General features: G+C 46.3%; 5 protein-coding genes across 5 annotated transcripts; 2 read left to right on the top strand and 3 right to left on the bottom strand.

The window, feature by feature from the left end:
* The first annotated feature begins 13,005 nt into the window (after window positions 1–13,005).
* Window positions 13,006–38,886, top strand: twr (signal peptidase complex catalytic subunit SEC11 homolog C twr). The gene is made up of 6 exons (XM_050179256.3): window positions 13,006–13,189; window positions 13,878–13,987; window positions 16,593–16,742; window positions 19,728–19,847; window positions 25,537–25,594; window positions 38,463–38,886. The coding sequence occupies exons 1-6, from the start codon at window positions 13,142–13,144 to the stop codon at window positions 38,511–38,513; spliced, it is 537 nt and encodes a 178-aa protein (XP_050035213.1). The 5' UTR covers window positions 13,006–13,141; the 3' UTR covers window positions 38,514–38,886.
* Window positions 38,887–54,477: 15,591 nt separating this feature from the next.
* On the top strand, window positions 54,478–59,474 carry LOC126531633 (uncharacterized). The gene is made up of 2 exons (XM_050179248.2): window positions 54,478–55,748; window positions 57,108–59,474. Exons 1-2 carry the CDS (start codon window positions 55,318–55,320, stop codon window positions 58,804–58,806), a joined length of 2,130 nt encoding a protein of 709 aa, XP_050035205.1. The 5' UTR covers window positions 54,478–55,317; the 3' UTR covers window positions 58,807–59,474.
* Window positions 59,475–61,568: 2,094 nt separating this feature from the next.
* On the bottom strand, window positions 61,569–80,721 carry LOC126531634 (disintegrin and metalloproteinase domain-containing protein 10 homolog). The gene is made up of 12 exons (XM_050179250.3): window positions 79,622–80,721; window positions 79,394–79,512; window positions 75,025–75,275; window positions 73,107–73,496; window positions 71,502–71,694; window positions 70,156–70,349; window positions 69,443–69,623; window positions 66,903–67,065; window positions 65,897–65,995; window positions 63,986–64,176; window positions 63,163–63,368; window positions 61,569–62,691 (listed from the first exon to the last, which is right to left on the bottom strand). Exons 3-12 carry the CDS (start codon window positions 75,064–75,066, stop codon window positions 62,512–62,514), a joined length of 1,839 nt encoding a protein of 612 aa, XP_050035207.2. The 5' UTR covers window positions 75,067–75,275; window positions 79,394–79,512; window positions 79,622–80,721; the 3' UTR covers window positions 61,569–62,511.
* A 748-nt stretch (window positions 80,722–81,469) lies between these two features.
* Window positions 81,470–95,132, bottom strand: LOC126531636 (dehydrodolichyl diphosphate synthase complex subunit Dhdds-like). The gene is made up of 6 exons (XM_050179252.3): window positions 94,746–95,132; window positions 91,170–91,312; window positions 88,581–88,697; window positions 87,780–87,884; window positions 84,650–84,869; window positions 81,470–81,635 (listed from the first exon to the last, which is right to left on the bottom strand). The coding sequence occupies exons 2-6, from the start codon at window positions 91,274–91,276 to the stop codon at window positions 81,486–81,488; spliced, it is 699 nt and encodes a 232-aa protein (XP_050035209.2). The 5' UTR covers window positions 91,277–91,312; window positions 94,746–95,132; the 3' UTR covers window positions 81,470–81,485.
* A 24,244-nt stretch (window positions 95,133–119,376) lies between these two features.
* LOC126531638 (dehydrodolichyl diphosphate synthase complex subunit Dhdds-like) lies at window positions 119,377–130,382 on the bottom strand. Its single transcript, XM_055070402.2, has 5 exons — window positions 130,223–130,382; window positions 128,643–128,759; window positions 124,466–124,570; window positions 123,713–123,932; window positions 119,377–120,141 (listed from the first exon to the last, which is right to left on the bottom strand). Exons 1-5 carry the CDS (start codon window positions 130,339–130,341, stop codon window positions 119,989–119,991), a joined length of 714 nt encoding a protein of 237 aa, XP_054926377.1. The 5' UTR covers window positions 130,342–130,382; the 3' UTR covers window positions 119,377–119,988.
* Between the last annotated feature and the right edge of the window lie 2,896 nt (window positions 130,383–133,278).

Genomic DNA, 133,278 nt, shown 5'->3' with positions numbered 1-133,278 from the left:
CAAAACAAAAAAGAGTTATCCTTATAATCCATAAGTAACTAAAGGGCTGCTGAAAAGAATTCGAAAGAAGAAAGAAATATCCGTATACATGAAAGGAACAAACGTCAGCCCACTAACTTGACCTTGCTTGAACGTTGAATGAAATGCTGCAAAACTTTAAGCGCTCTGCTCAATAATGAGAAAAGACGCTATACCATGAAGGAGCATTTAAGAAAAAGAAGTTGAAACAAGGAAACAGCGAGAACTACTAAACACGACCTTAAGTAAGTCTGATAGACCAACGGTGGATAGCGCGAATATTTGAAACTTTCGAATAACGAATCGAACAGTGTCGTATCGAGCAGTCACTATTCCTAAATGCGAATATTTTTCGAATACTTTTCGAATATTTGAAAACGTCAACTTTGCCCACTTAAACATAAAATTGGAGCAAAAATAGCGTAAATTAAAGGCTATACAGCGATCATTCACTCTCTCTGAAGAGTCATGTGCATGCGAAGAAACTACTTGTTTGCTCCTAATTCTTCATTCGCGTTTTAATGCGTAAGCACTCTTTGGCGAGTACTTCATGCGTAATTTGTGAAGTTAGGGCATTTAATCGTTATTATTATAACATTTACATTATTATGTAAATGTAGATGATTGGTAGCTTTATGAGCGATAAAAAACAATTGAACCCCTCCGACCTCCCCCCCCCCCCCCCCAAAAAAAAAAAAAAGCTGATCAGAGAGAATGTTGTTAGCAAAATCGTGTCCGTAACGCGACACGATAGTAACCGCAGGGACACATAGGGCTCCATAGAAAATAGATGGGGAAGCCTATGGTAGGGGTGGGCCAACTAAAATTTGGGAGTGGGCCAACTGAAATTTGGGAAAAAAATCAGAGTAACAGTCCAGCCAAAGAATACTTATGCATTTGTAGACAATTCTTAGAATTTCTGTATAATTTTAAATATAACGCTTCATAACGTACTATGTAATGGCAGAAACTTGCTAATATTAATACTAGGATGTGAACAACGTTTTATGATTACTGTGATAACGGCTGCTCATCATTCGCAAATTATTCGAGGACTATACGATATTCGATTCGTTTATGGCACTATTCGATTCATATTCGATTCGCTCTCAAAGATCATTATTCGCACACCCTTACAAAATTTAGTTGAATGGCGTAACCCACAATGCATTCAGTGAGCACTTTTGCGAAGTAAACATCCAGCAGTCTGCTATGCTGCGTTCATGCAACTAGTTGGATTTTCGTCCTCTTCTTTGTGTCATTCTCAGTAAACTACAGCCGTTTTAATTGCTACCATTTTAAGTCATGAGATTACAGAACAAGGGGCAGGCAGTATTTCTACATGCTATGTTAAACTAGTTTATAACGTCTGCGAAACATCTAGCAACATAATCAATCTCATTTTCAGACAGGGCGTTCTTCTTGTATTTTTGAAAAGGTATGTAGTAACTGTTTTTTTTTAAAGGAAATAGACATGTATTAAATTATCGTTCTAGTTTAGTTCGTTCAACGATTAGTAAAATTCTAGAATGTCTCCTTGCTGATCCCGTTTTAATAATCACATCAATAAGTTCCACCTAATGTGGAATTTCCGATTTGGCTTCAGTTCTTGCGCGCAAGCTGAGCTATTCTTGGTGGATTTGCTATAGCTTTGATGGATTGTATCATAGTATTTTACCCAAAAGACTAGCATGTGGTTGGCACCCGCTCAAATTTTTTTTAAATGTTATTTACCCAGTAGTCGGCACTAGTCACTTCTATAATGGCAGTGGCGTAGCCAGAAATTTTTTTCCGGTTAGAAGCACCCATTTAACTGGGGGTGGAGAGGGTGAGGAGGAGGTGAAGTGGGCGGGAGGACTGGCTGGGCAGGCCGCATACTAACATGGAAATTTCGGTGGGGTGGGGGGGAGGGAGCACGTTACCACTGTTTAGTGGTATTTGCTTTGATATGTTAAAGCAATTAACCTATTAACCTACATCCTTTATTTTTCATAATACACATGATTTACCTTAATTAAAGCATTAAAGTCTGCCTGTAGCTCTAGCATTAACTTTATCGTGTAATTAATAACCCGTAGCCCGCTTCTATTTTGCAATCCGACATTGACGCTATTTCTAATTGGTGCAACAAGTAGTTTATGAAACTAAATACATATAAATATAACGTCATGAGAGTAATGGATCACAATTATGCTAGCGATAACTTTGATTATACCCTTAATAACTCGGCTTTAAACCCCGTTGCTTGTTACCGTTATCTTGCGTTACATATAACTCACAACCTCTCGTGGGATATCCACGTTCAATATGTTGTTAATAACGCTAATAGCATGCTTGGGTTTCCAAGGCGAAATGTTTCATCCGTTCCTTCCAATTTAAAGATACAATTGCACACAACTCTATTCGATCAAAATTAGAATATGCTTGCTCTATTTGGAATCCATCTAGCTATGCATTAATCGCCACCCTTGAATCCGTTCAGAACCGCGCTGCTCGATATGAGCTCTCTAATTACTCCCGCTTCGCCACTCTTTCTTCAATGAAAGCTAATTTAGGTCTGCCGACACTTAAATCACGCCGCAAGTACTTCCGCTCAAACCTGTTTCACAAACTTTGTTATACTAATCCATCACTAAATATGACCTTTTCCTTCCCCCAGATTATCTGTCCTCTTGGATCGATACTAACTGACATGGCGCTCTTTGGCCATATCTGCCCCTTGCGCCACTAAACATCACACATTCACTCAAAATTCCGTTATGCCGCGTTGACACTTGCCATGCCTCTTTTTTGCCGCAAGCAAGCAGTGACTGTAAGCACATTCCCGCCTCCGTAGCTGCAACCGAAGGCCCTGCCGTCTTCAAAGTTGCGATTAATAATTTTTATTGCGATAGTAATTATACGGACATTCCAGGCGCATTTCTGCCATCGCCGTGATGCTCCATCAAGCCCAGGGACGATAACATCGTAGTCGCACGTCGTATGCTGCATGTGCGAGTGAAAACGTGTGATGGTGAGCTGACGATGACGGCTCAATCACGAGCACACAAGGGAGGAAAGAGGGGAGGAAGCGCGCCGTTTTCCGTCGTGCGCAAGGAACCGGGAGGAGGGGGAGAGCGTTCTTCGGCGGCTGCTTCGTATATGGCGCGGCCGTGCGGGGCCGCGTGCCTAATTTCGAACGCGATCTGCGATCGGTACAGAATGTAGGTGTGCCGACGGCCCATAGCTTCGTGTGCGCTGTGTTTTCGCCTCTAATATCGCGTTGAAACTAGAGGCAGCGCGAAGGTGAATTCGCTCGCTGCTGCTGTCGCGCTCCCTGACTCCAATGTATCGATAGCGAGTTTCCGCGGTCATCAAGTGAGATGCGTTGGTGTTTCCTTGTGTGCGCGTGACACCATGCTTGTTAATTTGGCTAGTAAACAAGTGTCTACAAACTTATGCGGTTAATAACGCTTATTTCGTATAGCAATCTACTAATTTGCTCTCGCAATCGATGCTTCGCCTTTCGGGCGAAACTGCGACTTTTTTTTGTTCGACCACTCTTCTCTGTAACCCCCTCGAGCACTAAGCGTATGAAAATAAATAAATAAATAAATAAATAAATAAATAAATAAATAAATAAATAAATAAATAAATTGTGCATTATACGCAACGACACAGCAGTTTTTTTGGTTAGATAAATGTATCAAATCTATCGAGAATGATGCCATATTGCATTGACCTGTGCGTTTTCAGTCCTATTCCTGTAAGCCGTTTCTATATCTAGCGCACCGGAATCTTGGAAGAACGCTAACATAATCCTAGTCCATAAGAAAGGGGACGCCAAAGACTTTAAAAATTATAGACCGATCGGCTTACTGTCCGTTGCCTACAAACTATTTACTAAGGTAATCGCAAATAGAATCAGGAACACCTTAGGCTTCAGTCAAGCAAAGGACCAGGCAGGATTCCGTAAAGGCTACTCAACAATAGACCATATTCACACTATCAATCAGGTGATAGAGAAATGTGCGGAATATAACCAACCTTTATATATAGCTTTCATTGATTACGTGAAAGCGTTTGATTTTGTTGAAACCACAGCAGTCATGGAAGCACTACGGAATCAGGGTGTAGACGAGCAATATGTAAAAATACTGAAAGATATATATAGCGGCTCCACGGCCACCGTAGTCCTCCATAAAGAAAGCAACAAAATACCAATAAAGAAAGGAGTCAGGCAGGGAGATACGATCTCTCCAATGCTATTCACAGCGTGTTTACAGGAGATATTCAGAGACCTGGAGTGGGAAGAATTGGGGATAAAAGTTAATGGAGAATGCCTTAGTAACTTGCGATTCGCTGATGATATTGCCTTGCTTAGTAACTCAGGGGACCAACTGCAATGCATGCTCACTGACATGCAGAGGCAAAGCAGAAGAGTGGGTCTAAAGATTAATCTGCAGAAAACTAAAGTAATGTTTAACAGTCCCGGAAGAGAACAGCAATTTAGAATAGGTAGCGAGGCACTGGAAGTGGTAAGGGAATACATCTACTTAAGGAAGGTAGTGACCGCGGATCCGGATCATGAGACGGAAATAATCAGAAGAATAAGAATGGGCTGGGGTGCGTTTGGGAGGCATTCTCAGATCATGAACAGCAGGTTGCCATTATCCGCCAAGAGAAAAGTCTATAATAGCTGTGTCTTACCAGTACTCACCTACAGAGCAGAAACCTGGAGGCTTACGAAAAGAGTTCTACTTAAATTGAGGACGACGCAACGGGCTATGGAAAGATGAATGATGGGTGTAACGTTAAGGGATCAGAAAAGAGCAGATTGGGTGAGGGAACAAACGCGAGTTAATGACATCTTAGTAGAAATCAAGAAAAAGAAATGGGGCATGGGCAGGACATGTAATGAGGAGGGAAGATAAACGATCGTCATTAAGGGTTACGGACTGGATTCCAAGGGAAGGGAAGCGAAGCAGCGGGCGGCAGAAAGTTAGGTGGACGGATGAGATTAAGAAGTTTGCAGTTACGACATGGTCACAATTAGTACATGACCGGGGTAGTTGGAGAAGTTTGGGAGAGGCCTTTGCCCTGCAGTGGGCGTAACCAGGGTGATAATGATGATGATGATGATGATATCTAGCATCCTAGTCGGGACAGGAGCGCAGACACGCTTGCGCGAGAACTAAAGGAAGCCTACCATATCAGGAAGAAAGAGAAGGCAATTACAAGTGACGCTTCGGTATCGTTGCTTCAAGGAAAAAATGGTTTTAGAAAGACAGCTATGATATGTTTATTTTTTATTTTTTTGTTCATGGCATGCTATTCAAGATGACACCATATGTGTGACCTCTTACGCGTGGTGCGGTCTGCGCAACTGCGCGTGTGGCTTCTAATAAAATTTAGTTGCAAGTTAGCGCCTGTCCCTTGTCTGTCTCACTGTGCCGTCTAAAGTTTGCGCTTATTATTAAACGCAAGAATCCACCATCTAGCCCAGCAGCATATGCTATTAAAACAATATTTATATATGCGTTCGTCGTTCGGGCGAAGAGGTTTTCAAAAGGTTTTGAAAGACCTATCGCCACAATTTTTATTCATCGTACTATACTATACTAAGATGTTTACACGCATTTCAAGTCATTTCAATTAGTCTTCTAGAAGTTTTGTGTTTTGTGGGATTTAAAAATGCAAGTGATTCTTTAAACTTTTCTTTTAGATTAGCTTTAACTGAATGGATGTTGGTAGTTGTACAATGTTTTCTTACTTTCCCACTGATTAGCGTGTAGCATTTTCTTTCAGAGCGCCGCTCTTAGACACCCGTTCCTGCATTGAGCATTGGCGTCCCTCCGTGTGCGGTAACCCTTGGAGTAACCGAGCGAACGAGCACAGCGAAGGATGAAAAAGTGGACCAGTAGTGCAGGGGGGGGGGGATGAAATACGATTAAAATTTAAATTATGGGGTTTAACGTGCCAAAACCACTTTCTGATTATGAGGCACGCCGTAGTGGAGGACTCCGGAAATTTCGACCACCTGGGGATCTTTAACGTGCACCTAAATCTAAGTACACGGGTGTTTTCGCATTTCGCCCCCATCGAAATGCGGCCGCCGTGGCCGGGATTCGATCCCGCGACCTCGTGCTCAGCAGCCCAACACCATAGCCACTGAGCAACCACGGCGGGTATGAAATACGATGATAGCGAAGAGAGGCTGAGGAGGAAAACGGAGGAGGAGGGTATGATGAAAGAGAGAGAGAGAGAGAATGATAAAGGAAAGGTAGGGAGGTTAACCAGGACTGAGCCCGGTTGGCTACCCTACACTGGGGAAAGGGAATAGGGGACGGAAAGATTAAAAGAAGAAGAGAAAGTATACTGGGTATATCGTTCGGTCACTCAGTCCGGATCACAGACGCTGACTCAATCCAGTAGCCTTCAAATATCGCAGCAGAGCTTTTGTGGCCTTTTGTAGCTGCGATATGCGAGGCCATGGTCCCAAGATCTTCTTCAAGGTGAACGGTGTTCTATCTAGCTGATTGAGAGATGTGCAGAGGTCATGTCTTTCGTTTTGAAAAGATGGGCAGTATCACAGTATATGTTCTATAGTTTCCTCGGCACCGCAGGCATTACAGTCGGCGCAATCAGTCATTCCAATCAAAAACGTATATGCATTGGTGAATGCGACGCCCAAGCGTAAGCGGCACAGCATCGTTTCTTCATTTCGCAGAAGCCCTGGTAACAGCCGCAGCTGCATAGAGGGGTCGAGGGAATGCAATCGTTCTTGGGTGAATTCAGGTGTGTGCCACTTCTCTAATGTCATACGGTGTGCTACCTTGCTTAGGTGTTGGGCTGCGTCGGTCCGCGATAAAGGCACAGAAACAAGGGTTGCTCCTTCGTGTGCTTTCCTAGCAGCTTCGTCAGCGAGGTCGTTGCCGGAGATACCGCAATGGCCAGGCAGCCACTGAAACACGACGTCGTGTCCTTTCGCTATCATACGATGGTGCATTTCTCGTATGATGAAAGCGTGAGAAGAAAAGCGTATAGGGCCGCGCAAGGCGAGCTCTGCGGCAACGACCGCTACGAAATGGCGCCAAAGTAGCATGTCGTCTTCTGTTCACCGATGACGCCATCGATAAGGCATGCGGCGAGCGCATCCACCGATACCATGTTGGGGGCGAGGACTTACGAAGTCGCCACCTGTCGGTTGCGACTCGCTTGCGTAGTATGATGGATAATGCAGCATGCTCTCCATAGGTTTGGCTGTCGGCGCTCTAAAAAGACCACGCGTACGCCCTCCTGGACATCTCTGTAAGTACTCTCGAAACGAGGGAAGCTTTTTACTCTCAAAATAATAATCTTAGGTACACTGAAAGCACAGAATGGTTTACAGACGCTATCTCGTTACCGAATACGTGCAGTGAACGCCCACTGCGCGCAGTCGCTGCGAAGGAGTTCCCCGAACCGGCTTCTTGCGCGAAAGGTAGGCATTCGCTGAGAGCAAAGTATGTCAAATATGTTCTTATAGTGGGCTGTCTGTATAACCAAATGGGGCATAAAGAATGAAACCTCACTGCAGCGATGACATGGGTTTGCAGCGACCGACTGCGCGTCTGCATTCATATCCGCGCACAATGTTTCGCTTCGTGCTGTTAGCATATAAGCATTTTACAGTACACAAGCAACCATTGTTTCGTGGAATATCAGAGCTGTTCAAAAATAATTTTAAATAATAATGAAAGCTATGGACTCAGACGCCGACAGCGACTTGTGATGTGCCGTCGCGACGATTCAGTCTTTTTTTTTTCTGTTATTCTAAGTCTTGAACGTTTCAATATCATTATTTCTCTAGTTGAGTCGCATATATATGTTTATCCCAGCGAGCAATTTCTCCTGCTTCTTTCTCTTAATTCGGTACGTTCATTGTTTGGTGCTAACACAAGCATTAGCACATGCCACGCCTTTAATGTGCTTCTTACCGCTCCCTTTCCATTCCAGTGAACTTGCCAGTATCTAGCATCAACAAGCATGGAAGAAGGAAAAAGATAGGAGGGAGCATACCGGAACGCGATTGCAGCCAACCTGGTGCTGTCAACACGTTATCGTCACGACAAAGTGCGCGGTTGGTTTTAGAGTACCCGCTCTGCAGGCAGAGCCGCGACAGGGCGGCTGAACAAGCGCGCATCGAATAAATACTGGCATAGCTACTGGGAACCGAACCTTTCAGTAAATCTCGATTCTTGCTTCGTGATATAGACGCAGAGGTCACACGTTAATTAGCCCACCACTGTGGCGTCACGGAGCGTTCGCTTGCCAAGGCTGGCTGCGTGATGTCGTGCTCCCTACTATATTTTTCCTTCCTCCATGTCAACAAGTACGTAGACCGAAGCTTCATGACAGCCGGGCAGCGAGCGTGGGCGAAAGTCTCAGTGCGCGCTTTCTGCTACTCACTGCGAACATCAGCCCCGACGTTGTAGCAGAAATCTTCCTCGCAGAAGTTCTTGCTGCACACTCGAGTAGTAGCCGATGGCTGCTTGCCAATTCTAAGTTTCGCGATCCAAGCTTCGCGCAGCTTCTTGCCTGCGGGTGCATGTGAAGGCTGACACCGGGCTCCGTTCCGTACGTCCGGCACTGCGGCACTACCATGTTGGACGCCTTGAAAGGCAGCCACTACCTATTATATAGGGCTTTCAAGTGTTGTGAAACAGACACACGAAGCGCGAAAACTTCCCCACTTAATCAGAACCGCAGCGCAGGTGGGACTTTTAAACTTTCATTTTCAGCTCACTTCGGCGCTTCCGAAGCAGCCGACGCGGCCGTTATGTCCATTATATGGTGTCCACGTGATCCTTCATACCATGTCACGCCGACGGCGGCGCCAGCTTTTCGAGTGGTGTCAGTGCTGGAGCTCGCCCCCAATATGGAAACAAAGCACTGCATGAGCAGAGGTCTGTCTGCAGTGGCTGCTGTGAATCGCGCCCACGCGTCAGCCACGTGACTGCAGTCGCGCCACAGTTAGCTCCGTTTACAATGCGCCGCGCGAGACAGATTGTCGGCACCAGCCCCGGCATACTCACAGCGTCCTCTCCCTAGAATAAACCGTGTACCTATACGCCTCGTGCACCGCCTATAGAGGCCCCACTGATAGCCACCTAGTGGGCGCTTCCAACAGTACGCGCGGGAGGAGTAGCAGACAACCCTTTGCAGCAAGGGTGGCTGGAGTTCGCGGCTGCGATTTCTCCTTTTTTTTCAGTTGCCAAACTGCTTATTCTGCGATGACAGCTGTAGGGAAGACGCTGACCTCTGTGGGAGCGGGTATGAACACGATGTTACCGGTGTTTGGGACAACATGATGCACATACGTGCCAGGTGCGTCCCGTAGAGAAACTCCATGAACCCCATTTACATGAAGTGGAGCTCATGTTAACTAGACGATACACTTTTTCGAATAATGCGATGTTGCGATCGTTCTTTTAAATTCTACCCTTGCCGTAATGCTGCTTCTGTACCTCAATAATAAGCACCCGTCATTAGTGCAGGCTTATATCAAACAAATCCGCATAGTGCGATGTCTGCATATGCCGTTGTAATTTTTCTACCGATGAAAACATGTGACATCACCGAATAAGTGCAGTCAAAGTCGCCTCAAGAAGAGTAATTGCGAATTTATTGATGGAAACGCGTACACTAGTCAACGAAGTCGCCAAACGCACAGGCTAATAAAAGCGCGTGTTAGCGTTGTGCCGCCGATGCAATTCTTCATACGGCGATGAACTGCCGTTCCCGCTGCAGTTCTTGCAATTTTAAATTCCCCAAGGAAACTGCTTGGAAATGTACAAAGCTAAAGTCTGAATAACTTTTCAGTGCTTTTTTTTAATGCCACATGATCATTTTAATTTTAATGCCACATGATCATTTTAATTTTAATGCCACATGATATATTTAAAGGCAGAGCAGCACCAGTCAAAGTAAATGAGCGCTGGCGGCAAGGCCGGGTTTAGTCCTCTGCGGCGTAAGCATAATAAGAAAGAATTCAGTTGAGTACAAAATTCACATGCAAGAAGGGACTCAGAAGTCTGCTCAGACTGTATCGAGGTGTCATCACTCCCCAAACATGACGCGAACTTATCAGCGAAAAATGGAACAAAAATACCATACGCACCAACTGTTAGCAATTCTAGCCCTGAACTACCTATTTTCTAAACACATTCCCCCCCCCCCCCCCCAAAAAAAAAAAACACAATATCTAAGATTTCCTCGCGCGAAAAGAATAAAGCTGTTAAAGAAGCACTTGCTTCGTATCCTTCCGATAAGACACAACGCGATTTATACCCTTTACAAACGAGGCAGGGTGAAAACTTCGCAGCTCATAGGAATCAGCAAGAGTTATGCGTGAAGCAACAGTTAAACATGTGCGAAGCAAGGCATAAGACAGATGTAAAAACTAAGTGCACGACAGCTGGCGGGAGGATTTACCGGGCTACATAAGAACAACAATTTCAGTACTTGCAAACTTCAGTAGATTTAACATACAACACATATGCGCTCGTGCAGTCGTGCTGCCTAGCTAGCGCAACGCGGTAAAGAAGCGGCAAACGGAATTCCGAACTTTAGCGAAATGCCTTTAAACCGCATGCTGCACTGCAGACGAACTTCGTCGCTTACCCGTATAAATACGATCGAGTGAAAAAAAAAAAAAGCACCGAAGCGACAAAGGAAAGGATGAGAACAAGATATTTCACGCCGAAGCGACGATCCATTGCTACCGTTGCTCCCGCTGATGAGGCTTTGCGGGGAATGATTAGAAACGTATCGCCAGCACGTTTTCGCCAGTATTTCAGCCCCCCACCTCGCAACAATTCTTCTTCAACATTCCTTGAACTTTGGCCACCCCACACATCCGAAGGGTGTAGCCTATTTTGCTCTGAAAACGTGAATAAGACAGAGAAGCACTATCAACGACACAAACAACTACGGCGCGCGGCTGGCTCCTCTCCCGTGTGTTCTGCGCAAGGCTGCCACCAGTGGCGCGTCCATCGGCGCGCACTACGCGTATATAATCGTAATACAAAATACTGACGCCAAATGAAGCCACTGAAATTTCGCATTAGGGAGTATCATAGTCATCGGAGAATGTTTCATGTCTCTGACTTTGGCACCTCTTCTTTATATTAACACAGAAAGTGGCTTGGCTAGATTTGAAAATGCACTGCAAAAGTTTGCTACCCACAAAATATTGCCCGTAGCCGCCAATAGCTCGAGTCGTCCCCATGTAAATCTGATATACTGTCGACCAGATTGCTGGCTTCTAGCGACTTCATGCGCTAAGGATGAAATAAACCACGTGAAATAGACAATAGCCCTCTTTAATATGGATAGACTGTGGGCAGGCTGCTCGATTGTTTATTTCATATGGTAATTTAATATTTACCGCGCAAAGGCCTTTACGTCGCGAGAAGCCAACTAACCGACTTGTGTCGGCATCTAGGTAAACACCGGCAAGTAAGACCATCGGAGTAAACCTGTCGCGTGGCCTCCGAGACCTCTGTCACCACTTGTGTTCCACCCGTGGTGGTGACGAAAGCTGCCACCGATGTCTACTGTCAGTGTAAGCTATGCATGCTTGTAGTTGATTACTCCAAACTCTAAAAGTTCGCGCTAATTTCATGCTGTGCAAGGCTCTGTATATCAGGTGAATCACGAAGAAAAACAATAAATATATGGCTGCTGTCATATAATGATGTCTATAAGGAGGAAAAATAAAGAAATATAGAAACTGTCTTGCATTGGGGGGAGGGGGGGGAGTGACGTATAAAAATGATGATTAAGTGAGTTTAGAGCAGTGAAGCGCTGTCCAGCTTTATAACTCTTCATAACATTGTAACAAACAACCAAATTAACCGCTCAGAACATGAATCGAGATAGTTCCGCTGATGGAACAATTCCCTATCGTAGGGATTAAAACGAGCCATGTTTTTCTCATTAAACGTGGATTTATATTTTTAATTAAGCACTAAAAGTCGCGAAAAATGACCTTTGGCACCCGACGCGGCCAAAAACATGAAGCTGCATAAGAGGTCCACCACGTGATCTTTTACTTGTGTACGCAGTTACTGGTCTTTTATTACTATTGAAATGCAGTATGCTTTTTTATTATAACTTTTTTTATCTGACGATGTGCAGATAAACCTTTGTTTGTAGGGAGCAAGAAAGTAGCGCTGCCTTCGCCTTCGTTTTCGATCAGTTGGCTTGGCTCGTCTATCGACTGAACAACGACTACGGCGGCCAGCCAGACATGACTGCCATGACGTAGGCGTGTACTTGGGGAAAACGGAAAACGGTGTACAAATATAAGAAATGTCTGTACAACAACACCAGCTTTTTATTTTCAAAAGCTGTTGAAAAGGTCTAAATGTAAGTGGCGAACTACAGTTACACCCACTACTATGAAACCAGAACAAAGGCTCGCTTTCCGAGTCGGGCTGTTGACATCGATCTCACTTCTCAGCGTTGCTAGAGGAGGGACTCTTACTTTTCTAGAGGCTGCTCAGATGGAAATTCTGCTTACCAGATATTCCCACGCTGTTGGAAGTAACCGTTGCAGATGTAAACACTACCGAGGGTGAGCTTTGCGTTGAACCATAAAAAAATAGGTCCTTAAAATTGGTTGTCAGTCCCTTTAACTATGCGTGACCTCCGAGTTTACATAATATTAAAGGTCATGCTACGGTGGTTAGCTTTGCGTAGTTAAACTTTGGGCGCCATACTTTGCAACGCAGGTATAAACAAATATATGGAAGCGTTAGCTAGTATTAGACCTAGTAATGGTAAAAAAGGAAAAAGTTATTATTGGTGACGTCATCGCTGCCATCTGTTAGGCATTGTGTTACACTTGTAGTCTTTAAAAAGCGAAAGTGCACTTTTGTCTGGTAACATTGAGCTTAGTTTCTTCCACCGGTGTGTGGTAGCGCTAGCGCATGGACGCTTCTTATTTTCATTTTGTTGGGGTCCCTTTGAACTGACGTGTACCGGTTAGGTGTATGTGGCGGCGGTAACGCTTGGTGGTGTGGTTTGGGCTGGAAGAGCACGTACGGAATTTTGTGTCTGCAAGGGTCTAAGGGACCCCCGACAATATTAACCAAACATGTTTGGCGGCATGCTAGATGACCTCAAACGCATGAATAAGCGGCAGGTAAGCAAGTGCACAGCGTACGGTTCCTTGCATGCTCTCGACGTGTGCTTACGGCGCTGACGACTGGAGATATTGGCACCTGTGTAAATACAATTTGCGCGAATTTTGTACTAGCTCAGTAGATATTCAAGAAGCTAGCAAAAATTTTAAGCATTTTGTGTTTTTATTTGCAACGTAACAAAAACCTTTCCCTTGCGTCTAGTTTCGCCGACGTTTCTCGGCAACGGAAGCCGGGCTTTGCCAGATGTTTTGCTCAGCGAATGTCACGAGTAATTGCGCGGTCAAAGATCTTATCCTAACGAATTACGTGGCACTACGGCACTCTGTATGGTCAGAATTTCCGCTTTCATTAGTCGCTTATTGTTGCTTGTTAGTACATATTTGGTACTGCGCGTACACGAATGCACGAAATTGCCCCAAGGCGGCTTTCCTGCAGCAATGTGCTGGCGTTCTCATACTAGATTAATCCATGTCAGTAGAACATGCGTACATAGTGACATCTTCCCTACTTAGTGTTTTCTTATTTCTACCGGAGGCACTGCGCTGGATATTTGAGGTTGTCGGTGCTTTCGCTTCCCACGATCTTTCGCCACTGCGCCCATTTAATTCTCGTAAATACAGCCACGTGCCAGCATATGTTTGGTTCAACCTGTTATGTTGCCTAACCTTATTTTTTTTCCGCCCACAGCTTTTATACCAAGCTTTAAACTTTGGTATGATCGTGTCGTCGGCCCTTATGATATGGAAAGGTCTGATGGTCGTCACCGGCAGCGGCAGCCCGATCGTAGTTGTGCTCAGGTAAATGTGCCCGGATCCATTTTGAAATGACAGACATTAGAAAAAATAAATGGTGAACCCAGATATTTAAGCCGTGTGTGGCGCACCGACTGGGTGAGTTATGAAAACATTGTGCCAATTCTTTTTGGGCAAACTTTCCTTAGATTCGCTAAAGTTTGTTCTTTTTTTCTGGGGGGAGGGAGGGTTTTAGGTGGTATCGCATCTCTAATCATGCAGAGTGAGAAACATACAGTGTACATATTGCTGGCCCACCAATTTTGGATACTTCGCGGTTAACATGGCACTAAAGGGAAATCATAAGCACCTTCTAGCGTGCATTGCGTCACTTCATAGCCCGAACAATTTTCCCTGAAATTCCATGAACTTAAGGTGAACTTACAACTTTTCTAATAGCTTATTTCACTTGCAAAGGACAAAAATTGTCATGCTGAATTGCTGTCTTACTACTTTACTTTGTGGCTACTCCACAGCCCTGCCGAGACTTCATCAGTAGTGTTCTAAGTGAGAAAATCAAACTAGTAGAATTTGCAGAAACCATCGACAATGATTGGCGATGTAAGCGAACAGCGAAACGCTTTTGGAAAGCTATTCATTTCATTAAGGGAATGTTGCGCTTGAAGGTGTATATTTCTTGTGGTGAGGACAGTCAGGTAGCGTGTGTTGTTTCATTGTAGAATTCCTTAGAGAAGAGAACCATTCACCAGTACATCTGTAATGGTGCCGGAGCCCCTTCCTGCAGCCACCACATGGTGGGAGGACAGTGGGAAGGCAATCCTTTGAGTGCTTCACCACACACCAAACCTTCAGGTGCCCCAAAGCTCTCGTGCGACAGCACTGGCTGTGAGGCCCATTTATTCACATGCACCACAATCTTATGAAGGCATGTCTTCTACAGAGTCAACATGTTATATTTGCATTGTCACCCATTGCCTGTCTTCACAACCTCTGGAGTAGTCCTGGATGTTTAATAAAAGTTGACAGATGAGTTATTTCACCATTGCAAACACCATGTATAGATTACGTTTCAGAGAACTAGGTTTGTATCAAAGGTCATTTAATATATGCTTACAGTTGGTGACCAATGCACTCCACAACTCATTAGTGTGAGAGCATGCTCCATTTTATATCGGCAGTCAAAGTACAACTACAAACATTGGTGAAAGATCCAAAGAAAGCGATTTGCTTTAAAATAAGTATCTCCATCTGTCAGGCAGGAAAAATATTACCAGGCCACAGCTGGCACTGGCATATGTGAAACGTTTTGTGCATGCTGTTGAGGGTGTATGAGCAATAGGGTACAGAAGTGACATAACCACATATAAATGTGGCATTTGTGCATGCATTAGCAAGCTTACACGCTTAAATTATATAAATCTAGTCGGGGTCCTATGGTCTAATCTTGTAATCGTGCTAGCCCCCTATTCGAAGTGGGCACATTGTACTAAAGTCAGATGTGGCGGGTGTGAATTGGCATCCCTTTGTCTTGCTGCCCAGGCCTCTTCACACCATTTCTAGTACCCTGCAGGGTGAATGCGAGAGCGCCATAGCTTGGCAACTGCCACATTTCTGCAACAAATTATACACCCGGCAAAGCCTTGCGACTCCTGATAAGCACGATTTTAAGTTTGATGAAATGTCGCTCGGATCAACCAATGTGCTGCCGAGTTATACCTCTCTGAATGCTCAGCGAGAGGCTAAATTTAGCTCGAATTGAATCGTGGGGTTAGAGTTACTGTATATGCGCCCCTTATAGGCAGCATGTACAGTTACTGTGTGGTGCGACAATGGCACCATCTGTACATGTGCCCCGTGCATATTCATGTAATGGCTTCTTTCCTCTACGCAGTGATACCAAAGTAAGGCACGTGGGTAGTACGGTTTCAAAGCTATAAGCGATAAAGTACTACATGTTTGTTGCATACGGTTTTAGCAAGCTAACTGTGCTGACTGAACTGAAAGATGTTCCGCATAAAAAAATCATGTCGAAGGGGGCATGTGAGCTAAATATATAGAGCATAGAGCTGTGACGATATAGTATTGTGGGCCTTGAAATGTAAAGCAGAAAGAAGCACAGCAAATGCAACAAATAAGGTTGACCTCAGAAGTTTGTCCACAACAACTAGCAGGTATGCAGACATGAATACATGCAATCATATACTTGGAAGGCAGAAGCTATGCTGGCACAACTCAAGTACCTTCCTGGCATACTAATCCATGCTCGATGAGTATTGATGAAGATTCGCAGAAATCTTGCCTGTGGATAACTTGTGTGCTCAATTTATCCTATAGAATGGCCCTCTAGTGGCACTGCCATCTCATGAAGTTCCTGTGAAATATCCAGATATTTTACCATAGAATGGAGTAGTTACAATTGCGCCACTTAATAAAATAAATGACATGTATCCCTTAGGAAATTACATGTATCCCTTAGGAAAGCCCATCCATTTCTAGTATGACATGCAGCTAAATCATCTCCATGGCATGCACTTTGTAAAGTAATGCAAGGATGCAAAGACTGCAAACTTCAGCATTTGTGTACCATTTCTTTCTTTTCTCTCTCTCTCTCTCTCTCTCTCTCTCTCTCGTTTTTCTTTACTGTGGTCAGTGGTAGCATGGAGCCAGCATTCCATCGCGGAGACCTGCTCTTCCTGACGAACTACAAGGAAGACCCAATCCGCGTTGGCGACATAGTGGTCTTCAAAGTGGAGGGCCGTGACATCCCCATTGTTCACAGGGTGCTCAAGCTGCATGAAAAGTGAGTCTGGCCATTGCTGTGGCTGAACTTTTATGGGACATCTTGCTGTAATCACTGATTGCATAAGAAGTTTGTTGCATGCAAAATTTTCTAGGTTCCTTTGGCATGTTTCAATTGCAGGCTGTGGTTGGAATAATTCACGGAAATTGAAACGAGTCTTGCATGCCAACTCGTTCTACATGATCACAGCATACAGTAGCCATCTCCTTTTTCAACGAACATAACAATGTTGGAACTCTGCTCATATTATCCAACCTTCATTTTAAAAGTGCACTGCATCTGACGGAACCAAATAAAGGCCTTAACTATTCAGCTTATTGGAGAAAGGCGCTAAAAGGGCCTTGAAACGCCTTTCATAGAAGGTGTGGTACAGTTGAGCCCACTTTTAACAATATTCAAGTGCCAGAGAAATTCCATTGTTATAACCGATAATTGTTGTAACTGGGTTGCACGAAAAAATCAAAATGCGAGATGGCAGAGCTGATATGGGAAAACTATAATGGCGGGCAGGCCAGTGCCCCTCCCCACCACCTTCCTCCATCTGGCTGCTGATTGGGTTCCCTTGTTTAACTGTTTCCTGGGCACTCTGATCGCATGTAACAAGTTGCGGCTGTCGGCGTTAAAGAATGACACTGCTGTAACAACTGCAAAGAGGGGGTCACGGGTAGCAAGCAATATGCGAACACCTTTGAGGCATCGTTTTGGTGACGCCAAAAAGGGCCTTTTAAACAATGTGAGAAGGTTGCTGCAGCAGCCTGTTGGCTTGAGAAATCCAGAAATGCTGAAGTGAGACTGCCACAAGCATCTTGCCATGCACTTCTCACTAGCTTGCACGAGAAAGCCCTATGTCCATCGTCCTTGCATACTTTACGCGAAGCTTGCCAACATCCTACTCCAAGGCATCTAGGTGCTCCACGTAGTGCAGCGGGAGGTTTTTCGTAAAAATGAATTCCTGGAGGGACTGAATCATCTGCCGGGCTTCCTGTGAGGACAACGTTGAGGCAGCCTGCCCTACCACATCATCACTGCAGTCGTCGCCGTCGCTACCTGACGCAAGCATGTTCTCTACGATCGCTTCATCGGTTAGAACCACTTAGTTTCCAAATCTATAGCCATACGCTTTCTTCTCACTGGCAACGCCGGGCATTGCCAAAGAGCAGCGGGCGGATCAGCCATCTTCTGTTTCGGCAGCAAATCAAATGAGACTGAGAAACCACGTGGCAAGGAACAATTTTGACGCAACCAACAAAGACAAACGTGAGCGATTAAGCTACTTGCAGGACTGCGCTGAATGAGGAGCCAGCGAACAATGAGAGCAGCGCAGTTCGTTAGGTCAATTTGTGTTTCGGAGGGTGGCGTGGCGTAGAGCTTTGGGTGCAGCCCATTTGGATTTGGAGGGGTGGAAGGGCAACGGGAGAGAGGTGCGTGGAGAAAGCCAGTAAATGAGCGCGTGGTGGCTGTTGGAGCAGCGGGCCATCGTGCAGCAGCTTGAATTTCTTGTTTTCTTTTTTCTATTCAAGAATTCACATTTCACTACCTTTTGGCATGGACACCCAGCTGCCAGTCTTCATCGTTATAACCGATAATGCGGAGCCGGGGCATTGTAATAAGTGGTTTATTCCACCATGGAAGACATACAGAAGTTGACAGTGCAGCAGCTTCTCATGGTTATAACCGATATATTGTTGGAACCGGTATCGTTATAAGTGGGTTCGACTGTATATGTCTGGCAATTAGCACGTCACCTCTAGAAAGCGTTAAGATGAACAGTTTGTGCATGTGCTATGGGTTATGAGTAGTGTTATCAACAATGGAAGGCTGTCCCCACCTCATCTTCATGGGCATCCTCTCCGTCTACTGCTTTGGAAGCTGTCCTGGCCTGGCGTGATGTTCTATCCACCTGTCTTAGTCATCGTGCCCTGAGCATTGGTGTCAGTGCAGTGACACGGTTCTCCATCACCAGATGACACAGCACCCTTATTGTGTGGCTGTTAGCTTTATTTGTACATAACCACCTTTACACATGTTTGTATTGCCCCCCCCCCCCCCCCCCCCTCTTGTTCACTGCCTTCGGGCCCATAAATGGAATGAAATGGTGACATTTCTGTTTAATTTTATGAGGCCTTGCTGCTATTATTGGTGTGTATTCGCTCATTTTCAGTGACACACTGGATCACTGTCATTGGTGCACACTGCATGCCAACTCTTTGTTTCCTTCTGCCGAGAGCAATAACATGCCCTGGCAAACCAAATTCAAAACGCTTTCCTATAAAGGGTGAGCATCGGAATTAAAACAATTATGCCTTATTATATTTGAAGCAGCGAGGGTCGAGCGAGTCGGTATGAATTCGTGATAGCTAAACAGCGCAAGGGAACATGCCGATCAGCTGTTGCCGCAGCCCCTGCGCATAAGTGCACAGCGAGGGAGGGCTTTTTCCTTTGGTAGCCCAGCATGCTGCTGGCTACCAAGCTAGCGTGCAATGCATTCTCGTCTAGCGGCTTCAGCGCGAGATACGACATGTTCTTTCTTCCACTGTGTCATAGTGTGCCAAAGGCCAGTGGTGATTCTGGCTCTGCCATGATTCTAGACAGTAGATTGTGCACTTTCTGCCATCATAGCATAACTGCGCTTATCATGGAGCATGCCCGCGTTACACCAGGCTGTATCGGTGCCTTCACAATAAAAGAAGGCAGTCTGCAGCTATTGGCCACCTACAAAGTAAAATGAAAAAGACTGGGATTTGAAATAGGTAACAAAATTTTGGCCTGTGTTTGGACATAAGATCCCTGTTCACTTTGTGAACAAGGTTTCCGTTAGCAGCCAAGACATTTTAACCTTTTTGTTATAGTTGCTGTCGTTTTCATTTCTGGTTTTGTGTTGTTTAATTCGGGCCTTTCAAGTTTCTCACACATTGAACTTCGTTATGCACCGATTGTTCTTATGATGACTTATCGGACTTTTCATTTCATTTGCCTTGCACACAGGGGTGATGGGTCAGTGAAGATTCTCACCAAGGGGGATAACAACTCAGTTGATGACCGAGGCCTATATGCTCCTGGCCAGATGTGGCTCGACAAGAAGGACATTGTCGGCCGGGCAAGGGGGTAAGTGATGGCTTCCTTACTGCATTCTATCGCATGCGCTAGCTGCAGTTAGCCCTTTACCTCTATCTTCGAGTTTTTATTTCTTTGCCATCTTTATAGTACTGACTGCCATGCTTTAACTATGACGTAGAAAGGAACATGTATAACTAATGCATTACCACTTTTTTGTGTATCTTGTTATGAACTGAGACAGAGTTTGTGGCAGGATTGCTTACCTTCATCTTAAAACGTAACTAATGGACATTGATGCAGTCAAGAGGCTGCAGTCTCTTGTCGTCCTCTCCCCTTATATTAAGTTCTTGCCAGCATTCAGCGCGGCTCAAATGAAAGTTGCGATACTCAGAGTGCTCAATTGTCTATGGGTGGCTGAGGTAGCCAGGTGTCGGTTGTGTAAAGGGTTTTATTCGGGTCGCAGAGCAGCAGCGGCAAACGCAGCACCAGCAGCTAGGGCGCAGCCAAAGAACGAACTGGGTACAAGCAATGAGATGGGGCACGGCGGCTTTTCAGCGTGCTGATCTTCTTCTTCACACTTGCTATATTTTACTAATGATGCTTCTCTTGAACAGTAATAAGCTGTGGAGGCACTCCACAGCAAGTTGAACTGTTGTCAAAAGTTGAACTTTTGAGACATAACAGCGAGGATATTGACTCCACTAGCACGGAGGTCATCGATAATGTCCATGCTACGGCAGGCAGAATCCCATCTGCAGGGGATCGTGGACTGTGGTACTGTCCTCATTATCAAGGACAAATCCTGTTGGTGAAAACAGTTGTGGATTGTGTCCGGCATCACTGCCTTCCAGGCATCAGACAGCATTCTGATGGCCAAGAGCAAATCCACCACGTAGGTAGTTTTTGTCGCGGTCCACACACAATAGCACAGGATTCAAGAGGTGCGATTGGTAGTGAACCTTCAAGTTCTTAATCACGCCCTGGTCCATGGACTGTAACACACTTGTAGTTATTTGGCAGCAAATGCCCTGTATCAATAGCCTTTAGGTTGTTTATATGCTTGTGGGCACTGCAGTTGTTTGTAAACTACAGCACATTGCATTTATGAAGCTTGTATTTCCGGTTGAGCTTCAGTATGTACTTTTCAAAAACATCCTGGGTTATCCACGTCTTGGAGTTTGCCTCATAGCAGACAGGCAGTGACGTAACCACTTTAAGAGATCTCGGATGTTTTTACTTGCTTAAAATGAGGAGCAAGAGCTTCTTCGTCCCTGACATGTTGCCTCCCATGACAACAACGAGACGCTCCTTGCTATGCTTTCCCCCATGGCAGGGTTCCCTGGACATGTTATAAAAGAGGCCTGTCTCATCACAGTTAGACATCGTCTGGAGAGTACTAGTGCAGGAGTGCACACAACTTGTCAGCGCTGTAGTTCAGCACAAGGGTTTAGTCAACAGCACCACTCTCGCCACACATTCGTTTGAATGCCAGCTTGCACTTTTTTAAAATTCCGCAGCAAGCCATCTCTGAATTTAAAGCCAGCAATAGTCATGCGCAGGGTCAGCGTCTCTGCTTTTTGTCTGAGCAGATTGCCAGAAGCGAGTATTCTCCTAGCTACAGCGGCGCTCAGCCACATGTTCAAGACCTCTTCCAGTTTCAAATAGCCGCCGTCATGGAAATTTTTCTGCTTCCCCTCAAGCAATGCTTCTGCTGGCTACAGGATCTTCTCCTTGTTTGTCAAGTAGTCGGGGATGGTTTGCTTTGAGATCGTGAACTCCTGAGCAACTTTGCATTGAGGTGCCTAGGCTGCTTGCCACCTGACTCCTGATGAGACGGTGTTGGTTAGGCCTAGGTGCCGGGGGTTTCGGGCTGCATGTTGTCGCAGGAGGCTAGCTTTTAATAAACGCTCATACCCGTAGACAAATATACAACATACATCTGGGGTGAGATGACACGCACAGGCTGCAATGACGGTGGTGCGTGTCAAGTGGGGTTTGCAGGTATCTGTTGGCAACTACAGCAAATGCCTATAGCACAAGCTAGTGTGTGCGCATGCTAGTAGGAAGGAAGAAATCTTGCTTGTGGGCAACACTCCGAACTTGTGAATGTGCGAAACACAGTTTAAACTGCCAGTGTTGCGGATTCAACGTTGCACATGCAATACCTGCCCATCACAATGACATGCATAGCGATGGGCAAATGCGAAGCACACTCGCAGCTTCAACAGATTTTTCTGCGGTGCTGGAGCTGTAAAAAAAAGAAAAGAAAAAATTGATTTTATATTTTTTGAATGTTGTCCTCTAGCATACATCATGTCATAGTCAGGCTGAGGACGTGCCCAGCTGTGAAATGACAGCTGTCAGGGAGAGTCTACCTGCTTGATTACCTTGGCTCTTAAATGATAGGTGCTTCAACTACAAATTCCACTGGAGAGTTTGGGGATGCTGTTACAGCCAGATACACTGCAAATTTTGTACTACGAAGGCAGCTTCTACCAGCTACCCCCAATGATAGGGCAAAGCTGAGTTGCCAGTCCATATTGACACTGACTGCCCCTAAACTTTTTATCACAACTGTGCAAAGGTAATCATTAAAAACTTGCACATCTGAGCCTTTTTAGTTGGTGTGTTTTTGCATAAGCCCTATGGCGAAGCTTACAGCAGTGTGCACTGCCGTGAAGCCACAATATAAGGCGAAAATTGCATATAACCTGCACCCCGCCTTTACTGTTAAAGGGTCACTAAAGGCAAATACTAAGTCGATGTGGACTGTTTAAATACCTTTCCAGAAACCTTGCAACGCTTGTTTCGTGCCAAGAAAAGACTTAGTTTACGACAAAATTTTATCTGAAGGGTCCGAATACCTTTTTCGAAATTAGTCTCCCGCCACCCAACCCGCGGAGTGGTGACGTTGCATTCATCACCGCTCTTTGCTGCCACTGGCGAGTAAAACAGCGCCCGACAGGCGGCGGCACCGAGCCAAGACAGAACGGCGGATTCGCCGCTGCAGCTGCTTTTTGGTAAAGTGGCGTACGGGTATCCCGCGACATCACATAGAGGTTGAATTCTCTGCTACTTGCAGTTTCTGCGAGTTTCGCGAGCGAGCAAAACCACTGCAGCACTATGCGATCAGGAAAGTACTGAAATGCGAAAGCGTGGGCTGTGCAGAGTCCAGCGAAACCGAAACCTTTCGACCGCCTGCGTCATTGTCAGCAGTAATTTCAATGAGTTCTTTCTCCTAAAGATGAAATGAAAATGGGCAAGTTGCATTTTATTTGATCTTATAATACAATACGAGGATGTTTTTCGCACCGAGTAGTTGAGTACTAGTGACAGAATTTAATTGGAGTGCTTTCGTCATCGGGCAAGTGCTTGAATGTCGTGGGGTAGTTTCAAATCATGTCCTGCATTTACCTCGATTTCTCGATTATTAAGGCTCTGTTCGTGATAGCATTGACACCTTAGAGATTCTAGAGCACTAATCTATAACTTTAGCTTTACTTAGTGTTTGCCTTTAGTGTCCCTTTAAACGGCGATGGCGTGACCGAGCAAACGAGCACAGCGAAAGATAAGAGTGAATGTGGAGCGGGATATGAAAGACACGAGCTGCGAACTATGGAGACCAATGAGAGTGATCCCTTCAGGGACGTGCATGCGGACCCGCTCAACCGCTCATTTCGTACTATCGTCTGCAGATTTTATGTGCAAGAATACTGTGCTGCCTTACCTACCAAGGCTTATTAGTTGCTAAAATTTGTGCTGCAATCTAAAATCTGATTGTCGGAAATATGACGCCGCTGCCGCCATGTTGATGTAGTAATTGAATCCATGAGCCTTGCATATAAGGCGAAGGGTGACTTCGAGGCTAAGGATTCTGGAGAAAGCAAAAACGTCACCTTATACAGTAGACTTCTGTTAATATGACGCCAGTTAACTCCACCTTTCAGTTAATTTCATTCCAACTAAAGGTCGCAGCTGGTGCCCATGCATTTCTATAAGCCAAGACGTTCGTTATTCGAGCTCTAAAATAGACATTGGCCGGATGATTCCAACTTGACCAGTTCACGCACATGCGCCTCACCTATGTGGTAACTCCATTGATGACCCCTTTAGTGGCAGCATCTGTCTCGGTGAATCTTAGGGTACTGGGAATGTGTACTGGGAATGTGAACACACGTCATCTCCCATCAAAAACACCTATATGTGTTCTGCCCTAGGAAGGTTTTCAAGCAATAATGGTGGCTCATAATATCTGATTTATCTGTATTTACCCATTTCTGACGGACACCTTTTGTTTTCCAAGTAAATTGGGTCGGAAATTGCCTGCACAGTGCAATTAGGTACAAAACGAAACGTCTATGCTTTACCGCATAACGTGACTGTATTGCTTCAAAGCTGAGTTAAAAAAATTGCTGGCTCTCTCGTAATCAAGAGTAGCTCTACCATATTTACTGGAATCTAGGCCGGCCTTGATTCTAAGCCAACCCTCGAAAATCCGAAGCCAGGAAACAAAGAAAAAACTTACCGCGAAGATAGGCCAAACAAAAAAGTGAGGACAGCGTTGACAAGATGAAAACCCCATTTATTTTAATATGAGCATGCCAAGCTCATTCTACGTCATCATCGCTGTTGTGGTCTGATAATTGCCATCCTCGTTGGAGCACACGTGAAAAGCATCTCCTATTGCCCCCTCCAACAACTGATGTTTTTCTCGTTGATGCTGAAGTCCCACCTGGCTTGAACGTTTGATGATGCCTCTGCGGCTAGCAAAAGTTTCGTTTGAAAGCAGCACTATAGTGGCATCACCTGTTTGGTCTGCACTTTTGCCTTTTTACTGCTGGCTGCCAGGTACGGCCCGACAAGTCTTCTCCTGACTTGGGCCGGCCCGCCATTATGGTCTGTACATCTTAAGGAGAAATAAAAATTATTATTATTTATTATTATTATTAGCCAACAAAGCCATATAGATTGGCCTTCAGGGGCACCGGGAAATTGAACTGGAGTTTCAGAGCTGGTATGTTTGAAGAATTGTAGTGTAGGCTGAAGATCTGGAGGCATCAGATACCTGCCAGAGTAGCCCAGTGGCTGTAGCGTTGTGCTGCTGAATGTGAGGTCGCGGGTTCAATCTCAGCCACAGCTGCCCCATATTGATAGGGGCGGAATGCAAAAATGTTCATGTATCGTGTATTTGGTGCATCTTAATAAATCCCAGATTGTCAAAATTAATCTGCGGCTCCTTACTACAGCTTGCTAATAATCAGATAGTGGTTTTACCATAGAAAACCCCACATTTTCTTTTTTGGCATCACCAGAGAACCAAACTGAGTCATGAGACAAGAATACTGAGACAAGTATATAGGGTGTGGGAGGGTCGTTATGAGACAGAGGTTATTGTAGAGCTTTGGGAGAGGCTTGTGTTGTATTCAGCGGATCTAATTAGGCTGAAGGTGAATTTGAAATGTTAGGCATGTTGGGGCAAGTGCACACAAGAGTGCACAGTTCGCAACTGCAGATTCAGTAATGTGCAAAGTTGGGCGAGTTTGTGAAGCAGCACACTGACCAAGACAAGGTGCAGAGACACAAGCGTAACAGTATCGTGCAGTAAAATGAAGCAGCGAGTGTCGTGTATTCTTGTCTCTTCACCTTATCCTGGTCTGTGCGCTGCTTTACCAACGCTGTATGATGACTACGGATTCACTTATGGTAGTTTCACTGTGTTCATTTATTTTCATTGCAGGTTTGTCCCATATGTTGGTATTGTTACGATATTAATGAATGACTATCCAAAGTTTAAGGTAAGTAGTGAGCAGTTTTGTGGCTTGTTCATTCTTTCTTGCTTGGTTGTTTTCTCTGAGGTTACTCTGATGTAAAAATTATCTATATGCCTGTGTGCTGCATCACATCTCAATGTGTCACTTCTAAAGGTATGGGAAGGCACATCAACCAAATATTAAAGCCTGCATATATAGGTGCAAGGTTTGCAAGATATCACAATTTCTGACACCACACAGCAGCTTGTTCCATTCTGTGAAAATGATCCCCATGTGACGTGTCATAAATCTTCATGACCTTGGGTGATGTTACCACTCAGATTATCACTCATGCACTTGCATTCATTGGTGAAGATATGGGCAGGATAAAAAGAAGCTAGAATAAATTGCTTGATACTCAATTTCAAAATGCCTTTTGACCTCTAAAGGTATTGCTGAAGCTTCACTTGATTCCACATTGCATCCCGAGCATAATTACTGACTTACAATCAAAATGGCCAACTCTTTTAAAGACTTGATGTGAAGGAAGTACTACTGACACAAAATTTTGAACCTGTATGTTTATCTTGTTTGATTCTTTCTCAGTATACATGGTCTTTGCTGGGCAAGTATTAATGGCGAAAGCTGCAGAATACATATTTTAATGTGGGCTTTAAAGGCTGCACAGACAAACATTAATCTGCAGCACTATGTGACACTGACATCAAAAGGACATATTCTGTAGCTTCTAAACTGCCTGTTACGATCCACAAAGAGTGCTGACATCACTGATAGGGTTGCTTGCAAGGAGCACAATGGGAGATGAGGCTTCTCTGCTGGGCTGACTGCCTGCTTGTTTCTGACGCCTCATTATCAGGGGTGCGCCTTGTGCAACCTCAGGCACTATCACACAGGGCCGACATGACCGCAAGGCCGACAAGACAGCAACGCTAACGATCTGCACTGGTTGGGAGACTGTCACTCGCAGATTAGTTTGTCATGCTTGGCCATAGATTTCATATAGATGCTATATTGGGTACGTTATTACATGAGAGACGGTAAGATACAATTAGCAAAGTATTGTCTTGATTGCAGCTTTAAATTGAAGTTGATGTAAACAAGTGTGGTGCTTTGCTGCATTGGCACTTTTCCATAAAAATTTAGTGCTCTCAGTCATTGTGTAAATGCACAAAGGTGTGTCTGAAAACACATACAAGACATAGAAAAAATCAGTGTGTCTGGACAAGGGATCGCTTTGGAGGATGTGGTGACGAAATTATCATGGAGTGTGGTCAGCCACACTTCAAAAAAAAGTGCCCATGATGTTGCCTACAGTCCAGACATTTTCTGGGGTGCTGCTTTGGAGTGCCTAGAATTGGAAATGTTTTGTTATTCAGAAGAAAATTCGTGACATCAGTGGTGCAACTAGTCGGCAAGGCCCTCGTGATCGCACAGTGTGTTGTATGATCTGTAGTGACGGTGATCCACTTATGTTCGAGTTGTCATCGGAAAAGGGCCAAGCAGGTCAAGGCTGACGCAATTGAATGGGTCAAAGAGAACGTCAATACTGTGAAGTGTCCAGCAGGCCGCAGAGTAGGTCTTTTCCAGCGTTGGCATACGTTGCAAGCAGCAACATAGTGACGCACAGAACAGTACAACTCAGGCTTTAAAAAATCAACGTCATATGCAGACGTAAGTGTGCGCTACTGTGAGGGGTCCTGCCGTGAATACATGAAGTTGCTCAAATACGATGTGACATAATGATGAGGAAGGACGAGTAGAGGTTCGTGACTTTCAGTGCTGATATTGAGGCACTAAAGGATGCTGTCACGGAGCATGAATATACAGAGGGCAGCGTTGGTGCACTGCTTATGATTGAAAACACAAGGATTCATCGCATCGTTGTTCAATGTGCACGTAGCTCATATTAGTAAGAGCCAGTACGTGGGCGTCTGAATCATGCTTAGCATGTGTAGAAGGATCAGGAGGATCTACCGGATGTTGAGAAAGACAGTTGGCATCTTTGTGTAAACAGCCCGACTTTTAGAGAATGACTAACAAGTATTCTGTGACCTGCAAGCCAGACCAAGCCGTCACGTCGGGTCTGTGAAAGAAGAGATCCAGCAAATGACATGGTGGTCTGTAATGACCAAAATGTGTGGCCAAATAAGTATGGCTGCAACTTGGTGACAACCTAAAGGCAGGCACTCTTGTTTTAGTGATGGAATATCATTTCTTTGTGAAGGTGAGAGCAGACAACTGGCATTGGCTGTCATGCGCTCTCTACCATGCTGGCATTGAATGAAAGCAACAGCGATGCTGTGGCCGCTTGCGTCTTTGCGGATTTTGCTTCCAGCACATGCGTCAAAGTTGGCAAGTATGTGGGGAGTTGTCAGGAATGGGGCGAGTGCGGCAAATGCATGGGCCTGCTCCGGGCGCCCTGAGAATAGGGTGTTCTCCAGCAGTCGAGTTAGCACTCGAGCAACATTGGCGAAGTTTCTGATGAAGCATTTTGTGTCAGTAATACAGTGCAGTCCACTTATAACGATATCGAGAAAGACGAAAAATATGATCGTTATAACCGATGATCGCTATATCTGGACTGCAGTTATCAAAAAAAAAAAAAAATTATACGCGTTTGCGCTCTTTACCTTTGCAGCTCTGAACTCGAATTCGCTACTTGCTCTAAAGAATAGATTATGTAGACAGTAGGCCGTGAAAAACAAACTTTATTTCTAGCGCCAATGACCGTGTCAAGGATTAGGCGCGCCGAAATAGTCCGAAATCTGCACTTGCTTTTGCGGCAGCTTCAGCTTCACAACCGCGGTGTGCAAGGATTCCAGCTGCTGCGCGAACACTGGCGGCAATCCTTTAGCATGCATAAAATCAATTAAGGAGTCGATCGACGATAGTGCACTTTGCGTGGACATCGTGGTCGGGGTCAAGGAGCCACTGTCGATCTCGTTGTCACTGTCGCTGATGCCGTCGCCACCATCGCACAACTTTGCGTCTGTCGAGACAGCACATCTTCGGCGATCGCCTCGTCGGTGACCTCATCGCAGAACGAGGCAGCACTGTCTGCAGTCAAAAACTCCTCCTTCGACACACCACCTGTGTCACCAGTAGGAACGAGCTCCCAGAGCTCGGTTATGTCAGCGACTTCCACCGGGTCGGTCTCAGCGGGTTGGGGAAGTTCGTCTTTACGCACAAAGCCCGCCTTCTTGAAGCAATTGGTGATGAACCACTGGTAAAGCGCCTTTTCAACATCGGCGTTCAAAGGGTCTCTAACCCCTTTTCCGCTGATCGGAATGGCCGCTGATAGCTCCTGCCTTCACAATCGCGGTGCTCCCGGTTTTCAAGATGGTTGATATCGTTAACTGGACGAGCTCATACTTCTTCACGAGGGCGCTCACCTTGAAGCTGCATTGAGAGTCCTGCAAAATATCCATCTTCGTGTCAAGCGACAGCTTTGCGCTTTGTCGGCGCCATCTTCGAACTGGGTTGAACCGTTGGTTGCACGCTGCTTCGGTGGCGTCAGCCTGCTATCGCGAGAGAGACGCGGGACGGGCGCCACCGCGCCGCTTTGCTTGTCGCTTCTTTTTTTCTTTCTCTCTCTTTCGGAGCGACTGTGGCCGACGCGCATGAAGCAGCTAGCGCCATCTTGTGGCGCGCTGCGCCAACGTTGGCTGCGCCTACTCGTGCGCGGGCGGGGCGAGACGCGCTGCGCGGTAATGGCGGCAGATACGAACTTACGGAGGTAAACATCGCCTCGTCTCGACATCGTTCGTTTCAGGGAACTAAGCAACGCAAACGTTACGATTATTTGGCACGGAAAACGCCGTCCAGACTGCAAAATTTTGATCGTTATATCCGATATGCGGTGAATAACCTATCGTTATAAATGGTTTTTTTCCCCATAGACCTAATGCATAAAATGACACTCTCATGTCGACCCATCGTTATAACCGATATATCGTTATATGTGGTATCGTTATAAGTGGACTGCACTGTATTCATAAGTGTACTCTCCCCTTCCATATTTGGAGGTGGTGAAAACATCCTAATTTTAAAAGTAAAAAAAATTTGGCAGAGACAATTCAGACTGCTTAAGTGTGGGAATGTGAAAGCATTATACTGTTTGTAGACTTCGGAACCAAATGAATGCACTTATGTTATCTACTCATGATGTTGTGCCACCTCCTCACCATTGGCTGCACCGTCATGTGCCCAATGATGCACACAATAGAGCACACCTTTAGTCAGCCAGATGGCTGCAACGTGACATGTGTAATGATGCACGCAATAAGCACACCTTTAATCAGCCAGAGCCCTGGCGCCACCATGCTGTCAGGGAACTCGTCTTGCCTCCCGGAGGTCCGGGTTAGATTCCCACCCAGACCGAAATTTACCACATGTTTCTTTTAAAGGCATTTATTTACTTTGTTTAGAGGGACCTCCCTGAAAAATTTGACGTCAGTACAAGCGTTTTTTGACGTGTTTTTACTCTCTGCGCCATCGGCCATTTTACACACTAGGCGCACCTTTAGTCTGCCAGAACCGTGGAGCCACTGTGGCTTCAGGGAAGCGTGCTCTTCTCACACCCAAAGGCCCATGTTCAATTCCCATCCAGTCTGAAATTTACCTAATTTTCTTTTCAACGTCATTAATTTACTTTGTTCACAGGAACCTCCCTGAGAAATCTGATGTTAATTTGAGCATTTTGTATGCGTTTTTTACTTTGCGCCATCGGCCATTTTTGGTGCCATCTTTCGATCACACTGACATTGCCAGATTTTTGCTCAATGGGGCAATAATGCTTTCGCATTAACACTGGCCTCTGGTCATAGGTTGGTCTCGCATCTCCTATCATATCTGTTATTTAATGCGCTTTTTTATGTCGCCTGTCACAGCTGTCATCATTTTTACTTGAAAGAAAAATTTGGCAAACAAAGTGCCATCATTGGTACCTGCCAAAAATTTTCTTACCCCTTAAACGTGAAGGCTATGCAACAACTGAATGCCCTTTGTACACCCATAAAGGTGTAATAATGTTACAAGTGTATGGGCGCAGCCCATTTCTGTTCGGAGGGGTCGAAGGGCGACAGAAGAGAGGTGCACGTGGCTGGCATGCAGAAGTTGGAAAATGAGTGCATGGCGGCTGTTTGGGTAGCAGGCAATTGTGCAGCTGCTCGAATTTCTCTTTTTTTTCTTTTCAAGGATTTCGCATTTCATTACCTTCTGGCATGGACACACAGTCGTCAGACTCCATCGTTATAACCGATAATCCGGCATGGGGGCATTGTCGAAAGCGGGTTACTTCAGCATAGAAAATATACAAGAGCTGAGGGTGCAGCAGCTATTCATTGTTATAAGCGATATATTTCTAAAACTTGTATCATTATAAGTAAGTTCGACTATATTTAATTCTTTTGTTCCAGGTGTGATAAAGATATTTTATGTGATCTTGTAAAATTTGTATAAACAAGATTCTGTTACAACATATGTAATCTGTATGGACATGTGTAGAGCAGCAAATCGTTAAAATGCCATTGCACTGACAAGGTGACCACTCCTCTTCCAAAAAAATTAACCGGCTTTTCACAGCCCTTTGTAGTTGTAGTTCAGCTCTCCCCTGCTATGTGGCTGTAGTTTGTTGCATCTTGACCAGGCAGTCAAGCTGATATCACCGTAATATGACCTATGCATTTGTGTTTATAGTTGTCCCAAATGTCACACTACTCTTGTATAATCATTGTTGCTTCATATTGTCACAGTCGGTAATGTGGGAAGAGGAGGACGATGATGGTGGCCTTAGAGACGACGAAGAAGAGTGTAGCATTATCGCTGCTCTACGCTTGCTGGCTCAGCCATTAAAAGCCATCTGTAAATAGATGCACGCTTCTTCCTTCCTGTAACATCTTTGGTGGAGGTGCGGGGTAATCAGTTGCGCAAGACAAAGCTCCGCAGCGGACATAACCTGGTCGCCATGTCATCCGAAAGCGAGAGTTCAACCACGGCCCCGTCGTCGCCACCGACGGTCATCCTGGCCCAGCCTCGCGACCCTGGCATGTTTTCTGGGATCGACAACATTGATGTCGATAACTGGTTGCAGAATTACGAATGGGTCAGCGCACACAACACGTGGGATAACACTCTTGTGCTGGCCAATATAATATTCTACCTCAAGAAAACGGCACGGGTCTGGTTCGAAACACACGAAGAAGAGATTACGAGTTGGGACCAGTGCAAGCAGAAGCTTAGAGATTAGTTCGGCAAGCACGTCGGCTGCCAACGTGCTGTGAAGAAGGACCTTGGGACCCGTGTACAGACGTCCACTGAATCTTACGTGGCGTATATCCAGGACGTCCTCGCCCTTTGCCGCAAAGTTGAGAACAATATGGCAGAGGCAGACAAGGTCAGCCATGTTTTAAAAGGCATCGCGGACGACGTGTTTAACCTGCTTGTTTACAAGAACGTAACAACGGTCAATGAGATCATTAACGAATGTCGCCGCTTTGAAGACTCGGAGAGTCGCCGCATAGTTCAACAGTTTACGCGTCTACCTAATACCGCAGCTTCATCGACGTGCGAAGACGTTTGTCCACCGCATGAGCCCACCTCCTGCGAGAACGTCGTACGTATCGTTCGGCGAGAAATCGAAGCAGCGTCTCCTGCCACGCCAGTGATGCAGTGCTTTGACGATTCCCGGCCGCTTGTGTCTCTCATTCAGTCGGTAATTCGCCAAGAACTTGCCAATGTGGGTCTTCCGTCGATCTGCTCCGCGAGCCGTCCTGACTTTGCTTCGTCTGCTGCCTCTGCCCCTGTTCACCGGAGCCAATACGGTCCATATCCGAGCTATCGCAACCCGGCCGAATGGCGCACACATGACGATAGACCCATCTGCTTTTACTGTGGACGTGTGGGCCACATCTCTCGCCACTGTCGAAGTTCCTGGCCATCCCACTCTCGACCAAGCTTTCCCGCCTACCGCCGCTCCCCACTGAATCCTCGCCCGTCATCACTCTCCACCGAGGTTGAAGACGCTCCTGACAATGCTCGAGCCGCTCGCTATCACCACATAGTCGCCGCTGCCGTTCGCCCCAGCTGCGTCGCTCTCCATCCCCAGCTTACCGTCGCCGCTCTCCGATGGGAAACTAACTGGGGCAGCTCCTGGAGGTGACACTGCTCTAGAACCCCGGCCTGAAATTCCTCTGCTGACCCTGCCTACTAATCGGAACCTTCTGGACGTGGACGTGGATGGTTTGCCCGTTACAGCACTCATCGACACTGGAGCCCAAATTTCCATCATGAGTGTGGAGCTTCTAACGCGCTTGAAGAAAGTACTGACTCCTGCTCCGACTCGACTGCTCCAGGTCGCCGACGGTGGAACTCCGGCTGTGCTTGGAATGGGTACTGCTCGTGTCAGTGTCGCCAGTCGCCACACGTCCGTTTTGTTTAGTGTGCTCGAACGTTGCCCTCACAACGTAATCCTCGGACTCTACTTTTCGGCCGCTCATTCTGCTCTGATTGACTGTTCCGCCGGCGTTGTACAACTTCACCTACCACTAACTGTCCCCGTTGACCTTCCTGCTCAAGCTCCAACTCAGCTTTGTTCCGTGGATTTTATACGCCTGCCATCTCGTGCAGCAACCTGCATCCCTGTCTTAGTCTGCCCACCTGTACCTGACGGAGACTATGTCCTTACTGCCGCGACTTCAGTCCTTTCTCACAATGTCTCCTTCCCGCGCACCATCGTTTCTGTTGCAGACAATCAGACATGTCTTCCCATCCTAAATTTCGGACAGTGCCCCCAAGTACTTCCTCGAGGCATGTCTCTAGCCACGTTGTCACCGACGCACGAGTGCCACATTTCCACTCTATCTGTTGCGCCGTCTTCGACCAATGCTCATTCTGTGCCTTCTGCATCAGCCCTGACCGACGAATTTACAAAGATGATTGCACCGGACCTCTCAACCCAACAAGCTGCAGAGCTCCGTGGCCTCCTCGAGTCCTACTCCGACATTTTCGACCTGAACGATTGCCCTTTGTGTCAAACTACGGTCGTGAAGCATTGTATAAATACCGGCGGTGCAGCACCTGTTTGCCGACACCCATACCGAGTGTCTCCTTCAGAGTGACAAGTTATCTAGAGCGAGGTTGACAAGATGCTTGCCAAAGGGATTATTGAACACTCTTCCAGCCCGTTGCTGTCCCCTGTTGTTCTCGTCAAAAAGAAGGATAACAGCTGGCTATTCTGCGTTGACTATCGTCGTCTAAGCACGATCACCAAGAAAGATGTATATCCACTTCCCCGCATTGACGATGCTCTGGATTGTCTCCACGGTGCCACTTATTTTTTATCTATAGACCTTCACTCTGGATATTGGCAAATTGCCGTGGATGAAATGGACCGTGAAAAGACCGCATTCGTCACACCAGACGGCTTATATAAGTTCCGGGTAATGCCTTTTGGCTTGTGCAGTGCCCTGGCGACCTTTGAACGGATGATGGACATGCTCTTATGTGGTTTGAAATGGTCCATCTGTTTGTGCTACTTGGATCACATCATCGTATTCTCTTCAACTTTTGCGACGCATCTTGAAATACTTTCATCTGTTCTTTCTGTTTTTCGCACCGCTGGCTTGCAGCTCAACTCGTCCAAGTGCCACTTCAGTGACCGCCAAATAACCATGCTCGGACACCTCGTTGATTCATCAGGCATTCGCCCCGACCTCGCTAAAGTTCATGCTGTGCAGAATTTTCCCGTACCAACTTGTGCCAAAGATGTTCGCAGCTTTATTGGCCTTTACTCGTACTTCCGCAGGTTTTTGGAAAATTTCGCCCATGTTGCCCGTCCCCTGACTGACCTCCTGAAGAAAGACGTTCCTTTCCGTTGGGGCTCTGAACAAGCGCCTGCTTTCTCGCAGCTCATCACGTTGCACACCACACCTCTTGTTCTTGCCCATTTTGACGCCTCCGCTCCGACAGAAATCCGCACTGACGCCAGTGGCTACGGCATCGGCGAAGTTTTAACTCAACGCCAATGTGGGCATGACCGCGTCATCGCCTACACCAGCCACCTCCTCTCTCCCGCAGAGCACAATTATTCGATTACTGAGCGCGAGTGTCTCGCCCTCATTTGGGCGGTGGGCAAGTTCCGACCCTACATATATGGTCGACCATTTACAGTTACAACCGACCACCACGCCCTTTGTTGGGTTTCCTCCCTCAAGAATCCCACCGGACGCCTCGGTCGCTGGGCCCTACGGCTACAGGAATACACATACACTGTGGTCTACAAGTCGGGTCGTCTACATCAGAACGCCGACTGCCTGTCTTGTCATCCCGTCGATGTACCGGACAGCTTAGTGGATGTCGCACCGATCTGCGTACTTTCGCTCTCTGCCTTGCAAGACATTGGCGCTGAACAACGACGCAATGAGTCGTTACGCCCCATTATCGAACGCCTGCTGTCTGATCTGTCTGACCCATCCCTTCCCATGTTCGTACTACAAAATGGCATCCTGTATCGCCGCAACATGCACCCCGATGGGCCCAAGCTCCTAACCGTCATTCCGTCTCATCTGCGACAGATTGTACTGCAGCAACTGCACGACGTTCCCACCGCTGGACACCTTGGCGTCACGCAGACCTATGACCGAATTCGGCGACGGTTTTTCTGGCCCCGTCTAAACCGCTCCGTCCGGCGCTATGTTGCCGCGTGTGAGTCGTGGCAACGCCGGAAAAGACCAGCCGTGCCTCCCGCCGGACTGCTGCAGCCTTTGGATATACCGGCCGACCCTTTTTTTCGCATTGGCGTCGATCTTCTCGGACCATATTGAATGACGGAAATAGGTGGATTGCCGTCGCTATGGACTATACAACTCGCTATGCCATTACTAGAGCCCTACCGACCAGCTGCGCCACAGACGTCGCTGATTTCTTGCTTCATGACGTTATCTTGCACCATGCTGCACCTAGTCAACTTCTCACTGATCGCGGCAGATACTTTCTTGCCAAAGTCATAGACGACCTACTTCGATCGTGTGCTACTAACACAAACTTGCTACCACTTACCATCCTCAAACTAACGGTCTTACCGAACGCTTGAACCGCACATTAATTGACATGTTAGCAATGTATGTTTCCTCCGATCATCGCGACTGGGACATTGCTCTACCATTTGTCACGTTCGCCTACAATTCCTCACGCCACGACACAGCTGGATATTCACCCTTCGATCTCCTCTTCGGCCGTGAGAAGACTTTGCCTTTCGAGACCCACCTTTTGACCACACTCGACTCGCCGACAGAGTACACTAGGGATGTCATAGCCACAGCGACCCAAGCACGCCAGATTGCCCGCATTCATCTTTCTGTTCACAGACACGCCAGAAGTGCCGTTACGACCAGCACCATCACGACGTGCACTACGAACCAGTGCTCTTGTGCTAGTTTGGTATCCAACTCGGCATGTTGGTCTTTTGGAGAAATTCCTCTCGCGGTACTATGGCCCTTACCGCATCCTTCGCCAGGTGACCCCTGTCACATATGAAGTGTCTCCACTGGATGCCACGGTGCCTTCACCTCTCTCTGACATCATCCATGTCAGCCGCCTCAAACCCTACCTTTCTCAGACCGATGAGCCGCACCAATAAGGTGCTTTTTTCCGACGGGGGTGATGTCACAGTCGGTAATGTGGGAAGAGGAGGACGATCATGGTGGCCTTAGAGACGATGAAGAAGAGTGTAGCATTATCGCTGCTCTACGCTTGCTGGCTCAGCCATTAAAAGCCATTTGTAAATAGACGCACACCTCTTCCTTCCCGTAACAATATCTAACAGTGAATCTGCCTGAGATATTTTATCTTTGGAAAAACTAGCACAGAGCTCTTGCAATGCTTCAGGGGGCCTTTATGGGGGAGGCGCTTAGCTACACATGCATTTTCGAGAAGCTTGCTTAGTTTTAAAGAGAAGGAATGAGCATTGAAGACTATCCTCATTTTGGCCAACCTTTGATGATAATGTCGAAAAGGTTTGCAAAAGGAATTGATGAGGGAGTTGTGGCTACACGCTCAACAAGATCTTGGAAGCTGTTGATCCGAGTTGAATTTCTTGTCTGTGCATCTTTAGCATAGACATTGGAGAGGTTGCCACGAACTTTGTTTCCCACCTGCCAAGAGGTAACAAAATCACTATTTGGCCCAGACTTTCATTTGAAGGTTATCACAGGAAACAAAGTGGTGTTTCAAATCCTACTGCCAGACAGAAAGAGGAAGAGCAGCACCGATGCAATGGAAGCTTTTAGAACTAGCTTCACCTTTGCTTTGCTAGGATGTCAAGGCCCGAAAAAGCATCGGTCGTGGGTTCCATCTCCTGATCTGGACGAATTTTCCAACTGCGAGGCTTCCTTTCTAAGCAAACCCTTTGCAGCTTCTTGCTTACACTCGGGTGGATGACAATTTTTTTTATTTCATAGCTTCGTATTCAGCTTGTGATCTTTAGAAGGTTCACTTCTTCAACGTATGGCTATGACCCTGAAACCAAACAAGCTGCAAGCCAATGGAAACTGTTCACCAGGTCTCTGAAAAAAAAAAAAAAAAAACGACAAGTTCAAATGTAGAGATGATGCTCATCATTTCTTTCTTTTTTGTGTGTGTGTGTGTGTATGTGTGGAGGCGTGCATTGGGAATTTGTTCCTTCTAAAAAAAAAAAAAAAAACTTGTAGAGGTTGAGGCAATGCAGAAAGATTGTGTGAAGAAAATTACCAGAATCATGAAAAGGGTGGTGTGCAATTATTGTTCATCACACTAACGCCCCAGCTTGCACTGCCTAATATGTGATGCAATATTTAGCCCCTCAATTAATGATAGGCCATTGTTCACCAGACCTATATTGCCATGGCTTTCTTGTTTTCCTCGGCCATGAAAAAAAAAAAAGAAAACTTTAAATGTACCACCGTGGATGACAGGAGAACACCTTTTCAAGAGGTGCTCACTAAGCGTCATAGGCAAAGACATGCCTAATTGTGAGTTTTCTCACCAGTCTATCATAAGTCACCTGCAAGCTGCATTGGACAAAAATTAAAGATGCAATCGAACCACAAGTTCTTGCCTCCATACTCCTTACCCCGTGCTCACCATGTGCATTCACATGTCTTGAATACTTGCAGTCAGCTTTCATCAATTGAACCCCTACAGAATGTGAGACAAGTTTACACTATCCACTTGCTTAAATAAAAAGAAGCATGTAACTTGCGCATGTGCCTTTTGAGACACAACTTAATAGAAACATAAGTCTATTGAAGTTTTGAAAGTTGGCTGTAAAGGTAAAGTGGCAATGAAGTGGAACATGTTTTTGATGTGACATCACCTATGGCATGGTGTTTTCTGGCATTCTCACGTCCATTTTACATTGTGCTGTCACTGCTCTGTAACCCTGATTGAAATAGGTGTCTGGTGATTACTGATCAAGGATGGCAGTTGGTCGCACTACAGCCATGGCAAAGTGTCATGTGAAATAAACGCTCTGACACTATGAAATGCCCAGCTGATATATCCGAAATGTTTTTGTGCAGTTGTCATTTAACTCCACTTGCAACTTTCAAATTGTGCTACAATAGGGAGTTCTAGAAATTGCACACTCCAGCATCTTTGCATACCTAAAGCCCTACACCTATGCCAACTTGCATTTCTATCTTGTTTCTTTGTGTAGTGCTTTTAAGTCAGCACGCCCTTAAAAGAAACACACGCCCTACTTGCATTATCTTGTATACCATTTTCGCATTCTTTTGTATCATCGGCGGTTTGCGTCCTCTAACTTTGGGTGTGCAAAATCTAAAACTCCCTTGTGTTTTTTGCGGCTGTGGCTTGTGATGTTCACACAAGACTCTCCTTTGCTTTCCTTACTTTGCAGTTCCTTGTCCTAGGATGTCTTGGGTTATTTGTGTTGGTTCATCGAGAATAGGACTGGCTGTGTCGCGAGGCTTACTGCCTCGCCAACATCAACTCATGTGGGACTGCGCAAGTCAGCAGCGAGGGGCTTCGCTCTTCCTCGCTGCCCACCCACGTACCGGTTCAGTGGCCATGTGCCGCGCGTTTTGTTTCGTTTTCTTTCTGTTCAAGATGGAGAAAATATTTTGCCAAGGTGTTCACAATGCGGGCACCTCTTTGTTTACGTGTTATACTATCCAAATCAGGCCCAGTTTATTTCTGGAACAAAAAAAAAACAGCAGACAAACCATACTTGTGTATCTTATAAATATATTTCATCACATCACATCTTTGTAAGGGTGGTTGGAGCACGTGAAAGTGAATTAAAAGCAATTGTGTTTTTTCTTTTTGCTTTGTCTGAAGACTTCATTGCAATTTTTGCTTCATTTGTCCTAATTTTGTGCACTGTAAATATGGTGTCGTGTGGACTGCTTATACTGTGAACACTGTTGGAGGTGCTAAGAAAATTGTAATTTGTAAGTGTTGTTCTTCTATTTATAGAGTGAAACTGGACAGTGTCAGTGGACCAACTGATTATCTTTTATTCTAAATGTGTTGATTGAACATGGACACAATACCCATTCTTTTATCATCTTCCAGTCATGGGGTTAATAAGACCATAAATGTTGTAATTTATTAGAGTTTTGTGTTGTTATTATGAGCCATAATAAGTCTGATGAATGCTGAACAAATGCATTTTTCTCTGGTCTGTAAATATTGACCACAGATACTGGCTCATCCCTTTACTGGCAGTTCAATGCTGATCTGACAAAGTCAAGCAACACCCAAAATATATGTTGTTACATTCAGTAGGTCAAAGAAGCGTCATAAGAGCTTACAGGATGGAAAATTTTCGGGTAGAAAAGGTAACTTTTTGCCTCCACAGTTTTTACTAACATCTTGTGCGTACTCCTAAGCAGCTAGGGCTTAGCAAGAAAGGCGTATTGATGGACTAAAGGTACGGGGCAAGAAGACCAGTATCCTTCAACTGACGATCTTTGTGTAACACAATGTTTCAGAAAATTGAAATGTCTGTGTGGCATGACATCCTTTACTTGCATGTTACACTAAGTTCGGGTGCTTGCTTTGCTTTTGTTTTTGGATCAGCTTCTTTCGCCTGCTTGGCATTGTCTTTGCTCGATACATATTCTTGGTTGCATACTAAGCCATTAGGAAATCAGGTGTACGGTGCTCACATACGAGTATATAACTTGTTATAGCGAGGTATTCTTAGTATTTGCACTGGTTTGCGAGACCTTTTGTCTATCATGCATGTATGTCATTAAGCAAAGAAAGGAAGAAGGTGCAAACGTGTGGATGAACATCTTGTAAGCAGCAGCTGTCATGCTGAGCACATGCTAGGTAGTGTCATACCACGCTGCAGCAAACAGCGGCTTCACCAAAGGATGTAGCATCTGTGCCTCATTACTGCAAATTGTCACTATGTACCTGAAGTGAGGATTGATAAGCCCTTATGTCAGTTGTTACACCACATGCAAGAGGGGCCTGAATGTGCATTTGCAAGTTCATTCAGGTAATTTTATGCTAAGAGCTCATCTATCGTTTGGCTTGATCTTCCTAAATTTCTCAGTTTGCCTATTTATTTAAACCTCTTTATAGAATTGGTTTAAGCCAGCTATTCTGCCATTGTGTTGAATTTGCTTGTATATCTGAAAGAAACATGAAGGAAATGCATGGTTACAGATACCATAGAATAATATTTTTATTGGTTTTGATTTTTTTTTTACTTATTTGCCTCTGAATGATTTCTTTATGTTCCTAGTTGAAACCACAAAACCGAGCCCCTAGACGGGCAGCTAAAGAGATCCTAATTTTATGCATTGTTTCATTAAGGGGCCATGCACCTTAATACTACTAGACACATAGGAGACAAATTCCATCTGTTAGTATTAAAGGACTTCCTCACAAACGAAGTCTTCCAAATGCACTTTGCATGAATAGTGATCAGTCAAATGCTGCCATGCTCTGGTGGCCATAACATTCTTTTCCTGGTTCCAGCTATGCTTGTAGCTGTGGCATGGACCCACATGAACCGATGCCAGCCATGCCATGACAGTCATTGCTATGAGCTTATGTTTTATTGACATGACCTCGAAATAGAGTGGCTGCCCCCCTCCTGTGATGCAGCCCAAAGGTCACTTGTCCTGTTTGCTCTCTGGTCCCAGTCAAATTTTTTTCTCATTTCCACCCTCTAAGGTGGTCACAGTATTGGCGTTGTGGTATAATTCTATGCCATCAGGTGGTGCCACCAGACAATTGATGAGGCAACCACCTAGAGGAACCCAGTTCTAACGCATTGATGCGAGGACCACCATACGGGGCTTCTGAATTTGTCAGACTTCCCATGAGCAGCCAACAACAAAAGAAATAAATTGTGCAGAAACTATTGACGCTGGTTGTCACCGTAAGCGAATGGCCAGAGTGAATGAGAGCGAATATTTTCCTTGCAGACTTCTGGCCAACGATAAAAACGGCCGACAGAGCCATAGAAAGCTATGCCCTTTAAAAATAGCATGTTAGGTGTATTTACCTGTTTTCTTCTAGCCTCATTTTAGAGTGGAGCTTTTATTGCCTACTTCCCCGTGACTTTGCACACATCGCTGGCTTTCCAATTTCTTGCTTTGGCGGCTCAGCAGCGGCTTTCTAGGCGGTCACGCCTGCAGAGCATGGGTAGGGTGTCTAGCAGGGTAGGGTAAAAAGATATGGCTGTCACAGGCAGTGAATGTGTGAGGGAAAACACATGGCAGCGATTGGCTGGAACGCATTGGGCTATAATGTGTTGTGGAGAAGTGCATGGAGCACTAAAGAATTCAGCCAGCTCCGCTGCCATACACAGTGATCTAGGTGCAGCTGAAAGCCTGAATCGCTGGAAAAGGAAAATTGACAACGTATTGTACATATGAAGCAAAGTGTGGCATGGTACACTTAAGAAATATACAACACCCTATGATATCGGTGTACCTTGCAGTACAGATAGAGGTCAGCGCGAGTTCGTGTAGTTCGGACAGTGCCTTACAACAAATAAATGGTAATCTGTCATAGACAAATGAATATTTTTACAGATTAGGCTACACAGCTGTGCAGAAATATGTTTAGCTCAGATATGAATACGATATGAACAGTTTACGAGGGTGAGTGGCTAGGAACAGCGAGTGTCCCCTTGTACACTTTTGATGTCGTTGCACTGTCGTGCTTAAAGATTTCATGTCTGGTAGCGTGCATTTTATTCACACGAGGAGATGCTTTGTTGGAGCTTGTATGTACGTGTAATCGCAGTAATGATAAATGGAGAACATCTCCTGTGTAACTATATTTTGCTATGTAATGGCAAGTACCAGAATTAAGGTACTGTTTCACAGCAAATTTTGTTCTGAGCACCCAAAGCATAACGAAATAGCAGACTGCAATTTGGCTCTCTGTGTTTATCGGTCTTCTCGGCGAGCAATTTCCCGCAGCTTCTTTTTCTTAACCCGGTACATTCGTTGTTTGATGCGTACAAAACCATGCATGAGCATATGCCATGTCTTTTTACCGCATCTTACCGTTCCCTTTCCATTCCAGTGAACTTGTCAGTATCTATCATCGGCAAGTCACAGACCAGAGCTTCATGACATTAGCCAAGCAGCGCGCGCGGTGGGCGAGCGTCTCAGTGCACGCTTTCTGCTGCTCGCCGCGAACATCGCAGCCCCGGCTCCGTAGTGGAAATTTTCATCGCGGAAGTGCTTGCAGCACACCCGACTTGTAGCCGATAGCTGCTTGCCGGTTTTAAGTTTCGCGATTCAAGCTTCACCCAGCTTCTTGTCCTGCGGGTACGTGTGAAGGCTAACACCGGGCTCCGTTGTGTACGTCCGGCACTGCGGCACCGTGCAGTAGCCTACCATGTTGGAAGCCTTCAAAGGCAGCCACTGGTTATTATAGTGCGTTTAAGTGTTGTCAAGCAAGCTCCTGAATCGGGAAACGTGCCCGCTTAATCAGAGCCGGAGCGCAAGTGAGGCTTTAGACTTGTTTTCAGCTCGCTTCGGCGCTTCCGAAGCACCCGACGCGGTCGATGTAACCGCGTGATTCCTCATATCACGTCTCGCCGACGGCGGCGCCAGCTTTTCCAGTGGTACAGTGGGTCGACCTCGCCCCCGCTAGCGCACACGAAGTTATTGGCCCTCGGCGCGCCTAGACGCCCACACTCTGTCTGCATCGCAGATCGCTTTCGAGAGATGGGGCTCGCGCGGCCTGGAAAGAACGCGGCCGGGGACACACTCAGCAGCCGTCGGAGTAGAACGCCCCCGGTACCACGCGCGCGAGGGAAGATGGCGCACTTCCCGCTTTCCTCTCTTCGGTACGCGAGATTGAGCCGTCATCGTCGGCTCTTCGTCGCACCATGGTCACACGCTTTCCCTCGCACATACAGCGTACGGCGCGTGGGACTGATGTCACGAGACAAACCCCCGGCTACCCTCCTCGTCCGCGACGCCTCGCCCTTCGCTTATTGTCACCTAGACTTTTCTCTAGGCAGCGTTGCTTTGCCGCGCGCTCTCAACGTTTAAAAGTAGCGTCGTCCCTGTCGTCCTTTGAATCTTTCCGCCGCCGCACGGGTTCCCGTCTTCCCTGCCCCGCGCCCTCCCCGCCCATCTCTTTCCGATTCGACTAACGCCGTCACGTGACAGCGCGCGCTTTCAGAAGTGTCTCCGGCGCCATTTTCGATGCAAATGAATAAATTCGCAGGACGCTTAAGCTTCGCCTTTGAGTGGAAGGCTGTAGCATTCAAAGATCCCCGACTGCTTCTCATACCTCTCGGCAACAGCAGCTATGTAACCGTGATGTTTACCGAGAAACGCTGGCGGCGAACGCTATGCAGGAAGGCGAGATTTCTGGTAGAAACGCAGCCTCTTGTGCAGGCCGCGATGCGGCGGAGGCGAGCGCTATCTGGAGGTGTTGCAAGGAACTGGGCGCGCCGCTCCGTGGCGTCTGAGAATCTCGGACGGTAGAAACTCTGGCAAGTGGGTTTGGGTTTGAATTTCCGCACAACAGAATTATGTTTTCTCGTGTATTAAAATTACAATCCGACGCTGTCATGTCTGTAGATTGTGTGTAAGTCGTACTTTGCGATTTCTCTGACGTATTTTACTTTGAAAAATTGAATTAGTGCAGTAACTTTGCGCTACACAGAGTTTGCGTGGTTGGGTTTGCATGGTTCCGAATGATATTTGGCGATACGGCGGTCGACGCGGGACGCCGACGCTGATTTTCTGCTACACGGGACCCCTAATACGCGCCGTAGTTTGCGGTTTTTTACGGTGACGGTAGCTTCCGTCATGAGCGCGTCGTTAAGAACTGGGCGCTTTTTTGATGCTTTTTCTACACTTTGTCATGATTGCTGCGCCTACGGTTGCTATAATCGCTTCAGTGAAGAAAAAAGAACTTTGAACAGCGGGCCTGTTTAAGCTTGAGCTTCGAGCCCGGCGACCGCTCAAAACTGGGCGCAGCTAGGCAAAGGGAAGTGTAGAGGAGGAAAGGCTAGGCGAGACAAGCCCAAGGGACTTTAGGCGAGACATAGAGAGGCAACAGCTAGGAGCGTGCGTCGCAGCGCAGGTTTTTGGGTGAGGAGGCGCGCTGTGGGGGATTGGCTGCGCCTAGCGATTACTTATGCTCTGACGTGCACGCGCACTACTAGTTGAGAAACGCGGCGTGCGCCTGCTTTAATCAGGCTTTAAGCTTTAAGAGGCTTAAATAGGCTTTAAGCACTCCCATACGTGGGCCAATCCCGAATATAGTGCTTTGTTTCCCCCCAGATAAAAACAAAAACTAATATGGAGGTTAGCCCGCACCACCATCAGGTATAACGAGCATAAAACCAAATCTAAAATAAATGAATAGGGGCTACAATAGCAGCCCAAGGCACTTTTAAGGAAAAGGCACTAAAGAAAATAAAAAATTGGAAGCTAAGCCTGGCGGATACTGACATAGTACCAAGAACAGATCTAGTAGGTGTAATGGAATTATGTATTTTTTGTCAATTGTTCATTATCGCTTATAAAGCTACCAATCATCTACGTTTATACTCTATTATAACGATCTAATGTCTTCGCGAATTGCGCATTTTTGTGCATATACAAGGCATTAAATTTTTCGCGTGATGGACAAATTGTCCTGTGGTATTCGCCAAAAAATGCTTACGCATTAAAATATGTGCGCGCTACTGCCCGAGGAAGGAAATCTGCGTCGACATCGTGCACAACCAAGGAGCGCACGACATCCGCGGTAATATCGTGTGGTGTGAAAGCTTGGAATAAGTACCTCAGCTACACTGTGTTATTTAGAATACTTCTACTTACCTCATAAAGGCGCGTTTATGGCGGCCCGTTGAAGTTTGCGCGACCATATTCATATATATGCTTTGGTGCATCCATATATTCGCTACACATCATGCCTGCCGGACGGCAGCGTAAAAAGGTTTTTTTTTTTACTTCACTGAAACGATTACGGCAACCGTAGGCGCAGCAACTCATGACGAACAGTAGAAACAGCGCCAAGGAAGCGCGCTGTTCTCAACGACGCGCTCATGACGGAAGCCACCATCACCGTATACTGCGTACGCTGCGGCGCGCATTCATTCATCGCATCGAAAATAGCGCCGGAGACTTCTGGAAGCGTGCGCTTTCTTCTTGGATAAAAAAAAAAAAATGGAGAAGTCCGTGCTGGCACGCGACAAGTCCAATCGGAAAGGGGAGACGGGCGGCGGAGGCTGCAGGTAAGAGAGAAAGGCGGAAAGCCCGCGCATCAGCGGGAAAGTTTAAAGGAGGACGCTACTTTTAAACATTGAGGAGCTTTAGGTTGTTCCCAGCGAGCGTCAGTGCACTGCAGTGGACTCGTCGCGGCACCCCGAGGCGACCGCAGTACCTACGCTACGTAGCAGACCGCAGCTGCATGCAAATTCTGCGTTTGCTGTGGGCATGACAGGGCTAGAGAGCGCGCCCGCGATCATTTGCTCCTGCCTGGCTGTGCTACGTGGTGCGGACCAGCTTTGTCCTGCCCCAGCTTGACCTACAGATAGTAGCCACATCCAAGTTGCGCATTTTGAAGCTCATTACGAAGAGCAGCCTACCAAGGCGTCCAACCAGAAGCGGCCAGCAGTGAGCGTGCGTGTGGTCTGACGTTAAGTTTCACGTGGTTCGAGGCTTGTTGAGTATTCAAGACTGGTAGAAATTAGCGAGACCCGACGGCTACGACACCAATAAGCAAGGTGGCCAAAGTTTAATTCCTACGCGGGCGGCCGAGCGTCAGTAGACGCTAGCCTGCTTTTTCCGGAAGTACATAATTATCGAAATTCGAAAGCAGATTTTCGTTTGCTTCAGCCTGATGAATAAACTGCATCAATAAATAAACACAATAACGGTAGCAAGAAGCGCACAGCAACTGCAATATGTGCCATGAGGTAATTAAGAACTCATCGAATTATTTTAATTTGTCGGTTATGAATTTGAATTTCTTGTGCAAGTAATGTTCGCCTCTTCGAGTAGACCAGCTCACGGACTAGAATTGTGCTTTCTACCGCAAGCAATTAAAAAAAAAAAAATTGAACGTGTTCGCTGAAACACGCTGTATAGCGCCGGCAGGACCATATAAAAGGTCCCACATGCGTATCGTCCAACTCGCCACACTCTATACATAGAACGGCGATGGCGCGCATCTCTTGAATGGCAAAGTTGGTGTGTACTGTTACAGTGTCTAGAATTTTGTAGTAGTGTGAACATGTTCCGATTCGAAAAAGTAGTGTGGTCACCGGTTAAGGGAACTACCGTGAAGTGAAATGGGTCACGTATGCCAAGATTTTATAAAACGAGGACCAATATCTCGAGAGAGGTAATGATTCTGGCTTCTGAGTAGGTCTCACCACAGCACACCCCTTCGCTTCTGCCGCAAACAGAAACTGCTTGAATTATTTAGTTCGAACCACCATTTATGCCTAGCGGATATCATCGGTTCATTCATAAACGGTCTCTTAACGAGATAAACCGCCTACGGCCTCACCATAGTTTCACGTGCAAAGTCCTAGAAAAGGGGACAAAGAGGATGAGCGGGTGTAATTCACCCGGCGAGAAGAAGAAAAAGAAGCGACCATGGAAGAAGCTACCGGCAAGAGTCTTCGAAGTACCCGAAGTCGACGGAAAAAGTCGCGTCACGGAAGCCGTAGGAGTTCAACGAAGCGGGCAAAGTCTCCCGTAAGTACCGTGGCCTTGCCTAACGTGTCCTGCATGATGCCAAAACCTAAGAAGGACGTCATTGAGTCGCCTCAATAATGCACGTATACAGTGCAGTTTTGTTCTGTAAAATTTTTGCCTCAGAAGCCGAACAACTCTTTCGCAAATGCGGTCTGCTAGCAGTGCGCAGTTGACTACTCTGAACTGGTATGTTGCTCCACAATCACGCGACTCGCTGCCGTACAGGTTTCCCTGACGACTGCGAATGCGGCGTTTCCGCCCCATCGTTTCCCGATCAGTGGGATTCGTCTTGAAATAATGAGAACTCTTGAGCTACAAGCGAAATGACTGCTGTATACGCGTCAAGAAGGAAAATCTGTGGGTGTCCAAAGTCTTTGCTAGCAGTCCGTGAGTTGAAAGTCGAAAGAATCGCTTAAAGGGTCCATAGCAAATTTTGGTTATACGCTGGAAGTTGTTACGTGTCTTCTAGGGAGCGTTCTGCCGCAAAAATGTTTCAAATCGGCTCATTAATAGCCGAGATAGAAATATTTCAGTGCCGCGAACCCATGATTTCAGCAGGCGGGCTCCACAGCCAAGCAAGACGCTCTCTCCACTCGCCCCGTCTAGCCTACGCAAGCGAAATTCCTCCCCTGCATTCTCCCATAACCGGACCTCGAGAATCGCGTCACAGGCCCCGCCTTTGTTTTTTCTCGCTTTCTTTCTTCGGCGCTACGCTTTTCCGCCGACGGCGTCGCGCGCGAGCTGTTGTTTCGTTCGCGCAGCGCACGATTTTGCGCGCTGTCCACAAGGAAACATGACTAGCAATATAATTCAATGCTACACGAATACTGAGGCAGAACAAGTGGATCGCAGAGCATGATTACGGGCGATGGAATACGGTAGAAAGTGGCATAGTTTCGGTACCTGCGCACGTGACCGCACGACCGTGGGAACAAGCAGACGAAGCGGATGTACATCTCTCTTGCTTCGGTGCGAAGTAAAAAAAAAAAAAAAAAAAAAACACTCATACATTTCGTTTATGTGTTTTATTATTTCTCTAAAGTTCAATTCTTCAATTCAAGCAACAGATCGCACAGATAACATATGTCTTGAATAATTCTCGAAATCACGTGTCACCACGAGTGACGTCACACTGCGGACACGACTACGTAGGCGCAGGGGCAGCCGCTAGAAGAAGGAAAAACGTCGTTCGGTTTGAAATTTCAGATCTTTCCGCGGCGCGTAGCGATGTAATACTTTGCAGACACGATTGTTATCCCGCAATGTATGCTCTGACAAGCGCCGCAAGCCTGGCCAGACCTGGTGAGGGGCTCTTTAAGGCTGCTAATTTTCTTTTTTAAATGCCAAGTATTTCTTTGCCTAGTCGGAGCCAAGGTCAAATGTGAAGCCGTCCAACGTCACAGTTTGTCGCTGATACACGCGCACCCCCATGCACCCGCTCGCTGGCCGCTATTGGCTCGGCCCCTCACTCTACGCGCATGCGCGCGTTCTCTCACGAACTCACGCGCACACTGCTACTGGCTCGGCGCCTCTTGTCCTTGCTCCACTCTTCGGTACGGGTGCGCGCGTCGCAGATAGATGTGGCTCGTTTGTGCTAGGTCAAGTCCGGCCGTGCCTACGTGCCCTTTGTTGCGCGCAGACTTCTAGTTATATATATATATCTTTCATTGATTACGAGAAAGCGATTGATTCAGTCGAAACCTCAGCAGTCATGGAGACATTACGGAATCAGGGTGTAGACGAGCCGTATGTAAAAATACTTAAAGATTTATCTATAGCGGCTCCACAGCCACTGTAGTCCTCCATGAAGAAAGCAACAAAATCCAAATAGGGAAAGGTGTCAGGCAGGGAGATACGATCTCTCCAATGCTATTCACAGCGTGTTTACAGGAGGTATTCAGAGACCTGGATTGGGAAGAATTGGGGATAAGAGTTAATGGAGAATACCTTTGTAGCTTGCGATTCGCTGATGATATTGCCTTGCTTAGTAACTCAGGGGACCAATTGCAATGCATGTTCACTGACCTGGAGAGGCAAAGCAGAAGGGTGGGTCTAAAAATTAATCTGCAGAAAACTAAAGTAATGTTTAACAGTCTCGGAAGAGAACAGCAGTTTACGATAGGTAGCGAGACACTGGAAGTGGTAAGGGTATACATCTACTTAGGACATGTAGTGACCGCGGATCCGGATCATGAGACTGAAATAATCAGAAGAATAAGAATGGGCTGGGGTGCGTTTGGCAGGCATTGTCAGATCATGAACAGCAGGTTGCCATTATCCCTCAAGAGAAAAGTGTATAACACCTGTGTCTTACCAGTACTCATGTACGGGGCAGAATCCTGGAGGCTTACGAAAAGGGTTCTACTTAAATTAAGGACGACGCAACGAGCTGTGGAAAGAAGAATGATGGGTGGAACGTTAAGGGATAAGAAAAGAGCAGATTGGGTGAGGGAACAAACACGAGTTAATGACACCTTAGTTGAAATCAAGAAAAAGAAGTGGGCATGGGCAGGACATGTAATGAGGAGGGAAGATAACCGATAGTCATTAAGGGTTACGGACTGGATTCCAAGGGAAGGTAAGCGTAGCAGGAGGCGGCAGAAAGTTATAAGTGGTGGATGAGATTAAGAAGTTTGCAGGGGCAACATGGCCACAATTAGTACATGAATGGGGCAGTTGGAGAAGTATGGGAGAGGCGTTTGCCCTGCAGTGGGCATAACCAGGCTGATGATGATGATATCAAGCGCCCGTAGACCATAGATCAATAGATCATAGATCCCCGCAGTGGTGGAGAAATAGTTGACTGTTCGCTCGTATGCAGGAGGTACTCAGATCGAATCCGAATGCTGCCGGGAACCCACCGGTCTTTTCTAACGTGTAGAGATGTCTCCCAGCCCGGCACTAGATCTTCTTACAATGGTTCTCATCTTAAAAGGGCGCTCTACAGAAATTGAAAGGTCTCTGGGCGCCTCTTGTCTCCCCATAGCCACGACGAAATAGTCGAACATCTGCAGCATGCTGTGGGAGGCGAACTGGTGCTGCCGCCGAGTACCTACCGGCAAAATTGGTACTAGCGCGCTCTCCCCGGTGCTCGGCGAATACATGGGAGCTCCACGCTTGGGAAGGACACCCACCAACATGTGCAACCACTCACGGCCTCGGGTAGAGCATCTGCTACGGTCGTGGGACGTTCTCTAATGTAGGCGTCGACGGCTACCTACCGGTAAAATGGGCACAAAAGCGCTCCCTGGCCAGTGTTCAGCCATTTCACGGTAACCTCAACCCTTGGGAAGGGCCCTCGCTTGTGTGAAATTATCGGCATGGACCGGCGGGCAATCCTTCAAACCGCAGTGATGGCCTACAGTGATAGAGCATCCGCCACGTATGCGGAATGTATTGGGTCAAAATCTCGGTGCTGCCGGAAACCCACCGATTTTTTTATTGGGTAAAGGTGTTCCCCAGTCTGGTACTCGGCTACGTGTGGGTTTTCGCATCTCAAAAGGGGTGGGGGCTAATGGGATTGTGCTTGGCGTCAGCGCGCCCATGTCCAACCACAGATGGCATTGTTGAAGAGCATCTGCCTCGGCTGTGGGAGGCAGACTGGAGCAGCCGTCGGTTACCTACCGGCAGAATAGGCACCCGCACGCTCCTGGCCAAGTGCTCAGCCATTATAGGACCTCAGTGCTCAGAAAGGGGGGTGTATTATCAACCCGAGGGCGTCCCCACCTAATAGGTGCATTGGGACGCCACGTCGGAAATGGTCGCCATGGAAGTGGCTCAAACCTCCTTTTTTCTCCTTCTTATTTTTTTGAGGGATGGATGCTTTCGGTCGGTCGACATGTTTCGCAGCCTACGGCTGCCATGATCGCTTGGACTGGTCGTGCATTCGACTTCAGACAAGCTTGCCACGGTGTGCGCTGGTGCAGGAGTCCCGTCTAAGCCACACGCATAGCGATACCACCTTTGCAGGTTGCAGTCGTTCGAAACTAATCGGGGCCAGCGTGGTTAACAGAGCCTCTCCCAAGCGCGCGCCTGGCCGGAGGACGCTTGCGCACCAATTTCCAAGTATTTTTTCGTATTTGAACTATTTCACCGCATCGACTGCTCTTGAAATCTTCCAGATTGAATATTTGGTTCCTTAGAGTGCCATATAAAGCTCTCCTTTGCGGATAAATAGTAAACTATACTCGAGTAAATGTCGTCAACATCCGTGACGTTATGGCGGGCTGGTGGGGGAACGTCAGGGTGACGTCGCCACGGGCCTTACGTTTTCGCGTCTTTACTCATGGTTTACAAAGCCCTCGCACATGGTAATGGCTGCTTCGCTGTTGCACAGGTAAAGCTTACTAATACAGCTTACCTTACTGTTCTACTTGAGCGTCCCGTTAAATAACTGCATCGAATACATTCCAGCTGCGAGTATAGCGGTGCCATCGCGATTCGCGCTGCCTAAATGGTCACGTTGACGCCGCGTTACGCGGACTCCACGCCAAAAATACTTCGGACACGCGTTCCATATGGTTGCTTTTGAGTGGCAGACACCTTGCTGATGGTTATGTCCAATCAATCAATCAATCAATCAATCAATCAATCAATCAATCAATCAATCAATCAATCAATCAATCAATCAATCAATCAATCAATCAATCAATCAGTCAGTCAGTCAGTCAGTCAGTCAGTCAGTCAATCAATCAATCAATCAATCAATCAATCAATCAATCAATCAATCAATCAATCAATCAATCAATCAAAATGAGATTTGTAGAACACAAATACTCAGTTCGCAGAAGGAAAACGAATGTTTTGCTTTGTTGCGCGTTGGAGAACTCGCAGCGAAAATCCGACATATCATTACTGCGCACATTTCCTCCTGGCGCTCCGCTAGCTAGCAGTTTCGTGCGGGAGGCGCATGGAGCATTTTGGTTGCGCCTGCTGTGTGTATTTAGTTTTTTCCATTCCTGCTTTCATTCTACCGGAGGTGCGTCATTAATGTGAAAAATTGTTTTGTCCATCTAGACAACAAATTAAAATAGTATGTGCGCTCCCTGTTGTCGGTGCCTCTACTTTCTGCAGAAATTTTGCAGATACTATCCCGGCTAGAAAAGTGCTCTCTAAACAAGAAAAGAAAGGAAAGAAAAATAAGAACGTTGATACGGAACAGGTTCCGCACTCTTATGCTGAACTTGTCTGCAAGAGAAAATTTTAGTCAGTGCCATTGCTGCAAACGTTAGCGAAGGCGGCCAGGCAATGGCAAGGATCACTTAGGAACGAAAAACTTTGTGAATTTGTCTCCAGAAGCGTGCGCAGTGTCGCGACTAAGCAGCTGGTTGCCGTACAGCTATTGTACCTACCGTAACAGAGAACAACGCCACGGCAAATACTCTTAGAGGAAATTTAGCTCATATTCACGAACCATACCGAAGAGCGTCTTCTCATTGGATGGGAAGACACTCTTAGAGATGTGCTCCCACTAGTGTCATGATTGCGATCCCTGTGATAACCAGATGATCACCCTGGCGATAACCAATCACAAACGGAACTTGAGAAAATGTTTTGAGAATACTTGTCCTTGTGTTCGCCATGCAACTGTTGTCGCTCGTTCGTCCTGTTAAGTCCTGCTCTATAGTGTATGTGTGTTTTCCGTTCGTTTATCATACGCCAGCCAGTGATCGTCAGGTCAGTTCTAGCTCGCGTGCTGGCATGGGTATGCATTTGTTTCGTTGTCAGTGCATTGACTTATACTTTATCTCCTTCTGCCGACACGCATGTATCTAGATAGTTTGCAGCATACTGCTGGGTCATCTCTATGGCTGGGTGAGCACCGAGCCGGGAAACCGAAGATTGTGTGCATGCGTATACGTGTGATTTATTCTTGTAACGTATTCAGTTCTAAGCGCTCGCGCCGTCTCAGCAGCCTCTATCGACAAGTATAATAGTGTGAAAATGAACAAAAAAACCTTATTGCCTGCGGATTTCTTTCAGCGGTTTCCGTGTGGATTCCTTGCCGAACGTTTCAACCTTTTGTTTGGTTCTTAATCATAGGACGCCGTCGCACCATCTCAAGAGCCACCAGCCCACACAGCGAAGCCCGAGGCCGTGAAAAGTAGGGAATCGAAGATAGCATTACCGGTGAGAATTTTCTTCCTGCACTTGCATCGCCTCATTTCTCGACGTTGAATTTGACGATATGGAAGACGCAAGCGGTTGCAGCCTGGCGCATGCATAAGCGATGGAAATGACGCCCAGGGGAGTCATTGGTAAGCTCACGCTCGTATAGTGAGCCCATAGATTTCGTTTATATGCTGCAAGGTCAATGAGAGGCTGGTTGCGCTGAAAAAGTCTGCAATTTATCATAAGTCAAATGAACTATTTCGGGAAATTGTGAATATTTATTGTTTTACAGAGGCTGTTTGCTGGTCGAACGAAGACTTGAAAGATGGTTGGCTGTAACCGAAACACAATTATGTGTATACACAATGCATGTATATATCACATAATATTCTAAACGAAAAAAAAAAAGCAGCCGCAGTAGATTTAACGGTATCGTTGAGGTGCGAAGCACTTTGCTAGATTTTCTTTCATTACCACGGGCCGATGCTATAATAGGCACGGTGTATCGAAATAAGTTATGTAGAAATCTGCACGGCGTAGGGGTACTACAGGAACAAATTTTCAACCACAAAGCTTTTTGTTGAATGAAATCAGTTATTAGTACCTTTAGCCTTCATACTGTATACTAAACAAATGTTCACAGGAAAATTGACACTTGAAATGATCGACGATCGAACAAGAGGGCCAACGTTTCGACGAGAGGACTTGTCTTCGTCAGCCCTGACGAAGCCAAGTCTCTTTGTCGAAGTAGTCATTAGTACTAAACGCTGTGGCAGATGCCATCTTTCCCTTTCAACCGATTCAACAATCAATTATCCAAATTGAATTCGAGGCAAAGCGGCGCCCCGCCGCGCCAAGTTGCCGTGCACCATGCCGCATTGGCAACAAAAATAATGAAATTCGCGTGGCGCCGAAAATAAGTACTCGCGTACCATGTTGCAGGCCCATGCTTGATTCCTCGCCGGAGACAAATTATATTTATACAATTATTCTTGCGAAGTCGTCATATCGATGCCAAATAGACTGACTACAATGGGGTAGAGCAGCCAAAAAGGAGTTTTCGCATTAAAGAAATACTGCGAGTTCATCTCAGTGGTAGTGGTGACTGCAGCAAGGAACGAAGGATAGAGAGAGCACATAATTTCTCGTCCAGTATCGTCTCCACCGTGTAGAAACCGCCATTCGATGGGAAAATAATGGTAAATTCTGGTGGTCGACCCGGTCTTGCAAGTCGGATAGCAAGACTATCCAGATCCGATTCAGGCATAGCACGCGCTACCTAAACGGCGGTTCAGTTTCCGGAGCTATAGGACAGGGAAGGAAGCGATGGCCGAGGGGAACTTCGGGTGATGCCAGGGTGATGCCCGACTGCGCAAGCCGCCGCATCACACAACATTATAGCATCACGATGAGCGAGAGCGCATTCTAGAGAAAAAACTGGTAGGCTATACGAAAACGATCGCTACAGCGATAGCTGCTTGAAAGGCAGCCACATGCCAGCACCGCATTTTCAGCACTAAGACGCTTTCACAGCTTGCCTCTCGATTTAAAAGAACTGAAGGTGTCGCTAACAAATGAGAGCGTCACCGCGTCGCCGTCGTCGTTGTGAGGCTCGCAAAGCGCGACAGCATTATTACGAAACCGCCAAACGGCCGAGACGACACCATACGAGACCGGTAAAAGCGCGCTGACGGCAGCTGCATAGCGCTCACGCGACCGGAAACAGGCCGAATCTCGCAGTTTCCATGGCGTCGTCGGTGAATTTTTGGGCGCTCCAAATAGGGTTTTAGCGATTTGAAAGAACGAACCAAATGCAATCGGAGCGCCCTTTTTCGACTACCCGAACAAGATGGCTACCTGTGGAGCGCTCCTAAACAAGCACCTGAAGATTGAATTAGTCTAACGGTCGACGCTCGTGCTTTAACCTTCATATAGCGTACGACTGCAAATATCTTCCGTTTCTGACACCTTAATTGTTTCGCTGAGGACGGATGCCCTGAGGCCATTATACTTTCTAACAATTCACTCCACAAATTCTTTGCACCTTTCGTCGTTGGATTGAACATGGCTATATAGATGGCCACAACGTCGCCGTTATCACTGAGATCGGCAGCTCGGCAAGACGTGCGATAAGAAAAAAAAAAGAAAAAAAAAGGGGTGGGGGGTGGATGAAATGGCACATCACAAAATTCGGGCCCCGAAGCACCGCGAGGCAGTGTGAGAGCCATCGGCACTCGGCGTCACCTTGTGGTTTTCGATCAGATCGAACACTGCTTAGTGGTCTGACGAGAAACGGTATACTTGGCATGTTGTATAGTCGGTGGCAGGCCAGCGAGACGTTATCAATGTTAGCGCCGCCTCATCCTTGTGGCGGTTTATACGCTGGAATTGTTCGCTGCAGCCCTTCATGTTTCTCGGCGTATTAATACGATGCTTCAGGACGGAGAAGTGGTAGCCTCCAAGTCGAACATACTCCAGGCGGAGCAACCGAAGCAGAAGCTTCCACGCGGCAATGAACTGTCCTGGAATCCGACGCCCGTTCTGGTCGAAATATCCCCCGCGTCACAGCCCGAGCAGTTGGTTGGCGTGTGCGAAGCCGCCAACAACAACGATCGCAACTGCCTCCAACCTGCGCTGCTGGCGAGCATCGCGGCGCTCATGCTGACCCTTATTGGGGCCGCCTATTACGTCCGGGTGGTGTCCTCGGCCCCGTGCTCGTCGCCGGCCTGCCAGCGACACCGCGCGCTACTGGACGCCAACCTGAACGCGTCGGTGCCGCCCTGCCGGGACTTCTACGCATATGTCTGCGGTCGCTGGGAGGCGGCGCATGACCTGTCTGTCAGGGACACCATCTACAAAGAGTAAGTACGGCCTCCACCTCCCGCCCTGCATTCGTACGGGTGAGGGAAGGGAGAAATAAATATTTCACCGTGGCCTTTGGCATGTACCGTCAATGTCGTATTGCCCACCATATTAATTTGAACGCCTCCAATTGTCGTGGGGAACCATACTGTGGACTATCTCCGCTGTCCCGCTCGTTATGTATTATGTATTTGCGTAAACAAAGCCTTCTGTACTCGTAAATGATTACTGCCAGATGTGCGAAACGAAGGTACTACAAGGTAAACGTTGCCGCGATAGGTAAGGTCTACATTCCAATTTTCTCTCGCGAAGAAGCTTGGGTCATCTTTGACGAATTGGATCGTCGAAATTCCGAGCTTAATGGACTACTAATTATTGTATTTTAACGTCTCAAAGCTGTACGGATGACTACTAAGTCCTTCGCACTAGTGGACTCATGTACTTGCGACCGGTGGCCGGTGCTTTTTTGCAATACCGGTGAGTGCTAGGTGATTGCTGTGGGGCGGAATGCATGTCACAATGCATCACAGTCACTCTCGCTTTCATGTGGTACAAGAACGCCGCAGCTTGATGTCCCCAGTGCCCACCTGCGGCGCAAGAAGTGCTGGGCAGCGACGCGCTCCGAGTATCGCGTTTCAATCGCTGACCACTGTACACGAAATTGTTGGCAGCGCAACACGGGGATTATGCTTAAAGGCGTTATCGTGACACTAGGGAACACTACTCGGATTTATGTAACTCCAGCCTTCACTGTTTTCTTTCACGTGTGGCTTACCAGCTTTCTTTCGCGAACATTGTTATGCACAGCAATGTGCGTTGTTGTGCGAGTTGGTATATACATATACGGATGGTATCATAGAAACGAGCACAAAGATAACAGGGACGAGGAAGTACACAGGGCAGGCGGTTCATAGGAGATCACCTGTCTTGTGTACGTACGCCTTCCTGTTATTTTTGGGCTTACTTCTAACGTCCTAAATTAAGCACAGCGTATACAACAATGGCTGTGAAATAAAGTGGCCAACAAGAGAAGAAACACACACAGAAAAACTCGCAGCGAATGTACGCGCATATTTTTTTCTGTCGCAATAATTGATTACTATAGGACGGCTGCTTCCGTGCGTAGTATGTTGTTTGCCCGATACCTGTTCTTACGTATTTTTTTCGCGAAAGCTTATAGCACATGAACTGCTTTCTGGATACGGGACAAGAACGCAGGTTAATTTGATCAGTGTGTACTTGTACTCACTAGTAGAAAATTCTAGAAATGTCGACACGCACTGTGTGCGAGCGCGCAGAGATAGAAAATGCACAGGCAGTATATGTTTACACTTGTTGCGATGCACACTCTCGCCCAGATTCATGACCAACGTGGCCACTATGGCGAATAGGACGACAACTCCCCAACAAGGGCAGACCGCGGTGCAGAAAGCTGCCAGGCTGTATCAGTCTTGCGCGCACGTCCACACGCAAGACTACAACCACGTGAGCGAGGCACGGTCGGTGATGGAAAACTGCGGCGTGCGCTGGCCTGAGCTGACCAACACCTCGCGCCTTCTCCGCATCTTCTTCTCCATGGCTTGGACCTGGAGCTGGGCAAGCGTCCTGCAGTTCATCATGCGGAGTAACGGGAGCGTCATAATGAGGCCGTCACCTTTCTTTTGGTCCGTACTATCGGGAAGGCAGCGCTTGCTCGAGAAGAGTGCCGGCGAAGATCACTACCGGATATACTTCGACAGCATGGTTGCCGCATTCGGCAGCGCCGGGACAAGAGCGTATTCCTACAGACAACTCAGAGTGCTAGAAGACAAGGTGGTGCCTGCCCTGAAGGCAGCGCTCACGACACCGAACTGGACCATACTGGAGGACAGCAGCCTGAACGCGATGGTGAACAAGACCCAGAACCCTTTCCAGAGTTCTGAATGGGACAGCAGCATGCGGTCTAGCTTCAACTTCTCCGAAGGCTCGGTCTTATTAGTGAGCGTTGAGAACGTCGATTTCTTCAATAGCTTCTTCGCGCTAGTCAAGAGCGAGAGCGAAAGCGTCATGGCCTATTACGTCGGCTGGGTGGTCGCGCAGGCTCTCTCACTGCTGACCAGTTCGGAAATCGTCACGAAGTACTTTGTGAGCGACGATGCCTTAGCGAACAGGGAGCACGCGCTGTTCTGCGCAGACATCGCCCACGTGTACATGGGCTTGGCTTTCTACGTGGGCCACCTGAGCCGCGAAGTCACAAAGCGCGTGATGGATGACGTCCAGACCATAGAAACAACCGTGCAGACGGCACTTCGCAGACACCTCGGCTCGTCGCCTTGGTTCACCGCCATTCCCGAGTCTATGTTGAAAGAAGCGGCGCTGGTCAGCTCTCTGCGACTACTGGAGACTCCAAACGCCACGACGTTGGACGATTTGTATCGTCTCTTTCCAGACATGGGCGACAACGTGTTCGACAACGTCCGTCTCGCTGCCGTGGCTCGCCGGCTGACCGTAGCAGACACATCTATGACGGAATTAGTGAGCGGCGGAAGGGCACGCTTCTGCTCCTACCCCGCCCACGGTCAGTTTGAACTCCTGCCCGCAGTCTTAGAGAAGCCGTTCTACGAGCTAGGAGACGTGGCGGCCGTCAAGTACGCGACGTTGGGCGGCGAAGTGGCCGACGCCTTCTCTTCGGCCGCGTTCACAGGAACGGCCGACAGGAAGCTCCAGCTTGCATTCACGCTCAAGTCGGCCTGCTTTTTCGGGAGCCAGGTGCTGTTGCGTCACCTCGAGCCGGAGCATATCGAGCTCGTGCGAAGGGTGACTTCGCTCCGTCTGATCTTGGGCGCCCTGGCGGAAGCTACCGAGGGACGCCTGCAGACCGCCAGGCTTGCCGGCTACGAGGACTGGACGGACGTCGAGCTGCTTCTGGTCTTCTGGTGCTTCATTCAGTGTGGTGGTCTCAATGGCCGCCGAAAGTGCAACGGGCCGCTTACCATCGTAGACGAGTTTGCGCGCGCCTTTGGCTGCAAACCAGGCGACCCTATGTACAGTGGACGTAATTGCTCCATTGCGTGGTAAGCGCACAACGGGAGGAATAATGACGAGGGCGAAGGCGAGATGGCACGAGCTGTGCTGTACATAATATCTGGAATTCAGCGAATTATGAAGAATCGAAATTTTGAAAATGGCATCAAAGACGTGCGTCGCAGAGGAGTAAATGATCTGGAAAGATTGCTTGCGACCGCCGGTCCGGCAATTTTCTGCGACGTGCTTTTCTTTTCGTGTGGTGGTTTTGTTTTTCAAATTTGATTATGTAACTCAACACGTGAGTCCGCCAATGTGATGTACTTTGTTTCGACAGGCGGCGGTTCCAATTACCTGCCGTTCGCGACGAGGGAGCCAAGGGCAATTGCAAGATAAACACTGAATCGCAGCTGATAGAGGTACTTGCCTACGGACGCAAAGTATATATAAGCGAATGAACTTACCATTGATGAACTTTGGTTGCCTAGATTATTCGCAATTTAGATTCTCGTCTGCCAATTAGAAAGCAATATTGTATTGAACTGCTATTTGCTCTTTCTTTCTTCTGAGTAATCATGTTCGAATCAATTGTATGTCATTTCGTCTGGCTCTGTCGTTATGTTCTTTGATCATTGCGCTTCACTATTTGACATTCGTTTTCAAGGCGCAAGAATGCGATTGACCTGATCGCTTCAATAAATCACTATGCGCGCTTGTTTTGATGTCCGCCGGTAGAGTCGCTGAAGTTTCAAACTCATTTGCGAGAAATGCACAAAGAAAAAAAAATGTAATTGTGCCGGGGGAATTGTAACTTGCGACCAACAGATGGAAAGTCCAAGATTCTGCCTCCTAACTACTCTGGTGGTGGTGCAACAGTGGACGACATTGAGTTGACGCCAGCAGCTGCTATTATCGCTAAATCCCGCTCAACATCTGCATACTGGATACACAGCTGACGTCCGCGCCATCGCGTTACGTCGCCTTCCCAGTTGCAGAGGTGGTCACAAATTAAATTTTCCTTTATTTAATGACATTGGTGATGATGATGATGATGATGTGCCTTCAAGATATGGCACTTAGCCACAGGGGCATGGGCCAAGAATCATGGGGAGAGGGAGGGTATTTGTAATTGTAGTATTGGTTGTTGCTGTGCCTTCAAAACGTGGTACGTACCTGCAATGGGGGATGGTCCAAGAATCTAGTAGGTTTACGTTTTGTTAATAGTTCATTGTAAAACAGCTAATAAAAAGATGTGACTGCGAATAATTCTCGTGTAATTGAAAAGTGAGACCGGAGAAGCGGACGGTGAAATTTAAGAGAAAAAATAATATTGAGAAATTATGGGGTTTTATATGTTAAAACCACTTGTGATTATGAGGCACGCCGTAGTGGGGGATACCGGAAATTTCGACTACCTGAGATTCTTTAACGTGCACCTGTAAGTACACGGCTGCTTTCGCATTTCGCCCCCATCGAAATGCGGCCGCCGTAGCAGAGATTCGATCCCTTTGACCTAGTGCTTAGTATACTAGTCTGGTTATTGCATCATCTTTTTTTTGCAATTCTTTTACTTTGCGTTTATTGTTTTCAAATAAGAATTTTCTTTAGCCACCTCCCGCCGCCCGATTCTTGGCCTGTACTCCTTAGTGGGTGCGAGCCATGGCAGAGGTACGTTCATCATCATCAGGTGACGTGAGCCACTGCGTCCAACCAGCCGATGTCGTAATCAATGTGGCGAAAAAATTTACAAACCAGCACCTGAATCGAAGCGACAAACTTACGTCTACGTATTGTTTTTTGCCTTACCTCCGTAGTCACCGGATTTTACCTCCTGTATAAAAGAAATATGTTGGTTTAGCACGAAGGTGTCAAGACCCCCCCCCCCCCCCCCCCCCCAAAATGCCGCAAGAAGCATTGAAGATTAGTGTCAAAGTAGGCAAATAGCCTTATGCGGTCCGCAGAAATCAAATGGACCTACCAGCAGCATTTCCAAAATAGTGCTGACGTCGATAACGCTAATTGATGATAGTGGCCCAAATCGCGCTTTGGTAGACGGCATGACTGCGTAACGCCGCCGCCGCCGCCACCGACGACGATGGTGTGACGACAACGGCAACACGACCAACACGGCATGACAACAGAATGACGACAACGGAGTGAAAGTGTGACAACGACTACGTCACAAAGGTTGTGCACCTGCGTTTTACTACTGCGCTCGTTTACTCTACGGAGGCCGGATACTCCTCCGGCCATTCGCTGTGAAATCGTGCAGATCCCACGCACTGTGGGAGTCTGTCTAAGCGAAAATGTGGTGGACCGGCAAGACGAAACGTGGCATCTCGACCAGAGATGCACAGCAGACTTTGGCTACGTACGCGCCTTGCAAGCATCAGGCCAGGTTGCAGGGCAGCGTGACTCAGCGTCCACCAACGACCACGACATATAACCCTTCAGACGCCGACAGCATGCGCATCTGACTGCGCTAGTGGGTGCTTGACGACGAACGCGCTTCTCAACTCGGCTGCGCCATAGCACGCATTCTCAGCAGCGAAATTGCGGCTGCCGACCACGAAAACGGGCCAGACAGCCAAATCGATTGGCTTTAGTACGTAGCAAGAAGGGGAAAAGAATGACCTTCATGCCATCTACAACCGCTTCGTTTCTAAAAGGATGCTGAAAAATATTTGTCCATCTGAGTCGAGGCTCGCTTTTGTGTCCAACAAGTAGGACATTGGCCTAATTGGTGCTTAGAGGATGATATATTCTGTTCATGTTTATCAGCTTGTCCACTTATAACAATCGGCAGGTGCTTTTGAATTATTCAAATACCTTTTATTTTGCTGCGTTTATTCTCGCGTAGCAGCTTATTCCATAAAACACTGACATTGCGGCGTACGGGCAGTCATATTCCTGGAAGAGCAAAGAGGGCAATACGTGGGTGCTTTCCTCCCATAACCATGTTTCCGCTCATCAAGCGACTAGACGTTTCGAAGTGAGAATGAGTGATCGTCTTGATTTCTTCCTATGGCAAAAGTAGTGGATAACAAACCAGTAGATATACAAATGAACAAGGACTAAGTTTCTAGTTCGGCGCTATGATTTAGTGGTTCCATAAAACCATGAAGTTCATGTGCCCCATTGAATGCAATCAGTTACGACCGAACGAACAAAATAACAAAATATCCGCACACATTGGCACACTGCGTGTCTTTACATCTGCTCTCTTTCGTTTTCTTGTATATTTATACCGAAGACTGCCCAGTTAAGAAAAAACAGCCATGCATGTTAAGCAAATATAATCACTTGACCCCCAAGTGGAAAGGTTAGAAAAGCTTGAAATCTCAGTCACAGTCTTTCCCACGAAGAAAAGCTGTCCCCGGTAATCAAATTGCCGTTGCACTAGCTTTATGTTACGTTCTCTTCGCCTATACAGCACGTATGAGTATATCCTTTTAGTCATCTTCAACAGCACGGAATCTTAAGAAGGCGTTTGTAAGCACTGAACTTGCGACAAGTCCAACTCAAGAATAAATTCATAGCGCATTCATTCAAATTTTCAGTGCTGGTCGTCCCTCTATAGTTTGCGGTTGTTTTCTGCGAGGGGGATGGAGGACAGCAGCTTGTTATTCGAGACTGATTCTCAGGCAAAAAAAAAAAAAAAGGGGGGGGGGGGAGGGCGCTGAAAGAGATGTTTTCCAACCCAATATAGCGCCTTGAATATTCAGAGATGCGGAGCGGGTTTCCCAATCCTGTATCCCTTCACGAGAAGCGCGTCACATCCTTGATGAAGGCGACCGGGTGGCGCGCACTCGACATGACGGTCCTCTCCGGTGGCAGGTGCGGGTTGGTGCTCGGCGTGTGCACGGCGCAAACTCGCACGAACACGGCAGTTGCCGCGCCCGCCAGTACGACCGCCACCAGCGTCAGGTACCAGTAGCGCTGCGTGACAGAGAACGTGCAGGGATGTTTGTGTTTTAGACTTACATGCGCGCATAACGAAGAACGTTATACCACGGCAACAGCAGATGCCCTTATGTAAATATATTCAAGATAGGATAAGCCGGAATTGGCTATACTACGTAGTGAGCCAATTCCGTCAAATAAACCATAGTTAGCGAGATCAAACGTAGTGGCTATAAATACATGACTCAGGAATCAATGAGCGATGTTAGGGAATCAAGTTACTCAGGAGTCAAAGAAAACGTTGAATTCGAGGAGAGCTTGTGAAACATCTGCGAGTCTGCAGCGCGTATAAAATAAACTACAGAAGCAAACGCTTCGCTAGGAGAAATTAAAACACACGAGAAAGAGGTAGTAGGGGGGGGGGGGGGGGGGGAGGGGCAAGGGCGTTCGCAAAATTTCGCGAACAGTTCTTTTATCGCAGGGACGAACGGCAGCCATATATGTTACCACAAGTGCGCTGCCCATGCCCTCGCCGCCGAAGACGAGTCGCTTGAGCCTGGAGAGCAAACCCTGGGCGTCGATGAGGTGGCACTTTTGGAAAACGTCGCAGTATCCCTGCAGGTCGTAGCACGGAGCGCCCGGCTGCATGCGCCTGCCGCAGAAGTCCCGCATGCGCTCGAAGCTGCACGCCTCCTTGCATTCGCTTCCCGGCACTGCACGAAACGAGCGCGCAGGACGAGTCCCCTTAGAGAAAGCGTTACTGTTGCGGAAATGTTAAGCAATCTTGAGAATAACGAAAACGCACAAATTCTGTTGTTTTGGTAATTGTTTGACGACATAAATAAACATTTTTGTGCTACCCGATACACATTTGAAATTTCGAATCACGCGCATTTTTTTTTCATAAAAGTTGCTGAATATCTAAATTTGAAGCCGGAGCGTAAAGCTTACTGTGAAATAAAGACAGGTAGTGCAATATGGTAAATTGCATTTATCTAGGCGTTCAAAGCATACGGAAAAGCGCGATTATGAGATCACACTGACACTTGGCATTGGTAATAAAAAGAAGGCAGTATTTCCTCGGGTCCCTTAGTTCGCACTTGAAGTAGTAAAGGCAAGGCGTAGAAGACCAGGACTCGAGAAGAAGAACACAAACGACAGGACCGGCGCCTCTCCTGTCGCCTCTCCTGTCCAGGCGCCGGTCCTGTCGTTTGTGTTCTTCTTCTTGAGTCCTGGTCTTCTGCGCCTTGCCTTTACTACTTCAAGCATGAACGAACTAGCCCAAGCAAGAGTACTTAGTTCGCACAGCGCCTCGGGGGCGCGTTCGCACCGTTCTCTCTGCAGGCGATGAGGCACATGTCCTCCATGCTCAGGTATGACCCGGTCAGGTAGCAGTCGACCAGGTTGTACAGGCGGCAAACGGACTGACTGCACTCGCCGGCGTCGCACAGCTGAGTGGCATGATTGCACAGCGTGCCGTCCGGCTTCCAGTCGGACGGAGGGCACTCGCCGCTTGTGCCGCTGGTCGACAGCGGTCAAGGACAGCACGGCGGTAAAAGCGCGGAGGAGAATCGGTCAATATGTGGTGTTTCACTTTTGTGAATGCCTGTCACTGCCAGCATGGAGCAGCGTTGGCGTACGCCTGTCGTCTGCTGCAGCTGCCAATACCTTTCATAATTGGTTCTTTGCGATAACCGATTACTTACGCATGTCAAAAACCCATTACTTGATAAAATTACACGAATACATACCCACTTGGACAAAATGACGACCTCTCATGTATGCAATGGTCTAGGCACGCAAAAGATATACGCACAGATGTATAACATCGTGGCGCGGTTCGTTGCGTTGATTTTCTTCGTCGATTGCACCGTCGTCTCGCGATACTTGAAATGAACTTCACGGGTGCTTTTCGTCGTCGTTGGCGATACGACAGCCTTGCACCCAGAGTGTTATCAATTTTGTTTAATAACCTTGTTGCCACCGGTTTAAGCAACTTATATGTGGTACTACGTGCATCGGACTTCATGGATGAGCAGAAAATTATTTGCTTATTGTTTCTAGTATAATTTGAAATGTGTTAAAGTCAATGTCCACGAGCTTAGAAAAAGGGTCTGCGGAGCCATTATCCGTATTGTAGAGTCTATTGTAACGTCAGCGAAATAGTAACTTATTTTACGCCATATTGCACCCATGCTAGTGGTGGGGTATGCCTCCGTTTCGCCCTACCTTCCTGCGAGCTTTTGACAAAATATCTGTAGAGGCTCATAAATAGCCTAAAATAAAAATATCACTGACAGCATGCGTTTGGATTGTTATATTTATTGCATTTAGTTCACCTGTAATCTTTCGATACCGTGCACTCCTGCAGACGGTGCAGTGGCCCGACCTTGATGGCTGCGCGCAGCGGTACTTCATACACACACACGCACACTCGAATAGAATCGACTTCGAATACGGCGTACTGGATATTCAGAGAAATACTGACACACGTCTTTCAAAGCTGTAGAAACTATGCTACACGCTTCTCGCTTGTGTAGTGATAACGCTTAGCTATAGTCTGAACGTAATATTTGCATCGATTCTAAACTTGGTCTTGAGAAACAACCCGTTTATTCTCGTGCTCGTTATCGTGATGTCATGACACAGAGCGGGATTTGCTGCTGTCATGTAGCATTAAGGCGAGTTTCGATGACGCTGCCTCTCAAGAAAAATAAAGAAGACGGCGGCGCGGATTCCTTCTGGCTGCACGCACGTGAAGCAGCGTTCGCAGGAGCGGAGCAAGCCAACATGTCATGGCGTCATGAAGGCATCCACCTGCCGAGTACCGAAACTTGTCCGTAGCATCGAGCATTATACTGTATTATTTGTGACGCTATGACACTTGCCACTATTTTTTATATAGCTTAGAGGGTTTGGACCTTCACTTCCCGCAATAAATGACTCCGAAATGTCATGTTCGTTGTAAATGTTGCAGATGGTGGTTTTCATGTTGAACGACGCAACTTGATTCGTATACTGGCGCTGATGTGTTCGCAAAAAAATAAGGAATGGCTGGAACGCAGCGAAAGGGAGGACGGGGGTGCTGCGGATATCTTTTAAGCTCTATTGTGAAACGGTCTTCTGCATAGAACATGTGCCGCACTGAAATTTAGCATAATTGAATTCTGAGGTTTTATGTGACAAAAACCACGATTTGTTTGAGGCACGCTGAAAAATTTAGCATCATGGAGAAGGATACGTGCAGTAGGCCTCGAAGGTGCAGTCGTCTTCAGGCCTGCATGCCGTAGACGTGTTGTGAAAGCGGCAGTCGCTGCTGCAGCACGCTCCGTTACTGGGACTGTGGTTGCAAAAAAAGAAAAGAAAGAAAAAGTACATGCTTCGCATGGCGCCCTTTCACTTCACGGAGGAACCTATGCGCGATCGACTGAAAACTCTAGAGTTTTTCAAGGATGTTTGTAGACCACAGCAAACGATGGGTGGTGCTCCGACAGCAGCGCACACAGCACGTGTTAACAATTTTCGGCGAAAACGCCTTCGAAAGGAAATGGCCTTGTTTCTGTCAATACCTTGTGTAGAATAATATGCAGGGAAATTTTAGAATATATACTGTAGGAGGTTGTGCGGGGTCTAGGAATGCTTACTTTAGAGCACTACTGTTTTGGCGAGGCCCATGCGGCGTCACACACTATAGAGCAGCACGTCATTGTAATTTTACGTTTGCTTCTTGAGTTCGCTCTCTTTTCAGTGGCGTCCCCAGTTGGACAGAGTTTTCCCCGTTGTTAGTAACGACGTTATACAAACCTTAACGCTGCTGGTCACGTCCCAGAAGTACACGTGTCTCAAATTCGAGTCCTCACTAACTTGTGCCGGGCCTAGATCAACTCTTCAATGTCGAGGAGGGGTAGATATGTGCCGTATTTAAGGAAGAAAGTTGGTTACTTGGAATTTAGACAATGACACGGTCCAGTGCGTAAAAAAAAAAAGGAAAGATTGCAAGGAGCGCAGAGAAAAAAGACAATTGAACAGGTAGAACGCTGGTCTTCATAGAATTGAAAACCAGCGTTCTATTTGTCCAGTAATCTTTTTTTATCTGCCCTCTTTCCCGCTTTTCCTTGCGCGCTGGACCGTGTCTTCGTTTAAATAGGTGCCAGTCACCAGTAAAGTCAATTGCTTTAACGCTTCTTTAGAGAGACAGCCGGGTAAAAGCTATGCACGTCAACAGGGGTCGTGCGCGATGCCCTCACCTGCAAGCGGCTCCGGGCCTGAGCGTGCACGGCTTGCGGTTGATCTCTCCGTGCTCGCGCGCGTAACAGCACACGTCGGCACCACAGTCCTGGCGCTCGTAGCCGCAGTCGCACTCCTCGTTCATTTCGCGGATGGAGTTACCGCAGAAGGGGCCTTGGGGCTCTGCGCATGCGCGCGGCAGGTAAAACTCGTTGCATTGGACTTCAAGCCAATTTTCTTAAAAAGTTGAATATCTTGCGAAGGATCATTTCTATAGGCTGCGCTCAAAAGCTCCGACGCCGCCAAAAAATCTTGTCCGCAGACAGCATTTTTACCACTGGCGCGTTAAAATAAATTCTGGGTTTTACGTGCCGAAATCACGATCTGATTATGAGACGCGTCGTAGTGGATGGAGTCGGGATTTATTTTGACCACCTGGGATTCTTTAACGTGCACGTAAATCTAAGTAAACGAGCGCTTTTGCATGGCCCCATTGAAGTGAGGCTCCCGCGGCCGGTCTCGAACCCGCGACCTCCAGCTTAGCAGCGAAGCGCCATGGCCACTGGGCTACCGAAGCGGGTCGCTTTGCTGTACGAGCGTCCCCGAAAGGTCTTTCATGGTAGCTAGTGACAGCTCATAATTTAAAGCATTATGTGCCTGCCGCAATGGGAGAAATGTTAAAAGGATGGAACCAGACCGAATACTTTATTAGGCGAGATCGCAAACAACCCCCGCTAGAAAGTTGAATTCGGCACCAGCAGAGGCGGCTGCAAGGCAACATCAACGTAGGTGGAAATGCGAAGGGGCTGTGTGTAGTGCGAATGGGTACGAATTAAAACGACAATGCTTCTTCGCTGATGATCCGATGGAGTCCAGAAGGCGTGTACTGGTGATAGGCAACAGACGGGAACGTCGCATATTGACCATGACGCTCCTCGCGTATAATGGCGCATATGAGAGCCCGTAGCTCAGGTAAATCACCCCCGCCGGCAAGATGCGCAATGTCGTAGGGACGCAGTACCCGAAGGGAGCGAAGCTCGTTAAGCTGCTGGCATGTAGCAGTGAGGTCACTAACCGAAGTGGGATATTGAGCTACCAGGGCACTGAATGCGATGGGGCTGATTTCCTTGAAAATAAGACGAATGTGTTCTGCTTCCGTCATGTTGCTACTGGCGCGTCGGCAAAGCGCCAAGACGTCTTCAGTGCACGAAGTGTACGATAGCTTTTGTGTTGGCAGCGGTCGGCGAGCTTCTTTTTAGTTACATCAGGTCGGCCAGCAGTAGTGCCGAATATATGTCGGATCATCTGCGTAAATGCGACACAACAGTGTTCGTGGTTGAGGAATAATGTTTCCGCTACATGGGCGAGGTAGAAGGCGACGTTTACTAACTTTTGATGGACGTCTCACTTCTTATAGTAGCTGGCTCTGTTGTAGTTATCGTTACAGTCATCAATGTCGTCACCACAGAGTTCTGCAAAGACAAGGCGATCACGCTGACGACTATTGCGAGTCCAAACTGACGCGCTCAGAGTTGCAGGAGGTGTAGGATTAGTAGAACCAGAGCCGCTGGAGTACAACATTTCGGCTGCAGGTGGGCGCACCCGGCGGCCTGAGCACAGCTCCACGGCGAACGGGAAACTGGTACGGCACTGGGATCGAGGAGAAACCTTCGCCACTTAAAAGGTCGGAACCAGACCGAACGCTTTTGTTAGGCGATGTCGCAGAGAGCACCCGCCAGGAAGGTGATGATCATCTTTGATGATGATTATATACAGTTGTAAAGGATGAGGTGTGCTAAAAGCGCTCGTTGATGATGATTATATACAGTTGTAAAGGATGAGGTGTGCTAAAAGCGCTCGCAATATGAAGTAACAGTTGGTCTACATCGTCTCTAAAACAATCTCGCAAGCTGCTGGAGTCTCTGAGTTATGTGTGCAGTTATATTACTTCTCGCATTTATATTACACTTGGATATTTCATACCTATAGGACGAAACTGTTTGCAAGAAATTGTTGACAAGAGTGGCCACTTAGGTAAGGAAGAGAAAATAATCCTTGCCGCTAAGAGTTTTGCGTGAGCAACGAGAAATCCTTTTGGGTACTTCTTTTGTAAACTACTTGAAGCACATAGTGTACATTTCGTGTTTGTTAAGCTAGTATCTATATCCAAAGCGGATCAGCTGCAGTGGCATTCTCCTGCCAAGCACGAGAACGCGGACTGGGTGCTACATCTCGGTGGCTGCATTCTCACGGGGGCAATATATTCAAATGCGCTCCTGTAGTTACATTTAGGTGTGCGTTAAAAGACTTTAGGTGGCCCAAATTGCCCCGGTGCCATCCACTATGGAGCCTCTCATAACCGTATTTTTTTTACTTTGGAACGCTGAACTCCATAAATCAGTCTATTTTGTCTGTGCTCCGAGAATGCCCCGAACAGGGATCAAAGGTCCCTGGTTTCTTGCAAAGGGCAAGCGGAGAATGGGCTATTATTGAAGCGCACGAAATGAAAAGGCAATCGCTCGTGAAAGCTTTGCGTCAGGCGTCGGGGAGTGAAGCTCACCCTGCAGGCAGTTGGGCCGGGACCCGCGATGCGAGAACATCTGCATCAGGACAGCCGATATGTTGCGCACGCTACATATGGAGAAGCGCCGGTTGTTGGGTTTGTTGCCGCGCGTGGCGCTGGCGAACATGATGAAGTTACCGCCTGTGCCGTCGGGGACACAGTCTGGAGGCATGTCGTGCTGCACGGATGGGACCCACAAAAGTAAGGGTGTGTGAATATTTGAAATTTAGGATGAAAGCTCGCTTGAATAATTACACTCAAGATCTAAACTTCTACCGATGGTTACACTATAACTTGAACATAATATCGCATCTTTATATAGCTCGTAAATAAATTTGAACACGCGTTCTCTAGAACGGAGCAAAGAAAAACTGCTTCGAATCGACGAGTGAAATTCACTCATAGGAAGCCTCGTTCCAGCGAACATGTCTATCGAACGTCCACTTTGGTCCTTAAATACGCGGACCGTTTTTTTTTCGGGTGTCATACAAGTGCCAGCGTTACGTGTACAGACGTCGTTTCAGGGTACGTGCTCCGTTAAGCGATGAATGCTAACGACATGGAAGAAATTGTTTATTAAGTGCTGTTTCGCAAATTTCCACAACCGTGCATACTACCGAACAAACTAACCCGACGCAAAACCTTCTGTTGCTTAATGGCGTTGAGTTACTCCCTTTACAGCAGCGTAAACAAAGCGATTGAGGACACACCGGTGCTCCGAAGTTATGACCGAGCTCGTGGGCAAAGGTGATTTCGGAGACCCTCTGCGGCACACGCATGTTCTTGTTGAGAAAGGTGACCACGCCCGTGTTCAGGCTCAGTCTACCGATGTAGCCCGTGGTGCCAGTGTCGACCACTATGCCGCCTCCGGATTGGAACTGCTCACATATGCCGCCCGAGAAACCTGCGTGCGTACACATGCAATGTTGTTGCGGTTGTGCTGATGCAAGCCCGGTTAGCCCAGTGGGTTTGACCGGAAGCCGTTCCTCCCGAGCTTCTTTGACGTTGACAAAAGAAGGGTTCAGTAAATGCTCATCAAGACGGTGTCTCAGGAGTAGTAAAGCAACAGGCGTACAACTCCTGTTCTGTGCACAGTGCCTCCTTCGCGAAAGGCAATGCGATGGAAGGCTTGCATGAGGAACACTTTTCATCTGCCCAGATGAGTAGTTCTTTCCTCGCCAAACTGTAAGCACATCTATACGAAGTATTTCATATATCACACATCTCATAATGTAAAGTACTAAGCCGGCAAACAGAGTTTCGTGTTAACACATCAATCGGCCCAGTGATCGAGTTGCGGAGCGCCAAAACAAACATATCGACGTGTAGCTTGGCTGATGTCAGTTGTGTGGTGCGATGGCCCTGTCTGGTGACCGGGTCCACATGATCGCTGCATGATCTGGAGCATAGCGCGATTTGTGAGCTCAAAGCGCTCGTGAGATTTGGCCAACGTTTACGCAAGACCATATTGCAATTCGTTACAGTAGTGTCCGTGTCAGATGGTGAATCTGAATTGCAGATACATGTCAGCTTTGAATAAGTTGAGTAGTTTCACCGGCTGTCATGTCACCGGCTGCACGCAAGAGCATTTATTGACAGTGTGAACCGCGTACTTACTATTTATTCACTCAGGACACAGCTGCGGGTTTATATAAGTTGGAACATTTCATTATAAATTCAACAATAAAGTTTTTAAACGACTATCAGCGGGCCTGTAAAACAGGCGTAGATCAGCTAGGCAGAATTGCCTGAAAAGGATTGGTGACAACATGCACGACATAAACAGTGGCCGAAGTTTGTTAGCTGGGGAGGGAGTTCCATAGATTTCATATCAAAATATAGTTATAAAAGAAGTGTTGCATTTGGTTATAGAACAACACCGACATTTTAACGTCACCTTTTCACATAATTGATTATTGCCTGTTCCTACATGGAAAAGAAAACCGTCTATATATAGACGGTTTTCTTTTCCATGTAGGAAGAGGCAATAATCAATTATGTAGGTACACGTGCTCAGAGCACACCCTGCTGTGGTGTGCTACCATGTGGTACACACCATCGGGTTCAGCCATGTAGGCGAGGCCCAGCGTTCCTCCGGGAAAGTCCCGGTGGGTCCACAGGTACGAAGCGCAGAAACCATCGTGGTTTATCTTTGACAGCTCGTGCAGCGCATGGGGAGCGTCGAGGCTGTCCTGGCAAAAGGGGTTTGTCCGCATCGCCGGTCCCTCGCACACGCTGGAGTCGTTGATCTGTATGACACGGGCAGAGTGGCGCAAACACGCTGCCTGACCATTTCCAAAACACTGAAGATGTTCAAAGAAAGTTGCCTAAGGTGGCCTCACTTGTCAAGAACATGAAGAGGGCACAAGAAAAATATATTTTCTTTCATTTTGTATGAGTTATTCACTATATATTCACTATTAAATGAACGTACAACAGTCAACAAGGCCACAGAAAAATGAATGAGACATACGAAACTCCGCTCGTAATATGGTGACGCAGTCTGTACTAGTAGTAATTGAAGAAAAGTATGCATGACGTCGGCCAGGGCTGCTCGCAGGAGCTGTGATACATAGACACAGTGAACACTCTCGCGAACTTGCTTAGCGCTTCGTAGATCTAATTTAGACGACGATGTGCTTCACGCAGAATAGGCACGTGTTCGCCGGGTGGGATCTATAAGTGAAACGCGCCTCGTGCCACCACCCCTAGCAAACTGTTGCCATTTGTCAAAATGTGCGCCGACTCGAAGAAAAAAAAAAAAGAAAGATACATTTTGCTTCGCGATGTATGTGTCTGTACGAGTGCGGTAGACCTACCGTGTACTGAATGATTGACGTAGTTCAAGTTGCGCCTCGTGTGAGTACAGCGTTTCTTTGAATTATTTGTGCCATAGAGCGTATGAATCAGTTAGGCAAAAGCCTGCGAATAAATTATATGCAAGTCCATGTTAAACAAATAGTAGTTGTTGGGATATGTCGCTTAAGCAGCACTGATGAATATCAGCGACACCGTAACATGACAGTTCTGATTAACAGACGACCAAGGTTTTTTTTTTTACATCCACCTAAGGTTAAGCATGGAGCCGACTCATCGGAATGCGGCCGGCTGATCATACAATTTCTCCACGTTCGGTCGCAGAACTCAGTAGCCACTGAACAACGCGGCGAATGCTTTTGGATATCCTGAATGAACTCGTCGGCATTTTCCCGCAGATTGAAAAGAAGCTGTCCTTGATTAGCCGTGATCCTTCATAAGAAATAACCTCACGTCACTCGCGTTTGATGCGTAGAGCTCTCAACGTTAAAGTGCCCTTTCGAGTCAAGTTGTACATTCCTGATTTATGCCACACATTTCCACCGGGATATGCGCGCGGCACATTCTTACGCAACATAGACATCGTGTCTAATGGCTCATCATCATCATCATCATCATCATCATCATCATCATCATCATCATCTGGTTACGCCCACTGCAGGGCAAAGGCCTCTCCCATACTTCTCCAACTACCCCGGTCGTGTACTAATTGTGGCCATGTTGTCCCTGCAAACTTCTCAATCTCATGGGTACTAGAACGAAAAAGAGTCATTACGAAACGCGGCACGGATGTTAAAGCCAAATGTGGGAACCAACTGGCCACATGGCCAGCGCTTGTTCCTACCACGAGACGCTGCACCACGAACTCGATGCCGGTGATACCGTTGAAGTTTGTGCCGCCAAAGATCTCCGAGACGGCCTTCACGTGCTTGGACACCATGCTGGTCAACTCCTGGCGGGCCCTGAGAATCTTGTCATGCTCGTTTCCCTGCCAGGAGGCCACTGCCTCGAACAGCGTGTGGTCCACGGCGATCTCGAGGTTACACACGCGCTGGACGTACGTCTTTCGAAGCGTACCCTCCGGAGCCAGGACGCCACTGCGGTTGGACGGCGTCTTCGAGAGGTTTCGACCGTGAATGCCGGAACCATAGGCCGCAACCTTCCTTCGAATTGCGCTGGCCATCGGCGTTGTTTCGAGGTCGAGGTCCATCACCGAACGCTTTAGACGGCGTTGCTGTAAGGTCCACGAAAGCAAGCTACGCTATTGCGAGGAAGATATTGCGAGGAAGAATAGCGAGCAATTAAGCTACGCTATTGCGAGGAAGACTGAACGCCTGAACGAATTTACAATTGACGTACCGCACTCTAATCGCGTCAGGTTTGTTATAAAGCTTAGCATGTGTACTTTTAATGCTAACCGGCTCTCTTCTGCCTTAACTAATGGCAATAGCCTGCCGATTTAGGGTGCTTCCGGTATTTTCCGTCAGATCTAAAGCTAAGTCGGAGTAAAATATTTTAGGTAATTGCGACACCAGGTCTGCTGTTGTAACTTTTACGACATGGAAGTGAACATATAGTATTTCTGAGCATTTTACTAAATTTATGTTACTTGCCGACCTTGTAACAAATAATTATACCATACAAACGCGAGCGGCTGTTACCATTATTCAAGCTAAATTATCAGCGGTAATCTTCAAGTGTAAACTTGTTACCGGACACCATAGTGTTTTGCACAAACGAAGCCTCACGTTTTAGTCCTTAAATCACTCGGAGAAGAACGGGAGGTATAGGGTTAGTTAAAATTGACATTTGTTGAGTCACGCGCGGTGGTGTGAACTCAGTTCTATGGCTCTGCGCCTCTTCTGCTGGCATCATATCCCTTTTTAACGTATTTCAGTAGTTTAGTGCTGCTACCATGAAATTTGGGAACATTTTACGTGTAGTGCGATTTTATAGCTCTTTCAGCGAGCTGTCAAATACAAATGTGGTGGCTCTTCCATCGTTAGTGAGCATTTCTCAGTGAGTAAAGCAACTTTTAATGAAGAAAGGCTTCCAAACTTGCAATTTCGCGGTGGTTTACAGCGTGTAGAATCTTTATAGAGACGAATTTCGCCCTGGAAGCCTCATATAAAGACATTTAATAATGTGTGGTGACATTCTTGTTGCCAAAAAGGGGTATTTACGCAGTCGCATAGTTAATGATCACGTGCTCAATCGTCAGCCGAACGAGCCGATAGTTGCAATATCCATTTTTAACAAGTCTGCTGGAGTACCAATGAGGGAATCGGCTTCTACTATACTTCACCGACATTTATTTCCAGTGTGCATTTGAAAAAATCATGGTTTAAAATGCTGAGTTTGTATGTGATTGGCACGACATGCGATGAGCGTTAGCCAGAATAAGCTTTAATTGTTGAAGTTCGGAGTGCTGCTTTCTGATCGCATCATCTGAAAAGCGGCGCATCGAACAACGTACAAACTCATCTGAGTGCCGGAATTCCATCTTCCTCCGTTCACCCCCTTCCTCTAATGTCAATTTCTACGGGCCTAGTTCTCGCAAGCGAATTGCAGGTACAATTTCTCACCTGTCATGCTTCAAACGTTTTCTTTTCTAATATAGTGAAGTTTTGTTGCATATCGATACCTGGCTGTTGCAGCGGAGTGTCTTAAAGGTGTCCAACGAATCGGCATTTAGAAAATGGAGCTGAAGGGTTTATTGTGTTTGCCCCCTTTTCTTTCAATGGCGGTTGGTCTCAAGGCACCTGAGATTGGTGCCGCCGGTATTGGCGCCGTATTCGGTCCATGGCATCCTTGGTGGCGCCATGAAGGCCGCAACGTCCACCGGCGAAGCTGACGTCCCGCGCCGAGTAGATGAGCGAGTGGAAGGGGGCCGAGTCCTGGACGAAATGGCCGGCGCGCTCCACGTAGAACTCCTCGCCCTCGCGGGGCAGCGAGATGCGGCCGCTGAACACGCCGCCTATGATCGATCCCACCACGCGGCTGTCAGGCGCCCCTGGATAATAGCGTAGGTTATGCGACCCTTAAGTTAGCATGAAACGAAAAGGATAACCGAGAGGCTCGATTTTTGTTTGTCGCCACATGAATCCGACAGAAGATGAAGCCAAGAAAAGCATAGAGGGAATTAACTGTGGCTTACACTGACACGCAGAAATTATACAGGTAAGGGCAATAGAAGTGTTGGAAAAGATTATACCTACTTGCTGCCGGATGTTAACTACGGTGGCGGCTGTCATCCTGTCTATGTTATTGCGCATTTGCGTGTATATATGTGTTAGATCTGGCCCCGCGAGTGTTAGCCAGAGCCGCTATTGACAATGGCGGTGGATGTTGAATATCGTTTTCACAGCAGGCGTCACGTGAACTTAAGAACAAGCAACTGCTCTTGAAATCTACGTATGTTACCTGAAAGTATAAATGTTGCCAGAGTCGAGATCGTCGCTATGCAATGAACGAGTAGTTAGTAGTATATCGGGTGGTATACATTAAGTGAACAGATTAAATTGAAATTATCATGTGGGAACCACAGATGTTTCGTGCACACAGGGCTTTGACGGAAGCTTCGATTTCGCAGGTACCTCATCCGAACGGTTCACAAAAAAAAAAAAAAAAAAAACGACAACAACAACTGATTGGCGGGTTGGGGGACGTCTGTGTTCTCTGCGGTTTCGTAACCAGCGGCAGCGCATTTCGAACGCACGACCTCACGCAGTCGCTAGGGCAATGCCACAAATTATTCTGAAAGTGAAGAAAGAAATCTTCAGTCTAAAAACTGTCAGCCCTATTTTGTGTCGTATACTAAAATACTTATTGAGACGGACATTACTTGGCACAATAGCACTAACCTTAAGCAGCATTATTTACTTTTGGGCATACAGCCCATTTCCGCGATTGAAACCTTTAGGTTCTCAAAACGTTTCCCGAAATAAAATCTTGCGTTTTTTGAAAAAATCTCCACTCGACAGTCTACTTTGATTCAATAAAGAAGGGCACCTCGATGTCAGCACCGCCTCCCGCCGTTCAGGTTGGTGACACCCTTTGACCAGGCCCGCGTCGCAGCTCCGCCATATTGTGTCCGATTTGTTGAAGAGGCCGCACACGTGCGTGTACTGGTCAGCGCGGTGTGGTCCTGTTGCCTGGGCTTTATTTCAACGATGCTGCGCCCCCGTTGTCTAAGCCGACCTTTCGGGCTCGCGACGTGAAATGAAAAGGGCTTGACAGTTTCATCGCTAAAAATGCACCGTCGTGCCCGTTTGCTGCACACCTTTGTGCACCAGCTCAACTGAAGAATCACACCCACGTCTTATATTTCCCCGTGACCCAGAACGCAGCAAAAGTTGATAAGAACCTTGTTCATCTAAGATGTTTACAGTTGTGACTTCTGTGTGAAACGGTGTTCGTGAAATTTTCTTACGCCCTAGGCGTTTGCCTTCTAAATCGCTTAATCGAGGTCATGGGGAGCCTGCTCAAACTCAATGTGTCATTTCCAACTATCCCATGCACCGAGTCTCCAAACGTCAGGAGAATGTTCTTGGGGAGTTTCGTCATGTTGCGGCTCAGCATCTATACTTGCACTGATTGTACCAGCTAGATGGAACGAGGGGAGATGGAATATGGAAGTAAAACCGCCGCAAGCGTAAACCTGAACTTATCTGTTTTGATAGTTATAGTAAGCATACAAGCTTGAGCTTTGTCAATGCTCTCGAGTTTGTGTGCATGGCCTCCTGTGACTTCAGGGAGGCTGAACATGTTGGTGAGCTGTCTTGAACTACATTTCGGCTTTCGGGTTGCCTTCCTCTGGTTTTACTCAAGTGACAGCTGTACGGGGTCACCATTTCTAAATCTTCCGGAATTTTTAAAAATTGCTTGAGGCCGTTCGGATACTTCTTGTCTTTGAGCTGGATTATTCGAAGAGGCGGATATTAATAGTAGTATGAGAAATCATAACACGTGTTCAAAAATTAACGAAGATTCGCTATAATTAGCGTCATAATTCATTACTTTTCGGCACATCTTGCCATTTACGAATTGTAGCCGCTGCGATTGCAAGGCGTATCCAGTTGAATTGAATCTGTAGGATGACACCAGTTTCGAGATACTTCCCAAAGTGTGGTACGAAATACATGGGCATCCCAGTTATTTTTGTGCTCCAATGCATAAAATAGCATTTTGTAAAAAAGCAAGTGGAACAACAGTGCATTTTTATGGCAGGTTTGATTGCGTACATATTCAATCTGGCGTCATTCTGGAAATTGATTCCAAGTGGATACGCCTTACAAACTCACCACACTATTGGTAAATAAATGTGCCTTCAAGTAATTAGGTAATTAGCGAATTTTAAAAATTAGTTGAATACATGTTTTTACTAACATGATTTCTCATGCAAGTAATGTCCGTCTATCTGAGTAATCCACCCAATGAATATAGTTATGTTGTCTGCAACCGGCGATCTTTAAAAATTCCGGAAAACTTGAAAATGATCACTCTGTACATTCTGGCAATAAACATTCCCTTTCTTTTAGTTAAATATGTCACGATGTTTTTCTTTCTTAAATTACTTTGCTCGTCATGGGTCGTTGCACAACGAAACTAAGGCAAATGTGTTTTTCAACAAAGTAGTTAGGCACTATATTTATAGCGCTTTTGCCTTTCACTTATTAGAAAGAATAAATTCTGTGGCTTTGCATGCCAAAACCGCTATCTGATTATTATGGGTAGTGAAGCACTTCGAAATAATTTTGACCACCTTTGGTACTTTAACGTGCACCCAAATTTAAGTACATGAGCGTTTTTGCATTTTGCCTAGCTTGAAATTGGGCAGCCACGGCCGTTATCGAAACCGTGACCACAAGCTTGCTTTTTGATACTCGTGTAGTGTGTGTATGCTAATATAAGACTGTCTCCGACCCCATGCTCTTTATCATTCTTACCTTTCACACGCACGATTTGTATCTCGATGAATACACTACCCTCAGATATTGGTAACGCTGCCGTTCATTCACCTTATTTTGTCCTATATCTTTTCACACCTTGACGCATCTAAATATTTACGATAGCAAGTCGCGTTAGTCTTTTTGAAGGACAATCCCTGAAACATTTAGTACACACCATATGCCTCAATTATGTGTTTGAAGTAAAATTGTTGGCGTAAGTGAAAGCGTGGAAAAAACGACTAGTTTTCTGCCGGGCTCGAACTTTTCTAGTATTGCTTTACTGTAAGCGTTTTACCTCATTTTTAAGGTGAGATATAAATATTGCAATGCACCTAACCATACAAACTGAGAACGAGAAAATTTTACACTGTCAGTGAGCACAGAACCTAAACCTCCGCTGTCCGTCATAGCGCGCCTTTACGTGTTTCGTAATAATATGGCGGCACAATCAGACATGTCACCACCTTGTGAGGAAAAGCGTGGCATCGAGGCACCCTATGATAGAGTGGGTGGCAGCGGCAACCTTCGAGTCAAGTGGCCACTGCTTTTCAGTGGCAACTTATGGCAATCCATCAGTATGAATTTTTTGAACAAGTGCTCTCAACGCATACTCGAATTCGCTAGTATGAAAAATGTTTATTAACCAGTCCCTCAGTCGTAGACATCATCAATGAGCGCTATCGGATAAGCAACGATGAGTCTATGAGACTCATCATTGTACTGGTGAGCTCTGGACCAATGTGACTGCCTTGGACTCTGTCACCTGTACCTAAATCAACGTTTATGGACGTTTCCGAATTTAGTTCTGATCGGAACGCAGTCTTCACCGACAGGACACGACCACGAGGCCTCCTGCTGGGAAGAAGTGAGGGACCGATATTCTTGCCTCGCGGCACATACGCACATTTAAACGTGAAGAACATGAGAACCCGTCTGGCTGATGTGGGGAAACGAAGCTAGTGCACCTCGCCTGCGAATGTGGCAGCTCAAAGGAATAAATCCTGGGGTATCACGTGCCAAAACCACCATCAGATAATGAGGCGCGCCGTAGCGGAGTGTTTCGGAATGGTTCTCGCCACATGGGGTTCTTTAACGCGCACCCAATACACAGTAGATGGGCGTTTCTCGCATTTCGTCCCCACCGAAATGCGGCCTCATTGCAGTGCAAGTGACAGCTCACCCACAACATGACCGGAATAGAGATGCTCCAGGCTGTCCAGTACAGGTCCTCGATGCGTCTCGATGATGAAGTCTTCAGAGAAAGCGGACGGGTCCCTCTCGAGGCGCAGCCTGAACTCTCTGCAACACGTCGGCGGAGATGGCTCGAAAGAGAACCGCCCCTTCACTGTGCGCGACGTTCCGCAATTTTGCGCACCGATACTGCGCTGTCCCGTGAACACGTGCTTACCTCTTGTAGGAGCTGAATGCAAGCTCGACGTGGCGCGGGGCCTTGTGTTGCGCGGCTGAGCGCTTCCAGCGCCTGCTGCCCACGCTGATGGGCTCGTACGCGAGCGGCTCGTAATGCAGCACGAAGTCGTTGAGAGTGCGTGCTGCGCGCGCGCGGTGGCAGAACGCGTTCTCAGTAAATGCTCAACTGCTGCAGTGGCGTGTCCTTTGTTGCACAAAACTTCGCCGTCAAGTGTGAACTAGCGCACGTGTACGAAACATACAGACAGTGACTTGTAGCAATATATGCGCCGTTTTAACCACTCTGTTTGAACTTGTATGACAGGCGGAAAAAGTCGTTATACAAGAACCTGCCAGACGTACGCACATTAAATGGATTTCCAGGATTACGCCACTCCCACGATATTATTTCCCTAAGTGTGAGACGAAATACATGGGCGTTCCAGTTACTTTTGTGCTTCAAGGATTAAAAAAGCGTTCTGTTAAAAAAAAAAATAGGTGGACCAACGGTGCATTTTTTACGGCGAGTTTGATGACTCATATCTGGTCTCATTCAGGAAATTAATTCCAAATGAATACACCTTGCAAACTCACCGGCTACGATTCGTAAATTGCCATATGTGCCTTAACGTGATTAGGAAGTCTATTAGTGAATATTCCTTAATTAGCTGTGTATGTTTAAATTTTTCGTGGAAGTAATGTCACCTCTCCGAATAATCCAATTAAAGGACTAGAACTATGTTATCGGCAACAGGAGATTTTAAAAAATTCCGGGAAGCTTAAAATTGATCACCCCGCATATGTGGTACTTAGATGATGCTGCACGAAGAGCAACCTCCGGATTCATTTCCAAGAACGTTCTCAAATGCTTGAAAAGCCAGAGACTGCTCATATACCATAGAAAACACGATGTCACATCTTTGGTAGATATCTTTCAGGCCGTTTTACATTGGCTTTCCATGAAAAACGGTCACTCGAGACACTCCCGAGGGCGCGCGTCGAGATACGGCAATACGCAGGGTACCGTGCTTTCGATTGCGAAGATATCATAATGCTGAGATCAATCGCAACGGACGGTGGACTTACCCGAGTAAACAATGGAAGCCATACAAGGGAGCGTCGCGAGTGCAATCCAGAAGCTTCCAAGACCGACCATGAACGGCGCAAGAAAAAGAACTGCTCGTTGCCAATCCTTGTTCTGCTTCTTCTGTCTTCTCTTCTTCTGGTTCGTTTCCTCGCTTGTGCGCGTTCCCTAAAACTGGCACGTGGCTGCTAGCGGCTTCAGCCAGCAGAGAAGTTGCATCTAAAATTGGCGTAACTGAGAAATTGAAGCGGTTCTCCACACTGTTGGCCTGGATGAAGACCCGGTGTCAGCCAAGGTGTGGTGGTAGCGTATGGACATGACGTCTGCAAGCACAGGATACCTTGCGCACTGCAGCGCGTACGTTTATTGCATCTACGGTTACGACGTACTGCCCCCCAGGTACACGTGTAGATTATACTAGCTGTATTAAATTCCGCATTAATGCGTGTTTATATCCTGCCTAGAAAACGTTCAAGGACAACAATTCGCATTTTTTTATTAGTGTTTAGCGACTTACCAGCTTTTTGCTGCTATATTTATTAGCTAGTAGTAGTTATATGCGTGCCTATTGGTTGCGTCTCTGCCATGAAGAAAAACAAACAGTGGTTTACACGCTTGAGCATTAAAACTTAACAACAAAAGGGAACGCACACCTTATGGCAAGAGATAATGGGACATCTCATCTTTCTGCACGAATAACAATAGCAACAAAATCTGAACATGAACACAAGGAGAAAAACTGATATACACAGGGTACTTGCCACAGCTGCTTTATTTGCATCTATTTCTTCAGGTTTGCCCCACCGTGGGCGAAGGTCTTAGTGCCGGCGGCTCTAACGCTTTCTATGAAGGTTTGTTGACGTAACGCACGTCCAGGATCTGGCGAGCCACGCCGAGAAGGCTCTAGAGCACGATGCTTTTCTTTTGCTGTCTAGTTGTGTAAAAGAGCAAGAACAAAAGATAAATAAATAAAATTAAAAAGAGTGAAGGTTAGGGCGCTATAATTATACTCTCTGGGGAACTAGTTTATTGACGCACTCATAATTGTAATTTCTGACGGCTGGTATATTTTCGTGCAGTGTAGCTGACCCGCAAACACAATTCGTGCTCCCCCCTGCGCACGCAGCTTATGTGATCATAAGGAAAATTTCTGAAGTGATCTGTTATTTGAATTTTAGTTCATTCTGCATTCTGCCAGGACGAATTTTTCTTCAACTGCGAGGCTTTTCTTACGAGGAACCCGTATGGGTTTCCTTTGTAGCAATTGCTACGGACGGATGGATGTCTGATTTTCCCTTTATTAATTCTGCTTACCTCGGTGAGAATTTGCGAGTGAATAATTTAAAGGCACATCAGTGAGAAACGTGACCACTTGTGAAACCGCAAACATCAGCGCCGAGCACTAGTGACATATATAGAATATATAGAGGAATACATGAAGGCATTAAGGAATACCTGTCGGGGTATCCGCCTTGGTGGCGTAGTGCCTTTGGAGTTACACTGCTAATTAAGTCGGTGGTCGCGGGATCAAATCCCGGCCATGGCGGCCGCGTTTGATGGGGACGAAAAAAAAAAACCCAAGCAAACAAAGAATGCCATGTACCGTGCATTAGGTGCACGTTAAAGAACCTCATGTTTTCAAAATTAATGGCCACCAAGGGTGCCTCATAATCATGGCACGTAAAGCCCCGGAATATAATGAAAAATTTTAATACCCGTTGTGGTGGCTACAGGGTTACGACTTTCAACTGCCGGGCGGAGAATCGCGAATTAGATTCTCGGCCTCGTAGGTCGAATTTCAATTGGGGAATATTGACGTAGAACAATAGTAAGTTGCGAGAATCGGTGAAACTGCACGTTTATCTACAGCTTGAACAAATCACGCGGAACAGGAAGAAAGGCGACACCACCCAGTGCTAGTGTGGTGTTTTCACGTTCCGCCTGATTTGCTTGCGCTGTAGATAAACATGCATGAAGCGAAGTTGTGCAACCGCGTAGTTCATGTGGCGGCATTTATGTGTCCACCGAAATAAACAAAGGCACCGAGGTGAGCACGTCCACACAGCACAGACTGGGCAGTGATTTAGTCAGTTGCAATGCTTCCTTGACAACTGTCGCTGGCGGCAAGGAACTCTCTACAGAAAATACTCAAAATAGAACAAGTGCCAGTGTTTCAGCGTACGTTTCATTTTCAGTCTTCATCATCATTAGCCTATTTTATGTCCACTGCAGGACGAAGGCCTCTCCCTGCGATCTCCAATTACCCCTGTCCTACGCCAACTGATTCCAACATGCGCCTGCAGATTTCCTAATTTAATCACCCCACCTAGTTTTCCGCCCTCCTCGACTGCGCTTCCATCTCTTGGCACCCATTCTGTAACTCTAATGGTGCACCGGTTATCCATCCTGCGCATTACATGGCCTGCCCAACTGCATTCCCCCCCCCCCCCCCTCCCCTTAATGTCAATTGGAATATCGGCTATCATCGTGTGCTGTCTGATTCACACCGTTCACTCCCAGTCTCTTAATGTGACGCCTAACATACTTCGTTCCATCGCTCTTTTTGCGGTCCTTAACTTTTTCTCGAGTTTCTGTGTCAACCTTCAAGTTTCTGCCCCCCTTTGTTAGCCCCTGTAGAATGCATTGATTGTACACCTTTCTTTTCAATGTTTGTAGTAAGCTTCCAGTCAGCATCTGACAATGTCTGCCGTATGCACTTCAACCTATTTTTATTCATCTGTAGATTTCCTTCTCATGGTCAGGGTCCCCTGTGAGTAATTGACATAGGTAAAAGTACTTCTTCGTTTTCAATACATTTTTTTTGCAAATATCCGTCAGCACTACGCGTAACCAAGTGACGTCACTCGACTGAACAAACAAAAATAAAGCTCCAATAATAATTGAGAGAGGCGAGTCCACATAATGAAACATCGGCCATAGCTTTCACTTTAAACAGCGCCTATAAAACACATGGACAAGGAAGAGCACAGGACTAGCGCTGACTGCCATCAACATGTTTATTGAAGTCTGCACAAATACATTCGCAATGGGCTGAAATAGAGAAAGGTAGAAAGGGGAGGCTAGTCATGGTCAATCGACTCGTCATGCGCATGCTTCACAAGCATAAAGCTATAAAAAGGCAAAATACACAATATGGACACAATCCAAGCTCATTAACTTCTAAGGAGCTTGAGTTCCTTATCGCACAGAGCTCTAGAAGGGGCGCTTACGTAAGTGGCTCCTGACACATTGAAAAAGCCTCAAATACTTCCCTGGCCATCTGATCGCTGTACCTTCTCAACACATGTGTGTCTTCTAGGCGATGGGGAAAAGCCACGCTTTGCACAATGAACATCCAGATTACTACCATTCTTAGTTTTGACACTATGCGCAAGCTCACGCAAAGGTTCATTAAGAAAACGCCCCATTCGCCCTATGTAAGCGTAGCCGCAAGAGGTGGGAATGGTATAAACTACATTGGTTTTGCAATCTGCAGGCTTGGCGGTATGTCCCTTACTACACAGTCCACGAGTTTGTCGGCTCTCATTGACTTTCTTCCACAAACTTCCTTGTTTGTTTATTGCTTGTTCATTCAGTTAGGAGCCACTTGCGTAAGCGCCCCTTCTATAGCTCTTTGCGATAAAGAACTCAAGTTCCTTAGAAGTTAATCAGTTTGGATGGTGTCCACGTTGTGTATTTTACACTTGTATTGTTTTACTTTTGTGATGCATACTCAACAAGAGTTGATTGGCGATAGCTCGCCTACCCTTTCTTCCCTTCTCTCTCTCAGCTCGTTGCGAATAGCATTTATTTGTGCAGGCTTCAATAAACATGTTGTTTATTGATGGGCCAATAAGTTAGTGTATTAGAAATCACTGCATAGATCTACAACGATTGTTTATTGTCCTGTTCTCACGCCTTGAATGTAGTCACAATAGGACTTACAGAGATATTACGCCAGTGTAGTTGGTACATGAGAAATGCGCAGATCCACTCCCAAAAGTCGACGTCCGGCCACAGCTTTGGTGTCATGTGCAGGTAGGCGTAACTACATTGCATTAACATAAAATCACTGAACTTAGGGTCTGCACATCGCATCAGCATGTCCACATCCGAGCATTCCGTGTGAGCAATGTAAGCGTCCAGCAGTTCCACTGTGACGTCCCTGTGTGAAATCGTGGGATGTCAAACTAAGCACTGATCAGCGCTAATAGGATTCCAGCAAATATCTAGATTCAATTTATATTGAGGTTTCAAGTTCTGACTAGAAAATAGATACCGGTAGCCTACCGCTTCTCTGTACGTGTACATTTTCTTTCAATAGGTTTAGTCATCACCGGTGTCTTGTCAACGTACTCGCTAGATAGGATAAAGTTGTAAAGACGCAGGAAAGAAGCTAGTTTATGCGTTCAAAAGAGCATTGGAGGGATCTTCAGTAACTTCGTACAGACAATAAATTTGCTTGGCCTCGATAAAGAAATAAGGTTGAAAAATAGCTGTTGCAAGCGAGATGAAAATTAGCGCATGCGCAAAGGACAAAGAAGACGTGCGCTTTCCTTCTATTTGTCCTGACCTGCACACCTGCACCAATTTTAGCCTCTAGTCTTATTGCGGTGTTCTACCATCTCGTCCAACTCGAACTAATCCGAAGGTTGAAAAAAAAAAAAAGAAAGTGGCCAAGTGCATTGCTACTTCGCGCCCTTTGACCGCTTACACGCATTTCTTCATTGTTATAATTCTCTGTAGAGCTTAAGTTATGCTTTGCATGTAGGTAATCTCGGTGCTGTACCTCTGGATGATATAAGGCAGCCTATTTTGTTCACTACGACGAAGACGTAGCCCTGACGTAGACAGAGAGACGTAGTCCTTCTTGACGTGAGTAAATAAAAAATTGCAGAATTTTGGTGCCAAGTGCATCGTGTCCGCGCTACATTAAATTGCAATCTTGCCGCACCTCACACTTTCTAACAAGTCCACTTACTTTCACGTAATAGCAGTTTTACAGCGTCAGCTGTTTGCGCGCTTTGCCGCGTTGTGAGACCGTGCTTTCGGGCTGATGGAGTATTATATTGCGTGCATGCAACTGCATTGATTTGTTGGCTGCTGACATCTTAGGCATTGGAAAACTGCTTTCCGTTATTTTTTTTTATTAGAACTACGACGGATTTCAGTGGTAGCTGGGGCAGACGACGATTCCTGCGTGTTACGATTGACGTTTAGCATTGTTTACCCGGCATTCCTTCTCGACGAGAAATGCTTCACAGGCAAGCGCGTAGGTATGAAAGGCCCTTCACGCTGTATCGTCGATTTCTCAAGACCAGGGAGCTGACTACTAAATCGGTGTAACCAAAGCTCACGGGCGAGACGAGCGTCTGCCTGGATGAGACTGGACCCGACATAGACGGTGACACGAAAACAAAGGTGATCACGTCGAGGAGACCACAGCCGCCGTCCTTCGTGGAAGCAACCGCTACCGTTAATATCACTCTACCGGCGCCTGATCCTTACAAACAGACCGTCACGAATGGACCACTAAATAATCAAAGGGGCCAATGTCGAGGACTTCCGTGGGAGAGACTTCTACATAAAGTTCCCAGCTTGCCACGTCGTTGCCTCGTATGCGGTCGCGTTCGTTCAACATTGGAGGAGGAGTTCGGTGGAACGCTGCGACGTCATGGGCGGGATATTGCGAACGGTTCAACGATTGTGGTTCGCCGACAAGTAGAACAGTGAATCTACCCGATGAGAGAAAGGGGAAAGAGAAGGGCATAAAAAGTAGATATTGACCAAACTACTCCAGGCTACTCGGTCTGCCCCAACCAACTGGCTCCTGTTGGATCACCGTCCCCTGGCCTTTCACCAGATTACCATTCCTGCCGGAACCACTAGGCCCTTCCTGCCGGACTGCTCAGCCGCTGCCGTGGCGACACTTTAACCCCCTACTCTCCTATCTCCTTTGCTCCCACTATCGCCCCACCCCTGTTGACGCTGAACCGTGCTCCCGCAAGGGCTGCAGAAAATAGCGTCAACCTTTCCTTTTCCCTTCAAGAGCCACTTCTCTCTCTATGTGGGAGTGTGATCAGGCTCGTACTAGTGTTCCTACTCATGCTCGTACTAGTACTCATGCTACTACGTGTAAACTATCATGTAATTTTGTAAATAAGCTGCTTTTTTTCATCTCTTGGACGTCGTCCCGAACCTGTCGTTCTCACCTGGCACATCATAAGCCCCAAAAATTTACTGGCCACACGGACGCAGAGTCAACAACTGTGTGAAAGCGATGGGATACGCTACCCTGAGTGCCAATAGTGTACATCAAAGAGAACGACGACGATATCAACGCGACAGCAGCACAATTAAACTACCCGTCACAGGCATGAGCTAGAATTCTCGGTGGGGGTAAATACAATACCCTTTCGCTGCCTCATTCTTCCATGAAAACATGATAATAGCTCTGGGCCACAATGAAAGGAAAAACCGGGAGTAGAAACAACTCACGACAGTTAGTGCTGTAATATTGCAGGTCGGAATTGACCGCTTATCAATCATTGTAGGTCAGACATTGAAACAGTGATTGCCGAGGTGAAGAATTGTCCGCCTGGCTTACTTAAGTTTTTCGGTAACGGCTAATGTTTAAAAAATTTGAAGCTGGGAGAAATGAACCAGGTTCCTCTATTTGGTTATGAATGGTATACTTTCTATATTAAGTTATATTGCTTAAGTTTAAGGATAAGGCTAGCGACGAAATCTAACTTGAGAGATAGAAATAACTACAAAACTTTAGAAAAAGAACGCAGTATAGCTCTTTGTAAGTTATTCGAATTGTCCTTAAATGTTTCACTACGTGCGGACGTTTAATAGACCACTGTAAATGTCATCCACAGTAAATAGCACACATTTATTGAGTAAGGTTCTTTTACTACTAAATATAAGAAAAAATGCACGCGACCAAGGTATGAGCTGCATTTTCTGAGCACAATATATAAAAATACATTCACAGAACTTTTTTTTCAGGATAGCTGTAAGTGAGGTGGTTGCACTATACAAGGCTACTAGAGCTTCAAAGTTCACCTACTCGGTCGTAATAGTGGCTGCTTTCACGGCTTTAGCCAGATACAAGGCAGCACGAGCCATCTGGGTTTTACTGCTGTAACCAGTGCAGACCAGGCAAGTGTGTGACCTGAGGAAAAAAAAAAACGCGGCGCTACTTCAACTATTTAAGATTAACTTCATAAGCCCTAACTGTAAACTTGATTAATAAAATACATATGAAATGAAACAGTTTTTTTATTTTGAAACCGCTGTCCTGATAAGAATGTGATTAGTTAAACTTACAATATATAATATTTTAGTGACTGTGGGGGGCAAAATATTTATTTAAAAATTTTAGGGCTCTGATTTTTGAACGTAACTAGGTGTCCGCAGACGGTGAAGTTGGTGAGCCCTGCAAGAACAGCGATAGGTGCACGCAGAGCTGTGCAAGCAGCATGCGGTCGTCAATATGGCTCTAGTCTGCGCCACTAGCATGATCACAGGGTTGCCTTGCTCGTTTTGAAGGACCTCCGTCTGACGCTTCTTCTGCCGGTGTAACTTGGTTTGCTGAGCTGTTTGCTGTCGATGCATCATTCTGCCACGAAGTATCCATGCAGACGGATGCATGCCAGGTGAAAGGAAGCAAAAGTCACTTCCCGTGCAGGTGGTAGAAAGGACATAGAAGGCTAAACGTCTGATTTAAAGCGAGTAGGCTAAGCGCAGCCATGTTAGACCATGACGTTTTCGTTTCATCCTGACAGCGGAAGTCCGTGGGAGACCTTGCCAGTATCTGCTTCAGTGGTAGAACTCAAAAAGAATGAAAAATAACTCTAAGGGCACTCACCTTTGACCGTGCGAGGTAGCCGCTTCCAATTCAGCTAGCTTAATTTGTAGCTCAATCGGAATGACTTCAGTTTGACCCACACACATCATCCGCATACCAAGGCTATCGATGAGACCCCTGCGGTACCGAGGCAGGTGGTTGCCAGGTGTAAGACGGGAGGGCGAAACTGTTACAGGACGACACAGGCATGCTTGATCTTTGAGTATGAACTTGTGAAATAAATGAGATCTATAAGCCCTCATTCACAAAAAGCCGCCACGGTGACCCAGTGGCTATGACCTCATGCTGCTTAGAACGTAGTAGCCTGTTCGATTCAAGGCCGCGGTGGACACCTTCCAATGGGAGCGGAATGCAAAAACGCTCGGGCACCTTATGGCACCTTTTCATGTTTGTGTTTTAAAGTGTATTTCGTAAACTCGTTGAATTGATGTATGAAATTGTCATCTGGAACTCATTGTTCAGTCAGTCTCACCTTAATGCTAAACGACATCCCGAATAATCGGGCCGGGTAGGGAGCTCGACATGCACGTGGAATCGAGATATCCGCACATTTCAGTTTGATAAGCACAGATTCATAAGCACAGACCCGCTGCGATAAACCGCTTTGCTAGGTTTATCGCAGCGAAATACTGCCGGATGGCAAGCGTTTCAGCAATACAAAAGAAAGCGTTAAACTTCTCTGGCCTAGCTGTCTCCGCACCGTCTAATATCTCGTCTATGTGTATCTCACAAAAATGTATTACACCATTGAGAGTCTCAAACAATCATTGCTAATTCTTCCTAACTACGTGTCACCACACATTGACAATAGAAACAAAGTTGGTGTTCCAGTATTGGCATGGCTGCAGTAGACAACACGCTGTTTGTCACGCGCAAGAGGAGAATGCGAGAACTACGATGGGAAGATAGTCGGAAGACAGTTCCCACGCGATGGTGGGCGCCGAAAATTTTCCCGTAACGAGCTCCCCTCATCGGAGAAGCGCCACAAAGGGAAGAAAGTGTTGCCACTCCGGAGGAGGCCGAGACGACGCGAAGGGCTCATGGACGTCTCCCGGAAGAAAGCCGCCATGAACTGGTGCCTGCCCTATACTGAGAAGCAGCGGATAGGACTAGTTGGGAGTAAAAGATATCTCCCATACCCATGGCCAGACCCTCTCTCCGTCTTTGCGCCCGTTGGAACTTGGTGGGGGTCGCCGGTCTGATATTCCGTCTGCGACCATGTTGTTTGTGCTTCTTGATTGGCTGTCGTCCTGGTGGGTTGTGACCTGTGTGGGATTGGTTACCGCCAAGAGGGAGGGTTTGAATAGTGGTGTTATAGTGACGGCGCAGAGAGAAAGGAAGCTGCTCTGGGCCATGGAAAGGAGGCTCATCCAGACGTTCGTTGCTAAATACTAGATTTGTTTTTGTTTTTCCTATTCAACGATGTAAATAAGTTTTGCTCAAGTGCCAGTAAACCTGTTGGTTTTTTATTTTCCAACTTCCGAGCTTCTGATTTCTTCAACCCGAAGCGTCTGCAACGCTACCATATGAATCCTGGTTCGAGACATAGCCTAGTCCCGCAACGCTATCAATAACTAACCTGTATTCTGAATCGTTTATTCCCAGCACTAGCAGGGACTAGAATCACCTTGCCGCCTCCATCGTCCCCATACTCTCCATACAAGATCCCACAATGCTCAAGTCTGCAATTTGTCATCACCTATACTAAACAACTTGCAGTTAATATTTTCGCTATTTGTTTATTTTTTGTTGTTAGTCACTCCTTTGTGTAACGCCTGAGCAGCCCTGAAAGTCAAAAAATGAATTCGCTTGCGGGGACCATAGACACGTGTGGGCACATTTCCAAAGAATTTGTCAGAATGTGTAACAGTAAAAGCACGCAGTCACAAAGTAGCTAAAATGAGTTTTTCTGCTTGTGGATACTAGCTTTGAATTGAATCCTTGTGGTAGTAATATAGAAACTTGAAAGTGAAACAATTGGTGAGTAGTGTCATATGGAGCAAAGTCTAAGGCCAGTTTTGACGAATTTTTTTCTTTCGTAGTAAGTGACGTGCGGAAATGGCTATCGTTCACGGCAATCACTAGCGTAAGGGAAGGTACACTCACAGAAAGAAAAGTTCTGTGTAAAAAAAAAAAGAAAAAAGACAGAGGTAGTTACCGTCCCGAAACTTCACAGTCGGTTACGCTGTTATGCTGTACTGAAGGGTCTGAATTAATTTTGACCTCTTGAGATTGTTTAGATCGCTCGCAAAGCACGGTAGACGAGTGTTTTTGCGTTCCGCTCCCACAGGAATGCGGGCGTCGCGGCACAGTATTGAACTCACTACCTTGTGCTCAGCAGCAGACCACCATAGCCACTAAGGCACCACGGCGGGTTTTTGTAAATACGTGCCTACATATGCCACAGGGCCACATAGAAAACCCTTTTTCTGTTATGGTTACTTCAGATAGGCTTTTATCATGCAAAGATCGGCTGAGTATCACGGAGTTTATTATTTTTGCGTGTCAGTGAATGACGCTGATTATAGAAGAATTGAATCAGCAGAGAACACAAAGGATGCGTCGAACCCTCTCTGTCATATGACTTACAGAGTGCGCAGGCTGTTGGCCCAAATGTTCCCGGCTTTCGAGAAGAGGGCGGTCTTTTCAAAGTTGCTCCGCCGCAGGTGACGCAGTGCGAATGCCAACGCTGTCATTCTATCGGCGCCCGCTTCGAAGCACCACCGACATGCCTGGACATGCGAAGAAATGGTCATTATTTCATCGCGGTGGCTGTTGCTGTTACGCGGGTTCTGTCTGCGTACCAGTGTGTCATACGGCGCCAGGTCGAAGTTCCCGCGTGAAGCGCCACTACGCTCCCCCGCATATGAACTCGCAGATATGGTGTGCCGGTAAACATTACCAGAAATACAAAGGCACACACGCACGCACGCACGCACGCACGCACGCACGCACGCACGCACGCACGCACGCACGCACGCACGCACGCGCGCACGCGCGCGCGCACGCGCGCGCGCGCGTGTGCTCATTCCGTTATTTTACACGCACACAAATAATGTGTAGAAATCCGTAAGGACCGCTTCTGCAAGGCTTCTCAACTCTCAGCAACGAAATGGTACGCCGGGCACCGAACGCAGTCCGTCGCGTGAGGTAGCAGCATGATAAATCGTGGGGCGCTTGTCACTACTGTCAAATGGGCGCTCGAAAGAAAACACTAGTTATAAGAGCTTCTCATGAGTTGATACGCCTGTCCTCACCCTACTGAATAGATGCGTTCCAGCGGCGTACGTGTGTCCAAAGTCTGTGCCAGTTCGCTTCGAAAACCGTCGGCTGCCATCTGGCATGACGGCCACGTGACTAGGAACGGAACCCAATTGCACCAGCCAGAGTACGGCAGCGTAGTACCATGGCGTGCGGTTGTCCCAGAGTGCCTTTTGAGAAACTGTCCAAGAAGGAAGCTGGAGTTAGCTCTAATGTGCGGCTGCGTGTGTTATGGCACATGTTGCAATTTACTCATGGTATAGCTGCCGAGCTCGCAAATTCAATCCACTAGGAACGAATTCTGAGGATGACAGTAGTTTCGAGATATGCGTTCTCAAAGTGTTCGAGGAAGTGCATTGGTACCTCGATTATTTTTTACCTTCAAGGCAGAAAAATAGAAAGCGATTTGGTAAAAAAAGAAACGGAGCAACAGCGAGTTCTTACGGCAAGTTCGACAGCGCTTGTCTCAACATTTGGTAGCATTTCAAGAATTCGCTCAAGTAGATGTGCCTTCTGAAATAACTGGCTACAATTCGTAAATTGCATTATCTGCGCTAAAGTGACTAGTTGAAAAGATAGGAAAATTTTGTTTATTACTCAACTTTACATCTTGAATTCTTGTACAAGTACTGTCCACCTCTTTGAGTAATTCATTGCAATTCGTAGATTTTTGTTATATCCCACAGGCGATTAAAAACAAAAATCTGTTAACGTTAAAGTCGCAGTTTCATTGCCAGAGGTTTGCTTGCGTTTCCTTTCTTGAAAACGCTGCGCTCGTTACTTTCCTGTCGAGAATGCTCTGTCATGCTGATAACGCGCATGCCGTTCGTGACTTGGAAGTACCGAGCTCGCAGCCTTAAAGAAAGGAATTGTGTGGAAAGATACGGCCCAAAGGCTGTAATTTTGTTTAAGAGTGTAACACACGTACACTCTACACTCTAAAAACAGTTGCACCCTTTGGGGTGTATATTTGCCACAGAACAATAATCGTCATCTGTCTTGCCCGCATTTCCTATGTTTAACGCTGCGAGCCCGGTACTTCCGAGTCACGAATGGCATGCGCGTTATCAGCATGACAGAGCATTCTCGACAGGAAAGTAACGAGTGCAGCGTTTTCAAGAAAGGAAATGCGGGCAAGACAGATGATGATTATCGTTGTGTTACAAATATACACCCCAAAGGGTGTAAACGTTTTAAAGTGCACTCTAAAGCAAAATTTACACCCTTTGGGTTGTATCTTGCCACACAACAATAAACGTCATCTGTCTTGTCCGCATTTCATTTCTTTAACGCTGAGCCCGGTACTTCCCAGTAACGAACGACATGCGCGTTATCAGCGTGACAAGCATTCCCGACAGGAAAGTAGCGGGCGCGGCGTTTTCAAGAAAGGAAACGCAAGCAAGGCAGATGGCGATTGTTTTTGTGTGGCAGATATACACCCCAAAGAGCGTACCTTTGTCTAAGAGTGTGTAAAAAATGTTTACACCCTTTCGGGTGTAAATCTGCCACGCAACGATAATCATCTGCCTTGCTGGAGTTTTCATTCTTGAAAATGCCGCGCCCGCTACATTCCTGTCGGCAATGCTATGTCAGGCTGATAACGCGCTTGCCGTTCGTTACTGGGAAGTACCGGGCTCGCAGCGTTAAAGAAAGGAAACGCGGACAAGACAGATCACGTTTATTGTTGCGTGGCAAGATACGACTCAAAGGGTGTACACTTTTCTTAGGGTGTAAGTGCCTGAAAAAAGTGGCTACTCATGTTAACGTGCCGATTCTTTTTTCAGCCCCCAAGAAGCTTGCTCAGCTGATATATCACTTGCGCAGACAAAAATGGGGGCCGTAAAAAGAACCACGAAAAGCATCTTGTCGAGTGTGTCAGCAACGTCGTGTACGAGATCCCGCTGTCCTGCTGAAAAGTATACATCGACCAGACGGGGCGATTCATCAATGACCGACTCAGGGAGCGCGCAGAAAATCTAGCTCATAAGGAGAATACACATATTGCTGACCAATGCTGTAGCTGTCCCGTTTGTGAACCGCGTTTCTGTAGCGTGAAAATCCTTGGCAAGAGCAAGCAAAAACCTTTCGTGAAATGTTAGCATTTTTTTATCTGAAAATCCCATCAGGATTCTGTAGGCGAAACATCGATTACGCTGTACAATGAAGAAATGAAATTCCCTTCGCGCCTGGTTCAATCGCTTCCTGTTTGAATAATTCCATTTTTACTTGTAACATTGCGTCTGCGCAGCTTGTGGATATATGTACCCGTGGCTTCAATAAAATCAGTTGTTAGTTTGCGCCTGTGTTCTGCTGTGCCGTCCCGTTGCGCTGTATTTCAATATGGTTCTCATGTCAACATACCAACTAGCCCAACATTCAACTCTTTTAAAAGAAGACGGGCATTGGTAAAGTTATTTGGGGTAAATTTGGATGTCATAGTTACGTTATGTGGTTGTGTTTGCTTCGCAAAAATCGCAAGACTAACACAAACTTCAAGATATCCCCTCCTAATGTGCACTGCAAAATGCAGTGATGTCCCAGCTGCTTCCCCAAAACAAGCGTCAAGTAGTCGAGGATAATCTTAACTGCAACGCCAAGAAATTTGTTCCGACTTAGGACATGAATATCTCGAAAGTGGTCCTATAGCTATGATTTCTGTGCAACAGGCACGACTTCACTGCACGTATAGGCTTCAAGTAGGTAAAGGGTCAGGTAGTAGACACTTCAATTGACCACGCAGACATTGCAGTTTGTGGCGCAAGTAAAGACCACCTTGTCAAGTAATTTACCTGGGAAGCCTGTATGGCGCTGCATGCTTCATGCAATTTTTCGGAAAACTGTTCGAGCTGGAAACACACACACATGCATGCGCACAAAAATATTCGCTGCGTCCAGCGGCGTTACCTTCGTCGTCGCAAACACACTCAGACGGGAATTTTTCGTGGCTGTCTCCAGCAGCTGCTCCTTGTGGCCGTTCCATCCCTGCTTGTCACTAATAGTGCAAAAAAAAGAAAGGAAAAAAAAAACCCAAAGCCAGATTTCTTTTCTTTCTTTAAATTGGCAGTTTTATGGGCCAATAAACAGAGCTCGTGGCCGTCGACCTTTCTGATGGTAGCGCGATAAAATTTTTTATTTTATTTTTTAGTGCATTTTTTAGAAGCGTGTTTCTATTCTGCAGTTTACACACCGCCTGTAGCTTAGCTCATTCGTGGAGCTTGGCTTGAAAACCCTATCGCGAATGAGCAGTCTTGCCTTGTTGATACCGAGAAATGCTCATGATTAATGAGCGCTTTTCAAATAGTTGACGCACTTTTGAAGGCCGGAAGAAAATGAAGCGCGAAACACGAATGTGTGTGTCATGCCGGATGTGCTGCTCCGGTGATTTTAAGTTCACTGCACGCAGTGGTAATGGAAATAATACCCCGTTGCGTTCTTTCTGAGCACCGAGCGCAGCTAATGGGAACATCTGGACCGTGTGGTCTTTGTATCCTGCCACCACTCTTATTGTTAGTTGTGAGGGACAGATGGTGAATGTGGGGATGCTTTTATATCTGCTGCAGTTTAATGCGCTGTGAAGCTACACTTGCGGTACCATGCATACTATGTCTTAGTTTGTTACTGTTTACTCTGTTTAACTGGTAAGTCAAGAACTCTGTGACCCATGTGCGTACGTATGAACGTGTGTTTTTCTTGTCTGGCGTACTTCATGCTTGGACTCAGTATCCAATGGTGAAGTTCGAAATGGAAGCGTTTTATGTGAGCATCCTCTTAAATAGGTGAGGCTCGTTCTTACGTGGCAAGTCGTGCACAATCTGTTTATCAAAACTAAGTTCATGAGCTTAGATATATTCTTGACCCACAGTGACCTCTGGCAGATGGCGTCAATGGACACTGATGCACACCATGTAATGAATACTTTCATGTTGGGCTTACGAATAGTGTCACGTGGTGGTGACGTTAAGAACACAGTAGCAATACTGTGAAAGGCGAAACTAGATTTTATTGGGCGAACCTGTGCCCACAAAACAGGCTACACTTATAGCACAACAAAAGCGGCGAACACAGTCGGCGATCGTCGGAAATCTGATCAGCGAGGCAAGCGCGTCGGCTTTTATACAGCAGTCGTCGAATGTTCCAGACTAATCGTTCGGACCCGCGTGCCTTCCACAATGTTCTACACCATTCGCGTCACGCGATGAAATCAGATAACACAACGTTCGGCGACAACAGACAGCCGGGTAGAAGCATCGATAACTTTCCAGAAACTTCGGATACATGCAGGCGCGTCCCGCGCTGTGCGATTACATTTGTTAGGTGGCGAAACGTGGTCGCCCGATAAGGATAAGTACACGTGTCAATAGTTTCGCCCCAGGAAGGCTAAATCAACATTCCGCGTCATGCCACAGTTGGCCTTCTTTTCATTTTTCAATTTTACTGCTCGCGAGGTCGAACAGTAATGTTTTCGATGATTGTGAAAAGGACGTCACTTCAACTTAAACTGCCTTTGAATCTCACACACACATACATATGTCACGTTCAGCAGTCCTTTACTCTGTCTCAAACAATGAGCTCCTGATGTGCGTGGCCCTGAACGTTGCCGGTTTTCACAGCTTCGACGTTCCTTATGAAAACTTGTTGACGGACCTTTCGTTCTTGATCCAGCCTGTCGTCGCGAGAAGCCACCAAAGCACGATGTCTTTCTTTCACGGCCTGTTTATAACGAAGAACATAAGAAAATGAACGAGATGACCTTTGGATGGCGGATGAGGCGCTTATGAAAGACAAAGATGATTTGGCATGCACAGGGTGCTGAATATCTGACTACGCGTGTTCAAAAAAAGATTTTGCGCTCACTGCTGCACTGTTCTTGCTCAAATTTGCTACAACGATCGCATTTTGGCGTCGACTTCGTTTAGGATTACACTTTGCACGATTAATCGCCTGTTTTTTAAGACGGAAAGGAGCAACTGTTTTCGTCTATGGGAAAAATGGTGTCTGAGAAGCCGGCCCTGGCACAGAATTGTGTCACCACCTGCCGTCATCTGCAGAAAGAAGCGTTTCAGCGAGGGCTGTCGCGTGTTGCCCGCTGCTGGAACAAGCGACTGCCCTCTTGAAGAGCGGCTTTCTGCAGATGACGACAGGTGGCGACACAAGTTTATGCTTGAGCCGTCGCGGCAGCAGCTCGCATCCCCATAAGCGCAGGCAAATTTCCACTTTGTTCTTAGAAACCAGGCAATTAGATGTGCCAAGTGTAATACTAAACGAAGGCGACCTCAAAATGCCATCGTTCTGCAAAATTTGAACATGAACAGTGCAGCGGTGAGCGCATAACCTTTCTTTTTGAACACGTGAAGCCAGATATTCAGGACCCTGTACTACTGAATCACTCATACGAAATAGCCCCCCCCCCCCCCCCCCCCAAAAAAAAAAAGAAACACTCTTACTGTGAGAGGAGGCTTGGTAAGCCAGAAAAGACGGAAAAACGAACGACCCGTGGCGACGTCGCCTTGAGGTGTCCGCACCAGCTCGGCGCTGCGCCATTTATTGAACGGCCTCTGCTCAGGCCTAGTTATATTGTTTTCGCTAAGGATAGACTTCATTGTATTCCACTGGAGCCAAATGTGGCAGTTAGCAAGTTTCAAGAAATTTCAGTGTGGCACAAAGGCTCAAGTATGAAAAAAAAACATAATAAATATAAAATAGAACTTTGAAATCTGTGGCGTCGCACAAGGCACAGAAGCTGGGTGTGCGGCGCGAAATGTTAAAAATTCTACTTTGATTTTCTAGTTCTCTACCTATTATCACAAAAATTACGGCATTATTATGTGGAAAAATGTTTTATCAGTTTGAACTGATGTAGCGTTTTACTTCAGTTTTAATTCCAGAGCGACTTAGTGAGGCATGAAGGAGGCAAAATGACCGTTGTTTGCGTCGATTAACGTTATGTGGTTCATGTTGCACGCTCTCGCCAGAGTTAATGATTTTAAATATTCTGATGGCGGAAAAAATACGTTTCTAAAAATGTCATTCGTGGAAATATTGAAGAAGCAATTACGCTGTAAGAGCATTCTAAAATATTTTGCCACATTAAAAGGAAATACATATAATTGCCTATGAAATCTGAATTTTCAATCGGTTATAGTAAGAAGTTGACATTATGAAACACTTATCCCTGTTTTATTTCACTGAAATATTCTCTTTTAACTCGAAGTGTTTGTTTGTGAAATACGACGTCCTTTTTTTTTTTTTTAGTCTTACTGACGGCATATTCTTGATTGTACAGCAGTTGCGACTTACCAAGATGGCAGGCCAGTACAATTGATACATTAGAAAAGCCCGGACCCAATCCCAAAAGCCAATATCTGGCCACTTCTTTGACGTCATGTTCAGGTACGCATAACCACATTGCATGACCACGAAATCGCTCAATCGCGTGCCTGCGCATCGCATCAGCACGTCCACATCGGGACACTCGGCTTGATTGATGTAAGTGTCCATCAAGTCTTCGGTGAGGTCACTGCACAACAGTGGAATAAGAAAAAAATAAAAGAAATCTTGAGGATTTAGATTTACAATTTCAGGTTATGGCATTTTACAGCATGGAAAGACGGAAGGTATACTAACTATGAAATTTATGTCACATTCATATTAGATTTACGTTACGTGTTCAAATGACATCCATGTCTCACGTAAATTCATTTATGTGAGTCATTTAGTGTGGCCTAGCTCTTGCATTGCGTGAACGTTAGGTGTGCTCCTAGCCACTCCCCCTCACCCGCTCCGCCTCCTCCTTCAACGATAATAAAATTAAGAACTTGGTATAATTGTTCACTGAAACCGGTGGTGGTGAAATGCCGGCAGATTTTTGGGAACAAAATGACGTGCCCCATAAAGTATCAATTAAGAAATGTGCCTACGGTAGCAATGAGAGCAAGCTTTAGTGAGTTGTATATAGAAAACATACAGAAAAACAAACAAATACGAACGAACAAAAACCTTACACAACGCACTACCAGGACTAATACTTGCCAGAATCGCGCATACTATTCTTCAGGCAAAAAATTCACTTACTCGCTTTGCAGTGAGCTGAATTTGACCGCTCTTGCCATCTCTAAGGCTCTCTGCGCCATCTGGCGTTTAGTGGTATAACCGACGCATGCCAGACAAGTCCGCGTCCTGAAAAAAATAATATATATCAAAATTGCTGCCATAAAATTTGTCTGTAGTTATCGCAGCCAAGCAGACGTGTATTTGATCCGCTAGAAGCTTTAAAGAACTATGCTTTGTAAAATATTTCGATTTCTAGCTCATAGCGTTATTTCATAATAAGCTATTCACAGCGACATCCTTATAAAGTGAGTGTATTGTATAACAGTAAAGGGTAGTGCACAAGGCGCAAGCGTGCAAGTGTTATAAATTAAGCAAAATCATAGCTTTAAGACAACAGCTACAAAGCCGTTCACTATGGCCAGTGCACGCTTCTGGAAGGCTTTGGATGGATGGTGGAACTTTATTATTACAGAAATAGTTGCGCGGTTTATTCCTGGGTGGTTCCCTCTGACAGGGCTCCACTGGCGATCGCGGCTCGCCGGGCCAGGTCGGTGGTCGCCAGTCAGCTTCGCAGGTCCAGTTCGGAGAGTCTCGCCTCCCAAAACCCCGTAGTGAGTGTGTGTGCTGGGACTCGTGGCGAGTCGCCTGGATGGTTGGTGCATTTGTGTGTTATGTGCGCGAGTGTCGCTGTGTGGTTGCTTAGAACCGTCTGTGTGCTTCTGACAACCTGAAGGAACCGTTGGAACATTTTACAACGAAGCTGTATATGGCTAGCCGATTCGTTCGTCAGTCCGTATGTCCCCTGTATGCCGAAAACTCCTCCGGCGCAACCCCATGCGCATGCGCGAAAGAAAAAAAATGAGAAAGAGAGGCGTGCGATTGGCCGCTCCAGTAGTGACGTCGTTGCTCTCCGTCGCAGCCGAGCACGTTCGCAGCAGTTTCTCTCCGGCTCGGAAATGGGCAGGCCCGGCTCGGAAATGGGCAGGCCACGAGTCCTACGTATTCCTGAGGCGCAGGCAGCTTTCGATCAGCTAACGACGCGAGCGGAACCGGGAACGAGCTGTTCGTCTACGCTGAGCGCAAGCGGCAACTGCGTACCCAGGATCCGACAGCCTACCAAGCAATCGTTTAACGGCCCGTCGGGATTAACCCAGTGATAAAGACAGGGACGGCACGTTTCAGCTACGCTGGTTCTGTACGGAGTGCTTGGGCGGTAATCTTCTCGTTATCCAAAATGGTTTTATGGGAGTCAACCCACGAAATGCAAGCCGAGTACAGTAAACCAAATTACCGCGATAATTGAAAGGCATAAAATTATTTATGGGACAATTGGTAGGCTTGACTTGGTTTGATTTCCTGAAATTAGTCCTGTTGAAAATTTTTATGGCTAACGCAGAGAGGCACACTATCTCCTTTTAGCTACATTATTTGGTCACATGTTTGAAAGTGTAATACATGTGAGAGTATGGCGCGAATAATTCGCAAAAGAATTATTGAATTTTTCTTCCGACTGCAGAATCTGCGAATGATGACTATTTCCCGAAGTTAGTACTATCTGAGATAAGTTAGTTCGGCATAATGACTGCGTGAATGCGCCTCTGTGTTACCGGAAAGGAGTTTCACTTTTTAAGGCGTCGGAAGCAGAAACCCCGATGTACAGTTTTCCTCGGTTCGACCAAGAGGGGAAGGTACGTTTATTCGTCGTTGTGAATGTGTTTTGTCTTTCTTGGCGTGCCGCATGGCGTGACGGTTAGCCAGAATCGGTCCGGTGGATCCTGGTACGCATGCATCGCTCGCAGCCCATCAGCTCACGTGATAACTCGTGGGGTACACTCGACGCGCCGCTTTGCGAAGTTAAACCGTGCGATCGCAGAACTATATTATCAGTATTTGGTGCAACTGCTCGCTGACGAAATAGGCTGATTAGGTAAAAAATCCCGTTCGTTCTTCTAATATCGGTATGCCATGGAAGGCGCGTAACTACTAAATCATTTAATAATATTTTACTAGACAGATATACATTAGGGAAGTATGCACGCATTGTGCACGTTGAACCTCCCCCTCTATCACCACCCTCTCCCTTTAAAAGAAAGAATAATGAAAACTGCATGCAGTGCTAATACAGTTTCTATAATAGGTAAGATATCTGATGGGATTTTTTTAAAACTTCACTTACGTCGAAGGCACCGGAGACAAAGAAATGATGTTACTGGAAGTCAGTATTGCGCGCTGCACTTGCAGGTTTTTTTACTCTTTTTTGTCTTTTTACCTTAAGTTTGCCATACAGCATAAAGTGGTCAAATAAATGAGTTGGGCCCTTCGTGAAGAAGCTGTACGAGCGACTTGTGAAACTCATCGTCCATAATGAACCGTTCGTTGTCTATGGGCGGGTCTCTCCCGATCCCGGCACCCTCTGAGCACTTTCGCTCACCTGGCCTTTCTCCCTGGACCCACAGCACGTGACGAGCATCCGCTGCAGAGGCGGGGACGGAGCACTGCGCGCACTTCTTGGCCTCTTCAGGTGCACGGCCCCAAATCCAGGTTGAGGCGCCCTTTACAGCTTCCGTTGTTTCGTTCATGTTTACTAACACGAGTTTACATAAAATAATATGTCGACTACTTAGTGCCAAAAAGAAATCACGAAGTTTCCCAGTCTGCCTTTCTTTGACTTCACGGGGTCGGAGAGCACTAGAACAATGTGAAATCACACTCTTGACATGAATCATAAGCGCGGTGGGTGTTTCATGAGTGGCTCAACTTGGAACGCTTTATGCATAGCGTGCCGACGAGCGATCGCTTTCGGAACTAACCATTTTGTCTAGATGAACTTAGCACTTATCCCAGCATAGGCTGACGAAGGCATTGAACGTCCATCAGGAAAACATACATGTTTGTAGGCTTCAGTGTACTGACAGATATAAAGTTGCATTGGTGGTGTTGTGCGTTCGTATGTGCGCATTATCTCCTCTATTATACACCCCTCCCCTCCCTTAATTCCTCTTCTTAGAGACCCAATTTTAAAAATCTGGTTAACCTCCCTGCCTTTCTGCTATCATGTGTCCTCTTCTCGGTGCAGGGTATGAACCTATGAGCACAGTGAAACAAACAAATAAGATTTCATTTATTCGAGTGTTGTACGACGTTGTGCCAAGAGCAGACGGACACACTTAAAGCACTTGTACTACGCTATGTTCTGAAAGCACGTGTACTACGTTAGGTGTTTTGTTCAAAAACAGCGGGTCCAAATTTTTCGGTGGGAAGGCATATCTAAACCAGAGCTAATTCGAAGTGGAAACCATGAACCCCGTGAGCGGGGAGGATGTTACTGACGCTCGATAAAAGTTTCCACCCTTACCACGCAGCATCTGAAGTAGCAATCTCCATTTCACGCATCTTCGTTTTGAGGTCAGTCGGAAGCATCATCATTTCTCCGATCCATTTCACTCGTATGCCAAGTGTCTTGATTCTGCTCCTGAGTTCAATAGTAACGGCCACTTAGAACAGCACAAGATCGCGACTGAATTCAGATATCTGTTTGCGTCTGTGCTCTTGCGTATCAATATGTTACGTTTATGTGCAGAAAGAAATTAAGAAAACAAAAAAAGGAAAAGTACAGGGATCTACGAAAAGGTCCTGCGTTGCAGAAAGCAAATAAGCCAAGTTCGAAATTCGTGCTAGTAAGAGAAATAAATTCTAGGTGGCAAGAATTAATACGGAGTCTTCTCATATGGTGTCTCTAATTACGTAAGTGGGCCCTTGTGACTGTAAAAAACGCTGGGTTCAGTAATTAAAAATGTAAAAGGTTCTATATCAAGCTAGACCTGACATATATAACTCCAGAAGTATTTGTTTACTTTTTCGGCAAAACATTATGACCTACTCGCCGAGATAATTGCTATGGAAGGCCAAGTACTATAACCGCTATACCTGCTAAATAACACATTGCCTGAACGCTTTGTTCCGTGACCTTAATCGTGAAGGCAGAGAGCCGGGGGAAATTGAAACGGGGAGTGCCATGGGAGATAGCTTGACCCTGTTTTTTCGAAAAGTGGTTTTCAACGCACCGCGTTCTGTTATCTGGGAGCCAACGACAATGCGGCGCTAGTTAGTTTAAAAGTTTGTTGACTTCTGTATGAGTCGGAAATATATCCAGCTTAAATTTCTGGTTATATTAAATTGCATTGTATTTCAGTTAATATGAGAATCGTCGACATTGATTTGTCACTTCCAGAATTCGTGGCCTCACACTGGTTCGATGGTGCTGTACTCAGCATTTTTGATTTCCTTCTTAGTCCACTTTATGGCTCATGTTCTTCGTTGTAAGAATACCGACATGCTGTTGTAGTATTACCAATCTAGGCTGCTTTATTACATTCCTAAGTTACGCGTAAAGTACAAGCAAGCGCTGGATTCTATGCGCCTTGTGTGAGGCGAGCACCGTTCCATGCTAGGAAACGAAACTTCAGCGCGTGCATTCTCCGAATTCTAAGTACGCCAGCAGAAAAGAACGGACCGAGGGTTGTGACTAATCGTGTTAAAAATGACGTAAGAGAGGGATGTGTTGTATTGTGACACGTCTGTTTGGTCACAAAGGGCTCTTTCCTATAGCTTGAATGCAGAAATGTCACAAATATCTACAAATTATTTATTTAGCATCCTGAAAAAACAGTTGTGACAAAATTGTGGCTGGTGCCACAATTTTCGCGGTGTCATGAGAATTGTATTTTTTTTTCTTTTTTTCCATAACATTCTTTGTGCTGCATACCATAGAAGATTATGAAGATTCAGAACTTGCCACCTGTTCATGCTGCCATAAATTTTGGTAACAACGCCAGCTGGTTGCTAACTATGGGTGGAAAAACGTGGTTTTAAAGGACACAAGGATGCAACGAAATACTGCAAGAATGTTACTCACAAGTGTAAGTTGTTGGACCAGCTGCCTATGACTCCGTAGAACAGAGCATCTCTTTCGTATGCACTCCGCGTCAAATGACGATTTGCGACCATAAAAACAGTTAGTGCACTCACGCCCATTTGGAAGCACCACTGGCACGCCTGAAAAAGTGAACGAATGTTACTTGTGAAGCTAGAAGTATGCGATTAAATAATGAAATGATTTTTCCTTTCATGTGAGTACTTACAGCCATGAACAAAATTATCTGCGATCTTACCGGGCTAATGCTCTGCCGTAATATTACAGGGGCAACAGTCTACGTAAGGGTTTAGGAGGATGTTCTAGTCTTCTTTCATTTTTTTAAAGGTGAGAGAACATTGAGGTAAAAGGTAAACATTAAGAGAAATACAAACGCACGCGCACACACACGCACACGCACATACGCACACACGCGCGCGCACGCGCGCACGCGCGCACACACACACACACGCACACACACAAACACACACACGCACGCACAGACACACGCACGCACACACACACACACACACACGCACGCACACACGCAGACACACGCAGACACACGCACACACACACACACACACACGCACACAAACACACACACACACACACACACACACACGCACGCACGCACACACACACGCAGACACACACGCACGCACGCACGCGCACGAGCAGACACACACGCACGCACGCACGCGCACGCGCAGACACACACGCACGCACGCACGCGCACGCGCAGACACACACACACACACACACACACACACACACACACACACACACACACACACACGCACACACACACGCACGCAGGCACACTCTCAGCAACGAAATAGTACTAAGCGCCGGGCAACGAACCGCGCAGTCCGTCGCACGAGGCAGCAGCTTGATAAATCGTGGGTCTCTTGTCACTACTGTCAAATGGGTGCTCAAAATAAAACCCTAGTTATAAGAGCTTCTCGTGAATTGAGACACCTGTCCTCACCCTGCTGAATAGGTACGTTCCAGCGGTGTATGTGCGTCGAAGGTCTGTGCCCATTTGGCGCGAGAACCGTCGGTTTCCATCTGGCATGACGGCCACGTGACTAGGAACAGAACCCAATTGCACCAGCCAGAGTACGGCAGCGTAGTACCATGGCGTGCAGTTGTCCCAGAGTACCTGTTGAGAAACTGCCCAAGAAGGAAGGTGGAGACATGTTTTCTGGCACATATTGAAATTTACTCATTGTATAGCAGCCGAGTTAGCAAATTCAAACTACTATGAACGAATTCTGAGGATGACAATAGTTTCGAGATATGAGTTCCAAAAGTGTTCTAGCAAGTGCATTGGTACCTCGATTATTTTTACCTTCAGGGCATAAAAATAGAAAGCGATTTGGTAAAAAAAGAAACGGAGCAACAGCGAGTTCTTATGGTAAGTTTGACAGCGCTTATCTCAAAATTGGCACCACTCTAAGAATTCGCTCAAATGGATATGCCTTCAGAAATAACTGGCTACAATTCGTAAATTGCATTATCGGCGCTAAACTAACTAGTTGGAAAGTTAGTTACGGAAATTTTGTTGATTAATCAACTTTGCATTTTGATTTCTTGTGCAAGTACTGTCCACCTGTTTGAGTAATTCGTTGCAATTCGTGTATTTGTGCTATATCCCACACGCGAATAAAAAAATTCTGTTAACGTCAAAAAGTAGCAGTTTTTCCCCAAAGCCAATGCATCAATTGCGATAGTAAATTAGTAGAGAGCTAAAAGAAGTAAGAATAATAGCTTTATCGACACTATAAAATTCTAGACATTCTCTTACTAAATTAACAAGCACGTGTCACGCACGCACACGCAAACATGGACACATCTCACTCGATGACCGCTGTTACGACTTTGCACCGGTGCCACCACTATTACGACTTTGAGGTGGTCCCGTAGCGCTCGTCACCCGTTTCGTGACAGAGCGTTGGTAGCGAAGACTCCGAGTCAGGCGTCGGTGAGAATAACAAAAGGGACTTTATACACTATATACAGGTCATTATACAGGACATGAAGGGATCGGCACTGGGGCCGAGAGCTCACAGCAAACGCGACTGTTCCGGCACGGCACCGTCCGGTGAAAACGCGTGACACATCTCACTCCAGTCGAGAGCGGCACTGGCTCCCGGTGGGTCGGCGGATCCGGTTTTCCAGGCGGCGTGTCGCGGCTTATAAGCCCCGAGAAACCATTGTCACTCAAACGGCCCAATACAAAGCGAGCACTCGACGGTCGTCCGAGAGGTCCAACCAGCGACCGCGCTGGCCACCCGGTTCAAAGTTCGCGCGCGCAGTGACCTCCAGGAAAAAGGAGGTGCGGCGCCGGGCTGTCTGGCACTTGGTGGCACGTTTGAACACGTTGCTCGCCGATACGTCTCCGCAGGACACCGCTGCCTGACGGCTCAGCATCTTGACTTGTCAAGGGAGAATTAGGGCGCTGTGCCTTTCGGCGCAGCCCCGGGTTTGTCCAAAGGGCGCTCGCAGGATAAATTCTGCATCTTGTAGATTCGGAATCCGGGCTGGTGATAATGGCACAACACCGCGTACACTCGCTATCAAAATTCTGGAGTGAGGAAGTGTGGCAGCAGCAGTGAGCGAATTGACCTTCGTGCCACCTCTCGCTTCAACGTGAACTAAGCGGCGAAAACACATCGCACCCGAATCAATCTGTACTCGGCGCGCGCTGTGTGTCTTCATCGCAGATCGCTTTCAAGATAGAACCCGCGCGGTCGCACCATACGCAGCAGCCGCCGCAGTGGAACGCCCGCACCCTCCCCTCCTCCCGGTGCCTTAGGCGCGACGGAAAATGGCGCGCTTCCTCCCCGATTTCCTATCTTAAGCGGGCGAGATTGAGTCGCCATCGTTGGTCCACCCTAGCATGCTTTAACTCGCACACGCAGCATACGGCGCGCGGCGGCGTTGTTATGCCCTTGGACTTTATACAGAGCATTACAGCGACGCCGAGGGCAGCAGTGCGTCTGGAGTGTCCATATAATTGCTGTCGCAATAAAAAAAAAAAAAAAATACACCTAGTATGTTAGCACCGGCCTTTATAGCCACTGCATGCTCACGTACAATATAGTGCGAGATAGTGTACCTCTGTTCTAATTAATCAAACGATACACGGGAACGAAAAACATGTACATGAAATGTATATATATAGTCGATGTATGTAAAGCACACGGACCCCTTAATAGCATGCTATATTCAACGTGATTCTTTGTTTTCTGATTGAGGGCTACTCAATTCTTACATATTGCATGTGCCACCGATTGTTCTGGTTTATATGGAACATAATTTTGAGCAGTAAAGTTTAGTACTAGTGTGGCGGCCCGTGTTCTGCGTTGACCAACAATAAACCAATGCATAAAGCCTGTACGTAAATTGTCGGCTCATGTGTGTCCCTAAAGCGCACGGACCTCTTAATGGAATAGCGGTTGATTTGCCACTCCTTTCCTGATTTTCTCGTTTATCTTCAATTTGGCCTTCCGCATTCTTGGGGGACTATGTATGTTCCACTGTGGCGCAAGAGACATATAAGCCTTACATGTATTTGCATGTGTTTCGTACTTCCATCAGCTTACAAATCTCCCAGTTCAGCCCTCGACAAATATCGAGCATCCCCTTCATCCTCGTGACATTTCTGCGCCTCACACAGTGCATCCGCCTGAACTGCTATTGTAATTTGGCATAAATTGTCAACATAAAATAAACATTACAACACAAGCATTACTTGAAACAAAGTTGGTACTTGTGCACTGCCATAAACGAAAACATTGGATTATGTTACACGTTCATTGCATTCAAATAATAATTGAATGCATCGAATCAAGTTAAAAGGAATTTGATTAACAGCTTCACGAACGTTTACCTTCACACTGATTCCAACATGTGCCTCGTATCTGCATAATTTACTCACATTGTGTCTCTTTTCAAAGAACTGAATTACATCGGTTGAAGAAAGGTTCGCATAACGTTGATTCCAATGAGCGCGTTCGATATTGGATTTTTATTTTTAACGTGTCGTCACCCAGCGTCGCCACGGCTGTCTTACGTATATTTTTGCGTGTTAACAATGTTTTTGTCAGTGTCGGAAGATGAGTAATATGCTCAGCAATTTGAGTAACTACACGGAACGCACTGCGGCTGATGTTACACCGCAATTATCGTATGTGTGCCGAGGCTGAACGGCGCCGTTCCGGAAATACGTCGGAAATGCGCGGCGAACTAGGATGTTTTACGAATTACGCGTTGGAGTAATTTAATTAAGTGATTCAGAAAAGAAAAAGAACGACTGCTGTTTTACTGCATGTATTGCTGCACTATACATTAAAAGGAATGTGTGCCTTGACGTCCACCCGATGTTTTAAAATAAATCTTTCTGTTCAACTCTGCAAACATAAAGAAGGAAAAGGAAAGAAAGAGGCAAAGCAGAGATGTTGATCAGTAATGCATCTGGTAGTCTATCCTACACTGGGGAAGGGGAAAGGGGGAATAGAAAGATTAGCGGGAGGGAATCGGGGAGAATGAAAGTCGTGTTGAGTTCGCGCACGCACGCACAAGGCCTCACCGAGTCAAAGGCACTCGCACAGGCCAGTCGCCCTCAAGAAAGACAAAAGTGCTTTCACAACTTTGTGGGTCGATGAGCAATATGGACGGCCTCGAAGTATATATAGCCTGCTCGGACAAAGGCCGATCGCCCTGTCGTCGCAATGCGATAGATATTATCTTTGCGATGGAAATCGATGATAGCGGCACAATAAATGCTCGATGTTCTCTTCGCTGCTGCAGACTTCCCACTCAGCACTGTCGGTCGTTCTAATCAATGTAGTATAAGCCTTCGTGAAAGCCACTCCTAACCACAGCCGGTATTGAAGCGATGCCTCACGTCGGTGAAGCACGGGTCGAGGTCGGAGTTGGAGCGAATGGTTCATGTAATCGGGTGGGCCTTATATTTGACGTGTTGAATTCTGCTAGAGAGAGTTAGCATGCTATGTGACGACGCTGCCTTGCAGCGTCTGGCCTGGAAAGACCAATGGCAACGTTGTGTTCCTTCTTGATGTTACTCTCGGGCAGCATTGTCTGCGGGATCATTTCCGCTGATCCCGCAATGGCCAGTTAGCCACCGGAAAATAATATCGTGGCCTTTTTGTTTCACGTCGTGGTGAAGATTGACAATTTTTTTTTATTGAAGTGAATGTTAGGAGAGGTTGGTGCCTTTATGTGATGGCACCGGCTACTCCTTGTCACTTGGCAGACGAAACAAATTTGCGCAAAAAGGGAGAATAGCGACACTAAATATAACACACAGTAGAACATCGGATCAATAAAAAATATACAGTCTAACAGTACATGAGTCGCAAAGTTCTGTGCATTAGTTCAGTCCACGTACGCATATATAAAGTCCGATGTTTTGAACAGCCAAAACACACAACACTTGTAATACACTCAAAGTACAGGACATAATTATACACATTGCGTAAAAGTTGCGATCACCACATAAACCAACTATGAACCACGAACAACGTTTATGTAACTCATTTAGCATATTCGGATCATCCAATACTTAATATTTTCCCAAAATGTTGGTGTCCTCTAAAAACTTTTCCAGAGCAAGAAGCGCTCCTTTTTGAAGGCCCGCAGTTGGCCATGGGCCAAGTATCTTTTTTACAGTGAATCGTCTTCTGCCTAATATAAACAAATGAGCCATTCCATGCTTTAGCTGCTCGTGAGCTCCGCGTCGGAGAATTGACGGCATAGATTGTAAAGCCGGTCTCGAGTTGGAAATCACGGCTCATGTGCCAGGACTCTCTGTGTCAAGAAATTTAAGTGCGCTGCGCATGGATCAGTTCTGGTGGTTCTGTGTTTACACCGACAAGAGGAGTAACACTGCGATTCAAGACGTCACATGTCGCGACGTCTACGGCGGCAAAAATGACCACCATAGCGGTAACATTGAAGCGCAGCTGCAAGTTAGCGAACAGTTAGGCTATTTTACGCTATCGTCATCATCAGCGTATTTTTATGTCCACTGCAGGACTAAGGCGTCTCCCTGCGATCTCCAATTACTTCTGTCCTGCGCCAATTGATTCCAGCTTGCACCTGCAAATTCGCTAATTTCGTCCCCCCACCTAGTTTTCTGCCGTCCTCGACGGCGATTCCCTTCTCTTGACCCCCATTCGGTAACTCTAATTTTCCACCGGTTATCGATCATACACATTACGTGGATTGCCCAGCTCTATTTTTTTTTCTTATAGTCAGAATATCGGCTATCCTTGTTTCCTTTCTGATCCACCCCACTCTCCTCTTGTCTTTTAATGCAACCTCCAAGTTTCTGCCCCACATGTTAGCACCGGTAGAACGCAGTGATCGTACACTTTTCTTTTCAATGATTGCTTTTCAGTGCCTGCGGTATATACTCCAATCTATTTTTATTATTCTCTAAATTTTAAATTTTCTTCTCATGATTAGGGTCCCCTGTGTGTAATTGACCTATATAAACGTGCTACTTTGCAGACTAGGCGCTTGCTGACGACCCTGAACTCTTGTTTCTTTGCCAGGCTGTTGAACATTATCTTTGTCCTCCGCATTAATCTTCAACCACACTATTACACTCTCCCTCTTAAGGTCCTCAATCATTTGTTGTAATTCGTCCCCGGTGTTGTTGAACAGGACAATGCCATCTGCAAACCGAAGGTTGCTGTGATATTCGCCGTTGATCCTCACCTCTAAACCTTCCCAGTTTAATTGCTTGAATACTTCTATCAAGCATGGAGTGAATAGCATTTGGGAGATTGAGTGTTTTTGCCTGACCTTTTTCTTGATGGTAACTTTCTACTTTTCTTCTGGAGGACCAGGGCAGCTGTGGCATTATTGTAGATATTTCTTAAGATATTCACGTGTTGTGTTGAGAACGGAGAGTAGACTGGCTTTATTCAAAAGGAAAAGCAGGTTTATCAAGTGGATGTGGTGGCGCCCCAGTTGGGCAGCCGCCTCTGTTCGAAGAAAGAGCTGAGGGCCATGACCCCCATGGCGAGGCACGGCGAGGTAAACTGGATTTTCGGAGCTAGGGGTAATGACCTCTACGGCGAGGCATAGTGAAGTGACGGCCGGTTGCTACAAGGGCTCCTCTTCCTAATATGCTGGATGCTTACGTGTGAATAGCGGAAGAAATGAAGAGTTAATGTTCAATATAGGGTAGTTTCAAGCGGTCGTACGGCACTATCTTTTCTTTGCCGCGAACGTCAACCTTCAAGGTTTTCTCTGAACGCGAAACCACACGAAAGGGGCCTTCATAGGAGAGAGTAAATGATGGTTGGGATAGCCGTGCCGCAGAAAGAAGTGCGTGGTTGTGCCGATTATCGAGAAACTAAACAGGCTGCCCGCGGGCGATACATGGAGTATTAGGTCGAAGTTGGCCGAGCCAGGAATGTAGCCTCTCTAAGTGCTGTGCGGGCGCTGGCCTTGCTGCGTGCCGAAAAACTGCCCTGAAACGCGGATTGCTGATCCATAGAGCATCTCGGCGGCGCTGACTCCGAGGTCACGCTTGATTGTGACTCGCAGCCCCTTCAGTACTAGGGGTAGACTTTCCACCCAGTTCATGTCTGTCGAGCGTGGCGGTCAAGGACGCCTTCAGTTGTCGGGGGAGACGCTCAACCATGCCGTTACTATGTGGGTGGCAAGCCGTGGTGTTATGAAGGCGCGTTCCGAGCAGTCTCCCCAGGGCACAAATAAGCGAGTTTGTAATTGCCGGCCTCGGTCAGTAGTTACGCGCAAGGGCCAACCGTACCGCCACAGCCACGTAGCAGCAAATTCTTCCGCCACTGGTTAGGCCGGGATGCCTTGTAGAGGCGTCGCCTCAGGCCACCTTTAGTACCGGTCGACACACGTGAGAAGGTAACCGAAACCTTGGCAGGGTGGAAGAGGCCCACCGAGTCTAAATGCACGTGATCGAACACGCAACCCAACACGCCTGGCGACGACATGCAGGTGCTTTGCTGTTTGAGAAGTGATGCGCGGGAGTTGAAAACGCTGCTCTACTTGCATGAGCCAAACTCGGGGATTCATGGACAAAAATCATGGAAGCTGAGCCTCTGCGGCGACGACAGGAGACGTAATCGTGGCGTCGTCTCTGTCAGCAAGAGTAGGAGCAGCGTCGTGCATGGCTTGTGTTGGAAAAAAAAAAACGTAAATGTCATGGCTCACTATTTGTTGGGAGTTCGGTTTAGCGGAAGCAAGGAAAGGTTTGCCGAGTGGCTGTGGTGGCGTCCCAGTCGGGCAGCCACCTAAGTTCCAAGAAAGAGCAGGGGGCCATGACCCCCACAGCGAGGCACGGCGAGGTAAACTAGATTTCCGGCGCAAGGGGCAATGACTCCCATGGCGAGGTACGTGGAGGCACGGTGAGGTGACGGACGGTCGCTACTCACTTATGCCTCCTGTACACCTTGATTATATAATGCCTGTATGACTGCTTGTATCTCTACTAAATCAAATGCCTTTTGATAATTTATGAGAGCCATATGGAGAGGTTTATTGTACTCTGCAGATTTCTCGATTACCTGATGGATGACATGGATGAGGTCCATTGTAGAACATCCCTTCCTGAAGAGAGTCTGTTCCCTTGGTTGACTGAAGTCAAGTGCTGTCGTTATTCTATTCGAAATTATCTTAGTGAATATTTTATACAATACTGAAAGCAAGCTAATGGGCCTATATGTTCAGGTTTTTAACGTCTGCTTTCTTGTGGATTTGTCTAATGTTGCTGTTCTTCGAATTCTCTGGTACACTTGAAGTCGTGAGGCATTGCGTATTAAGGGCCGCAAGCTTTTCAAGCATGGTATCTTCTCCGTCCTTGGTTAAATAGACTGCTATTCCATCTTCTCCTGCCACTTTTCTTCGTCTTATGTCTTGCAAGGCCCTTCTAACTTCATCGCCAGGTATAGAAGAAGCGTCTGTAACCTGTTTACTACTTCTTCGAATGGAGGTATCGGGACTGCTTTGGGTATTGTACAGGTCAGTATAAAATTCTTCCGCTGCTTTTACTATAGCTTCGAAATTGCTCATAATATTACCCTGCTTACCTTTCAGCGCACACATCTCTGCTTGTCCTATGCCAAGTTGTCTACTCACTGATTTCAGGCTGCGTTCATTATTTACTGCTTCCTCACTCTCACGTAATAATTTCGAGTATCTCTTACTTTCTCCTTGTTAATGAGTTTTTACAGTTACGCGAGTTCTGTCTGATCTTTTGAGTTGGACACTTTCATGCATTGTCGTTTTTTTGTTTGGCCATTTGATGCTTAGGAGAGCTTACTTACTGGTTGCCTTGGTGCCTTACCTCCCACTTCAGTCGCTGCTTCTGAAATCAGCCTAGTTACGGTTTCATTCATTACCTCTCTGTCACACCCGTGTACTTAGATTTAGGTGCACGTTAAAGAACCCCAGGTGGTCAAATTTTCCGGAGTTCCCCACTACGGCGTGCCTCATAATCAGAAAGTGGTTTTGGCACGTAAAACCCCATAATTAAAAAAAAATTACCTCTCTCTCAAATTCATCTATCTGTTGTAAGGCTGTATATTTGTTTGCAAGGACCAACCTGAATTAATCTGCTTTTACCTTCCTGTATCTAGGGTGGCCTGTTTCTTCTTGACCAATTTTACTCTTTCCCCCTTCATATTGAGGTGAATCCTAGACCTCACTAACCTATGATCACTGCACTTTATCCTACCTAACACTTCTACATCCTGCGCTGTGCTGGGATCGGCAGAAAGTGTGAAATCAATTTCGTTTCTAATTTATTCATTACGGCGTTTCCAGGTTCATTTCCTGTTGATACTCTTCCCGAAGAAGGTGTTCAGGTACATGTACTTTGGAAGTACCGCAAATGACCGTTGTAAACGAGTTCTGTCAGCTTATTACACGTCCAAGTGCAGCAGTGAACACACCTGGATACAGTAACTCTGTCCAAGAAGTCGAAGCATTGATTAATATTTCTATCAATAGCCATCATCATGACCTAGATCAGCCGTTTTGATTAGAACAATTAAAGAACGCACTTGTATCGTGCCGCCAGAGGACATCGGCTGGACCTGACAGGGTCACATATGCTGCACTGTGGCCACAAAAGAAGAACCATATTACCTGCTCGTGCTGCAAATTGCCGAACTTAATCACAGTGCCGAGTTAAGTGGCCACGTGATCACTTTTCAGTGGTTTCCTAGTCATTGTGGTGTGATTGAGGCAAGATCGGCAAGTGAGGCAAGATCGGCCTTCTCTTCTTCTGATGAAGTACGGGTTGCCTACTCGCGACCTGACACCAAATCTATAATCAAGGCACTCATGCAGGACCTTACAAAGGCACACAGAGCCCATGATTACGACATCCACAGGCACCTATATATGATCGACCCAGACGCTAAATTCTGTTTGCCCCCGAAGGTCACGCGGAGCAAAACGTCATTGCTACACGGTATTTGGCTTGCCGTTGCTTTCACCTGTCGCTACGCGCACCGCATCGGTCAGTCGAACAGCCCTGACACTAGAACACATACTGTGCGATTGCCCAGCATATATGCTGGAGCGAAGGACGTTGGAAAGTTTACTAGCCAGCGTTGGCAGGCAACCACTGTCGGAGGAAGCTATCCTCGGCCCAAGGCCTGACACTGCAACTTCAATGCGTACAACTAAAGTGTTTTTGAAGTTTCTGCAAGACATTAAGCCCGACGAGCGGCTCTCGCAAAGCAACTGTCTCATATACATAAGCACTCACCGCTCCTCTTATCATCATCATCCATCCCACTACTTTCCCTCTCCTTCCCTCTTCCTCAGTGCAGAGTAGCAGACTAGAGCGCATTAGCTCAGGTCGACCTCTTTGTCTTTCCTGTCAATAAATTCTATTCTATGTTTCTATTTTTAAAATTACTAAATGATGTGTGGATATCGGAATGTCTTCCTCCTTCCTGGAAAATTCCACGAGTGGTTCCGATACTAAAACCGGATAAAACTCCTTTATCGCTAGATTCTTTGCGCCCTGTCAGCCTGACAAGCTGTCTATGTAAACCTATGGAAAAAATGATAGACGCTAGGCAACAGTGGTGGACAGAATGCGCCAACGTGCTACCTGAAAATATGGCGGGCTTCCGCAGGCACCTGTGTACGATGGATGCTACTTTGGATCCTGCTACATACGCAGATTATGAGAGGAGCTGTGGAAGAACCACTTTTGCAGTGTTTCTAGACATAAAGCGTGCATTTGACACAGCCATCCGCACTCGCGTACTACATGGGTTAATTCAGTTGGGCATAGTTGGCCGAACATTCAGATGGATTGCGTATTTCTTAAGAGACAGGAAAATCTTTATTGAAACTACTGATGGCAGAAGCACAGAGCATAAAGTGAATCAACGCGTTCCGCAGGGTAGCGTAGTCAGGCCGTTTCTATTTAACTGTGTTATGGCTGAATTACCCAATATCCTGCCTGCTACCTTGAAATATTCACTATATGCAGACGACTTGTGCATATGGGCATTTGACTCGAGTGCTCAAGCCGTTCAGCAAAAGCTACAAGCTGGCCTTACAGTAATTAATGATTTCTTGAAAAGCAGAGGTATGGTTATTTCCCATGAGAAAACTGCTGTACTTCTTTTTACAAGGAAATGCCTCAAGAGATTCCAGCTCATGCTAGACTCCCAGCGCCTGCAACTTGTGCGTTAACACAAGTTCTTAGGTGTAATCATTGACAGACGGCTATCGTGGGCTCCCCAGATAAAAGCATTAGAGTATAAAGTCAACTCCCCAATCAACACTCTCCGTCGATTTGCTAGAATGAGATGGGGTAGTTCAACCTCTTCCTTATTACGCATTCACTTGGCAATCATTAGACAAAGAATATCATACTCTGCAACTGTGCTACATGGAATATCCTGTAACCTAGAGGAACCAATTCAGAGATTGCTGGCCAGAAGCCTTCGCATATGTCTTGGTTTTCCGTGTGTATCTGCCAGTGCTTTCGTAATTGCTGAGTCCCGCCAACCAACTTTTCATGCACTAAGATTTACAGAAACTTGTCGTCACTTTTTTCGTTTGGCTACACAACACGCTAGTCATCTATTATGCCAAGACCTTCAGAATAGAACCGCTGCACGCATACATGAAGAAATACGGCGGTACAAAAACTTGCTGCCTGATTGCGAATACTGGCCTACTTGCGCGACTCATCGCCCATGGCGACTAGCAATTCTAGAAATAATCACTTCAATTGCTGAAGTAGGTCGCAAATGTGATATGTCCGTAGTTACGATAAAGCAATTAACTTTATCACATCTTTACACTAAGTAGGTAGATCGCATTCACGTGTATAGCGATGGGTCATACTGGAAACAAAGCTGTATATTTCTGCGTTTTATATACCTGCACTTTTCTTATCACTAATTCAACATCTTCATAAAACTGTTCTCTTTCTTCATCATCGTGACTGGACGTTGGAGCGTAGGCTTGTACTACCTTTATTTTATATCTCCTATTCAGCTTTGTTATGACTACTGTTACCCTCTCATTATGCTGCAGAATTCATCAATGTTGCCCGCTATTTCCTTACCGATTAGAAATCCTACCCCGTATTGGCTCTTATGTGGAAGTCCTCTGTAGCAGAGGGCGTAGCTGTTAGTCAGCAGTGTATAAGTATCGCCAGTTCTTCTACAACTGGAGAGGCAATGTATCGATTAATATCATGCTTTCTATCTTGTTTTTGAACCGATTCACCAGAGGATAACAAATGCGCATTCAATTTGTCTGTCAAGGCAACGCCACTGTAGTCAACATTATTGAGTGTTAATGTGTTAGGAACATGACAAGTAGCCCTTCCCATAAGGACACTAAGACAATTCCAGATTTTTTTTAGGACAGTTTGAAATCGCATTGCATTGTTCTGCAATTCTATTCCCAATTTAGTGCCAGTGAATAATTATTTATTTATTTTTACAACAGCAATGATAACCGTGCATGTGCTTATATAAAAATAATCATCAAACATCTATGGAAATCAAAAATTTTGTATTGTGAAGAAAGTGTTAAGCCTTTGAGTGTAATGCTACAAGTGGCCTCTGCTGCGACGCCTGCTCGCTGACAACGTGAGAAAAGTGAAATTTTCTCGCAAAAGGTAGGCACTTGCGAACTTTCTCGCTCTTTGGAAAGGCTGCGTGGGCTGTCACTATTGCTGAACGTCTTCAAGTACTTTTCAGCGCATCTATTGCAGTGCTTGCTGGGACGCTTTTGGCCTCCTACGAGTATGCTTTATTTAATTTTATGCTGACGTACCATTTCCTCTGAAGCACGCGCCAGCAGCTGTTATGTCGTGAATTTGTGCTTAATAGTTTTGCGACAGCAGACTACAGCCAGGAAGCAGCAACTTCCCCTAACTTACGCAAGTGTCTGAAAAAAGTGGCTACTCGGGTTAACGTGCCGATGGTTTTTTCAGCCCTCAAGAAGCTTGCTTAGCTGAGCTGTCGTATCTTTTGCTAAGGCAAAAATGTGGGCTGTAAAAAGAACCATGAAAAGCGTCTTGTCGAGTGTGTCAACAACGTCGTGTACAAGATCCCCCTTTCCTGCTGAAAAGTATACATCGGCCAGACGGGGCAATTCATCAGTGACCGACTGAGGTGAGGGAGCATGCAAGAAATCTAGCTAATAAGGAGAATACACATCTTGCTGACCATTGCAGTAGCTGTCCCACTTGTGAACCACGTTTCCGTAGCATGAAAATCCTAGGCAAGAGCAAGCAAAAACCTTTCGTGAAATGTTAGAGGCATTTTTTATCAGAAAAGCCGCTCAGGATTGTGTAAGCGAAACATCAATTGCACTGTAATATGCAGAAATGAAATTCCTTTCGCGCCTGGTTTAATCACTTCCTGTTTGAATAATTCCATCTTTTGTTGTAACTGTGCAGCTTGTGGATATATATACCTGTGGGTCTGGCTTCAATAAAATCAATTGTTAGTTTGCGCATGTGTTTTGTTGTGCCGTCCCATTGCGCTGCATTTCAAAATGGTTCTCATGTCAAAATACTCACTAGTCCAACGTTTACCTCTTTTAAAAGAAGACGAGCATTGCTAAAGGTATTTGTAGTAAAGTTGTATGGCATATAGTTATGTCATGGTTTTGTTTGCTTTGCAAAAATTGCAAGACTAAGAAAAATGTCAAAATATCTCGCCCTAGTGTGAACTACAGTATGCAGCGATGTCCCAGATGCTTCCCCAAAACAGGCTTCAGGTAGTCGAGGATAATCTTAACTGTAAGGCCAAGGAATTTGGTCTGATTTAGGGCATGAGTATCTCAACAGTGGTCCTATAGCTATGATTCCTGCGGAACAGGCACGACTTCACTACTCTTAGGCTTCAAGTAAGTAAAAATGCAGGCACTATTCTCTTAATTTGATGACGCAGACATTGTAGTTTGTGGCGAAAGTAACGACCACCTTGTCAGGTAATTTACCTGGGAAGCCCGTATGGCGCTGCATGCTTCATCCAATTTTCCGGAAGGTTGCTCGAACTGGGAACACACACAAACGGATACGCACGCACGCGCACACAAATATTCGCTGCGTCCACTGGCGTTGCGCTGCGGCCACATCGTCGTCGCAAACACACTCAGACGGGGCTCTTTCATGGCTGTCTGCAGCTGCTTGTCACTAATAGCGAAAAAAAAACGCCCAGTTTCTTTTCTTTTTTTAATAGGCAGTTCTATATGCAAAACAGAAAAAAACAGAGCTCGTGCCCATCGACCTCTCTGATGGTACCGCGATAAAATTGTTTATCTTTAAATATATTTTTTACGAGCGTGTGTGTACTCTGAACTTTAGATACCGCCTGTAACTTAGCGCATTCGTGGACCTTGGCTTGAAAATTGTTTCACGAATAAGCATTCTTGCCTTGTTGATGCCAAGCAAGGCTCATGATTAATGAGCGCTTTTCAAACAGCTGACGCACTTTTGAAGGCTGAAAGAAAATTAAGCGCAATAAGAGCATAAAGACGATAGAAAAGAGAGTCAACTTGAACTGGCGCTTCCTGATCACAAAGCTCACGCTTTATACCCCGTAGACGTGACAAATGTGGAACTTTCTCGCGACACGCATTCTTTAAACAGACATGCTTCAATCAGGGAACCCATGATCGCTCTTAAATCCTTTTGGAGATATCTAATGTTATTATGACTGAGTGTTAGTGTACAATAGAGTATAGCGTAGATACATAGTAGATCCTCTGTAACTTGAGAACGTTCGTATTTCGGAAATGCATTTCTCTAGTTTGGTAGAGACAACTCGTGCGCGGCTCTGCAGAATTTCGCGAAATACCTCGTAGTGATTGCGCGAAGCATGCAAGTGTTTGTCATGTCGGATCCGCCGCTCCGGTGGTTTTAAGTTCATTGCACGCAGATGTAATGGAAATAATACCTCGTTGCGTTATCTCTTATCACCGAGCGTAGCTAACGAGAACATCTGGACCATGTGGTTTTTGTATCCTGCGACCACTGTTATAGTTAGTTGTGAAGAACAGATGGTGAATGTTGGAATGCTTTTACGTCTACTGCAGCTTAATTAGCTGTCAAGGTACACACGGCACCATGCATACTTTGCCTTAGTTTGTGACTGTTTACTCTGTTTAACAGGGAAGTCACAGAACTCTGTGATCCAAGTGCGTACGTATGAACGTGTGCTTTTTTTTTCTGGTGTACTTCATGCCTGGGCTCAGTATTCTATGGTAAAGTTCGAAACTGAAGCGTTTTATCTGCGCATTCTGTTAAAAAAAGTGCGGCTCGTTCTCACGCGGGAAGTCGTGCACAGTCTGTTTATCAAGACTAAGTTCATGAGCTTATATATATTCTTGTCCGACAGTGACCTCTGGCAGATGGCGTCAGTGGACGCTGATGCACATCATTTCATGAATACTTTCATATTGCGCTTACGAATAGTTTCGCCCCAGGAAGGCTAAACCAAAATTCCGTGTCATGCCACAGTTGGCCTTCTTTATTTTCAGTTTTATTGCTTGCGAGGTCGAACAGTAGTGTTTTCGATGATCGTGAAAAGGACGTCACTTCAACTTAATCTGCCTTTGAATCTCACACGCACATGCATGTATCACGTTCATTTCCCCCTTTACTCTGTCTCAAACAATGAACTCCTGATGTGCGTGTCCCTGAACGTTGCCGGTTTTCACAGCTTCGACGTTCCTCATGGAAGCTTGTTGACGGACCTTTCGTCTTTGATCCAGCTTGTCGTCGCGAGAAGCCACCAAAGCACGATGTCTTTCTTTCACGGCCTGTTTATAACGAAGAACAGAAGAAAATGAACGAGATGACCTTTGGATGTCGGATGAGGCTCTTAATTAAAGACAAGGTTGATTTGGCATGTACAGGGTGCTGAATATTTGGCTTCGCGTGTTCAAAAACAGATTTTGCGCTCACTGCTGCACTGTTCTTGCACAAATTTGGTAGAACGCTCCAAATTTGGCGTCGACTTCGTTTAAGATTACACTTTGCAGGATTAGTGGCCTGTTTTTTAAGATAAATATGAGCAACTGTTTTCGTCTATGGGAAAAAAGGTGTCGGAAAAGTCGGTCCCGGCACAGAATTGTGTCACCACCTGCCATCACCTGCAGAAAGCAGCGTTTCAACGAGGACTGTCGCGTGTTGCCAGCTCCTGCAACAGGCGACTGCCCTCCTGAAGCGCTGCTTTCTGCAGATGAGAAGTGGCGACACAAGTTTATGCTTGAGCCGTCGCGGCAGCAGCTCGCATCCCCATAAGCGCAGGCAAATTTCCACTTTGTTCTTAGACCTTGTTTACACAAGTAGCTCGCTGTCAAAGTTGCCGCTCTTGGAAGCCGCGGACGTATATCACCAGAAAAATGCTCACTAGTGGCATTTACTCACAAATCAATGACGCCTTATGTCATCTCGAACAATGGGCGGACCATTTCCTATGTCAGAACGCACAGATTTCTTAGCGTAATTATTGACCGAGACCATTGTTGGAGCCCGCACGTGGCCTACATGAAACGGCGCCTGACCGCAACTTCCCAGTTGTTTAAATACTTAACAGGAAAAACGTGGGGGATGTCAGTAGACGCAATGCTGAAACTCTACAGAGCTCTCTTTCTCGGTTTCTTTAAGATATAGTCTACCTGTACTGAACAACACCTGCAAGACAAATATTCGTGTTCTGCAGGTAGCACAAGCTCAAGCACTCAGAGCCTTGGTTTGCCCAGATGCACGTCAACAGAGGCAACTATTGCGATTACTCGGGACCATCCAATAAAAACTCACATTACTGTGGAAGCCCTGAGAACGCACATCAGACATTTTGCACGTGCCCCCTATCACCACCTTGCAACACTACCGTCAGACAGGCACCAAGCATCATTCTCTAAAACTATCGTCAAGTACAATGACAAACTTCCCTCGAGCTTCACCGCTGCATCTAAACCATCGATACCCCCCTGGTGTCTTATCATCCCAACAGTACATCACAGTGTACCAGTAAACTGGAAAGAGTCTGAGCTGTCGTCGACTGTGCTGAAACAACTGTCTCTGCTTCTTCTGCACGAGAGGTATGTGGACAGTGTACGTATTTATACTGATGGTTCCACAAACGTCCAGTGTTCGTCCGGTGCAGTGGTTGTCCCAGCAAGAGATATTACCATCAGCTCTAGGACTGAGCACCCAACAACATCGACATCTGCGGAACTAGCTGCTCTTCGCGCTGCACTTTGTTTCGTCAATCGGGAACCACCTCGATAATGGTCAATCTTCAGTGACTCAAAGGCAGCCCTACATTCTGTGCTATCAGCTCTGCGACGCGGGCCTTACGAACAGCTCGTATCCGATATTAGATGCCTAGTCCATACAACACATGCGAAAGGACACCACGTGACGTTTCAGTGGTTGCCAAGTCACTGCGGCGTCATAGGAAATGAAGACGCCGATAATGCCGCTCGGGCAGCTCTTGAAGACACACAGGAAGAGGCCATACGACTTCCATGGTCCGACGCAGCCAGTAGACTTCGAGCACAGTAGATCGCGCTTTCTCTATGGTGCACACCAAACAGCCAGACCAACCGGGGCAATCGCCAATACCACCTTCCCTCTTTGATGCATCTCTGTATGCTAACTGGACTCCGCCGAAGAGAGGCCACTCTGGTTTATCGCTTATGGCTAGGGGTGGCATTCACGAAATCTTAGTGATTTCGCATTGGAATGACCGACAACGCTCTCTGCAATGCCTGTCTTTGCGAGGAGACGCTAGAACACATTTTGTGCGACTATAATGTTCAGAGACAGTGCCTGGCGTCAGTTCTGGCGCACCTTGACAATAGACCATTTTCAGTTGAAACGATTTTCACATGTCGCCGACAGAAGACATCGCAGCTGAAGGCGACGAAGGGAGTACTTCGGTTTTTGAAAGAGATTGGCTTGGACAAGCGGCTGTGACAGTGATGTCACGTACCACGCAAGAGTGACGGACTGTAACTGACGATGTGTGTGCTGTGCTATGTGCTCTCTTTCTCTCTCCTCCCCATCTTTCATCCCCCCATTCCGCTCCAATGTGTAGGATAGCAAACCGGTTGAGCTAAACTGGTTAGCCTCCCTGCCTTTCCTTCTCCACTATTTCCTTACTTCCTTCCGCATTGTTGTTAGAAACCAGGCAATTAGCTGTGCCAAGTGTAATACCAAACGAAGTCGACGTCAAAATGCCATCGTTGTACAAAAGTTGAGCAAGAACAGTGCATAGCGGTGAGCCCAAAATTTCTTTTTTTGGAACACGCGCACTCAAATATTCAAGACCCTGTACTACTGAAAAAATCATTTGAAATAGCAGAAAAAAAAACACTCTTACTGTGAGAAGAGGCTTGGTAAGCCAGAAAAGACGGAAATACGAACGACCAGTGGTGACGTAGCCTTGAAATGTCCGCACCAGCTCGCCACGGTGCCGTTTAATTTAACGACCTCTGCTCAGGCCTAGTTAGAATGTTGTCGGTAAGGATAGAGTTCAAGAGGGTTGAAATGTGGGCTTGTTGGTAATGCATCTTCAAGGGGTGTACGGCAGGACGATTAAAAGACGGGACAAAAGAAGTGCGTCCCTGTGTGTCTTTTGTGCCGTCTTTTAATCGCGCTACCATACACCCCTTGGTAAGGATAGACTCCATTGTACTCCAGGTGACCCAAATAGGGAAGTTAGCAAGTTCCAAGAAATTTCAGTGTGGCACAAAGGCCCAAGTATGGAAAAAATAATAAACATAAAATAAAACTTTGAAATCTATGACGTCGCACAAGGCACAGAAGCTGGGTGTGCGGCGCGAAATGTTAAAAATTCTACTTTGATTTTCTAGTTCTCTGCCTATTATCACAAAAATTACGGCGTTATTATGTGGAAAAATGTTTTATCAGTTTGAACTGATGTAGCGTTTTACTTCAGTTTTAATTTCAGAGCGAGTTAGTGAGGTATGAAGGAGGCAGAATGACCGTTGTTTGCGTCGATTAACGTTATGTGGTTCATGGTGCACGCTCTCGCCAGAGTTAATGATTTTAAATATTCTGATGGCGGAAAAGAACGCATTTCTATAAATTTCATTCTTCGCGGAAATGTTGAAAAAGAAATTACGCTGTAAACGTATTCTAAATCATTTTACCACATAAAAAGGAAATATATATAATTGTCTATGCAATGAGATTTTTCAATCAGTTATAGTAAGAAGTTGACATTAGGAAACACTTATCCCTGTTTTATTTCACAGAAATATTCTTTCAGATCATGAATATTTAGTTTGTGAAATACAACATTTTTTATAGTTTTACTGAAGGCATATTCTTGATTGTGCAGCAGTTGCGACTTACCAAGATGGCAGGCCAGTGCAATTGATACATTAGAAAAGCCCGGACCCAGTCCCAGAAGCCAATATCTGGCCACTTCTTTGACGTCATGTTCAGGTACGCGTATCCACATTGCATGACCACGAAATCACTTAATCGCGTGCCTGCGCATCGCATCAGCACGTCCACATCGGGACACTCGGCTTGATTGATGTAAGTGTCCATCAAGTCTTCGGTGAGGTCACTGCACAACAGTGGAATAACAAAAAAACAAAAGGAATATTGAGGATTTAGAATTAGAATTTCAGGTTAGATGGCACTTTATAGTATGGAAAGGCAGAAGGCATACCAAATATAATGTTTATGTCACATTCGTATTAGATTTACGTTAGGTGCTCAAATGACATCCATGTCTCACGTAAATTCATTTATGTGAGACATTTAGGGTTGCCTAGCTCTTGCAGTGCGTGAACATTAGGCGTTCTCCTAGTTCTCCTTCAACATTAAAAAAATTAAGAACTTGCCATAATTGCTCGCCGGCACCGGTGGTTTTTTAATGCCGGCAGATTTTTGCGAACACAAAATGACGTGCCCCATAAATTATCAATTAAGAAATGTGCCTACGCTAGCAATGAGAGCAAGCTTTAGTGAGTTGTATATAGAAAACATACAGAAAAACAAACAAAAACGAACGACAAAAACCTTACAGAACGCATTACCAGGAATAATACTTGCCAGGATCGCGCATACTATTCTTCAGGCAAAAAATTCACTTACTCGCTTTGCAGTGAGCTGAATTTGACCGCTCTTGCCATCTCTAAGGCTGTCTGCGCCATCTGGCGTTTAGTGGTATAACCGACGCATGCCAGACAAGTCCGCGTCCTGAAAAAAATTATATATATCAAAATTGCTGCCAGAAATGTGTCTGTAGTTATCGCAGCCAAGCGGACGTGTATTTGATCCGCTAGAAGTTAAAAAATACGATGCTTTGTCAAATATTTGGATTTCTAGCTCATAATGTTATTTGATAATAAGCTATTCACAGCGACATCTATATAAAGTCAATGTATTCGATAACAGTAGAGGGTAGTGCGCAAGGGCACAAGCACGCAAGTGGGATATATTTAGCAAAATCATAGCTTTAAGACACCAGCTACAAAGCCGTTCATTATGCCCAGTGCACGCTTCTGGAAGGCTTTGGATGGATGGTGGAACTTTATTATTACAGAAATGATTGCGTGGTTTATTCCTGTGTGGTTCCCTCTGACAGGGCTCCACTGGCGATCGCGGCTCACCGGGCCTGGTCGAGGGTCGCCAGTTGGCGTCCCAGGTCCAGTTCGGAGAGTCTCGTCTCCCAAGACCCCGTAGTGTGTGTGTGTGCGGGGACTCGTGGCGAGTCGCCCGGATGGTCGGTGCATTCGTGTGTTATGTGCGCAAGTGTCGCTGTGTGGTTGCTTAGAACCGTCTGTGTGCTTCTGGCAACCTGAAGGAAGCGCTGAAACACTTTGCAGCGAAGCTGTATATGGCTAGCCGAATCGTCCGCATGTCCCCTGTACGCCTAAAGCTCATCCGGCGCAACCCTATGCGCACGCGCGAAAAAAATAAAGAAAAACCGAGAAAGAGAGGCGCGCGATTGGCGGCACCAGTAGTGACGTCGTTGCTCTCCGTCACAGCCGAGTACGTTCGCAGCAGTTTCTCTCCGGCTCCGAAATGGGCGGGACACGCGTCCTACGTACTCCTGAGGCGCAGGCAGCTTTCGATCAACAACGCCACGAGTAGAACCGGGAACGAGCTCGTCTACGCTGAGCGCAAGCGGTAACAGCGTGCCGAGGATCCGGCAGCCTACCAAACAATCGTTTAATGGCCCGTCGGGATTAACCCAGTGATAAAGACAGGGACGGCACGTTTCAGCTACGCTGGTTAACCATCTGTACGGAGTGCTCGGAAGAGAACAGCAGTTTACGATAGGTAGTGAGGCACTGGAAGTGGTAAGGGAATACATCTACTTAGGACAGCTAGTGACTGCGGATCCGGATCATGAGACTGAAATAATCAGAAGAATAAGAATGGGCTGGCGTGCGTTTGGCAGGCATTCTCAGATCATGAACAGCAGGTTGCCATTGTCCCTCAAGAGAAAAGTTTATAACAGCTGGGTCTTACCAGTACTCACGTACGGGGCAGAAACCTGGAGGCTTACGAAAAGGGTTCTACTTAAATTGAAGACGACGCAACGAGCTATGGAAAGAAGAATGATAGGTGTAACGTTAAGGAATAAGGAAAGAGCAGATTGGGTGAGAGAACAAACGCGAGTTAATGATATCTTAGTTGAAATCAAGAAAAAGAAATGGGCATGGGCAGGACACGTAATGAGGAGGGAAGATAACCGATGGTCATTAAGAGTTACAGAATGGATTCCAAGGGAAGGGAGGCGTAGCAGAGGGCGGCAGAAAGTTAGGTAGGCGGATGAGATTAAGAAGTTTGCAGGGACAACATGGCCACAATTAGTACATGACCGGGGTAGTTGGAGAAGTATGGGAGAGGCCTTTGCCCTGCAGTGGGCGTAACCAGGCTGATGATGATGAAGATGATGACGGAGTGCTTGGGCGGTAATCTTTTTGTTACCCGCAATGGTTTTATGGGAGCCAACCCACGAAATGCAAGCCGAGTACAGTAAACCAAATTACCGCAGATAATTAAGAGGCATAAAATATTTATGGGACAATTGGTAGGCTTGACTTGGTTTTATTTCCTGAAATTAGTCCTGTTGAAAATTGTTATAGCTAGCGCCTAGAGGCACACTCTCTCCTTTTAGCTGCATTATTTGGTCGCATGTTTGAAAGTGTAATACGTGTGAGAGGATGGCGCGAGTAATTCGCAAAAAAATTATTGAATTTTTCTTTCGATTGCAGAATCTGCGAATGATTACTATTTCCCGAACTGAGTACTGTCTGAGATAAGTTAGTTCGGCATAATGACTGCGTGAATGCGCCTCTGGGTTACCGGAAAGGATCTTCGCTTCTTAAGGCGTCGGACGCAGAAACCGCGATGTACAGTTTGCCTCGGTTTGACCAAGAGGGGAAGGTACGTTTTTTTCGTCGTTGTGAATGTGTTTTGTCTTCCTTGGCGTGCCGCATGGCGTGACGTTTAGCCAGAATCGGCGCCAGTGGATCCTGGTACGCATGCGTCGCTCGCAGTCCACCTGCTCACGTGATAACTCGTGGGGGACGCTCGGCGCGACGCTTTGCGAAGTTAAACCGTGCGATCGCAGAACTATATTATCCGTATTTGATGCGATGGCTCGTTTACGAAATAGGCTGATTAGGTAAAAAAATCCCGTTCGTCCTTATAACATGGGTATGCCTTGCAACGCGCATAACTACTAAATCATTTAATAATATTTGACTAGACAGATATACATTGGCGAAGTGCGCACGCATTGTGCACGTTGAATCTGCCCCTCTATCAGCACCTTCTCTCTTCAAAAGAAATAATAATGAAAACTGCATGCAGTGCTAATACAGTTTGTATAATAGGTAAAATATTTGAAGGATTTTTTTTGAAACTTCACTGATTTCGAAGGCACCGGAGAAAAAGAAAGGATGTTACTGGAAGTCAGTATTGCGTGCTGCACTTTCAGGTTTTTTACTCTTTTTTGTCTTTTTACCTTAAGTTTACCATACAGCATAAAGTGGTCAAATAAATGAGTTGGGCCCTTCGTGAAGAAGCTGTACGAGCGACTGGTGAAACTCATCGTCCATAATTAACCGTTCGTTGTCTAAGGGCGGGTCTCTCCCGATCCCGGCACCCTCTGAGCACTTTCGCTCTCCTGGACTTTCTCCCTGGACCCACAGCACGTGGCGAGCATCCACTGCAGAGGCGGGGACGGAGCACTGCGCGCACTTCTTGGCGTCTTCAGGTGCACGGCCCCAAATCCAGGTTGAGGCGCCCTTTACAGCTTCCGTTGTTTCTTTCGTGTTTACTTAGTGCCAAATAGAAATCGCCAAGTTCCACAATCTTGCTTTCTTGGACTTCACGGGGTCGGAGAGCATTAGAACAATGTGAAATCACACTCTTGACATGAATCATAAGCGTGGTGGGTGTTTCATGAGTGGCTCAACTTGGAACGCTTTACACATAGCGGGCCGACGAGTGATCAGTTTCGGAACTAACCATTCTGGATGGCTGAACGTATCACTTCTCCCAGCATAGGTTGACGAAGGCATTGAACGTTCATCGGGAAAGCTGACATGCTTGTAGGTTTTAGTGTACTGATAGGTATAAATTTGCGTTGGTGGTTGTGTGCGTGCGTATCTGCGCATTGTTTATGTCCTCTATTATGTCCCCCCCTCTTGCATTTTCTTAGAGACCAGATTTTAAAAATCTGGTTAATCTCCGTGCCTTTCTGCTATCATGTGTCCTCCTCTATGCGGTGCAGGGTATGACGCTATGGGCACAGTCGAACAAACAAGAAGAAGAAGAAGAAGAAGAAGAAGCTTGGTTAAAGAATAGTCCGGCAGTTCTTGCTGTGGTGGCCTCAGGTGACGGCTCGAAGTCCTTGGACTCGAGCGGCATCTTCGGCTTGCCGGACGGCCCAGAGCTGGTCTGCTACCTCTTAACTTTTGATAGCCGCCTCCCAGCGGCGGCGACCCCTACGGAGGAGGTCCCCGGCGACTCCCGCATCCGGGGCGTCGTCGGGAAGAAGCGAGCTCAAAAAAGATTTGATTCATTCGAGTTTTGTACAACGTTGTGCCAAGAGCAGACGTGAACACTTAAAACACTTGTAATACGCTACGTTCTCAAAGCCCATGTACTACGTTAGGTGATGTGTTCAAAAGCAGTGGGATCAAATTTCCGGTGGGAAGCATTTCGAAACCAGAGCTCTTTCGAAGTGTAAATCGTGAACGCCGTGAGCGTGAGAACGTTACTGACGCTCGATATGTGTTTGCAAGCTTACCATGCTGCATCTGAAGTAGCAATCTCCATTTCACGCATCTTCATTTTGAGGTCAGCCGGAAGCATCATCATTTTCCCGATCCATTTCATTCTTATGCCTAGTGTCTTGATTCTGCTCCTGAATTCAATAGTAACGGCCACTTAGAACAGCACAAGACCGCAACTGGTGAAAGAAAATCAATTTAGGTCTGCGTCAAGGCTGTTGAGTAGCATTACGTTACTTTAATGCGCAGATATAAAAAAAACTAAGGAAAAAAAGAAAAAAGATAAAGAAAAGTACGGGAATCCACGAAAAGGTCCTGCGTTGCAGAAAGAAACTAAGCCAAATTTGATATTCGTGCTAGTTAGAGAAATAAACTCCACATGGCAAGAATGAATACGGAGCCTTCTTGTGTGGTGTCACTCATTACGTATGTGGGCCCTCGTGACGGTAAACACCGTTGGGTTCAATTATTAAACACGTAAAAGGTTCTACATCAAGATGGACCTGACAGATAGAACTCCAGAAGTATTTTGTTTATTTTGTCGGCAAAAAGATATGGCCCACAAACGGAGCAAATTACTATGGAAGGCCAAGTTCTATAACCGCTATACCTGCTAAATAACACAACGCCTGAACGTTTTGTTCCGTGACCTTAATCGCGAAGGCAGGGGGCCGGGGGAAATTGAAAAGGGGAGTGCCGTGGGAAATAGCTTGACCCTGTTTTTCCGAAAAGCGGTTTTCTATGCACCGCTTCCTGTTAACTGAGAGGCACCGGCAACCAATACTTCCGTGACGTACGAAATGCGGCGATATAGTTAATTTAAATTTTGTTGACTTCTGTATGAGTTGACTTCTGTTGGATTGCATTGTATTTCAATTAATATGAGAATCGTCGACATTGATTTGTCACTTCCAGAATTCGTGGCCTCACACTGGTTCGATGGTGCTGTCCTCAGCCTTTTTGATTTCCTTCTTAGTCCACTTTTTGGCTCATGTTCTTCGTTGTAAGAATACAGACCTGCTATTGTAGTATTACCAATCTAGGCTGCTTTATAACATTCCTAAGTTACGCGTAAAGTACAAGCAAGCGCTGGATTCTATGCGCCTTGTGTGAGGCGAGCACCGTTCCATGCTAGGAAACGAAACTTCAGCGCGTGCATTCTCCGAATTCTAAGTACGCCAGCAGAAAAGAACGGACCTAGGGTTGTGACTAATCGTGTTAAAAATGACGTAAGAGAGGGATGTGTTGTATTGTGACACGTCTGTTTGGTCACAAAGGGTTCTTTCCTATAGCTTGAATGCAGAAATGTCACAAAATCTACAAATTATTTATTTAGCATCCTGAAAAAACAGTTGTGACAAAATTGTGGCTGGTGCCACAATTTTCGCGGTGTCATGAGAATTGTATTCTTTTTCTTTTTTTCCATAACATTCTTTGTGCTGCATACCATAGAAGATTATGAAGATTCAGAACTTGCCACCTGTTCATGCTGCCATAAATGTTGGTAACAACGCCAGCTGGTTGCTAACTATGGGTGGAAAAACGTGGTTTTAAAGGACACAAGGATGCAACGAAATACTGCAAGAATGTTACTCACAAGTGTAAATTGTTGGACCAGCTGCCTATGACTCCGTAGAACAGAGCATCTCTTTCGTATGCACTCCGCGTCAAATGACGATTTGCGACCATAAAAACAGTTACTGCACTCACGCCCATTTGGAAGCACCACTGGCACGCCTGAAAAAGTGAACGAATGTTACTTGTGAAGCTAGAAGTATGCGATTAAATAATGAAATGATTTTTCCTTTCATGTGAGTACTTACAGCCAAGAAAAAAATTATCTGCGTCCTTCCAGTGTTACTGCTCCGCCGTACTTTTGGAGGGACAACCATGTATGTAAAGATTTAAGAGGATGTTCTAGTGCACTTTCAATTTTCTTTTTGGAGGAGAGAGAACGGCTTAAAACACAAGTTGAGAGAAAGCACGAACAACATTCTGGCGCCTTCTAACAAGGACAATTTCCTATCCTTGTCACAGAAATGTGCTTGTCGCATCAAGAAGAAATTAGACCAATGACAAACGATGCCGTAGTTGCTGTCGTTGCAAGATCGACTTCCTTGTAGGGCACAAGACGCGATGCCATACTGCAGAAGTATGTCGCTGCGGCACTTTAAAACTACCGTATGTAATTATAGGCAGCTTTTTTTCCAGCACTGCATATGTTTGAAATTGTTTTAGGCAATTTATTTTTTGATGTTTTACTGATTTGCACAAATTGACTTCATTGGTTATACCTTTCTAAAATAAGCGTATGTATCATGCCGTCTAAGCAAGCTGCAGTGGGCTTTCACTTGGTTCGTTGTTTTTTATCCATTTCTTTGTATAACAAGCTTAATTTGACGCGGTAGCAGCCTCATTATTCTAGCGATCCTAAGCGCAGCCAATATTGACAAATCTTGTTGAGCTTCAGATGTTGCCATGTATTGGCGTGTTCTTCTATGCTCCATATGGGCCACTCGTTACAAGTCACTTCGCTGCGGGCGTCTTGCAAGCATAGGCCGGCAAAGTCACTCATGGTTGGGTCACTCAGACTCATACCGAACCGTGATTCTGATACTGAGTGAGCCTGGCTGAGTAGAATTTTGGAAGTCTGAGTCCGAATGGGCCCTAAGGAAAAAAATATATATATTGTGAGTGTGTATGAGTGAGTTCCGTATGCTTTTTTTGCTCGCCTGTGCTTGCGAGCGCTTTCAAGCATGGGCTCAGGCCTGTTTGCTGTGATCGCTGCATCCAATATACTTGCGCCTTTATTGTGACGCCATTGCTCATACGGCTACAAATATGTAACAGTGAAAAGTTTCTTCTTCCTATTGTTGTTGGCGTATGTTTCTAGGTACTAACTGCTACTGAAAACAAACAACGCAATGCGGAGAATGCCTTCATTGAAATAAAAACTGTGCAGCTATATGTGCTTGCTATACGAATTAATTCGCCCTAACGTTTGCAGCTAGCTGTCAACGGCGCTTATTTGATAGCGCCACCTTGACACGTAAAAGGAAGGTTTGCCGTGGCTAATGTCGTGAAGGGGCGTTAATGTGATTGAGTGCAAAATCCATCGTCCAAACAAAGTTCAGCTTTGAGCTGGAAGGAGTCCGAAGAAAAGTATTGCTTGCTTGGCAAGTATTGGGAAAAGATTGCGAAGTGGTTTATTTGTGAGCTGTCTGGAATAATAGGAAAGCTTTGAAAGTACAGCAGTGCTACTAGCCATGTAAATTTTAATGGGGTGAACTAGCAGCACAGAAAGCTACAGCGAAGTGCGATTCTCTTTTCTTGTACTGTGAGTGAATGCGCTCAGTATTCACGACGCCAACTAGGAGTGTCCAATAGCGGTATGCATAATTAAATTTATTCCTATATTGGATGTAGGAAAGCCCGAACGAAAAGCGAAAATAATTCATCTCACCCATGCTCGAGTCCCCTCTACAAGAGAAACAGTATGAGAAGAAACACACATCTCTGTACTCAAAACACGACAGCAGCTTTTGAACACAAGTTCAACAATGCTAAACTTGTGTGCTTGTGTTCTTAGATTCAGAAACTTTTGTACTTAGATTCATATGCACGGTAAGTAAACTCAGGTAGTCGAAATTAGTCCGCGTTTTCTTATCTATTCATTATCAGAATTCACTACTCGTTGCCGAGCAAGCTACCGCTAACTAGCTAGAAGACTTGTTGGTAAGTGCAGTTGTGACATAGCCAGCGTTACTTGCCCAACTCAAGAGCTCAGTCCCTACGATGTAGGTGCGGCGAAGATCGGTGCCTGTGCTCTTGACGAACCGTCGGCTACCGTCCGGCATGATGGCCACGTGGCTAGGGATGACGCCGAGACGTAGCAGCCAGAGCAGGGCCAGCTGGTACAAGGGAAGTTCGGCTCTCCAAAGCGCCGTGTCACGCGCTGTTAGGGAATGGAGCACGATATGCAGAAAGAGTGTCCGATCAAGCGACCGGTGAGCCACATCCTGTCCATGGAGAAATCCTACGCTACTATGAGAGTCCTCCATTGTTCACCCAGCACTGACGCCTCATTGTAGTATTGTCTGAAGTTGCCGAGCACAGGAATAAGCGACGTACTGATATTCTATGATGTTTTGGCACTTATCAGCAAATAAGTCTTTAAAAGTATAAACATTGCATTACCTCGTGAGGCGCAATCTATTGCATTACTTACTGAAGCGCATCAGTTACCCCTGAGACTGCATGTACATCAGAGAGCTCTGTATCATATTGAGCGTCTGCACCGCGCATCGAATGGTCAATCGCTCCTTGATCGTCTGATTCACCGCCCGTTATCTCGCATGGGAAAAATGGCGGCATTATTTATGGATATCACTACAATTTCTGAACATGCTGCTTCAGATATGTCTCCGCCTCCAAGAGGTATCACGAAACACGTATTCCCCATTTACCTCACAATCCCTGACATGCACAAAAAGTCTGATACAGCTGTTTCGGCAATATTCCAATTGGCTCAGTCTCACTTGTTCGAAAAGTTTCCAGATTATCTTCAAGTTTTCACAGATGCATCTGTACACAACGACGGTCAAGGCGCCTCTGCAGCTTTTTACTGCCCTTCAACTCAAGTACGACGTATCT

This window comes from Dermacentor andersoni, chromosome 5, assembly GCF_023375885.2.
Source record: "Dermacentor andersoni chromosome 5, qqDerAnde1_hic_scaffold, whole genome shotgun sequence".
NCBI classification, from domain to species: domain Eukaryota; kingdom Metazoa; phylum Arthropoda; class Arachnida; order Ixodida; family Ixodidae; genus Dermacentor; species Dermacentor andersoni.
The sequence above is the reverse complement of the archived record's forward strand: the minus strand, read 5'-3'. Positions and strand labels throughout refer to the sequence as shown.

Excerpts from the sequence above, each read along its gene's own strand:
- twr (XM_050179256.3), top strand. The coding sequence starts at position 13,142 with ATGTTTGGCGGCATGCTAGATGACCTCAAACGCATGAATAAGCGGCAG. Across the intron at positions 13,190-13,877 it reads AACGCATGAATAAGCGGCAG|CTTTTATACCAAGCTTTAAA; the intron begins GTAAGCAAGTGC and ends TTCCGCCCACAG. Across the intron at positions 19,848-25,536 it reads ATTGTCGGCCGGGCAAGGGG|GTTTGTCCCATATGTTGGTA; the intron begins GTAAGTGATGGC and ends TTTTCATTGCAG.
- LOC126531633 (XM_050179248.2), top strand. The coding sequence starts at position 55,318 with ATGCTTCAGGACGGAGAAGTGGTAGCCTCCAAGTCGAACATACTCCAG. Across the intron at positions 55,749-57,107 it reads AGGGACACCATCTACAAAGA|ATTCATGACCAACGTGGCCA; the intron begins GTAAGTACGGCC and ends ACTCTCGCCCAG.
- LOC126531634 (XM_050179250.3), bottom strand. The coding sequence starts at position 75,066 with ATGGACCGAATACGGCGCCAATACCGGCGGCACCAATCTCAG. Across the intron at positions 67,066-69,442 it reads CCGGCCCAACTGCCTGCAGG|AGCCCCAAGGCCCCTTCTGC; the intron begins GTGAGCTTCACT and ends GCGCATGCGCAG. Across the intron at positions 63,369-63,985 it reads CATCGCCTGCAGAGAGAACG|TGCCGGGAAGCGAATGCAAG; the intron begins GTGCGAACGCGC and ends CGTTTCGTGCAG.
- LOC126531636 (XM_050179252.3), bottom strand. The coding sequence starts at position 91,276 with ATGACAGCGTTGGCATTCGCACTGCGTCACCTGCGGCGGAGCAACTTT. Across the intron at positions 88,698-91,169 it reads GCCAACAGCCTGCGCACTCT|GGGTCTCATCGATAGCCTTG; the intron begins GTAAGTCATATG and ends TCGGTACCGCAG. Across the intron at positions 84,870-87,779 it reads GCAGCCACTATTACGACCGA|GGACGTCACAGTGGAACTGC; the intron begins GTAGGTGAACTT and ends GATTTCACACAG.
- LOC126531638 (XM_055070402.2), bottom strand. The coding sequence starts at position 130,341 with ATGGGCGTGAGTGCAGTAACTGTTTTTATGGTCGCAAATCGTCATTTG. Across the intron at positions 123,933-124,465 it reads TTCAGCTCACTGCAAAGCGA|TGACCTCACCGAAGACTTGA; the intron begins GTAAGTGAATTT and ends ACTGTTGTGCAG. Across the intron at positions 120,142-123,712 it reads TGCACTGGCCTGCCATCTTG|GCCGTGAAAGAAAGACATCG; the intron begins GTAAGTCGCAAC and ends CGTTATAAACAG.